The 144,179-nt window shown below is 39.5% G+C and overlaps 4 protein-coding genes across 5 annotated transcripts; 2 read left to right on the top strand and 2 right to left on the bottom strand.

The window, feature by feature from the left end:
- Nucleotides 1–2,732: 2,732 nt before the first annotated feature.
- Nucleotides 2,733–12,926, top strand: MMP7 (matrix metallopeptidase 7). The gene is made up of 5 exons (XM_023554740.2): nt 2,733–3,089; nt 5,823–6,049; nt 6,135–6,283; nt 10,952–11,080; nt 12,742–12,926. Exons 1-5 carry the CDS (start codon nt 2,982–2,984, stop codon nt 12,924–12,926), a joined length of 798 nt encoding a protein of 265 aa, XP_023410508.2. The 5' UTR covers nt 2,733–2,981.
- A 29,447-nt stretch (nt 12,927–42,373) lies between these two features.
- Nucleotides 42,374–94,497, top strand: TMEM123 (transmembrane protein 123). The gene is made up of 6 exons (XM_064289548.1): nt 42,374–42,457; nt 49,629–50,115; nt 53,957–54,013; nt 89,276–89,536; nt 90,684–90,831; nt 93,861–94,497. The coding sequence occupies exons 1-6, from the start codon at nt 42,374–42,376 to the stop codon at nt 93,883–93,885; spliced, it is 1,062 nt and encodes a 353-aa protein (XP_064145618.1). The 3' UTR covers nt 93,886–94,497.
- A 2,889-nt stretch (nt 94,498–97,386) lies between these two features.
- Nucleotides 97,387–114,440, bottom strand: LOC100659446 (baculoviral IAP repeat-containing protein 2). Of its 2 annotated transcripts, none has more exons than XM_003415601.4 (9): nt 114,330–114,440; nt 110,931–113,109; nt 110,733–110,832; nt 108,916–108,994; nt 108,300–108,348; nt 104,118–104,360; nt 101,135–101,389; nt 100,812–100,853; nt 97,387–100,696 (listed from the first exon to the last, which is right to left on the bottom strand). In XM_003415601.4, exons 2-9 carry the CDS (start codon nt 111,826–111,828, stop codon nt 100,503–100,505), a joined length of 1,860 nt encoding a protein of 619 aa, XP_003415649.1. In that variant the 5' UTR covers nt 111,829–113,109; nt 114,330–114,440; the 3' UTR covers nt 97,387–100,502. The 2 variants fall into 2 exon arrangements, with proteins under 2 accessions (XP_003415649.1, XP_023410507.1); XM_023554739.2 differs by having other exon boundaries at nt 104,118–104,357.
- Nucleotides 114,441–129,840: 15,400 nt separating this feature from the next.
- LOC100659163 (baculoviral IAP repeat-containing protein 3) lies at nt 129,841–141,018 on the bottom strand. Its single transcript, XM_003415600.4, has 8 exons — nt 140,169–141,018; nt 139,960–140,059; nt 137,757–137,835; nt 136,978–137,026; nt 135,824–136,066; nt 131,262–131,516; nt 130,653–130,694; nt 129,841–130,540 (listed from the first exon to the last, which is right to left on the bottom strand). Exons 1-8 carry the CDS (start codon nt 141,016–141,018, stop codon nt 130,347–130,349), a joined length of 1,812 nt encoding a protein of 603 aa, XP_003415648.1. The 3' UTR covers nt 129,841–130,346.
- Between the last annotated feature and the right edge of the window lie 3,161 nt (nt 141,019–144,179).

Here is a 144,179-nt window from a genome sequence, read left to right as displayed (position 1 = left end):
TGTACAAAATTGATGCCATCATTTAATGATAGCCAAGTCCCTCTTCTCCAAAAATCAACTCCTTTTTCCTTCTCCTGTAAACCTTCTCTCTGTAATAATACCAGTACGTTACTCTTGGATCATCTTTGGTTCTCTCTGCCTCACTCTTCTTCACTCCCACTCCTCTTCTAACTACCCCCAAGTGTTGGCTGATTTTTTTAAAAATCAACTTTACCTTCTAGAAATGTCTTTAATTCCCTCTTTCTTTTCCATCCCTAGCCACAGTCTTAGTTCAGCACCTCATCCTCCCTCTCTCACCTGGACCATCCTAACGACTTTTTACTTGGTCTGTTTGCCTCTCCAAAATCCCTCTGCAGGGTCATCTCTCTCCACAGTCCCGTTTCAGAACAACCACAACATTTTCTTACATTATAAATATGATCATGCTACTTTCTTCCTTTAAATCACTCACTGAGATGCTTTAGGATAAAACGCAAACTCCCTGGCATACGAAGCTCTTTCTTCCCAACTTGACCCCAGCCTGCTTTCCCAGCCACACGAGATTGCTCTCTTCTCCAGCCATAATCTTCTTCTCGTCCCACATCCTCTCCCTAGGATGCCCTTACCCAGGGGAGCTCCTAGTTATCCTCCAAAATCCAGCTGGAAAGCTACCTCCTGTATGGATCTCCCCCCAGTTCCCATAGGAAGGGCTGGCTCTTCCCTTCTCTGTGCTTAAATGGTATTGTGTATCATAAACATTTGGCACATTGTTTTGTGCATATTTACATCCGTTTTTATAGGTTCCCATGAGTCAGAATGGACTCCACAGCTACCGATGTGTGCGTCTGTCTGTCTGTCTGTGTTTATACCCACCCCAGAGCTTAAGCTTCTAAAGGCAGGGACTGGAAATTAATCCTACTGGATCACTTTTTCACTACTTATAATTTAGATGAAAGAGAGAAAAGAAGACTTCTTTCTCCCAATCCTAAGGTGACTATCCAAGGAGGTTACTAAAATTCATTAAAAGCATTTGCAATTTGTCATGGTTGTTGACTTAATAAAAGTAAGCAGAAATATAAAAAATAAAATCTGGGGAATGCTTTTTGGTTTCAATTTAAAGAAAACATCATTGAAAATCTCATATAACTTCATTATTAGCTGATGCAAATAAGGCTCATAAATATTAATTTATTCTATGAATGTTCATTACACACCTGTTACATGCCAGATTCTGACTCAAGGAAACAAAGCACCCAAGTATAATTGAACTTCTTTACACTATGACCACGCAGAACCAAAACATCTCTGTAAAGAGGTCGAATAAAATTAAGTTATCCAGAAATTTTTGCTTTTGCTGACACACAGTGCCAAATCTCAAGATTTTAGGAAATATCTGAATAATTAAAATTTTTAGTTCAAGATTATTTGGGGTGTTTCCCAAGAAATATTATAACAAAATGCCATGATATCCCCCAAGAAATTTATAATATGATGAAGGAGGCAGACCTATTACAAAGTAAAAAGGCAACGTGGTGTGGTAGAAAGAGCACTGGACTGGGAGTCCTGACTGCTAATAACTAGTTGTGTGACCTTGGGGAAATTAGTTAACACTTTTGGTCTCAACTTCATCTTTGGTAAAATGAAGCAGTTGGACTAGAATCTCCAGATTGTGGGTCCTCCAGTGCTTCTTACTGTTGTTGTTAGCGGCCATTGAGTGGACCCCAACTCATGGCAACCCCATGTACAATGGAATGAAACACTGGGCCATCCCCATTGCTGGTTGCTGATTGGATAGTTATGATCCATAGGGTTTTCACTGGGTGATTTTCAGAAGTAGGATCACCAAGGTTTCTTCCTAGTCCGTCTTAGTCTGGAAGCTCTGCTCAAGCCTGTTCAGCATCACAACGTGGAAGCCTACGCTGACAGATCGGTGGTGACGCATGCAGTGCATTGGCCAGGAATTGAATTCAGCTCTCTCATATGTAAGGCGAGGATTCTACCACTAAACCACCAATGCCCCTCTCAATTTCTACATGTAGAATAATCGTTGTATGTATGGATCACGAACTCAGCCCTACCTTTGGTCCAGGTATACCTGGAGCTGGGTAGCAGCCAGAGTAAGAGTGATTAGAAGAAAAAGGTTTGATAAAATGATTGCAAGCTGAAGGTCTAGCTTTGGGGAAGCCTGTTACTACAGAATGTAAACACTGACAGGTAGAGAAGATGAATAGTCAAATCCACATGTGAGGTTTTTTTTGTTTGTTTTTTCACATAATTCAAGAGTAATTGGGAGCAGGGTTGACCACTAAGAAAAGAAACAACCTGATTCAAGAAGGCTTAAAGAAAGGGATTCTTACTGCTCCAGAGAAGGTGCCTGTAAGGTGAGAGGATGGAAACCAGGCTCTGCACTGGCCACTGGCCTAATCACAGTCGCCTTCCACTCCCGCATCTTTCCCCTTCATAAAGGACCACAGGATGGCTGGCAACCTTCTGCTTCTTGACTTTGTGGCTGTTACAGAGTGTTTGCTATATAATTTAATAATTATAATTAAACAATTATCTAGTTTTTTGTGTACTTTTTATACATTGAAAACTCTTTTTAAAATCTTTTAAAGATACGTGGTACAATAATATCCTGCATGATGTTCCCAAAAATTTAAGATTGAGAAGACCCACCTCTCCAAATAGTAATTTGATCATGGCAAATAAAATGTGTTTTCTCACTGATTCGATTTATACAGCAGACAGAAAAAAAAAAAAAAAAAACCTTTGAAAGACAAATGCATTGTGTGCTTCCTGCCAATAAGTACGTACTACTTCCTCGTCATTAATGAAAAATAGCATCACTTTCAAAGTTCTGTAGACACTGAAAAGAAAGAAAACACTCAAATGAGTCACCTATTGCCACATTCAGGGCTGAGAAGCTATATAAATATCTCCAGCCTCTAACAGAAAACACTACACCGTCATAAGCCCGGGAACAATAGTCCCTTGATGCAGCTATGTGGCTTGTGGCGCTGAGCCCCGTGTGTCTGCTGTACAGCAGCCTGGCCCTGCCGCTGCCCTGGGAGGCGGGAGGCACGAGTGGGCAGCAGTGGACACTGGCTCAGGTATGTCACAGCCCACTGACTTCATTGGGCCTCGGTGGACCTCACTGGGCCGTCACCATTAGGAAGGGTGTTTGTCAGTTATTCTCCTTCCGTGTTATACCGTGATGAATTTTCTTTTTGGTGATTTTCCTGCTTGTGAAAGCATGCATGCTTTAATCAAGCAGCGGTTAAGAGGAGGCTTTAGAGATTGCTTAGACGGATTCCAGTTTGTCTATTCGCTGAGTAGGTGAATTTAGGACTGCTGTTTTTTTTTTTTTATTAAACTAAAAAAAAAAAAAAAATTTTTTTTATTAAACTTCTCTGAACATCAATTTTCCAATTTGGAAGCTGGAGATAATAGTGTTGCTGTTTTTGTTGTCGTTATGTGCCATCAAGTCAGTTCCAACTCATAGGGACCCTATGGGACAGACTAGACCTGCCCCTTAGGATTTCCAAGGAGCGGCTGGTGGATTTGAACTGCTGACCTTTCGGTCAGCAGCCAAGCTCTTAACCGCTGCTCCAAATGGGAGTGTTGTGATGTATTTAGCACAGTGCCTGAAACAGCGTTCATACTCAATAAACTGAAGTTGTTATCGTTATTATTACTTATTATAATTTGAGATTCTTTTCATAAATAGCACGGAGTATTGCCCCTTAAGATGAGGGCCACCTATAAGAGAAAGATGCAGGTAGAAGTCACAACTTTCATTTTCAAGTCAATGATGGTGGGCAAGGCCTGACTTCTGACTCTGTTCTCTTGTGTGTACAACCGGAATAATAACACTATGTGTTTTATACCTCATGGGATCAGTCTAACAAATACGTGAGGCTATAACGCCAACTAGCATGTTGTAACAGTTAAAGATTATAAAGTACTTCCATGTTTGTAATGTCATTCAATCCTCAGCTCCATCCTGGGAAAAAGAAGAAACCAAAGTTAAGTTGATTCAGATACTTGTCAGTGGCAGAGACTGGAGTCAGGACCTAGTTCTCCTGGTTCAAAAACCATGTTCTTTCCAATATACCACTCAATAAGCAGTGTAATACGTGTAAACAATTTAATCATTGTTTGGCAGAATAACAGGATGTTTATTCTGAAGTATTGTTTATAAAGGTAAGAAAAGTCAAGTTCTATTTCACATTGACTTTTAAAAAGTCCCAGTGATAGACTGAACCACATGAAATAACTACCCCCTCTTTTTTTTTAACCTAATAATGGATTCTCCTAAATAAATACATTTGCAAGAGCATTTAGCCCTTTCGCTCAGCATGTAGATGGTTAATAAACTAGAAGGTGGTCAGTTAGGTTTAACAGAAGGCAGGAAAATTCATCCCAAGGACACACGGAGATTTCTTGCAGAGGATGTCTTTGTAAAATCTGTGGCCCTGGAAGATTAAAATGAGTTATTTGTTTTTAGATAAGGGATTAATCCCTAATTGCCACGGATGAACAATAAGTATTAGTTGTATTGAATGAGCACAGTCACCGGTAACATGGAAAGAGGGCATCATCATACTAATAAGGTTACTTACCTAAAGTGCATACTCCGGAGAGGTTCTGAGACAAGTAACCCTTACCGTCTACTCCAAAATAGACTGCGAATTAGTGAGCCAACGTTTGAAATCATTTCAGTAACAATACTGTCATGCAGGGTATAACCCTTTCTGGTTTTTTCTGACAAAACGGGCTTTGGAATCAGAACACTTGAGTTCAAATACCGATTCCTTCAGTTATCCATTGGATGACCTTGTGCAAGTTATTTTGCTTCATTGAGCCTTGTTGATTCATATATAAGATAGAGGTAACAACGCCATATGTACCTCACAGACGGGGTATGAGGTTTAAATGAGATAAGTATGTAAAGCTAAAAAAAAAAATGCTTAATGAATGTTATCATGAAGTTGCTGGTATTTCACGCATTTTTTATGTTTTCATGAATTTAGGCTGCTGCACATCCATCCTCATATCCAGACACCAGAGACATTTAAGAAATTCCCAGGGACCCAGTTGAGCTTGGAATAGGCCTGACAGTCTTGCAACTCCCCAGAAGTGGGTTTTACTAGGGATTTAACAGTGGAAAGAGAACTGGACTGGGAGTTAGGACACTTGAGGTCCAGTTCAGCTACTAATGTAATGTGTGAGCCTGCGCAAATCATTTCACTGCTGTAAGCTTCAATTTCTTCACCTTAAGCTAAGTAATCTAGCATCCTTTCCCAGGTCTAAAATTTTAAGATCCTCTAACCCTAGCTGCTATGAGTCAGGATCAACTCGATGGCAGTGGGTTTGGTTTTTTTTTTTTTTTGGTAACCCTAGTTGGGACCAGATCTCAGCAGAATCTTAGATGGGCCCGTTGACGTTGGATCTCCCCCGTAAGTCCCATGATGCTCAGGGAAGGTCTCTATTGTGCCCTTTGTGGACACACTAGAGCACTGTTCCTGATCAGCCCTTACGAACAAGTCTATTTTATAAAGTGTACGTGTTTCTCCTTGAAACATCTAATGGAACAAAACAGAAATTGAGGGTCTCTTCTCTTTGCCCATGAAATGGGATGACAGTGCTTCATTAGCAATATTAAATATCCTTCCTTTTTTTCCCCACTAATGCATATATATTTAACTTGATGACAGTGTAAATATTCTGCCTTCAAACTACTGTTGGAATCCACAGGAATCAGAGGCAAAAGACGTGCAGACTTCTGAGACAAAAGAAGAAAATAAACAAGAATTTCAAATCAACTACTCTCTTTTCAATAGGACTATCTCAAGAGATTTTATTCACGTGATTCCAAATCAAGAGATGACAACAGTTTAGAAGCCAAACTCAGGGAGATGCAAAAGTTCTTTGGCCTGCCTGTAACTGGACTATTAAGCTCCCATGTCACAGAAATAATGCGAAAGCCCAGATGTGGAGTGCCAGATGTTTTAGGATACTCACTATTCCCAAATAGCCCAAAATGGACTTCCAAAGTAGTCACCTACAGGTTAGTTTTGCATTGGCTCATTTTGGCAAAACCAATAAAGTCTTTTTCCTAAGAGATCAAATACTGTATTCTTGTTTGCTGCCAGGGTCCTATCATATACTCAAGACTTACCACGTGTCACAGTGGATTCATTAGTGGCAAAGGCCTTAAACATGTGGAGCAAAGAGATTCCACTAAGGTTCAAGAGAGTTAGGTGGGGAACGGCTGATATCAGGATTGGCTTTGCCAGAGGAGGTAAGATGCTTTAGGCTAATTCCGTGTGCTATTTTATTTGTTTATTGTTTATATCAGTGCCCTCCTTATTTCAAGACTTAAAAGCTTTAAGTGATATATTTTTTTAGCAATATGACTACCCTTTTTCTATTCTGTTAACTAAGACCCATTTTTCATAGCAGAGTTGGCAAAGCACAGCCCACGAGCCAAATCCAGCCACTGCCTGTTTTTGTAAGTGGAGTTTCTTTGGAACCCAGCCATAGTCCTTTATTCACCTGCTCTCTAGGACTGCTTTTGGGCTACAATGGCAGAGTCGGATAACTGCGACAGAGACTAGCCCATAAAATCTAAATTACTTATTATTTGGCCCTTTAGAGAAAAAACTTGCCAGCCCTGCTTTGTAGCTTGAATTAGATATGTTGTTAGGTTGTTGTTGTCAGGTGCCACAACCCTGTGTGACACAGTAGAACTGTTCCATGGAGTTTTCTAGGCTGTAATCTTTACAGGAGCAGATCAGGTCTTTCTCCCATAGAGCCACTAGGTGAGTTCCAATCACCAACCTTTTGCCCACATTTAGTATCCGAGCATTTAACTACTGTCCCACCATATATGGAAACCCTGGTGGCGTAGTGGTTAAGTTCTATGGCTGCTAACCAAGAGGGCAGCAGTTCGAATCCGCCAGGCGCTCCTTGGAAACTCTGTGGGGCAGTTCTACTCTGCCCTATAGGGTCGCTATGAGTCGGAATCGACTCGACAGCAGTGGATTTTTTGTCCACCATATATATGTTGTTCTTAGCTGCCATGAAGTTACCCCCCAACTAATGGCAACCTCATGCACAGCAGCACAAAATGCTGCCTAATCCAGAGCCACCCCCATGATTGGTGGCAGAGCAGATCGCTGTGATCCATACGGTTTTCATAGACTGGTTTTTGCAAGCAGGTCACTAGGCCTTTCTTCTTAGTCCATCCTGGTCTGGAAGCTCCACTGAAGCCTGTTGAGCATCATGGCAACATACAAGCTCTACTGATTGGTGGCTGTGCGTGAGGTGCATTGGCCAGGAATCGAACCTGAGTCTTTGTGTGGAAGGCAATATTGATATATAACCCCGTGCTGTCATAGATCATATTGATATATAGATCTATCTGTATATTTATATATGTTACACATTTATAAATTTATAGGTATATAAATTTATAATATACCTAGGAACCCATATGGTGCAACAGGTAAGTGGTCAGTTGCCAAACGAAAGGTTTGCTGTTCCAACCTACCCAGCAGCTCCCCAGGAGAAAGACCTGGAGATCTGCCCCTGTAAAGATTACAGCCTAGAAAACTCTTACAGCTTCCAAAAGACCTCAAGCAGCTTCCAAGAGATAGGACAGCCTGTGACCTGTTGCCAACTCCCTTCAAGTAGCAAAAAAATAGAAAATGGACAGCTTTCATATTAAAGAACTTTAGGTGATATATACACGAATTGCTATTAATGGCTAGTGTTTCATGATGCAAATTTAGAAAAAAAAAAGTGTTGGCTACTTCAGTCTGTCCTACTATTAAATTGCCTGTGTTCTATGAATTTAGCTAAAATTTGAACTTCAGCCATGATATTAACAACACTGAAGAAAATGTTTCAAAAAGTGCTAATCATGTTACCACGGAATTTCCAAGAACGAAATAAACTGGATAAGTCCTGATACTAATTTGAAGATAAACAGCTCTAGGTCACCAATAGAAGGACTATTAAAAATTCATTTTTTTTAATCAAAATATGACCCAACCGAAAAAAAAAAACCCGTCACTGTTGAGTCAATTCCAACTCATAATGACCCGATAGGACAGAGTAGAACTGCCCCATAGAGTTTCCGAGGAACACCCGGTAGATTCGAACTGCCAGCTTTTTGGTTAGCAGCCAGAGCACTTAACCACTATACCACCAGGGTTTCCCAAAATATGACACACACTTTTTTATTGAAGAATAAGTCTCTTCAAAGTCCAGCTACATTTTAGACACAATTACGTGATGTTGGTCATTTAGATTTCTTGTTGATAGTAGATAAATAGTAGTCATTTTAAAGAGGGAGGAAAAAAAAAATGGCAGCTTCTGCAGACAGACACTGTGTCTTACTCACTGCTCTACCTCTTGGGGCAGACACAAAATGGTGCTCCAGAAATATTTTTGATAGATGGATCAACGAACAGGGAGCAGTGACAAGAGATGAGTCTAGACAGGTACACAAGGTGAGACCCAAAGACCCTTGTTTGTCCTTGTTTGTTCTGCCAAGGAACTTGGGTTTTACTACCTTAGGCTAGTTGTTATTAGTTGCCATCAAGTCAATTCCAACCTTAGGCTAGTAGGTTTTTCTTTTTTTTTCATTCAAAAATTCATCCACAAATTGTTTTATGACATTGATTGCAATCCCTGCAATATGTCAACACTCTCCCCCAACAAATCTGTCTTGGAAGAAGTACAACCACAATGCTCCTTAGAAGCAAGGATGGCGAGACTGCATCTTACACACTTTGGACATGTTGTCGGGAGGGATCAGTCCCTGGAGAAGGACATCATGCTTGGCAGAGTACAGGGTCAGCAGAAAAGAGGAAGACCCTCAACGAGGTGGATTGACACAGGGGCTGCAACAATGGGCTCAAGCAAAACGATGATTGTGTGGATGGCGCAAGGCCAGGCAGTGTTTCATTCTGTTGTGCATAGGGTCGCTATGAGTTGGAACCGACTCAATGGCACCTAACAACAACAACAACAACAACTTCCTCTTTTCCTTTCCACCCTGGGTTTTCTGTGTCCATTTGTACAGTTTTTCTGTCCCTTCCTGCCTTCTCCCCTTTGCTTTTGGGCAAGTGTTGCCCATTTAGTCTCCTATACTTGATTGAACTAAGAAGAACATTTCTTACCTGTGTTATTGTTTTATAGGTTTGTCTAATCTTTGGCTGAAAGGTGAACTTCAGGAGCGACTTTGGTTCTGAGTTAGCAGGGTGTCCAGGGGCCATTGTTTCGGGGGTTCCTCCAGTCTCAGGAGTCTGATCTTTTTTTGTGAATTTGAGTTTTGTTCTACATTTTTCTCCTGCTCTGCCTGGGGCTCTCTATTGTGATTCCTCTCAGAGTGGTAGGCAGTGGTAGCCAAGCACCATTTAATTCTTCTGGGCTCAGGCTGATGGAGGCTATGGTTCATGTAGCCCATTAGTCCTTTGGACTGATATCTTCCTTGTGTCTTTGGTTTTCTTCATTCTCCTTTGCCCTGGACAGGATGGGACCAATACATGTATCTTAGATGGCTGTTCACGAGCTTTTAAGACCCCATACACAACTCACCAAAGTAGGATGTAGAATATTTTATGAACTATGTCAAACCAATTGACCTAGATGTCCCCGGAGGCCATAGTCCCCAGCCCTCAGCCCCAGTAAGTCAGTCCCTCAAGGTGTTTGGATGTGTCTACGAAGCTTCTATGACTTTGTCTTGTTCAGGTTGTGCTGACTTCCCCAATATTGTGTGTTGTCCTTCCCTTCACTTGTCTAGTATCTAGTTAGTGATTTCCTCTCCCATCCACCATCCCTCCCCCCACCTTGTAACCATCAAAGATTGTTTTTCTCTGTGTGTAAACCTTTTTGTGGGTTTTTATAATAATGGACTCATACAACATATGTCCTTTTGTAATTGATTTATTTCACTCAACATAATGTAAAAATTCATTTGAAGAGAATTTAAGCATAGTTCTCCAAAAGACTATAATAAACTAGGTTTTTAAGAAAAATTATACTAAATAGCACTCAAGTTACTCACTGAATGCAGTACTCACACTCATTCTCCCTCCCACCACCATCTAACCAACAAAAGTGATCAACTTAACAAACAGTAAAATGCAACGTTTAGTAGGATATAAATGTTTTTCAAGTCTTGTCATATCCAGTAAGTGTCTTAGTCATCTAGAGCTGCTATAACAGAAATACCACAAGTGGATGGCTTTAACAAAGAGAAGTTTATTTTCTTACAGTCTAGTAGAAGTCCAAATTCAGGGCATCAGCTCCAGGAGAAGCCTTTCTCTCTCTGTTGGCTCTAGAGGAAGGTCCTTGTGATGCATCAATCTGCCCTTGGTCTGGGAGCATCTCAGTGCAGGAACCTCAGATCCAAAGGATGCGCTCTGCTCTCTGTGCTGCTTTCTTGGTGGTATGAGGTCCCCAACTCTCTGCCTGCTTCCCCTTCCTTTTTATCTCTTGAGAGATAAAAGGTGGTACAGGACATGCCCCAGGGAAACTCCCTTTACATTGGATCAGGGAAGTGATCTGAGCAAGAGTGTTACATTCCGCTCTAATCCTTTTAACCACAGGCAGAGATTATGATTTCTAACACATAGGAAAATCACAAAAGGAGGACAACCACACATGGCCTAACCAAGTTGACACATATTTTGGGGGGACACAATTCAACCCATTACAGTAAGCATTCAATGTATGGTGGTTATCAGTGAGGAGCAGTGGTTCTGGGAAAGACAAAGTGTAACATATATGCTCAGGATAAACACCCAAGCCACCTGTGTATGCAACTGGCTGCTTGTAACTACAATGCAGACAACCTGGACTGGATTTCTTTCTACCCTCAATAAACATATAAACGGAAAAGATAAAATGACTGGAGATAAATTCAGTCACTAAGGGCAATCACCCTATTTTCTTCCAGCTCATGGGGACTATAACCCATTCGATGGACCTGGAAATACACTGGCTCATGCCTTTGCACCTGGGCCCGACCTAGGAGGAGATGCTCACTTTGATGAGGATGAAAGCTGGACTGATGGCAGCAAGATCGGTATAGCATCCTGTATCTCTTCTACTATACATTTTTTTAATCCCAAACTTCTTATACTAACTTTAAATTTATAATTGTTTTCATTTATAGCATTTATTGAGTCCTTACTAAGTGCCAACCTCTGTACTAACTGTACTACCTGCTTTAAATCCATCACCTCTTTTAACATCCCCTGCATAGACAGAAGATGGAAGCTCAGGCTAGGTGTCAAGCACTACAGGTGCAATTTTTTGTACCTCTACCAATCACTTACTGTGTGTCCTTGGGCAAGTCGTTTAAGTTCTCTGAGCCTCAGTTTCCTCATTTATGTAATGAATATATAAACAGCCCTGCCACAGGGTTGTTTTCAGAATTAAATGAGAAAATGCTTAGCACAGTGCTTGGAATGTATTAATAATTAAATAGGTTATAGTTCTTTCTTTACATTCCCAAAAATGAATTTTTGAAATGGAGGAGAAAGAGGAGCCGAGGCTGTGATATTTAAGGATTTAATGGTGATGGCTGTACAACATTGTGAATGTACTTAATGCCGTAATACCACTGAATTGTACACTTAAATATGGTTTAAATTGCAAACTTTATATATATATATGCATACACGAACGCACACACACACACGTATATATATTATATATATTATATATATATAATTACCACAATTTTAAAAAAATCATGCAATTCTGAGTTTACTCACTATTGTTCAGGTCAAAAAGAACACACACCATGACCCAGCCCATCACATTCACCCCTTTACAAAACAGGAGATTATAGACACAACAGAGAACTAATGGAGAAGAGCTCTGGCATAAATAACCCCACCTGGAGACAGTTATTTAAAAATGGCTACTCACTGACCTTGAAAGAGAAGGTAGTACTTGTGTTTGGCAGCGGAGATTCACCACATTCAAACCAAGCAGTGATGCCTTGCTGTGAAAATCTAACCTACATAAAAACTGAGAAGCTGCCGTTTTTTCTCGTCTCGTGTATCTTTTTCATGCTTTTTTCTTCCTTCTCAATGTTAGTTAAAGGTAGTTTCCTTCAATCTAATACAGTTAGAGCTCTGACCACTGCTCAGACTCAAATACTCACACCTTCCCCTTATTGACAAAGCCTTTCTTTGAGTCCACAGGAGAAAAAAGTATACATGTAATACAATTTAATGAATCCAAAAACAAAACCCAGAGACTTTCTCTCTCCTGATTTTCGAAGTCACTATCATTGATTGAATAGCCATTATTTTCCAGATATTGGGCAACTCTAATCATTAAGACCAATCTGCAAGGTGGGAATTATTATCTCTGTTTAACAAATGAGGAGCTGAAGCTCCACATCAATTAATTTGTCCAGAATTGCACCTGGGCCAGGCCTACAAGGAGATGCTGGGTTTCAAATCTAGGTCTTAATGCCTCTAAAGCTTTTGCTTTCCGTTACAGAACACTGCTGCCTGAGTAATTATGTAAGCAGTAAATAAGCAGAAAACATTTCATTTAAAAAAAAAAAAAAGCAGAAATGGTGATGAAATTAAAGCACTCCTTTTTTTTACTCTGGTTCTCCCTCTATTGCATCCTCCCCTTTGAAGGCCTAGAAACAAATAAGTAAACTACAGAGGATCGAGAGTTGGGTATTTCTATAGTTACTGCCTGCTGCTTCTTCTATTGTAGGAATTAACTTCCTGTACACTGCAACTCATGAACTTGGTCATTCTTTGGGGCTGGACCATTCATCGGATCCTAGTGCTGTGATGTATCCAACATATGGAAATGAAGATCCCAAGAATTTCAAACTTTCACAGGATGATATCAAAGGCATTCAGAAACTATATGGTAATGCTTGTAACTTCAAATAAGGGGATGTCACATTGTCTCCTGAGGTTGGGCTTGGAAGAGAAAGGCTGGGAAATAGCTACTTGCCTGGAAAAACACATTGGAGTATAAATCAAAAAATCTATTGAGGGAAGAAATTTGAGACCACAGATATTCAAAATTTAACCAGGCTATTTTGAAATACGAGGATGCTAATTTTAAATTTTCAGTAATACAATATTATTTGGTCAAATGATGAAAATAAAACTATCAGGGTTTTTTCAAGCTGCCCATCCATTTTAATGCCTTGCTCTGTGCAGATACTTCAGGAGCTTCCCCCTGCAAGAGCAGGCCCAGGCTAAAGGAACATAAACCTTCCTTCTTGCTGCTCACTTCAAGGACTTGATGCCTGAAAGTGATCCAATGTTTCCTGCTCACAAATAAATGTGGAGGAAAGGTTCATCATGGACAGTGACTGTTTACAGCTGCTAGTCATGAAGCTTATGAATAGCCCTTGAATCCCATGTCCCGATCCACACTTTTGTGTTTTCATCAAGTTCCAAAACTTCAATTACAAAAACGAAGCTAATTTGCCTGATCAACTTAGTCAGAAATAATTAGGTGAGAAATTGTACCAAAGAGCAAGGATGAAAGTTATGTCTCTGCAAAAAGATGAGAAAAGTAAAGTTCAAATAGACTGAGTGAATTGCCCAAGGTCACATGGCTACCAAGTGCTCGAACAGTGGTTCTGAGCTAGAGCTGTATGAATTCACACTCTTCCTACTACACTTGCCTGCCTACCACCACTTAGTAAGTTTTTAAAAGCAATCCAGAAAAGAGAATACAGAATGACATCTTTAAGTCTGCAGATATACTTTAATTAAGCTTTTCCAGAAAAATATCAGGATGAAAAGAATACACTGCAAACAGATTACATGAGTATTGAATCATCAGAAGAGCAAGGGAAGCGCTTCCACATAATAATGTCCTTAAGGAGAAATTATTCCTATAGGATTGTGGACCTAAATTACTTACTTCATAGTACAGCAGTGCCGAAGTATCTTCCTTTACCACAGAAACAGTGCTCCTAAACATAAAAACATTTTACCATGGGATGAAAAATTTATTTCTTTAACATTTATTGAAATCTACCAACTGCAAGTAGTTATTGAACTCAGAATTTATTATAAATCATTATTTCTTATATTGTGTTTCCCAGAACACTAGTCCCGCAAGTTGATCCCCCAAAAAAGGATGCTATGGAGAAATAAATTCAAGAAATACTACCTACCATAGTAGGTAGTAGGTAGGATATTAAAGACTACTGAACAAACATTGTCTAATCCATGTTTTCCTAAATTATAATCGGTTTTATGGAACTCTCATTGAGACCCCACAGAATAGAATTTAGAGAACATACTTTGGAAAACACTACGTAACTGTACCCTAACGATCTGATTCAACAAGCTGCTACAGTCAAAATGCTCACAAAACATGGAGTATAGGAAAGGTTGACACAAACGAAGCAGAAAACACTAACCTTCCTTTATATTAAGCTGTGGAACTCATGGAATTCTCCACGGCATTCTATAACTATCTTAGAACCTTAAGACAAATATGAAGGGAGTAAAGAAAATTCTGAGCAGACTGATTAAATTTAATAGAAAATGACAGACTGGTACATTAAATCCTTAAGTATTAGAACAAAGAGCTGTCGCTATTCAAATATGCAAAGAGGTAACTTCTGGACAAAAGAAAGTAGGTTTTAATTATATCGGTTGTAAACTTAGGGAGTTCATTAGCCCAAGAAGTAAACAGGAAGAGAAAATATAGATTCAAAAGAATGTCATTAAACTGACAGATGCAAGGTTAGTCCCAATGTTTTTTAAGAATAATAAAAATAATACCTAAAATGCATTGAGTACCAAACACTTCTCGTGAATGAACTCATTTAATACAACAACCCAATAAGATGGTATTATCCCATTTTATAGATGGATAATCTACCGCCAAGAGAGGTTAAATAGTAATTTACCCAAGGTCACAGAGCTAGTAAAATAGCAGAGACAGATGGAAAGATATCTACCTCCACGATCCACACTCGTAACCACTATGTAATAGTACCTTCTTAGCCTTTGGAGGCTGTTCTTCAGGACCTTTGTCCCAAGCACAGAAAACTGAGGTAGGTAAATGTTAAATTGTACTAGTGGCTAAGAGCTACATTTGCTAACCAAAAGGTTGGCAATTCAAATCCACCATATGCTCCTTGGGCACTTTATGGGGCAGTTCTACTCTGTCCTACAGGGTTGCTATGAGTCGGAATCGACTCAAAGGCAATGGGCTTGGTTTGGTTTTTATTCCATTCTGTGCATTTTTATAGTCTTAAGGTGACTTCTATGTGTTTCATACCATGTCAGAGTGTTCTTATTTTCTCTGTTAACAGGGAAGAGAAGTAATTCAACAAACAAATAAAAACTTCAGGGAGAACATCCAGTCACTGGATTCTATGTCATTGTTCCCCAATCAGAAGTAACACTCTGCCCTGCGCTCCATTTAGTACTTACCTCATCCTTCCTTTTATTATGGTGGGTTTTGCATGTTTCTCTCTCCTATGAAGTACAAACTCTATGGAACGAGTGTGTCTTATTCATCTAGACTCTCCTCAAGCAACTTGCATCTGGTACTACTACCTTGCTGCCAGAGAGGCGATTGTGACTCATAGAGATCCTAAAGGACAGAGCAGAACTTCCCTATAGGGTTTCCAAGGCAGTAAATCCTTATGGAAGCACACTGCCGCATCTTTCTCCTGCAAAGCAGCTGGTGGACTCCAACCTCCAACCTTTCAGTTAGCAGCCGAGTGCTTTAACCACTGTACCACTTGCACTTGGTAGACTTCAATAAATGTTAAATAAAGAAATAATTAAAATTTTCATCTCATGGAAAAATGTTTTTATATTTAGGAGCATTGTTTCTGTGCTAAGGGAAGACATTTTAGCATTGCTACACAACGAAATAAAAAAGTAAGACAAAAAAAATCCCATGACATTATTTTCGGGTCTTGAGTTGGACCTCATCACATCACCACTTGGGGGGAGTGGACAGTCTACCTCCTTATTGTTTATAAGTGCAGCCCAAAACTATAAGTTCCCTTATCCTTTGGGATTCAAATAATTTTAGCTCAAGCCCTCGCTATGAGTCTTCTGGGAAGTTCAATTATGCCAGAAGATGTCAGTGAATTCCCAGGGACTTACATTCTCATAGTAACTTCTGACTCAAAGTTTCTGTTCCTGAGCCTGATTTCACTGCATCTCACGCGCCACAGCTGTTCTTTATTTTCCCTTTCCTCCGCCTCATACAAACTCAGATATGGGTCTCGCCCTCTTCCAATTTTCTCCAAACCAGCCCCACAAGGCTTTTGTAAGACTGCAGGCTTTACTGAAGGTTCACATCAACAATAGGGTCTTACATTACACAAAGGCAATGAAACCGAACCAAATTGAAATAGGATAGTATCCCTATTCTTCAAATCCTTTGGAGTCTCTGGATTGTGTAAACAGTTAAAGTGCTCAGCTGCTAACCAAAATGTTGGAGGTTCAATCCCACTGAGAAGCACCCTGAAGGAAAGGCCTGGCAATCTACTTCAGAAAAATCAGTCATCGAAAACCCTATGGAACACAGTCCTACTCTGATGTGCGTGGGGTTGCCATGAATCAGAATCTACTCAACGGCAACTGGTCAAATCCTTCGCCTACTCCAGCATCAGGGATTTATCACTGGGAAGATACACAGAAGAACAAACACCAGTTCAACGGTTTCTACATGTACAATTCCGTGACATTGATTACATTCTTTGAGTTATGCAACCATTCTCACCCTCCTTTTCTCAGTTGTTCCTTCCCCAGTAACATAAACTCACTGCCCCCTTGCTGTGGTCAATTTAATCCTATATAAATAGATCTTGAAAGAGCACAATGCTCAAGTCAGACATTCTTTACTGTTTAAACTAAACTACTGATTGTTTTTAAGAAGTCTTCAGACAATATTCTTGGCTTAAGGTTTAAAGATTATCTCAGGGCAATAGTTTCAGGGGGTCATCCAGCCTTCATGGCTCCAGAAAGCCTGGAGTTCATGAGAATTTGAAATACCGTTCTGCATTTTTTGCCTTTTTAAAGTCTGTTTTATCTGAAGTTAGCATTGCCACTCCTACTCTTTTTTGGTTGCTGTTTGCTTGATTAATTTTTTCTATCCTTTGATTTTTAAAAAATTTACATCTTTATTTCTAAGGTGTGTCTCTTGTAGAGAGCATATTGATGGATCTTGTTTTTTTATCCATTCTCTCAGTCTCTGCCTCTTTACGGCTGCATTTAAGCCATTTATATTCAGTGTGATTATTGATAGGTGTGAGTTTATTGCTGTCATTTTGTAGTGATTTTTTTTTGTGGTGTTGACATTTTCTTTGTTCCTCTTGCTGTCCTGTGCTGACTTCCTTTTGTTTGTGGATTTTTTTTTTTTTTCGTTTCTCTCATTTTTGTAGATTTTGTATTTACTGACACTTTATATTTTTCTCCTTCATTTTGATGAGTAAGTTTATTAACTTTGTGGTTACTTTTGAAATTTACCCATATCTTTCTAAGTTTAAACCAGTCTTTTACTACTTGAGAACACCTTGACTTCCTCTCCATTTGAAAGCTCTATACCTATATCATTTATTCCCTTTTTTATTGTTCTGGCATTATTGTCATTTACAGATTGACCTCTTTGGTTCCCTGTCGTAAACCTTTTAGTTTTGTTTTATCCTCAAGAGTACATTGCCTAGGTTGGTATCTGGCTGATGCCGTCTTGTGTTCTAGATTCAGACTGTTGTCTGATGTTGTTGGTTCTCTAACCGAAGGACTCCCTTTAATGATTCTTTTAAGTTTGGTTTGGTTTTTACATATTCCCTTATTTTCTGTTTGTCTGGAAATGTCCTAATTTCACCATCATATTTGAGTGAGAATTTTGCAGGATACATTATTCTTGGTTAGCAGTTTTTTTCTTTCAAAGTTTTTATATGTCATCCCATTGCCCTCTTGTCTTCATGGCTCTGCCAAGTAATCAGAGTTTAGTCTTATTATTTCCCCTCTGTATGTGACTTCATCTCATAGCGACTTATAGCAACCCTATAGGACAGAGTAGAACTGCCCCATAGAGTTTCCAAGGAGCGCCTGGCAGATTCATACTGCTGACCCTTTGGTTAGCAGCCATAGCACTTAATTACTCTGCCATAGGGTTGCTATGAGTCGGAATCAACTTGACAGCACTGGGTTTGGTTTTTGGTTTGGTATGTGACTTCATTTTTCTCAAGCTGCTCTCAGGATTCTTTCTTTGTCTTTGGTTTTAGCAACTGTGATTATGATATGTCTTGGTGATTTTCTTTTGAGGCCTATTCTATATGAGGTTCATTGAGTGTCTTGGATGTTCAGCTTTTAGTCTTTCATAATATTAGGGAAATTTTCTGTCGGCAAATCTTCAATGAACCTCTCTGTGTTTTCCGTTTCCTCTCCCTGTCCTGGAACTCCTATCACATGCAAATTTTTGCTTTTGATTGTATCCCACATCGTTCTCAGGGCTTCTTCATTTTTTTCTCTGATTTTTCCTCAAACAAAGTGGTATCCAAGATTTTGTCTTCAATTTCACTGATCCTGTCTTGCATTGTTTCAAATTTGCTCCTAAAACTTTCTATTGCACTGTCCATTTCTGAAATCTTATTATTTATCTTTTGTATTTCTAATTGCTGTTTTTGTATGATTTCTAGCTGTTTATTTATTTTGGTATTTTGTTCCTGTATTCTTTTCTTGAATTATTCCATTGTTTCATCTGTGTTTTCCCTGATTTTATCTGTATCTTCCATGATTTTTGTCTATTTTTTCCTTGTTTTTAATCTACATTTTCCCTCATCCATTGGAAACCCTGAATATTAGAGTTTTAAATTCCCTATCAGGTAGTTCCAGTGACTTTCTTCTACCGAAAGGTCATTTGGTATTTTATTTTGGTCACTTTTTGGAGCCATTCTGTCCTATATATATGTAGATAGATAGATAGATAGATAGATAGATAGATAGATAGATAGATAGATAGATAGATAGATAGATAGATAGATAGATAGATAGATAGATAGATAGATTAGATAGATAGATAGACAGATAGATAGACAGATAGAGAGATAGATGATCGATAGATATTGTCTGCTGTCTCTGGAACATTCAGGAATTATTTTCTTCATTTATTGATTGTAGATTTGTTTCGTCCTGCTTTTTTGTTTTATTTGGTTATGTCTGGGCAAGTGTGTTGGGTATGTTTTGTTGCTTGCTGGCATGTGGGCATGATACTTCTCACCACCTTGTCCAGGTGGGTAGGGCCAGTAACTCAGCTATGGTGCAGCAGAGAGGTACAGCAGGGAGGAAGAGACAGGGATGGGTAGTTTGCAGCACGAGCTGGGGTGATGGAGCAGTGCCAGGGGACAGTGCAGGGTGGGGTCTGGGGGACTATTTCAGTGCCACTTGGGGATGCAGTGCTCAGCACATGGTGCAGATAGCCATGAGGGAAGGGAAAGGATGTGATGTGCGGAGCTAAGTAGGTGAGTGAAAGAGAAAGAAGAGACAGAAACAAAAGCAAAAAAAAAAAAAAATGAAGAAAAAAGATAAATAAAATGGTGGCGTGGTAGGATTTGTTGGGCGGGGGCAGGGCAGACCTGGTGAGGCTGTGTGCCCGTTGCTCTCTAGCCAAGCTGTGTGGCTCAGCCTGTGGAGAAGGGGCGTGGGCAGCACACAGAGCTAGGTGCATGCGAGAAAGGAAAGGAAAGAGGGGCAAGAGAGAAGAAAGCAACAAACAAAATAAATGAAAATTAAAAATATGGTGCAGGGGGAGGCTGTCATTGGGGGCTGGGCAGAATTTGGGTGGTGGCAAGCTGATGTCTCTCTCACCAGGTGATACAGCATGGCCTGTCAGGAAGGGACAGAGGCAGAACGGGGCTTAAGTGGGAGGGAAAAGGAAAAGAGAGAAGCAGAAAGATAAAGACAAAAAATACGGCACTGAGGGAGGCCACATGCCAGAGGCTCTCCAGCCAAGTGGTACAGCATAGCCCACCAAGAAGGGGGGAGGGGTGGCACACAGGTGGGTGGGAGAAAGGAAAGGAAGGGAGAGAGAGAAGAAACAACAAAAATGGCAAAAAAATAAATAGAACAGTGGCAAGGGAGCTGGTTGGTGACAGCAGCACAGACCCCGGGAGGCCACACACAATGACTCTCCAACCAAGCAGTGCCACACAGCCCCTCAAAAAGGAGCAGGAGTGGTGCACAGGGCTGGATGGTGAGAGAAAGGAAAGGAGAGGGAAGAAAGAAAAAAAAAAAAAAGAACAAAGCAAACAAACCAAAAAATCACAGCCCATCAAGAAGGGAAGAGGATGATGCATGGGGCTAGCTGGGTGGGAGAAAGGAAAGGAAAGAAGGAAGAAAGAGAGAAGCAGCAAAAAATAAAATAAAATACAATAACAAAAAACAAATGTAACAAAAAAATGGCGCTGAAAGGGCTGTACAGTGGGGTTGGGGCACACTTTGGCAGCAACGAGCTGATCTCTCTCTGACCAAGTAACTGTGGCCCATTGGAAAGCGGCAGAGGCCGCATAGGGGGAAGAGGGATGGCGGTGGGAAAGTGTGTAACCCTGGTTACTAGTTGCTCTGTTTACTGTTGGGAACCCTATGAATTTGCCTTCTCATACTCCCTGTCTGCATTCCTTGGAGGCTGTAGTCCAAGACGACAAATCTATGCTACATTAGCTGGTAGGGGACTTCCACTCCATAGCTGTCCTCATTCTCTGTTCTCTGTCGGTTTCTTATTCCATTTGGTGCTTGATCAAGTTCTTTATTCCTTCATTTGATGCTTTGGCTTCCAGAATTGATGTTTGTATCTGTTTTACTTAGTTTTTCAGGTCTTTGCTGCAGAGGGACACCATGGTGCTTCTGTCTATAGGACCACGTTGGCTCTACCTCCCTGCATTTTTCCCGTTTTGATCAGGATTGTTTTATAGAATCTTTGATCAAAATGATTAGTCATGGTAGCTGGGCACCATTCAGTTCTTCTGGTCTCACAGCAAATGAAGCAGTTGTTCATGGAGGAACTCCATCATTTTTCCCTAATCCTCTGGTTTCTAGACTCCATTTCTTCTGACTTCTCACGGAAACTCATTTCTTTTATGTCCACATTGCTTCAGCCCTCTCTCCATACACAGAGACTCACTAGAGTGCTTCTCTTGAGGAAGGTGCTTAACCCTTTAGCAGGCCACGAGTGCTGCCAAAGGCTTTGTAATTTCAATCTTTCCTTTCTTCCTCCCCACACTCCCCACAGCTATGCATGATTTTCTCTATAAATAGGAGGGTGTAAAATTGAAATTTTCTTTCTTAGTGATATAAATTATGCCCACACACACATCCTAAAAAGATGCACTCATTTTAAAAACTTTTACCTAATGATTTATTTGACCCAAACTAAATCAATATTCCAAAAATCTTTCAGAAACACCAACATAGTCATTAGAAAGTCATTTCAGGGATAGATTAAATGAAGGATGATTCCACAATCTAGGCAAAATATGAAGTATAAAGAACAGGAATTCAAAAACTTTTTAAAATAGAAGGGAATAAATCTATAATATCACCATTAGAATTAGAGGTTATTGAATGAGCCCTGATGGTGCGGTGGTTAAGTGCTCAGCTGTTAACCGAAAGGTGAGCAGTTCGAACCCACCAGCCACTCCATGGGAGAAAGGTGTGGCAATCTCCTTCCATAAAGATTACAACCTTGGCAACTCTATGGGGCAGTTCTACTCTGTTCTACAGGATCGACTTGATAGAATGGGTTTGTTTTTTGTGTAGAGGTCATTGAATGATGACAAAACAGACTAAGAAAGGCTAAATGAATTACATAAAGTTTGGAATAAACAAATGAAGACACAATTAAAGCTTATTTTTTTTTTTTTTTTTTGCCTGTTTGTTTTTGGTTTAGGCAGCAGAAGGCAGTAGTTATTTTGTAGCTGAAGTGAACATACATCGTTTTGACCTGCCCGCCATCCCTTTGCCCTACTTTTTAGGACAGGGAACTGCCTTTCCCCTTTGTCTACAATCTTGGTAGAACATCACTTAAAATGCCACATGCTCCCCATGTCAAGAGAAGGGTACAGAACCCAAGCTAGGCATATCAGACACTATCTCCTGATTTACCCTGGAGCCCTGGGGCTCTGAATACACTGCATGTTTGTTGCTACACCAGATGGATTCCCTGAAGCTGCCCTCAGTCCTACCCTCCTAATGGGTTAGGTGCAGAGCTCTCCTCCAGATTTTGTAAATAACTACATTGTGGTGCAGTGGTTAAGAGCTCATTTGCTAACCAAAAGGTTGGCAGTTCGAACCCACCAGCTGATCTGCAGAAAAAAGATGTCGCAGTCTGTTGCCATAAAGATTATAGCCTTGGAAACCCTATGGGGCAGTTTTACTCTGTCCCATAGGGTCACTATGAGTAGGAATCAGCTCAAAAGAAACAGGTTTGGGTTTTTATTTCTAACTGCTTAAGTTATCCCTAGTCAGTTTATCTTTGTTGCTTGCAAAAACCCCCCAGTAACTTGGCTGACTCTCCTGTGGTATCTGCATGTATTGACTCTGACATATGTCTCACTACACACTCTAGTTTCAACATTGAAGTTAAGTTTTAACTGAGCATAGAAGTTCAATTTTCTGTTTCCTCTGAAAATAGCATAAGTCTGCCTTGTAAACAGACTTTTTTTTTTGCTAGCAATTAAGTATCCATGATCTAGGGTAAGGGTACTTAACCTCAGTATATTGGCATTTTTAGTTGGATAATTCTTTCTTGTGAGGGTTCTCCTGTGCATTGTAGGATGGCTAGTAGCATGCCTGGCTTCTACCGCCTGTATGCCAGTAGAACCCTGTGATGGTTAAGGTTATGTGTCAACTTGGCTAGGCCATGATTCTCAGTCATTTGGCAGATATTATGTAATCATCCTCCATTTTGTGATCTGATGTGAGCAGCCAACCATTTGAAAGGGGAGTTTTCTTGGGGGTGTGGCCTGCATCCAATATATATAAATGTTCTGTCAAAGCTCACTCTCTCTCAATCCCGCATCCAACTCATCATCCTCTGGCCTCCAGTTCTTGGGACATGAGCCAGTAGCCTGCCATCTGACCTGTCAGTTTTGGGTTCATCAGCCCCTGCAACCATGTGAGTCAAGAGAAGCCTTCAGCCTGACGTCTGACCCACAGATTTGGGATTTGCCAACTTCCACAGCTTTGTGAGCCATTTCCTTGAAATAAATCTCTTTATATACATATAAGCTACACTGGTTTTTCTCCTTTAGAGAACCCAGCCTAGACATCCCATCTCTGTTTCTCTCACTTACTTGTTTAATCTCTTTTATATCTCAAAAGAGATTGATTTAAGGCACTGTCTTATTTACGTAACAAAGAAAACTCATTCCCAAATGAGATTATAAACAGGCATAGAGGTTAGGATTTACAACAGAAATTTTTTGGGGACAAATCCAATCCATAAGAGACTCCCTCAGTCATGGAAATCACAAATGTCTACAAACACTGCTAAAAGTCCCCTGGAGACAAAATATCCCCCGACTGAGAATCGCTAAGCTAAAGGAAATAAACCCTTATTTCACTGCATTGTAGTCAATATCCCTTCCACCTTTTTTTTCACCGGGTCCCGCCATCCCCTAACCCTGTACCATCCCGTGGGAAAAGAAGACCAGGAAAAGATGAATGTGGCATTGCCTGTTTTTGACATTTATTTGAGGAAAACACTGTCATACTTTAGGAACAAAATCACCTGTTTGTCAAAGCCAAGGTACCATGTATTTACAGAAATTCACAAGGTTTGTTTGTATTTTGTAAACTACTTTTATAGCATCTATTCTCCCCTTCTTCATTTTAATAGAACCACCAAGTTTAAGCTAAGCACATGGCCATTCGCTGCAGACTAGAATTCCCAGCCTCCCTGTTGTGTTCATGTGGCCAAGTTCGGACCAGTGGAATATGAGCAAATGTGCTGTGTGGGACTTCTGGGTCATCCCCTTAAAGCTGAAACATCTTCCCCTGAACTTTCTCATTCCCCTTTACCAGTGCTTGGAGAATTACAACAGCTGGTGGGAACCCGTGAAAAGAAGCTGGAGACACTGGCTGAGAACTAATTAGGAAAGGTTTGAATAAATAAGAAGTTAGAATTTTAATTTGCAGCTACTGGTTTCCAAACTCAGGTATACGGTCTGGTACCAATCTTCAGAAAAATGAAAATAATAAGGATAATAAAGTATATTTTTAACTTATCTCAGTTCATTTTTAAATTCTGAGATTATTTCTTCCCTACTCTCTGTTATGAATACAGTCTTCCTTTTATAAAATAATGATAGTAACAGGTGATAAAATATTTTTAATGCTCACTTAACAAAATAAATGGCAGTGCTCCAGGTTTTTTTTAAAATGATACTAGTTCATAAAATCCAAAAATCTGGGAACTACTTTTTTTACCACAGTAGGCTATGAAGTCAGTGGAACACTTTAGGCAAGGAACTCACAAGATTAGATTTGTTTTCTAGGAAGTCAACTAAAATGTTACCCTTATGAATGATCAACTTTCCTATCCATAATCCTGTCAGAAAAGGGCAAGAGATCAGTCCTACTTGACAAGATTATAATTTTTTTTTTTTTTTAACTGAGATAAACTTGACAAGATTATAATTTTTTTTTTTTTTTTAACTGAGATAGGAATAGCAAAAAAATCTAAACCCATTGCTGTTGAGTTGGTTACAACTCACAGTGACCCTGTAGGACAGAGTAGAACTGCCCCACAGGGTTTTGAAGGAGCAGCTGGTGGATTTGAAGTGCAGCAGAGCTCTTAACCACTACGCCACCAGGGCCCCACAGGAATAGCAAAGTACCACTAAAAAAAAAAAAAAAAAAAAAAAACTCTAGCTCTCAAGTGATTTACTTCACCATGATTATTAAGAAAGCTATTTACAACATATTTTTTTTATTGTTTAAATTTTTTTTTATTAACTTTTATTGAGCTTCAAGTGAACGTTTACAAATCAAGTCAGACTGTCACATATAAGTTTATATACATCTTACTCTGTACACCCACTTGCTCTCCCCCTAATGAGTCGGCTCTTCCAGTCTCTCCTTTCGTGACATTTTTGCCAGCTTCCAACTCTCTCTATCCACCCATCCCCCCTCCAGACAGGAGATGCCAACACAGTCTCAAATGTCCACCTGATATAATTAGCTCGCTCTTGATCAGCATCTCTCTCCTACCCACTGTCCAGTCCCTTTCATGTCTGATGAGTTGTCTTCGGGGATGGTTCCTGTCCTGTGCCAACAGAAGGTTTGGGGACCATGACTGCCCCGATTCCTCTAGTCTCAGTCAGACCATTAAGTCTGGTCTTTTTATGAGAATTTGGGGTCTGCATCCCACTGATCTCCTGCTCCCTCAGGGGTTCTCTGTTATTTACAACATATTTTTAAAAGAAGTGATTAATATTCGGACAGTTCATCAACAATGAATTTCTTATAAGTAAATCCAGAGAATTATGAATTATTCTGAGAACTACACAGAAAATATGATTTGGCCATTATTCCCTGTCAGTCATTCAACAAACATTCACTGAGGCAGGAACTTGGGGAATGAAGAAGGATACATATATGCAAAATAAATAGACCCTATCTAAAGAATCTCAAAGTCTGATGAACAAGACACATACATAAGAAATAATTATAATACAGTAGTTTAAGGGTTATAATAGACGGTTGTGCAATGTGAGAGGGTAAGTCCTAATAATGGGATTTTAAATTTATTTTAATGAGCTTCTAAGATATGTTCTACAAAGTCTAGAATACCATAAATAACACCAAAACTCAATTTGATCATAGAGTATTCTGGATAAACGGGATTTCTCTCACTGAAAACTTTGACCTGGGGACTCCCCATTGGTCTGATTAAAACTTTCTTAGAACTGCACTGCAGTCTAAGACTCATCTTGTCCAATACTCCTTCTTCCCTTCCCTCCTTTCCCCTGCCTCCTGGTCTGAAGGCTCACCCTACTGACTCCACACTCCTTTTATCCTTTACTGTTGTCTCTCTCAATAAATGTCTTGCATGTCTAGTCCCATCTTATTATCTGCTATTTTGAAGACCTGAAATAATACAATGGGTTTTCAGTTATTTATTGTTGAATAAAAACCAACTGTAAATAGTGGCCTGAACAAATACATAGTGTGAGTCAGGAATTTGAGCAAGGTTCAATTGGTTGATTCTTTTGTTCCATGGGGCAGATGGGCTAGTTTGGAGGCTCCAAGATGGCTTCACTTACATGTTTGCCATCTTGGCATAGATGGCTGGAAATTGGGCTCGACTGGGACTGTCAGTCGTATCGCCTAACATGTGGCCTCTCCAGCAAGAAGGTCTTAAGGTAGCCGGGCTTCATACATGATGTTCATGGCTCCAAGAGAGAGTGTTTCAGTAAAACAAGGATAACTGTATAGCTTTGTAGATTAGCCTCAGAAGTCACAAAGCATCACTTATACAGTACTGTACTGGTCAAAGTAATGACAAACCCACCCAGATTTAGGGTGAGGTGGTATATATTCCCACTGAGATGTGAGGAGTGCCAGAGAATACGTGGTCCTGTTTTCAAACTGCCAGATGGGGTCGCCCTTTCTCTTATGGAACCATCTGTCATTTCAACCAGAAAAGATTATTCATTCTAACCAAAAACAAATTGTTACAACTAAAATGTGACATGGATCAGTAAAGGTGAGTTTCAGTTTGCACCTTTTTGCCATTGCAGCCCAGTTGTCCATGTCTCAATCAATGAAAAAGGAATTAAGAAGCTAGTGCCAAAGGGACAGGAAAACTGGATGGATGAACATCGGGAACCCAGAGTGGAAAGGGGATGAGTGTTGTCACACTGCAGGGATTGCAACCAATGTCACAAAACAATATGTGTATAAATTTTTGAATGAGAAACTAACTTGAGCTGTAAATTTTCACCTAAAGCACAATAAGATTTAAAAAAAAAAAAAAAGTGCCCTAAATAGGGGTGAAAAAACAAAAAAGAAGCTAGTGCAGTGACATCACTAGGGGTGTGCGGGGGTGTGGACAGCACTGAGCGACACTGTCAGAGGGGGCGACACCAAAAAGACTGTCTATAAGATTTTTGTGCAGTGTTTCAGCAGAAATTTATTATTTTTTATAAAACTATCCCTGTAGTCAGTTATAACAACAAAAACATTTTTTGTAAGTCCAGCTTACATGTATCAGTATACCTACAAGGCTGAAACTCTATGCTAATTTACTTCTTGAACCTTCTAATGCCCTCTCATCAGAGCTGTCATTGTTACCCAATTTCAGTGACGCTTCAAATCACATGGTTTCGTCTGCATGCACGACGAGAATGCGCTATTGTTTTTATAGTCACTGATTTTCTCAAATTTTCTGGTGTTTGAGCTACAATATTGTCATAATTAGTATTTGAGAACCCGTATCAATAAGTTTTTTGAGAATAAAGTAGTAATTATGAGTAACATTAGTACAAAACGTTTGAATTGCTCACAATTAAAAATTGAGTGCTCAGAACAATCACTGGTACATAGAAGTTGTCCAATAAATATTTGTTGAATGGTTGAATAAATGAATATTTAATTGAGTTACCTTGCTCAGTTAAAATTTTCATTTTAGGTATCCTCCCAAAGATGACTATAAATCAAGAATGATAAACAGGTAAGAAAGAGACTAATTTAAATTTGAGATAGCTAAATGGTTGCAGATTTTTAAGGATTGATACTTGGGAAGATGTTCATTGTAGTTGACTTAGGAGAGACTTCCTTTGAACCTCACTTCTTAGATCTCTAGATCAGGCAGGCATTTTTAACTAGACCCTGATATTCGGTGATCTTAACAACCATCACGTCACCAACAAAGACTAAAGGGTATCATCTCAATGATTTTCAGGCAGGAACTTTAACTGTTTTGTTCACCTCCTAGAAGAGCACATGGCACAGAGTCAGTACCCATTAAATATATGAATGAAGGAATTGATTAATTAATACATAAATTGGTGGCCTGGAAAAACATTGACTGGCAATTGACATTTCTCTGAATGATGTCTCCATACGCTTGGACCCACTGAGATAATAATTGCTAACGTGTAATCTCTTGCAAGCACTGCTGGGAAGACTCTAGTCTCTGCTGGGTACTTAATATACTCTTTCGGTTATCTATACTATATAACAACCCCAAATCTTAGTGGCCTAAAACTACCACAGCCATTTATTATCACTCACAATCTGTGGGTTGACTAAGTGGTTCTTCTGCTGGTCTTATTTGGGTTTTCACTTAAGTCTTCAGTCAGTTGAAGGCTGGGTCTGGAGTGTCCAAGATGGCTTCATTCATGTATCTGATGCCTTAGCAGGGACAGCTGGCGTGCTGGGGCTTCTCTCTCACACATGGTCACTTCTTTAAATGGTGACTGGATTCCAAGAACTGGTGTTCCAAGATGGAGGAAGCAGAAGCACCACTTCCGCCATGTCCTATTAGTTAAAGCAGACACAGGGCCAGTTAGCCCAGATTCAAGGGAAGGGAAACTAAACTACATTTCTCATTTAGAGAACATGACAGAATTGCAGCTATCTTCAACTCACCCGAAATACTTAAGTTCTAGTCATTAAGTAGAGTCCCTGGGTGATACCAATGGTTATGCGCTCGGCTACTACTGAAAGGTTGGCAGTTTGAATCCACCTAGAGTTGCCTTAGAAGAAAGCCTTGGAGAACTGTTTCCAAAAAACCAGCCATTGAAAACTCTATGGCGTATAGTTCTATCCTGAAACACGTGGGGTCACTAAGAGTCAGAATCGATGGCAACTGGTTTTTGCTTCTTCTTTTTTTAATCATTGTAACAACCCTGAAAGGAAGGTATTCTTTCACCCGTTTCATAAATGAGTAAATTCTCATAGCTAGTACGTGACGGCACTTGGATTTAATGTCACGATTACATGTTTCCAAAGTCTTTTCTACTGTTTCTCCAGTAAGATACTATTAAGGACATACGCGAAATAAAAGCAAACAGATAACTGGATACCTAATTTTCTGTTTCAGGAGCCCTCGGTGGCACAGTAGGATCGCTATGAGTCAGAATCAACTCAATGGCAATGGTTTTGGTTTTTTGGGGGTGGCAGGTTAGCTCTGCTGCTAACCAAAATGTGGGAGTTCGAACCCACCAGCCTTTCTGTGAGAGAAAGATGTAGCAGTCAGCTTCCCTAAAGATTACAGTCTTGGAAGCCCTAAGGGGCAATTCTATCCTGTCCTGTAGGGTCTCTCTGAGTAGGAATTGACTTGATGGCAGTGGGTTTTGGTTTGGGTGCTTTCTGTCTGGACTTGGTCACTTGCCTCATTCTTGTCCCTAAAAGTCATTTTGCTTATAGAATCACTCGCTCAGGTCTTAAGGCTGCTTTTTGGCTTCAAATTCTGCCCCTTTAGGTTTTCCCATCATTTCTTGTCAAGACAAAAACCATCCATTATATATTCAGCCTAAGCTTAACAACCTAGGCAGTCATTTAGCCATTATTTTCTTTTAATTATTACTGAATTCAGTTCACTAATGTGTATTAGAATTCTTGCATCTGTGTTCATGAGACTGGCACAGTACTTTTATTTTACTGCACTTATCAGATTTTGATATTGGGTTAAATCAGCTTCATAAAAGGAATTGGCAGTCTTTCTTATCTTTCTGAAAGGAAAGAAATATTAAACCTAAGATTATACATCAATAAAACAATTTTTTTAATTTACAGTGCCAATCAGTTTTTCATTCAAAAATTTTATACACAAATTGTTTTGTGACATTGGTTGCAATCCCTGCAATGTGTCAGTACTCTCCCCCTTTCCCTTTCTATCCTGGGCTCTCCGCGTCCATTCGTCCACTTTTCCTGTCCCTTTCTGCCTTCTCATCTTTGCATTTGGGCGGGTGTTTCCCATTCGGTCATGTATACTTGAGTAAACTAAGAAGCATGTTCCTCACGTGTGTTATTGTCTGTTTTATGTGGTTGTTGTTGTTAAGTGCCGTTGAGTTGGTTCTGACTCATAGCGACCCTGTGTAAGACAGAACAAACACTGCCCGGTCCTGTGCCATCCTCACAGTTGTTATACTTGATCCCATTGTTGTAGTCACTGTGTCAATTCATCTCATAGAGGGTCTTCTTTTTCACTGACTCTACTCTACCTAGCAAGATGTCCTTTTCCAGGGACTGGTCCCTCCTAATAACATGTCCAAAATATGTGAGATGAAGTCTCACCATCCTTGCTTCCACAGAGCTTTCTGGCTGTACTTCTTCAAAGACAGATTTGTTCCTTTTGGCAGTCCACGATATAGTCAATATTCTTCACCAACACCATAATTCAAAGGCATCAATTCTTCTTCAGTGTTCCTTATTCATTGCCCTGATTTCAAATGCATATAAGGCAATTGAAAACACCATGGCTTGGGTCAGGGACACCTTAGTCCTCAAAATGACATCTTTGCTTTTTAACACTTTAAAGAGGTCCTTTGCAGCAGATTTGTCCAATGCAATGTGTCATTTGATTTCTTGACTGCTGCTTCCATGGCTGTTGATTATGGATTCAAGTCAAATAAAATTCTTGACAACTTCAATGTTTTCTGTTTATCATGATGTTGCTCATTGGTCCTGTTGTGAGGATTTTTGTTTTATGTTGAGGTGTAATCCATACTGAAGGCTGTGGTCTGTGATCATCATCAGTAAGTGCTTCAAGTCCTCTTCACTTTCAGCAAGTAAAGTTGCATCATCTGCGTTTCGCAGGTCTTTAATGAGTCTTCCTCCAATCCTGATGCCCCATTCTTCTTCATAACAACTTCTTGGATTCTTTGCTCAGCATGCATATGGAATAAGTACGGTAAAAGGATACAGCCTTGTTGCACACCTTATCTGACTTTAAACTACACAGTATCCCCTTGTTCTGTTTGAACAACTCCCTCTTGGTCTAAGTACAGGTCCTTCATGAGCAAAATTAACTGTTCTGGGATTCCCATTTTTTGCAATGTTATGTATAATTTGTTATGACCCACACAGTCCAATGCCTTTGCACAATCAATAAAACACAGGTAAACATCTTTCTGGTATTCTCTGCTTTCAGCCAAGATCTATCTGACATCAGCAACGATATCACTTTTTCCATGTCCTAATCTTGTTTTTTAGGCCTGTCACGGATTGAATTATGCCCCCCCAAAAATGTGTGTATCAGTTTGGCTGGGCCATGATTCCTGGTGTTGCGTGATTTTCCTGTAGGTTGTAAATCGTGCCTCTAAGATATTAACGAGGAAGAATGGCAGCAGTTACACTAGAGAGGCAGGACTCAATCTACAAGATTGCATTTTGTCTTGAGGCGATCCCTTGAGATATAAAAAAAGAGGCAAACAGAGAGACGGGGGACCTCACGCCACCAAGAAAACAGTGCTGGGAGCAGAGTGCATCCTTTGGACCAGGGTCCCTGCGTGGAGAAGTTCCTAGTCTGGGGGAAGATTGATGAGAAAGCCAATGGAGAGAGAAAGCTTTCCCCCAGAGCTGACACCTGAATTTGGACTTTAAGCCTACTTTACTGTAAAGAAATAAATTTCTCTTTGTTAAAGCCATCCACTTGTGGCATTTCTGTTATAGCAGCACCAGATGACAAAGACAAGGCCTGTCTAATCTTTGCTGAAAGGTGGACTTTGGGAGTGGCTTTAGTTCTAAGTTAGCACGGTGTCCAGGGGCCATCGTCTCGGAGGTTCCTCCAGTCTCTGTCAGACCAGTAAGTCTGGTCTTTTTTGTGAATTTGAACTATGTTCTACATTTTTCTCCTGGTCTGTCTGGGACCCCCGTTATGATACTTGTCGGAGTGGATGGTGGTGGTAGACTGGGCTCAGGCTGGTGGAGGCTGTGGTTCATGTGGTCCATTCGTCCTTTAGACTAATATTTTCCTTGTGTCTTTGGTTGAGAAATTTTTAAAGTAGAAATTTTTACCAAGATTACAATTTGTGCTTTAAAAAGTTAATGAATACCCAGGTTGACCACACATCCCGGTTTGCCCAGAAGAATTCCAGTTTATACCTATTATCCCAGCATAGTTACTACTAGCAGCCCCTTTCATTCCCAAAATGTCACCTCTGGTAATAAATTACCCAGCACAATGAACTTACAATAATTGACATGGGATCAATGTTACATATTAGCTATATGGAGTCCTGGTGGCACAGTGGTTAAAAGCTCAGCTGCTAATCAAAAGATTGGCAATTTGAACCCAGTAGCTGCTCCTTGGAAACCCTATGGGGCAGTTCTACTCTGTTTTATAGGGTCACCAAGAGTCAGAATCGACTCAACAGAAACAGGTTCTTTGGTTCATTAACTGTATAAACTGCAATAAATTCACCTGATCTCTATGAGCTTCAGATTTTCCTTTAGCAGAATGGAAATTTTAACATTTACCTCACTGGGTAGTTTGAGGAAAAACGAAATAAAGCAAATAAACTATTTAATTCTAAATAAAAGTTAGTTGATTCCAGCACTGGCCATCCCAGCAAACCACAGGTTAAAGTAAGGATCCCAACACTCAGATCCAACCCTAATAGAATTCCAAAGCCATCTTAACTAGAGACAAGAAGTATATGTGAAGCCATACCACCAATGTCCACCATTCCTCCACCTGCAGCTCTATCTACGAGGTAACTAGGGACATTTCAGGACTGCTCTATTGGGCGCTATAGAACCTAAGTAGAGCCTCCTTGCAATGCTCCATTCTGAAAATCAGGGAAGCCCAAGTTCAAAGATGTAACCATCAACCACTCCTCATCCCCAACATGTGTCCCACTATCTTGTCTGATTCGTCCAGTCCTACAGAGGCCTGAGCCTCTTCCTTGCTCTTGCTAACCTTCCTCCCCACCAATATGTGTTAGGATGTAAGTGTTCACACTGTTTCAATGCACAATTTTAACTGTTTTTGCTTTTTTTCCCCTTTATCTGATGTGCTAGAAAGTGAAATGCAAATACTTTTCCTCTTCTTTTGGGGAATAAACCCCCCCTTCTAGGACTCTGTTTTTCAAGTTACAGATTTAATGAAACATTAAAATGCATTGTGAAAGAAGAGGGAGAAACTTCCACCCAGACTAGAGACTACTTTGGAGGTGATGGGGAAAAGAGGTCTGTAGGTCTAGAAGCAGCAGGGACACAAACTTTCCTCCTAGTCATTACCCTGGGGAGTAGCGAGATTCCCAACAGGAGGTACATGACTCATCTAGGAGAGCAGAGCCCTAGGCACAGGGTTTTAGAGCTTTGCCAAATAGTCCAGTGTCCTCAATGTGTCAGGGAAGCTGCCAGAGCTGCCAGACCTGACAGGATCTGCAGACACAGAAAATGGACAGATCAGCAGTAACTGAGGTGAAGAGATGACTCATGAGTGTGTAAGGCCTCCAAAACATTGGCACAGTGAGGCAGTATGGTTGAGGTGTGGACGCTAAGGAGCTCGAATGTTCACATTCCTACCAGCCCAAATAGATGAAAGCCTACAGTCAAAATTAGATAGATTCGTGCTTCATAAAGAAATGTGATACTGCTTGTACATCTGAACTTAGATTCAAACCTGTTACAAGTGCTGTAGATACCTGACATGGAGTACAAATTCAGGAGGTGAGGGACTATCCCCTGGAAGAAAGATCTCTCTGTTAATCATCCTAGGTCAGTCTTCAAGAGTTATTATTGCTGCATCCAACCATGCCTAACCCTCTAACACCACACTGCTCACCAGCCTCAGATTCTATTATCAGCCCCAGAAGCCAGGCCAGGTTCCCAGGGCAAGGCTTCGGTATCTTCTCTCCTGCATTGTTTTGATGTGGTTTATCTCAGAAAAGAGATACTTTTAGGGTACAAGGAGTTTCTCCTCTTTAAATTCACTTTTCAAATGTTTTAGGGTGGTCACATTTCCATCAGCTTCAGTGCCATCTGTCCCCTTGTGATTCTTAAATCTGTACTTCCAGCCCTGCCCTCACTACAAAATAGCAGACTTGTATGTGTGACAGCCTACTGGACATCCCACTGAATGTCTGTAATGGACTGAATTGTGTCCCCCCAAAATATGTGTAGTAAACCCGTCTGACCTCTATAAAAACCTGTGTTATAATCTCATTTGGGAATGAGTTGTCTTTGCTATGTTAATGAGGCAGGATTAGAGTAGGATGTGTGAGATATAAAAGGAGTAGATTCAGCAAGCAGAGACGGGGAAGACAGATGCCAAGTCACATGGAGCTCTCCAAGGAACCAAAACGCAGAAGCTGAAGAGACAAGGACCTTCCCCTGGAACAGAAAGAGAAAGCCTTCCCCCAGATCCAGTGCCCTGAATTAGGACTTCTAGCCTCCTAAACTGTGAGAAAATAAGTTTCTGTTTAGTAAAGCCATTCACTTGTGGTATTTCTGTCAGAGCAGCACAAGATAACTAAGAGAGTGTCCATTAACTCAAATTCTAGATGCTAAAAGCAGAACCTAATAGCCGGTGCTATCCTGCTCTTTGATGTCCCTATCTCCATCATTAGAACTACCACCCGGTTATTTTAACCACAAACACAAATCCACCAACTCCTTTAAATTTTTCATAATTCTCTATCTTCTTCACCCCTGATTTAGTTTAGGACCTCATCATCTCCTGCCTGGATTATTACCACAGTTTCTTAATTCGTTCTTCTCCAACATACTCTTCACAAAACCAGACCAATCTTTCTAAACACAAAGTGACTCTTACTCTCTTTTTTTAAGTCTTCAGTGATGCCTCATGAACTGTGTGCACGTGTGTACACACAGGTTGTATTCTAAATCCCACACAATCATGAGACTGCAAGGATAAGGGCTCTACCCAATCCGATTGAGTCATATACACAAGACACACAGAGTGTCAATTAAAAGCCATTACTATTATTTAAACAGTAAACAACAGTAACAGATTCGAGGTGAACTAGGCCCTTATGCCCCTACAAGTACCCTATTTAACATCGTAGGGAAGGAAACCACTTCTGTCTAAAAGGGCACCTACCCACCCTTCCCAAATTAGCCATGTCCATTTCTGTCACCAGGCAGTTACGCTGTGGACCAAGTGCCAGCAGGTGTCTCTCTCTTTCTCTCAACAGGAGTGTCCTTAGGTCAGGTTGGGTAAGGAGTGGCTGTGTTTCTCTCTCTCTCTCCCTGCAGCTTTCCTTTGCCTTGTCTGGCTCCCTGTGCTTGCTGGTGCAGCTCTCAGTCAACAGCGTCAGAACAACCCTAGGCCAACGCCAGGGCTAAGATGGCATTAAGACAGCTCTCGAGGTAAAATTTTTACTGGTAACCCCTGTACAGTATATGCCCAAGCCTCTGCTCCATTGGCAACCTCTTGCCTGGAGGTGCCCAGCTCCTCTCCAAGGGCCAACTTTGCCCACTGCCAACATCTACCAGTTCCTTGGTTCCTGCTGCTCGCACCAGTGCCACTGTTTTCTGTCATTCAGCTCTGCTGTGATTGCCACCATTTCTCTAGGTCTTCAGTGTTACCAGCTCAGTGTTACAGCCCTTGACCTGTATTACAACTCTTCTGGGGGTTCTCAGCACAGATCCTCCTGTCCAAAGGATGTGCTTATCTCTCGGCTCTTGTCCTTCAGAATGCCTCACCTGAGCCTCCGTGTTCTAGGGTTTTTATCAGTGGCGGGCAGGGCTGGCCCAGCCAAACCATGTAAAAGCATACTGTAAACCAATCAGTCCCTGTAAGCCGCTTATGTGGCTAACAAATGGGCCAATCCCTTGCAAGCTGCTTATGTGGCTAGGAAATGGACCAATCCTTTGCATGCCACTTATGCAGATAGAAAACTAGCCAATTTCTTTGCAGATTACAGTCCAACCAATCATTTTGGGAGAACTTGCAAGCCCAGAGCCAGAAAGGTCACATAAAAGAAACGCATTGCACCACACTTCACTTCTATCCAGCCCAACATCAGGCAATGGTCTGCAAACTATGGCCCCTGGGCCAAATCCAGCCGGCAGCCTATTTTTGTATGGCCCTCAAGCTAAGAGGGGTTTTACATTTTTTAATGTTTGAAAACAAAACAAAGGAGAACACTCAACAGTGGCCATAAACCACCGGCAAAGTCTAAAATAATCACTACCCAGGCCTTTAGGCCTTTACAGAAAAAGTGTACTACCTTCTCTAAAGTTTACAGAGCCCCACTCTGGCCCTCCTCCAACTATACCCCTTCCCACCCAGAGCAGAGAGTCCCCATGGGTCCAAAGGGCTGTCCCCAGACCTTGTGCCCTCCACACTCCTAGACAACGCTTCTGGAACCAGCAGTAAGCACATAAATTCTTTACTTTTATATTAATTACAAACTTAAGTAGTCAATAACTTGCACAAATTATTTTTGGGAGAGCCTTCCTTTGTGACCTTCTTCCTCAAAGACTGATAATTTAAAATAGGGAAATGCACAGTAAGTTCAGTGTTAGAATTGCATCAGAATGTTCCCAGAACACTCTGGACTTTTAACTTAGGAACTGCAAATAGTTACATTTGGTCTTCTTTCTTTTCCTGTAATCATTCTCTGAAACCCCTTTGATACATCCATCTACTTCATGTGGTTCTCAAGGTGTGGTCTGGCAGCGTCAGCAACACCATGGAACTCCATTCAGCCCCACCCGAGACCTGTGAAATCAGAGACTCTGGGAGCGAGGCCCTGTGCCTCTCCAGGTGATCCTGATACGTGTTAGAGTTTGAGGAGCACTGCTGATCCTCAATAGCAATTTTCCGTCATACTGTTCCTTCATTTTTCAAAAACATGTTTTGGATTCCTCCTGCTATGTTTTCTGCTCATGGTATTATTCTTACTTATACAGGCCCATATCACCTCCTAAAAGCAAGAGAGAGAAAAGCAGCCCCAGACATCTGGGAGCTCTCAGCTACATCTTAATGTCAAATTTAAACAATTTCAGAGAATATCAACACCAGACCAGGACACTCTGTGACCATGATGGATCTGGACAAAAACAAGACCACTCCAGAATCATGTCTGAACACAGACCCAAACATGTTCAAACCACGAAAATAATCAAAGCATCCTCCATACCTCCACACCAGCTAACGTGAGTGATGGCTGTCTCTTTGCCAATTAAACCTTTGTTTATTTCCGCTCCTTTTAAATAAGATACATCACAGAATTGCCCCCATTTTCTGGCAACATCGAATTCCAGACAAAGCCTCACTTCTCAATATCACCTAACACAATTGAAAATTCTAAAATAAATCCTTTCTGACATGCTCTTACGAAGATGTCTCACTGTCTCCTAAAGTGTAGAGTGTGAGGTCTCCCTTGCTATGGTGAGTAATAAGCCCAATTTATTCAATAACAGGGTGTTCCTGGTGGCCTTTGGCTGGAGATCATTGTCAGAAATTTCTGCACAATCTTCCAGTCAGGGCTACTGCAGACCAGTGCCCTCCCCCATGAACAGTTTTGCTCCTGGACCAAAACAAGTACAGAAATTGGGAATTATCATTTAGAAAACATTTACAGCGGTTTGACAGAGTACTTTTATGTCTATTAAATATAAAAATAGAACATAAGGTACCCTCAACAAGATGGACTGACACAGCTGCTGCAACAATGGGCTGGAGCATAGCAACGATTGTGAGGATGGCGCAAGGCCAGGGAGTGTTTCATTCTGTTGTACATAGGTCGCTATGAGTAGGAACTGATGACACCTAACAACAACAAAACCATATATTATTAACTGTGCAAACATAAACACACCCCAACAACCATGAACTAATTTCAAATAAATATTAGAGAGCATCCCACCCCAAAACCTACACAAAAAAAATACATGGCCTCAATGTTTCTATGGGGGAACTTTTTTAAACTATTAATGAATATATATATATATACACACATATACATATATATGTACACATATATATCAAATATTATTTGGAGAAGAATAAGACAGGACACACTTCCTAGTTAATTTTTTAGAAGCCAACAGCAGAACAAAGCCATGTCATTGCTGTTTGTTGGTGCCCAGTCAGTCCCTGACCCACGGCAACCCCAGGCATAAATGAAATGCTGCTCGGCCCCGCACCATCCCCATGGTCAGCTGCAGATTAGGCTGTCGTTATCCATAAGGTTTTCATTGGCTGATTTTTGGAAGTAGATCATCTTGCCTTTCTTCCTAGTCCGTCTTAGTCTGGAAGCTCAGATGCAACCTGTTCAGCATCGTAGCAAAACGCAAGTCCCCACTGACAGATGGGTGGTGGCTGCTCGTGAGGTCTCCCTCGTGGAAGCCAAGAATTCTACCACTGAACCACCACTGCCCCTAAGTGCTCTTAATAGAGTTCATTTTATTAAAAGTGTAATTAAATCAATAAAATTATTATTGCTACCTGTCACCTGATTGTGACAACATATATAAATTAGAAACTGTTTTCCATGTGACTCCAGATGCTTGTGCTTCAAAGATTAAGAGATCATAGGAAAACTATGCACACAGGAACCTCAGGGAAACGAGACCTAAGCATTTTATATAACGAGAGAACTAACATTTACTGAGCACTTACTATGCCAGGCACTGTTGTAAAGCTTTTCTATGAGTTATTTCTTCGTTCTAATATCTGTAAGAGATTTTGTTGTTGTTAGTTACTGTTGAGCTGATTCTGACCCATGGCGACCCCATGTGTGCACAGTAGGACTGCTCCAGAGGGTTTTCAAGGCCTTTCTTCCAAGGCGCCTCTGGATGGGTTCAAACCACCAACCTTTCAGCTTAGTCAAGAGCTTAACCATTTGAGCCATCCAGGAACACCTCCGTATGAGATAGGTATTGTCATTATCCTCATATTACAGTTGAGGAAATAGAAGTCCAGAGAAGCTAAGAGGATTTACTTAGACTTGTAGATAAAGGAAACCATGGTGGTGTAGCGGTTAAGAGCTATAGCTACTAACCAAAAGGTTGGCGGTATAAATCCACAAGGCACTCCTTGGAAACCGTATGGGGCAGCTCTACTCTGTCCTGTAGGGTCACTATGCGTCGGAATCGACTTGACGGCAACGGGTTTTTTTTTTTTTTTTTTGTAGATAAAGGAAGGGACAGTGCTGAATTCAAAGTCTGGCTGTCAGGCAGCACAGCACTCATATTTAACCAGGAAGGTATGCAGGCGTACATCACTGGGGTCAGCACACACTTGGATCTCTGAGTTTGTTCCATGTTGTTGTTGTTTTTGACAGCTGAATGGGGCATTAGAGACTCTCTTGCCAATTAACCTCCTCTTTTCCATTTTACCTATAAGGAAACGGGCTCTTAAGTTTGTGATTGTGTGCTACAATTAGAAGTGGTAGAGTTGTGGCCATAAGTCTTTGCTAACACTTCGTAGTGTTCATCCACTCTACCATACTGTTTCCTTGATCCTGAAGTCAGGCTTTATCGGTGGCTTAGAAATAAACCATCTGAGTTCATTGATATGGGGCAAATACAAATGGTTTTGTTCATGTAGAAATCCAGCAAGTTGAAAAATGTTCTTGCCCAGATCAGTTCATTATTATTCCATTTCTAGTTTATAGCCCACCCACTGCCATCGAGTCAATTCTGACTCATAGCGGCCCAGTAGAGTTTCCAAGGAGCGCCTGGTGGATTCGAACTGCTGACCTCTTGGTTAGCAGCCGTACCGCTTAACCACTACGCCACCAGGGTTTCCTTATAGCAAACAATAAAATAAGCTAATACAAAACAAAGCACTTTAAACAACAGTACCTTCAAAGAAGTAACAGATGTTTACCTAGGTTAGATGAGAAAGCCCCATCGTTACAGCCACATCACTTTCTAAATATGTTGAAGGGTCATGTGAGCTAACTGGTTTTGCAAGAAAGAAAAAATGCTTTATGCTTTAGCACAACGTCCTCCTCCACTTGTAATATACTCATCTTCTGTGAACACACAACAAAATATAATATAAATAAAATCCAAGGTGGCCCTGAATGAGAATGTGAATTACCACCTGCCATGCTCAGCTCACCTTGACCAATCCCTTGGGTCTTAGACAGATACCAGCAAGCCACCTGGGTGACCTCCCAGCAAGACTAATTCTCCTTCATTAACAAGAATGAAGATCAGGAGATACTGACAGTGATTAGATCCAGACATACTACCAATAAGAATGGGATATTCGTATGTTCTAGCTATCTAACAGCTAAGTACTTTACTTATCCAGCCCTGGTAGCACAGTGGTTAAAAAGGTTAGCAGTTCAAATCCACCAGTTGCTCCTTGGAAACCCAGTTCTACTCTGTCCTGCAGGGTTGTTATGAGTCAGAATAGGCTCAAGGGCAACAGGTTTGGTTTTTAGGGTTTTTTTTTTCCTATCCAGCTTGTGACAAACTATAAATTCCACAAGAAATTCATTGTAGTGTCACCAGTACTTAGCATGACCCTGGTGCATAATAGATGGGCAATACTGGTCTTTGGAACGTTGTACCAGTCAGAAGAATGAGGAAACAATGAGTCAATAGATGCCTCTGTGACTGAAAATCAGAGACAAGATGGTTCAGATGTAGCATCTTCCCTCTGTGGTCACAGACAAAGCCTATGAAAACGCTAGAATATTTAGTTTATCTCAAACTGAATATAAACCAATAGCAAGATGTGGCTGATAAAAAATGATAATACAACTTTAAGACTGTGTTAACAGGAAGTACAGTGCACAGACGAAAGAAGTTTAGTAGGGGGGTCTTCGCTTCTATAATCACTTTCCAAACATTTCAAATGCTGTGGTCAACCCAAAGGGAACTTGCTCTTCTTTGCAAGATAGACTGTCACCCTTTCATTGTATCTCTTCATGCTGTTTTCTTCCACCTATAGAAATACTTTCCATTCCATCCTTCATCTCTCCACTGTCCTTCTTGGATTTGCCCCCTGTTCCACAATACCGGTCCCCATACTCCCAGCTTATTTCTATTTTCCCTGAACTCCTATTACAATGTTATTGCACCACCTTTTAAAATCTAACATTTTATTTACAGACATGTCTTCTTTCTCAACAGAATGCGAACTGCAAAGCACTGCTCAAAGATACATGATTTTCATTACATTTTTGTTGTATTCCCTCCCATGTATGTTTCATTATCTACTACTCCTCTCTGCATCTTTAGATTGTGATCTTCCAAAAGGCAGTAAGTGACCCCTGCCATTTATTTAAAAATTACACAGTGCACCTAGCAGGTTTTTCTGGGAAAACACCAAATGTTGCTGGTCTGATGGTTGACTCAGATACCTACAAGCCACAACAAGAGGAAGCCAACACATGAGAAAGGAACAAAAGCATACTCTCCAAGCCAAGAGCAAGGTTTTGAAACACACATTAGCATACAGCTATACAGATATATTTTCTGATTACATATTTTCACGTACACAGTACAAAATTAAGCAACCAAGGAAGGATATAAACAGATAATTCCCAGAAGAGAAAATACAAATGGCTAATAAACATAGGCAAGGAGGTACTAATTCACTTAATAAAGGAAATGGAAAAAAATAAGAACACCATTATTTGCCTAAATATCTGCAAAAACGAAAGAGGCAGATAATATTCAGCATCACCAGGGCTGAAATGTAAATTTTAAAGGGCACTATTTTTTACTGTTTTTTTTTTTTTATAGAGTACTGATCAAAATTTTAAAAGCGCACATTCCTTGACTAAATAATTCCACTTCTAAGAATCTACTCTTCAGAACCACTTTTTCCACATTCCCAGGATACTAGCTTGAGGATGTTCACGATGCCATTCAGATTGTATTAGTAAAAACCAGAGATAGCCCCACATATATGTCAAAAATGAGATGTCTAGCTAAATTACCTCTATACTATGGAATGTTATGTAGTCATCACAAGGAATGAAGCAAATCCATATATATGGATATGGAAAAATGATTATGATATATTGTCCGATAAAACAGCAAGTTGCAAAGCAGTGTCGTATAATTCCTTTTTTATAAAAAAAGACGTATGTTTCTATGTTCATATGAACACAGATACAAATTTCCTCATAACTGTATTTGCAAAAACAGTCAAACAAAGTCAAAGCTCTGGAAAGAAAAACACCCAACTGCTAACTACAGTTCCCCCTGGGGAAGTGAAACAGAAATTACTTTTCTTTTTTATTTTATATATTTCTGTGTATGTTTCAAATTCTTTCAATACTAATGTAATACTTTTGGCTTTTTTTGAAAGAAAAAATAAAACCAATATGAATTAGGCCTTAAGAATCGTTATAAAATGTTTAAATATTACAGGAAACAGTGACAGAAATTTGAGGAACTGTATACATGAGTAATTTATTTTTTAAAGTATTCTTAAGAACGCCATGTTCACAAATATTTGTACCAGTTGCAGAAGCCTGAAACCCAACGTGGTAGCACAGAACAGTTATTTCCATGCTGAAGATGAGGTATAAGAAAGGAATTAAAAACTAATTTCTTTAACACTTCGAAGAAATTGACAATCCAAGCATAGGGCTCTCAGAAACAATGTACTTAATGGTTGTGTTATCCCAGGGGTCACAAACTTAATGCCACAGGCACAAGCAAGTAAGAGGAATTAATGAGGCCGGCTGGGAATAAGACAATAAGGACTGGAGGGAAGGAATGGGACTGTTTGGAAACAACATATACTACCTTAGGAGAACAGCTATTTCCTAACACCAGCTGATTGAGAGGGCGGATCTGGTTACCAAATCTTTCAGGAGAAGCCAGAAATCAGAAATTTCATATCACTACTCCCAGGTTTGGCCCTCTATCTGAGTCTCAGATTCTGCATCTTGAAAGCCCAGGAACTGAGGTAGCACACTCAGCCACTGCCTTGGAAAGAGACACAGGAGTTAGGGCTGGGGTGGGAGGGGGGCAGCGAGAGAAGATCACAAATGCTTATAACCTACCGTCCTTACTTTTATCCTCATTACGCTGTGAAATCCTTACGTATTATTTATTAGGGGTAGGCTACGTGAAAGGTCTTCGGAAAAAAATATGTGGCATTTCTAAGGATAAAGTGATGAAATCTTCTTTGAGGAGGGTGGCCACTGCCTTACCCATACTCCCCACTGCAGGGTGTCTCTCTGAGACCATAACAGGCCTGATAAAAAGGTACAACCAAAAAGGTCAGGGCCTTCTGACCCTTGGAACTGTAAACACTTCTGAAATCAGCCTAGAGGTCTCTCATAACATGTACATGAGACAATCACAAGGAGATAAGAAAAGTTTTAATTGTTCTCTCTTCTACTTTTCTGTATAAATTTGTGTGTAATTCTCTCCAGAGTTTGTAGTCACTTTCTACCCAACACAAGTTATCTCTGCTAACCCTTACCCAATATTAAAATTGTGCTCTCTCTCTCTTTTACATTGGTATGAAGGGGTTTTTACTTGCCAAAAAAAAAAAACCTAAACTTGTTGCCGTTGAGTCTATTCCAACTCATAGCGACCCTATACTGGCCAGGACTGTTTTATTTCCTAAACGCTATAAGGAGTCCAGAAACCAGTTTCATTATTTAACTATATTTCTTATTCCCCCCGCTCTGCTCAGTCCAGGTAACACCTAAAGTGTGTTCCTCCCGATGAAAGTACACTTAGAACGTAACATCCAATACTGCTTAATTACCACCTTGATCATGTAGCTATCGGTAGATATTTATTTTTTCTACCTTGGTTTTTTCTGTATGGAGACTGCTCTAAGAAATTCAGTCATGACAGAGAGATGAAAGGACAGAGTTCAGAAAGTGCCTGAGTACTCCAGGGTATGGAATATGGAGCTACCACTCACCCAGTTGCTCAAGCCACAAACGGAAGAGTCATCCTTAACTTCTCTTTCCCTCAACCACTAAAAACATCTGATTTATTAGTAAATCCTGTTCGCTTCACCTTCAATCCACATCCCATATCCATTCACTTCTTCCGTTTTCACTACTTCCACCCTAGTTCAAACCACCAAACAACAACCTCCTAACTAGTCTCCATGTTTTTACTTTTGTTCCTCTCTATAGAATCCAATGTGATCTTTTTAAAATATACTGTATCATATCATGCCCGAACTCTCCAATGGCTTCCCATCATATTTAAAACAAACTCTAAACTCCTTACCTTCAAAGCTTTGCAAGATATGGCTCCGGACCTTACCTTGTACTTCTCTGTTTACTCACTAAGCTTTAGCTACATTGGCTTCCTTTCTATTCCCCAACATATCACGCTTGTTGAAATGTAATTCCCCTGGTTTTCATGGGACTTCTCTTTAACGTATCAGTTTGAACTGTTACCTACTTAAAGAAAAGGAGTCCCTGGGCGGTACCAATGGTTAAGCACTGGACTACTAGCCGAAATGTCGGTGGTTCAAATCCACCAGGAGGCGCTTTGGAAGGCAGGCCTGTTGATCTGCTTCCAAAAGGTCATAGCCATGGAAACCTTTGGAGCACACATGGGTCACCATAAGTCAGAATCAGTAACACTTATTTCTAGCTTTTTTTTTTTTTTTTAACTTGTTTTTCTGCCACCATGTAAGCTTTGCCTAGAAGAGAGAATGAATGGTAAAAGTTCAAACTTTCGTTGACTGAATGGATGGAGAGCCTTGCTCTTCCAGTTCTTAGATGAGAGACAGGAAATATTCAGCAGAGATCAAGATCCTGAGAACTTTATTAAATTTCAGAATTCATTTTAACTGCACCACAATAGCTATTTTATCTGTCAGTTTCCCCGCTGTGATAGGCAATGAAACCCTAGATATGGAAAGTGCTCGTGCAGCAAGGAAGAATGGCCTGGAGACTTATAACAAACTCCACATGAAAGGATAAGGTAGGTGATAGCTAAATCAAAGGAAAAGTAGACTGAATCCCTGTAGCTTCCTATAGAAAAGAAAGAAAGAAAGAAAAAAAAAGCCAAAGTAGGAGCTGATAAACAACCTGGGACTGAACAGTGGAAAGGCCCATGGGGTTTCTCTACACCCACTGACAGGAAACTCTGAACTCAGACCTCTCATCTTCCTACTGTCCTCATATCAAAAAACCTATTGCCATCCACTCGATTCCAACTCACAGTGACCCTATAAGACAGAGCAGAACAGCCCCATAGGGTTTTCAAGGAGCAGCTGGTGGATTCAAACTGCCAACCTTTTGGTTAACAGGCAAGCTCTTATCCACTGCATCACCAGGGCTCCACTGTCCTTATAGTGCCACATAATCCTGTCCAGAAAGGACACTGAAAACTCACCATCAGCCAGCCAAATTCTTAGGATTCAAACACAGTCCTCCACCCCTTTTCAGAAGTCATCCCTTAAAAATTTCGATCCACCCAGAAGTCTTTCTTCTCTGATCTCCTCGTTTTAAAAGGAAAATGAAATTGTGTAGAATTTCATTGTTCTTTCTCTTTTTTTTTTTACCTTTAGTTGGTTTTTGTTTTATTTGAGTTTTTTTTTTAATTGTGCTTTAGATGAAGGTTTACAGAGCAAATTATTTTCTCATTAAACAATTAATACCTATATTGTTTTGTGACATTGGTTGCCAACCCACCACCTGTCAACACTCTGCCCTTCTTGACCTCGGGTTCCCCATTACCAGCTTTCCTGTCCCCTCCTGCCTTCTAATCCTTACCCCTGGGTTGATGTGACCATTTAGTCTTCTTTTCTTTTATGGGTCTGTCTAATCTTTGACTGAAGAGTGAACCTCAAGAATGACTTCAGTGCTGAGTTAAAACGGTGTCTGGGGACCATACTCTTGGTGTTTTTCCAGTCTTGGTCAGACCAGTAAGCCTGGTCCTTTTTTGTGAGTTAGAATTTTGTTCTACATTTATCTCCAGCTCTGTCCGGGACCCTCTAGTGTAATCTCTGTCAGAGCAGGTTTTTGTTTTATTTCTACTTTCACTGTCTTAATCTGAGAATCCCATAAAATGTTGAACACAAAATTGTTGTTAGGTGCCATTGAGTCAATTTCTACTCATAGTGACCCCACGCATAAAGCAGAACTGCTCTGTAGGGGTTTCTAGGCTGCAGGGAGCAGACTGCCAGGTCTTTTCTCCCACAGAGCCACGGGGCAAGTTTTAACCATCAACGACCAACCTGTCAGTTAGCAGCCAAACGCTTACCCATTGTGCCACCAGGGCTCCAAGCACCTGGTGGATTCAAACACAACTTTTTGCTTAGCAGCCGTCGCTCTTAACCACTACACCACCAGGGTTTCTGAACACAAAATAGATACCCAATAAATTCTCATTGATTAATTGAATAACTTCATAGTCTGGCCAGAGATTGGACTCTGATGAATGAAACATGAAGGAAAAACTAAAAGGAAAGGGAAGAAAAATGTGCAAGAGAACTAGGGGCTCTAGAATGCAGGGGGAAGGAAGTAGAAGGAAAAGGGAGAAGAAACTGAACAGATCAACCTTCACTGTGAAGACTTAACCACAATTTATAACATGTTGTCACTGCTAAAATGGAAGTTTAGAAAGGAAATTGGCAGAATCCGGGAAATGGACACCGGCCAATGTATAATCTTTTGTTAAATCTTTCCATTGCCTTGCCTTATTCACAATCTCAAAGCCAGGCAGATTCTGCTTCTTTCCTTATGTAAATATTGATTTATCAACTGACTGATTTATACATATCTAGAAGATAACTCGCAATGGTTAAGTGCTGGGCTGCTAACCAAAAGGTTGGAGGTTGAAATCCACCCAGTGGCTCCACAGGAGGAAGACCTGATGATCTGCTCCCGTAAAGATCACAGCCTAGAAGACCCTATGGGACAGTTCTACTCTGTCACATGGGGCCACTATGAGTTGAAATTGACTCAACAGCACTCAACAAGAAGAAGGTAATTACATGTGAAATCAAACCAGGTGAGTCTTCCTCTATCACATCTTTCTTTTATGTGAGTAAAAATTTACTGTGGGATGTAGGGTTGCTACGAGTAGGAATCGACTCAGTGGCAATAGGTTTGGTATTTCGGGTTTTATAGCATGTTTCAGTAGGGAAACATGGTATCTGTATCTTGTATAGTCATAATAGAAGCAATTTCTACCATTCCTATCTAGAAGCCAACACACTTTTAAACCACTCATTGGGGTCTAACTCTACGGGACAGGTAGATCTGTGTCCCTGGGTAGTGCAAACAGTTAATGCGCTCAGCTGTTAACTGAAAGGTTAAAGGTTTGAGTCCACCCAGAGATGCCTCAGAAGAAGGGCCTGGTGATCTAATTCTGAAAAATCCGTTATTGCAAACCCTATGGAACACAGTTCCACTCAGGCACATGGGATCACCATGAGTCAGATTCAACTCGAAAGCAACTTTTTCCCCCTTTTTCTGTTAGAGTTTTCTGAAAATTCTGCAAAGAAAACGACGCTGGAGTTGGATCTGGAAGGATAATGGGAATTTGGAGAGCACAGAAGGAAAGAATTCCAGGCAGAGGGCAAAAAGCATTAAAATCTACCCAGAGGGTTGGGTAGAAGGTGAGCTATGAATAGAATCTTGAGACATGAGTGAAAATTGTCCAGAAGAGGTCAGAGGGCATCTTGAGCAAAAAGAAGAATAGGAACAAGGGCATTAGGGTATGGAAGTCCTTTGCATGTTTGGAGAACCTGGAGTGGGCTGGTGAGGTTGTAAAGAGGGATCCAGATGCAAGGTTGGAAAGGTAAGGAAGAGCTAGACTGCCATAGGCTGCCCATGCTGGTTTTTTTTGTGTGTGTGTGTGTCCCCAAAGTACAATGTTGATACAGTGATGGGGGCAAAACCTCAGACTAAACTGGGGCTAGATCTTTTCTCAGGGAGCCCTGACCTCCCATAGAGATTTCTAAGATGGCAGAAGGGACACAGTTCCCTGTCCTTTTCCTTACCCCCAGACTAGAGAAAACATGGCCAACCTTCAGTATTGTACTGTATTACTACCAAAGCAAATTGGGTACACCCACTCCCACCCAGGGTATAGGAATCAGACCCCAGAAAAGAATAGAACTGAGGGAATCTCCATTAAGGTCAGTCCCAGGTGAAACTGCCAACTAGATATCTTGTCTTCCACTCTCTTATTTCACTGTTGGAGATACCCCTTATTCCACTGCAGATTCCCAGTGTAGACATATATGGAGCCTTAAAGGAACAATTAGGTGCGGGCTGGTGAAGAGAATGGAAGAGAGAGTGTAGTACGCAACTGTCAGTAGGTCTGATCGCACCCCTGTGTATGAGCAGTAAGAAAGCTCCCGTGCTTCCATCATTGTTCTCCAGGGCAAAGTACAGCAGAACAAAGGCTGGAAAGACAGGTTAGGCCTGAGTTATGAAATACCTGGATAATGGACTAGGTAGGCACCACAACAATTTATCCCTAAATAAGAGTCTACAAAGAAACAGAGTAACCAAAAGCGAAATGTGCAGCGCTTGCTTTTGCAGGCAGTAGATGCCGGAGAGTATTTGCAGGCGGGTTGGCTGAATCCATGATAGAAGTTTTCTTAAATTTAGAACAGATTGTGCCAGTTAATCTCTATGGTTGGTCATGCCCATGCTGATAGGTTTGTGTGAGATCAGAAAGTACTATCTCTCACGACAAATTTCGGGCAACTTAACTGCGATGTTGTGGCCTTCAGATCATAAAATCTGAGTCACATGGCAAAGTAATGCAACTTTTAGAGCATCGCAGGTGTGGGCTTCCAAGTCATTTTCAATGCACTAGAACTTTCTGTCTTCCACATCAGCTGAGGGTTCCCACGCAAACCAGGGCTGGATCTTGGTTGTTCTCCCACATCCACCACAAGTTGCTATGTGCCACTTCAATGTTCTGAGCAGAATTAAAATTCAGACTTTAAAATACTGCAAGCCAAGACAAGCTGAGTACTATTGGCTCTAAGGACTTAAGAAGGACTTATAAAACACTGTTCTAAAACAGATTATTCCATATGAACTAGGACAGCAGACCAAGGAGAGAAAGGACTAGGTCAGACTTGGACGTCAGGGCCTGGAGGCCATACCTTCTTGTGAATAACTACAAACCCCTCCACTTCACTCATTTCTCATGGCAGGGAACGTGTCTTTTTCCAGGAAAAAAGAATGGTGAGAGGACGAGGTACAATTTGGGGGTATGGAGATAGTGGATGTTTGATCTACCCAAAAACTTCAGCAATGAATTTGTAGAGGTTGTGTTCAATTCCAGGCCAGTGCATCTCAAGTGCTGCCACCACTCATCTGTCAGTGGGGAGTTGCAAGTTGAAGTGATGCTGAACAGCTTTCAGTTCGGCTTCCAAACGAAGGACTATGACCAAAGGCCCGGTGATCCACTTCCCCAAATCTGTCAATTAAAACCCTACGGATCACAGCAGTCTCATCTTGTTGTGCATGGGGTCGCCATGAGTTGGGGACCAAACTGAGGGCAGCTAACAACACATTCCCCTTAGGCTGGGTCACCTAAGAAGTTCTGAAGGCCCAGGACCCTTCAGAGGGAATCCCATCCACTCTGCCAGACCGTCCTCTTCCTCTAGGCCATCTGCAACTTTCCCCTTCTCACTCAAAGTCGCACGCACCCTAGTCCCCCACTTGGAAACTACTCTTCAAAGACTTCCTTCCGGGCCGAGCAGAAGCCGGCCCTGCTCAGTATCCGGAGGGGTAGCGGCGCTCGCTTTTATCTGAGAGAACAAATCTGCCACTTCGGAACGTAAAGGACACCACTAGCTCTCTCCGAGCCTCGCTGCGGCGCATCAGCCGGGGAGGGCGTGGTAAGAGTCACCACGCTCAGAAGCGCAAACTCGGCCCCTGCACGCCGGTCTCGTCCCCGCCATCCTGGCCCCGCCCCGTCCCCGCTGCCAGGCTCGGCGTGCGACGCCCCCTCCGGACCCGGCTCCCGCGCCCTATTTGGTCATTCGGGGGGCAGGCGGGGAGGGAAGTCTTGTGCGGCGGAGGGGACGCGGAGAGGGCGCCGGGAGTCTGGAGGAGCAGCTCTCGCCGCCGCCACCTCGGGTTGGGACCCACGCGGCTGCCGCGTCCTGCCCTCGGAACAATGAGACTCGGCGCGCGAGAAGCCTGGGCCGCGCTGCTCCTGGGGGCGCTGCAGGTGCTACCGCTGCTGGGGACCGCCATGAACAGCACAGGGCTGGCGGGTAAGTGGCTGCGAGGGTCGCGAGTCCCCCTCCGGGAGGAAGCGCGCTGCCGAGGCCAGGGTTTCCAAGTTGGAATCTCATGCAGAAAGTTCTGCGTGTCTGCACGGGGCAGACCTGGAGGTGACCGCACGGGACCGAGGGAACCTGATGCTGGGGCCGGTCTCCCACCTCCCCGGGGCTGCTGCTGAAGAAATTGCCAGGCCCTTCTCCAGAGTTTTTCTGGATGCGGCGGTCGCAACCCAAGCGGTAGTGCGTATAACCTGTTGTTATCCGAAGGACTGGGCGTCAGCCGAGAGCTCAAGTTAGTTTTTATAACCTTTCCCAAAAGTTAATGTTTCCTGGGAGGTTCGAGTTTGCCCAAGGGTTCCTTTTGTAAACAAGATTAAATGGGTTGAAAATATGTCTACCGATTCTTGCAGAAACATGTCTACCAGGTAGTTGGAGAAGCTTTCAGACGCCCCTTCTTCCTGGCATTTCAGCGCCTAATTGTGTAATATCATCCAAATGATTTACAGTCCTAAGGTCCCCTTGACGCTTAAACTTAAGACTTCAGGACGACTTCGGGGCTAGTGTAGCTTGTTGGGAGCCTTTCGGGAGCCCTCCCTGCTCTCCGGGTCTCAGGTGAGGCTTATGCCCTTATAAAGGGGTGCTCCAGGTCCCCTCGTGTGCCATAAACACAGGTCGTGGCACGTATGTGTCAGCAATGCAGCTTTTTAAGATCACAGCTGCACCATCGTCTGGAGCCCAGTACGTCGTCAATAAGTTCATGAAAATATGATTTTGACGTTTCCTTTTCTGTGTGGGGGTTTTGTTTCCCTTAAGGCTTTTGGCCCTTTGGGGACTTTAAAAAGTATTTTGGGTAAGGCCAGAAAGCTGGGGTTTGCCGCGCAAATTCTGTTTTCATTTTGTCAGCTATTATAGGGTCACTGGGTAATAGTCTGTAAACTAGGATAAGTTACTTTAAGTGAATCAAGTCTTTTATTGTTTTAAATTCCTCCTATCCAGCTCTTTATATATCCTTAGATTAGTTTATACAGCAAGAGACAAAGAAGACAGTTTGCAAAACTAGTGAACTCAGACACACCACCTGCTTTTGCTAGAATAATCTGGGTGAATTGGACAATAACGATGTTTTGCTAAATTGGACACATGACTAACCAGCTTCGAAGGCCTAATTTTGAGATCATTTAAGGAAAAAATGATCAGTAAAATTATATCCATCATATTCTCAATACTCTTATTAGATGTTTTATTGTAAAAGTGGACAATCTGGAATGAACAGTGTATCTTGGTGCTAGTTTCATACCAGTATTTATGGGGCAAGGTCTCTCTTTTTTTGTTGTTGCTTTGTGAAAGTAGCCGTTTTTTACTGTTTCTCTAATGAATTACTGATTTGAGAAATAGCGTGATTGTCCTTCCTTTTTTTCTTTTGCCCTCATAGCACAGATTTTTTTTTTTTTTTGTCCTATTTTAACTCTCAGTGTTCTACTCTTCTGTTTATTACTTAATGTCTCACTAGAGGTTAGTGCTATTTGGAAAACTTGGAATGCTCCATTATAGGAGAGCCCTGATTTCATGAACTAGTGCAGCCAGTGTGAGCTGGAATCCATTTCTACAGACTAATGTCACCTTGAAACTAGAGTAAAAGAGGGTTCTATGCAGGATTTCTCAAAAAAGCAAGGAAATGTTGTAGTCTACAAGAATGTTCAGAACTTCATATAGTGTGTACCCTGTTTAAAGTATCATTATGAAGTATTGTGATTTTTAACAGCCATGCAAGAACTTATATAGCTAATTTTTACTGGGCTCTTCCTAGGCACCCCAGGGTAACTGAGTTCCATATACCATCCCACTGAATCCTTGCATTATTATCTCTATTTAATAGAATAGGAAGCCGAGGCTTAGAAGTTATCTCACTTATCCAGAGTAAATTACCTGATACATATTTGATTTCAGAGCCCAGAATCCAAATTCTCAATTAACCATTTCACCACTAAGCCACGTTAGATGATGATTGGCTGTTAAAGTAGATACTGGTAGGTCTCTTATTTCACAATACTGCCATTGTCCAGAATATTGTAGAAGATAAAAACATAGTTAACATTCTTTCAAAGTATCCTTCCCAGTGTGCTGCACAGTTTTGTAGATATCCCGTTGGGGGAGGGGGAAGACTATGAATAATAAGTCAGCACATCAGCACGCAGAATAGATTGTAGTAGTGCAATGGAAGATACAAGGGAAGGTGAGCTTATTAGTCAGGACTCTTGGTGATAAGTGACAGAAACTCACCTTGAACAACTAAGGGAAAGAAGAGACTTTATTGACTTTTGAAACTGAAAAGCCCCAGGTTTGAGGTGGCTTCAGATAGATTGCCAAGAAGTCAAGAAATCATTTCTTGCAAGAGTGACAACTGCAAGGAGACAAAATCAGGAGACTCTTGGCAGTAGTTCAGGCAAAAGATGATGGCAAGTGGTGATAGAGGTAGGAGGATGGATTCTAGAGCAATTTGGGGAGTGAAGCTGAAGTCACCTGCTAATTCAGCTAATGGATTGGACGGTGGGAAGAGTGGGGTGAGGAAGAGGGAGGAATCAAAGGTTGACCTCTAGGTTTTGGGGTTGAGCAACTGGTAATACAACAACTGGGAAGGCTGGGGGAGGAGTAGGTTGATAGTAGAAAATCAACAGTTTCATTTTGGCACTAACATGTACAGGCTTTGGAATCAAACAGCCTGGTCCAAATCCAGACTCAGCCACTTACTAGCTCGGTGGCCTTCTCTGGGGCTTAGTTCCCTTTACTACAAAACAGAACCCCAACGGAGTTGTTGGGAGTGTTAGATGAGCTAGTGCAGGTAACATATGTATAGTGAACACTTCAGGATGTTGGCAGTTACTTGATAACTGATGCCAAATACATCTGTATAGTCTGACTTTTATCTTTTTAAAATTTAATCTTTATACAGTATCCTAATGTGATCAATGAATTATAGTTCAATCAAGAGGAAGAAATTTGCACCAGCAATACAAATTGATCCTTAAAAGTTAATGTTTATTTTTCTTTGTACTCTGAGGAGATTTTTGCAGGGAAGGAGTTCATCTTTGTGAAAAATACACAAAAATACATTTGCTCTCTTGGTTTTTGTATTTAATCTCCCATTACAAAGACTTCAAGGTGAATAAACCACTCTGAAAAGTTGCTTAACCTACACATAGAATTCTTCTAAATCTTTTCCAAATCTTAAGGTACTAGTTAAAAATTAAAAGAATCATACTGAGAAGGCTTACAATTAAAAATGAAAATCCCATCCACTTCATCTTCTCTATAGGGTTGCTATGAGTTGGGATTGACTCGATGCTATGGGTTTGGTTTGGTTTTTTTCATCTTCTCTGGGTTGTATGAAGTTAGGGATGTTGGTGGTGCAAGATTAGGGCCACGCACGAGTAGAAGGGACTCCTTTCTGGATGACCCAACCCACTCCAATTAGAAGAACAGGGTATCAGTAGCAGAAATCAGTTATCTATCACCAATCACTGTGTCTTCATGTGGGTGAGTGAACTTTGGCAAAGCTGTTGCACCCAGTCAAGACCTGGCACCTAGTAAGCACTGTGTGTTTGTTGCATCAATTCAGTGTTTTCTCTCTGGAAGAATCCAATAACACAGTCCCACATTTACTGGCAGGCTCAAGGTATGATTCATAGCAACAGTGGCAAAAGTAGACCTTGCTGTGGAATAGTCTTCCCTCCTCCATACCATCACCACCTCGGAGCAGAAAGGAACATATTGCCGATGTTCTTGATTAAACATAAGTGAGCTTTCATAACAGGATATTTCTTTATTTTTATAGAGTCTACAAGCCAAAACAATTCTGTGGTTCCACAAAATTCCAGTGCCAGCTCACCAGGTGAGTTTAAAAATGTTCAAGAACAGATTTTCATCTGTCTAAGGTACATAAAAGTAATAACAGCCAGGAAAGTACATGTAAAACTTCTGTACTAACCAGCCTTAACCGTGAGTTACTCATTCATGAATCCTTAAAGCCTACCCTCAAGCCCCACCCATCAAGACCCTTTATAAATGATAGTTCATTAATTGTCTTTCTCAGTCTAGCGAAAGTGAGAATAAGTTCTAAAACTACTTGAATTTCATACTATCAGTTTTGAACAGGGCTTTGAACCAGCTCATTCCAATTGGAATCCTTGCTGAGAATTTGCGTTTCTAACAAGTTCTCTACCAAGAATTTGCATTTCTACTCCAGATATACTGAATCAGAATCTACAGTTTAACAAGATTCACAGGTGATTGTTATGTATAACTTCCTGGGAACTTGTTAGAAATGTGAATTCTAGCAGAGGTTCAAAGTGGTTTGAAGCCCTGGTTTTGAAGTACATTCTTAGCTGTGGTTCATGTGCCCTTAGGTTTTGGTTTCTGCCTGTAGGTATGAAACATGAATATGTAAATCTGCTGGTCTTACTGGTGAAATAAGTCACTGTAACCTGGTCAGCTATTGCCACCTTGACTAACACTAAGGAGACCCTACTTATATTTCAGCCATCCATTAGACTTCAACCCACCATCTTGCTTCCCTGTTCAATCAGTGAGGCCCCTTGTGCTTTTAGTTGGGACAAGTGGACTCTTTCCTTAGGACTCCGAGTTCACAAGCCTGGCAAGATACAGGAAAGTAGGCTGATGTCATAAACATCAGTAGTTAACTATCAAAGCATGTTTCTTGTAAGCAATATTAATTATCTTCCCACTACTCTTATTCTTCAGACTTGACTGAAGTAGAAACTAAAAAAGATACACAGATCCTATCAATAGACCATTTTTCTCTACTTTTATTCAACAAATATTTACCGAGTGTCTCTAATTTGCTGACATGGTCTAGGTGCAAAGGAAACAAAAATGGACCAGGTCCCTGACTTCATGGAGTATTTGTTCTCATGAACATCCCAGAGCTCCAATTCATTCATGTTCTCAGTTTACCTCTGCGTTGTTTTTATTATCTCCACCTTTCCTACTCTTCTCTTGCTGTATATAGTCAGGATATATATTTTATGCTGGTTTTAGTTCTACAGAGATATTTTCACTGAGGAAGTAAGACTAGATGTATTACCCCCAAAATGTTACAGTGGTTGTCATTGGGTGGCTGTGGAAATTTTTTCTTTCTTTCTTTCTTTCTTTTTTTCAATACTTTATTAGATTATCAGGTGCTTTTTTTCCTTTTGGCCTTTATTGGCTTCTATTGTTCACTGCTGAACTTTTACCTTGGAAGTAACCCAGGAGGTAGGAGAGAGGTAAAGATAACAAAAGAATATTAATATTACTGAATGCTTACAACATACAGGACACTTCTTACAGTTCTTGATGAGGTAGATACTTCTCTGTTTTACATATGGGGAAACCGAAACTCAGAGCAGTTAAACAACTTGCCCAAGATCATACTATAGTATGTCTTGGCATATCCACGATTTGAAACCCAGTCCCTTGTATTCTGAAGCCTTACCTTTAAAACCGCTTTTCGGTAAACAAATACCACCACTGTCAACAACTGTAAGCAGTTATTAAAAACAGCCACAAGAGAGAGCAGATCCAGAGTTAGTGGGATGATTTCAAATGCCCCTTCTAACACAGGGAAATTTATTGAAAAAAAAAAAAAGAAAACATCACCTCAGAGTTTTTTCCAAAGAGACCAGGTTATACCACTAATATATATATATATGTATATATATATATATATAATCGTTCAATATGTGACATTTCCAAAATTATTCTTTTTCTTTAATCTTCTTTGAGTTTGTGTGCAGTTTTCAGACATGTATTGGCCCATGCTTCAATCTTATCCATTATTATAGCTTTTTTTCCTTACAGAATAATCTAGATCCATGAGATCAGAGAAATAAGAATTGAGGCTACTTTCCAATTGTACCACTGAATTACATGTAACGGTTCTATTTTTTTATATGCCGTAGTCATTGTTTGTTATTGTTGTGTGCCGTCAAGTTGATTCCCACTCATAGTGACCCTATGCAACTACAAGAATCGTTATTTGAGAACCGCCATACTTTTAATATTCTTTGATGCAAGGGCTTACTTGACACACATTCAGTTTATGGAGAAAATAATTTCCCCCTCTTTCATGCATAGTCAGAAGGATTATCTTTTAAGGTTTATAGATGAATTTACCCTTTATGATGTGAGGAAGACACATGCCCAGATTGTTTTTTTATAATGGGGAGCTTGGTGTCAGAATACAGAGAATGTGACATGACCTAGAATGGACACCAGGCCTTATCAGTAACCAGAACAACAGCTCAGTATCATTCAGGGTGCAGTCTTCTCCTTGCACATTGATGCTTGCCCAAAAGGAGGAATCCAAGAGAGTCAGATTACCACCATTCTCTAACTACTCTGAAGAACTCTTTCATAGGTAAAGAACTGCTTCAACTCCTCAAGACTGTTAATTGTACTCAACTTATGTTTTTGAGATTACGTTTAAAAATTGCTGGTAATTTTCAACATCTTGATTTGTCTCAAGGAATGGGGAGGGGAAAATCATACAATATTACATTCACTTACTGGGCTTCCCACTCAGTGCTAGTTGCACAAGGCATGTACTGGTAAGGCAGGTAAGTCCCTTCGCTTGTGGTGTTTATATCCTGGCAGGGAAAGACAGACTGTAAGAATGTAAACAAACACCTAAACAAGATGATTTCAGATAGTGATTTAAAAAATAAGACAGGGTAACGTGCTAGAGAATGATGTGGAAGGGTTGCTTCAGACTGGGTAGTCAGGAAAGACCTTACTGAGGTAGAGTTGTCTGAGCTGAGACCTGAATGACAGGAAGGAGCCGGCCCTACAAATACCGGAGGGAAGACCATTCCAGGCAGAGGGACTGTATATCTGGTACACAGGCCATGAGGCAAAGTGAGCCTCTCGTGTCCAAGGAACATAGGCAGATCACTGAGGCTGGCACACAGTTGTAGGTCTACACTGCAGTTACATTATAACATGTAAGAAATTAGGAAAGAAAATATTTAAGAGTTGTGTTTTGAGACATCAAGATCATAGTAGAGCAGGCAGTGGAAGAAGAGGCTGGAAATGTGAATTCTGGCAACTTAGTTAACTTCTGTTGGTCCTCTTTTCTTTATGTGGGGGTTAACTCTTCAAGCATTAGAATTCTGTGGTGGTTCTAAATCACTTTGCAACTCCGTATTCTCTGCAATCCCAAGAAAGCAGAGATGATAGCAAATTGGAACTGTCCAGGCGTTTTCTTTCCTGGACCATGCCTCCATCCTAAAATTGTCATTAGGAGCCAAACGAATACTTCCATTTCAGGTCCAGAAGTGCTGCCATAATTTATTGTGATGTTAACTATAAATGAAAAAGTGTAACAGTGAACTGCATCGCAAGTCCTGTTAAGGTGTGGAGGGGTGGGATAGCATAACTAACCTGTTCGGTGAGTTCTGGGAAAACATAGGACATGGTGAATGTGGGCAGGCTTGGTGGGGCCAGGGAAGCATGAACAGTGGGGACTAAGAGAGAACAGTGGAGAAGGTACATGAACTGAGAAGGGATGCAAAAATCCCAGAAATGGAGAAGTACAAAACAGCAACAGAAATGAGAGAAGAATAATACAAGTTGGGGGATTTTTTCATACTTTTTTTTTTTTTAACAGGTAAAACAAAAGATGGTATAAGAAGATAAAATGTCAGACAAAATAAAAATGAAAGTAAACCTAGGGCAGAAGAGCCAGGAGGCCCTTGTTGTCTTTTGATAATGTCTGTGAAGGGTGCACAGTAGGTCCTTGTTGAATCTGAATTCTAGTTTGAATAGGAGTGAGCGATGAACTGAATCTGAATGCTTGGCAGTTTTTGTTATCTTTTTCATTAAATCCTCCCTTTTTTACAGAGAGCTGGCAGGCTTGGCTCTGGACTTTCGTGATTTCTTCCTTTCAGACTAAAATTGATGACTTACCCCATCTTGTTGAATAAGACATAAGAGATTCCTCAGGAATAATTTTTCACAAATGTGTCACGTTCTTAGGAAGAGACCTTTTCTGATGTTCTTATTAGAGTTAGGCAGTAATTAGGGTCTGACATTCACCGTGCCTTTTCATCTTGTCTGTAACTTTTTTAAAATTCTGTTTTCTGTTTATAAAAATAGTATGTGGTTCTTGTGGAAATTTTAGAAAATACAGCAAAGTACTCCCAAGCATTTTCAGTTTTTTTTTAAGCTCAGATTTAACCACATGGACACAGTTTCTTAAAAAGGAAGCTCTCTCCTACAAAACATTTCATTATGGTTACATTTTTATGACCCGAAAACAACTAGTTGAAAAGTGACAATTTTAGTTAACTACCTGAATGTCCAGTAATAAATGGTTTGACACAGTGGATTTGATTCTCTAAGTTTCAGTGTTTTGTCTCCAGTATGTATGCCCTGGGGAAGATACAAGGAGCAAAAAAAAAAAAGATTGCTTCGTTATTAGTTGAACTTGGGCGAGTACTTAATCTCTCTGTACCTCAATAATTCCTTCTATAAAAGATTGTTGTTAGTCACCCTTGAGTCACCTCCAACTCATGGTGATCCCATATACAACTGAATGAAATGACCTCCCGGAGCCCCACCATCCCCACAGTGGCTGGTATGCTGGAGCCCATTGTTGTGGCCATTGTGTATTTTGAGTACCGTCTAACCGAGAGGACTCACCTTACAGCACGATACCAGACAATGTTCTGTTGTGACCTATAGGGTTTTCACTGGTTAATTTTTGGAAGTAGCTTGCCAGGCGTTTCTTCCTAGTCTGTCTTTGTCTGGAAGCTCTGCTGAAACCTGTCCACAATGGGTATTTGAATACTGGTGGCAGAGCTTCCAGCAACATACAACCCACCACAGTAGGACAAACTGACAGATGGGTGGTGGTCTGTGGTCTGTAAAAATAGAACCGAGAATTAAGAGTATATTTCATGGGGCTGAGTGGGGATTAATGAGAGAACATATAAAGCACATAAAACAACACTTGGCTCAAATTTAGAACTGAATAAATGTTAGCTTTTTTTTCATCATCAGAAGGACTTTTTCAAAAAGTTTCATCCTTAACTGTTCCTCCTTGCTATCCTGCCATACTGACCTTTTTCAGTCCATTCTGACTCTGCTCCCTTCTGCCACAGGGACTTTGTGTACACTGTTCACTCCCCCTGAAGAGCTTTTCCTGCCCATTTTTGCCTTTGCCTGCTCAGGCTTCCGTTCCTCCGGGAACAGTCCTTGACCTCCAGGCCTAAGCAGTGCTCCGTAGTTACCTGGGGGCTGTAGTTTAAGGTTTACATTGGTTTATGTGCTGTTTGATACAAGTCTGCCTCCCCAACCACAGGGTTAAGTCAGTTCCTTCGGAGGCAGGGGCAACGCTGATTTCACTCACCACCATATTCCCAGTGCCTGACAAGGGTCTGGCACACATTTTTGTTGAAAAAATAAAGGGTAAATGAATGCTCTGGGAGGAGGAAACCAGTTATTGTGCTTGCTACCCCAGCCTTAGCGGCGAGATTAGCTGGGAGGAGCCTCTCACTCAAAATCAGTCACAGCCTGCTCCTAGCCAGAAGTTCTTTTAAGGACCCAGAACCTTTCAGTTTAAAGTTAGGGAGAAAAGGGCGTAAATGATGATGGGAGAGTCGCCATAATTGTATTACTGTGTCCCTGAACCTCTTGTTTTGTTTTGATTTGATAAAATTCCCGTCCTTGTCCCTTCCAGGGGAAGGAGTGTAGGGAAAGGGGAAAAATGGGGTGATCCAGAAGATGGGAGTCCTTTGCCTTTTGGGCTGCTTAGGGGAGCTGCTCTACTGTCCTGGCCATGTGGCTTTTTGGAAAGGTGGGAATATCCATGCTCTGCACTGATATAAAAGAAGGTGATAAAGGTGGCAAGGAATGGGACGGGGGGGGGGGGGGGGGAAGGTGAGGCTTTACTGATGTGGGGCGGGGCACAGGCGATTGGTTGCTGAAGTCCCTTAGGGAGCTTGGATTTAATTGTAATGCAGTGAGAAGCCACTGCAGAATTTTAAAGAGGAGAGTCACATGATTTGATTTACTTTTCAAAAAGATTTCCTCCCTTGTCTGTGGGGAGCTAGGATTGGAATGAGGAACCTGTGAAATTAGTCCAAATGGATGGTGGTCTGGGGTGGTAGTGGTGGAGATGAAGAGAGAGATTTTGCTGATGGATGGGATGTGGCAGGTGAGAGGAAGAAATGGCTAGCTGGGATTTGAGCTCAAACGTTTCATTGTCCAAGTCAAAACCAGACACCTAGCCACCCTGTTTTGGGGATTATTACAGGAGGGAGAAGTTAAGAAAGGGAGCAGCTGACAGATCACAGCAGCCTGGAGGAGGAGGATGGAGAAAAAGACAGGAGGGAAAAAAATAAGGAGAAAGAATTGGGAATTAGAGATTCAAGAGAATCCCACATTCATTGCCTCTTTTATTTTTGAGAAAGATTAGGGGGAGTGAGAACATGAAAATTAGGCAGCTATGACTTCTCTGCATAACTGTTACTGAAAAGGTTTCTTGCAGGATAAATGACTACTTGAATCTTAGAAACTATCATTTAGTTTTATTATCACATTTTAATTTTAAAAACTGTGAAATTCTAGAGGTGGAAGAAAGCTTAGAGTTCTGTTTCTCAAATTTGGCAGCACATTAGAATCACCTGGGACTTCAGAAGGTCGCCCCGGACCTTCTGTTAGCCCAAGGCTGGAACCATTCCCCAAGCCAACTCTTCAGACAGGGATTGGACTGAACTATAAGATGGAAAATGATACTGGTGAGGAGTGAGCTTCTTGGCTCAAGTAGACACATATGAGACTCTGTGGGCAGCTCCTGTCTGGAGGCGAGATGAGAAGGCAGGAGCTGGCTAAATGGACACGGGGAATACAGGGTGGAGAGGAGGAGTGTGCTGTCTCATTAGGGGGAGAGCAACTGGGAGTACATAGCAAGGTGTATATAAGTTTTTGTGTAAGAGACTGACTTGATTTGTAAACTTTCATTTAAAGCACTATAAAAAAAGAATATTACTTTTACACAAAGTCAATAAATAAATAAATAACGGGTCCAGGCCCCACTTCAGTTAAATCTGAGCCTGGGGCGGGAGAGTAGCAGTAAAACATGCCCAGGGATTTCTAATGTGTACCTAGAGTTCAGAATCGCTGGCTTAGAAAGTAGGAGTCCCGGGATTACACAAATGGTTAGGCGCTGGACTACTGATGGAAAGGCTGGCAGTTCAAACCCACTCAGAGGCACCTCGGAAGTAAGGCATGGCGATCTGCTCCTGAAAGGTCACAGCCTTGAAAACCCTACAGAGCAGTTCTACTCTGCCCACTTAGGGTTGCCCTGAGGCAGAAACTGCAACAGAGAGAGTAGCCAGAAGGAGCCTTTGGGTGGGGGGTTGGTAATACACGGCCGCTAAACGCAAAAAGGAAACCCTGGTGGAGTAGTGGTTCAGAGCTACAGCTGCTAACCAAAAGGCCAGCAGTTTGAATTCACCGGGCGCTCTTTGGAAACCATATGGGGCAGTTCTATTCTGTCCTATAGGGTTGCTGTGAGTCACAATCGACTCAATGGCAGCGGTTTTGGTTTTTGGTTTTTAACACAAAAAAGACTTTGGCGGGGAGGCTCAGGTAATGCAAACCTCAGAAAGTAAGGAACTGTATAGGACAATCCCCCCAATTCTGTGAAAGCCTGTAAAACAAGACATTGCAGTAAACCAGACTGGAAACGGATTTTTTGTGGGAAAAGCGTAGGGGTTGGGAGAGATGGGACACAGCTGGGAACAGAATAGCAGTAGTTATATTAATAGTATGATATTTTTGTTATTGTGATAACTTTAAATTTGGTTAAAAAAAATAAAATAACTGCCAAGAGAGAATAAGAACTAAATCTCCAAAAATGTACAATTTCCTTTAGAGAAGTGTCGGAACCAAAAGACTTATTTACGTGAAAAGCTACAGAGAAAATAGTTGAGAAGTCCATTCGTAAAACTTTTATGCTACTTACATCAACTTAATACATGTAATTCTTAACGTAAACAAAGCTAACTTCTTATCCCCAATTATTTCCCTGTTAACTCCTTTCACATTACAATGTGAAAGAAAAAAGAAAGCAAATAGCAGACAACTTTACAAATAATGGAATGGTAATAGTTTCTGCTCTTGCAGCACAGTAACTTGGGTTAAAACTTTGTCTTTAAGGGATACTTTTATAGCTTTTGTTATAAAGGTGTACATATTGAGATTATTTATTTCACATATACACTAGGACTTTTTATTTTAAAAAAACAATCACAATACCATCATCACACTGAAAAATTAACAATCATTTCTTAATATAGTAAAAAATCCAGTCACTGCCATGTGGAAGACCGAAGAGGAATTGACGCCTTTGAATTGTGGTGTTGGTGAAGAATACTGAATATACCATGGACTGCCAAAAGAGTGAGCAAATCTGTCTTAGAAGAAGTACAGCCAGAATGCTCCTTAGAGGCAAGGATGGCGAGACTGCGTCTTACACACTTTGGACATGTTGTCAGGAGGGATCAGTCCCTGGAGAAGGACATCATGCTTGGCAGAGTACAGGGTCAGCGGAAAAGAGGAAGACCCTCAACGAGGTGGATTGACACAGTGGCTGCAACAATGAGCTCAACGATTGTAAGGATGGCGCAGGACCGGGCAGTGTTTCATTCTGTTGTGCATAGGGTCGCTATGAGTCGGAACTGACTTGACGGCACCTAACAACAACAACAAGCCATGTGGATTATTTTTCATTAACCTTTACTGCTTTAGGAATTTTTTAAAAAGGAGCAATCTGAATACTTAAATTAAGTGAAAAAAAAAAAAACCAAACCCATTGCTGGCAAGTGGATTCCAACTCATAGCGACCCTGTAGGACAGAGTAGAGCTGCCCCATAGAGTTTCCATGGAGCACCTGGTGGATTCAAACTGCCGACCCTTTGGTTAGCAGCTGTAGCTCTTAACCACTTATACCACCAGGGTTTCTAAATTAGGTATAGGGAGGGGTGAATTTAAAAGTTTTTAAAATGCAGATCTTATCAACCTACTGCTGTTTATAGATGAGAAGCTGTCTTTTTACATTTAGCAAATAATGTGTGGCCCCTAAGTGTCTGGGACAGTTCTAGGCTCAGGATACAAAAGTGAAGATGATGGGATTCCTACCCTTCTGGGGATTATGCCCTTGTGATCGTGATACACTTAACAGGAATGACCATACTATATGATATGTGGTGCCAAAACTCAGTGTGAAAACAAAAAAGTTACATTGCCAGACCCCACACAGTATGGTGAGAGGCTTCAAAGATGACTTTCAAGTTGGATTCTGAAGGATGGGTAAGAGTTAACCAGGAGAAAAAAAGGTGCTCCAGATAAAGGCAACAGAGGATACAAAGGCTGAAGTAAAAAATGAAAATCACAGTGGAAACTTTTTTTTTTTCCTGGGAAAGTCAACTATCCTACCCTAACTACCTCTAAATAGATTGTATAGGTTTAATCTAGAAAGTGATGTGTGAAGTCCAAGGGACTCCCCAGGGTTTTTTCATGGAGAGAACATAGGAGTTAGAAAACGATGTCATCTTTCTCGTAGTTGTATAATTTTGTGTGTGTGTTTTTGTTTTTTGTTGATTTAGCCTGTTTGAGCTTCATCCTCTTTAAAATGAGGACTATAATAGTGCTTAACTATACATGAAAATTACTTTGTAAACTCACAGTGCTTATGCATACAATTCTTAGTGAACCCTCAAACTCCTACCTCATCAGAAAAAAAGTGTTCAGTTTCTAATTAATTTTTTTGGCAATTGGATTTAACCATATTAGATAGTAAATTTTCTTGCCAGAGTTGTTGTCTAATCAATATTTTGCCATGACTTCCCCCTTTCTATTCATAGAACTTTCATTTCAGGGAGTCGTCCTGAGAATTTAGCCATCTGTAGTAAGTCTGATTCACCAAGGACAGCTCGTGCTTAAAAACCCACGGCCGTCAAGTCAATTCTGACTCGTAATGACCCTACAGGACAGAGTAGAACTGCCCCACAGGGTTTCCAAGGAGCACCTGGCGGATTCGAACTGCTGACCTTTTGGTTAGCAGCTGTAGCACTTAACCGCTTTGCCACCAGGGCTTCCGATAATTTTTTTAGTGAAACATGCATCACATATACAGCCTACATATTGCTGTTTCTATAAAAGAAAAGTTAATCTTCCTATATACTAAGTTTGATAAGGAATGCTTCTGTTCATAATTCTAGGCTCCAAACTTCTCTAACTGAAAATGAACTTTTTAGACTAACTGCTGTAGATGCTACGTGCCTGTAAATTTAGTGAGTCTAGATGCATCTGAAATCTGTAATAGTTTACCAGTAAAAGGTGCTATGTATAAGATGTAAAACTTTTGCTTGGTAAAAATGCTAAAATTTTAACAGTTTACTTATGAACTGAATATAGTCCCTTTGGCTTGGCCTAAGTATAGCAACATTGCAGCACACAGACATAGGCATGCATGTTTTTACATTTGTTGATTTTAAGGAAATGTTTTCATAAGGCAAGAGTCAAAGGTTCATAGAGGAGCAGCAAAGACTTTTTCAAAGAGGAATGTCTAATTTTAGAAGCTTCCATTTTGGGAACCAAAACTTGCCTTTCAATAAACAGAGTTTAATGTAATCTTCCTGCTGGCACAACTTGAAAAGTGCATTCTGCTGAAAAGAAAAAAAAAAAACTGAAGAGAAACTGCAAGGATGATTATGAAGAAGAGAAAGGAACAAGAAGAAGAAAGTAGATATTACCCCAAATTCAAATTTCATATTGTTAGAATTCTTTGGTTACAGGCAACGAAAACCAGCTTTAAGTAAACAAGGAATTATTGGACACATACGGGGTCACTCACAAAGTCTGAGAAGAAAAACTAAGCAACCGTACCTAGTGCAGCTAGGGATTTCAGTGGCAGGAAGTAACAGAAAATCTCTTCAGGGTATTGCCATCAAAATGATTTGTGTCAACTGTTGCGCATCCTAGTGTGCTCTACGCAAGTTCCAGATTCCTGGGAGAGTCTGATTGGCCTAGTTTGCATCGCATGCCTTCCCACTGATGGTCCCTCCAAACCACATGGAATGAGGGAGAGGTGGCTCCCCGAAGAGTGAGAAGCTGTAACAAAAAGTGAAAGACGCTAAGCAGGGAAGCAGGGAAAAAACCGCACATGTCCACTACACCAGCCACCTAGCCACAGTCAGTAGTCACAGTGATTTTGTCTGACCCGGAGTAAGTGGCCAGTAGTTTTTAGTCTTCTTTCTCTGCAGAAACATGTCTTGTCATCTTTGTATCCTATTCATATATGAGCTGTAGCAAAAATGTTGTGCCACTATTGAATTAAAGATGGATCATTTCCCAAGGATCTCAGATTATCGTATTCTATTAGCTTTCTAAAGTAAGTATCTAAATGGCCATTTAATTTGTGGTATGGAATAAAATTATTCTAGAGAGAAGAAACATTTCTTTAAAATGATGTGGTTTCTTTAATTTTGAAGAGCAGAGTACATATTAAGATTTTATTGTTCAGTAGTATATTCACGATGAAAATAAAGTTTAACTTAGGTCTGAAATAGCTCAAAACATCCTGAGCTAAGGAAAACAAACTTAAACCCCACTGTTTTTTTCTTCATATTTCATGCTAAGTTAATAACAACATATTGTTAAGAATCAACACTCCTAGAAATGGTGAGGAAGTAACAATTCAGTCTTCCCTAGATTCTAGATTCCATACATTGCCTAGTTGAATCACCTTTCCAGTATGCGTCTCATTTTTCTGAGCAAGTTCTTATCCTAGAAGCCTTGTATTGCCAGAAAATCATCATGACAGGTTTTGTAAGGTGTATGTGAATTCTTCTCTGCATCTCAACAGACAAAATACCCTTTGTCTTCCTGAGTAGACTGGCAGAATGTTTACATGTAAGTTCTGTCTCTTTGGAATTTTTATCTTTCCTGTTCCTTCTCTACCACTTCTGTCTTCTCCTTTTGGTCCTCATAGTTTTTGGCTGTGTCTTCAGCAGGGACCTGGGGCCTCTTTTGTGAAACTTAACATGGTCAACAAAAAGCCCAAGGAAGGAGTCAAGGCTGTAGAGAGTGAATAAATTAATTTAAACAAAGTGGGATAGCATGCTACCATTTGACGTTAAAAGGCATATGTCATTCAGGAAATTAAACAAAAGCCAACTGTGAACAACAGTGTTTATCAGTGAGCCACCCACATGCGGAGAATGACGATACATAAAGGCATTCCAGCCATAGACTAAAGTTTATGAAAAGAAAAAGGAACCTACAGCTCCATTTCCAGAGATGGCCTCCACAGATAGTAATGCATTCACAATCAGAAAACTTCAGTTTGTTTTGCTGACATGCTGACTACTAAAGAATGACTATGTCCAGACATGAAACTTTTTATGGACTAAATTAGCCATTCGTAGATTTTGTTCAGTGAGAGGAGAAAATAATCTTACTAAACATTAAGCCACATGCTTGTCTATTCTTTATATTCCAGTGAGTGAGTTTGCTTTCACTGTTAACAGCAGCAATATGAGGGACCCCCAAAATCCTTGCATATCTTATTTGGTTGTAAACTGTCTGGTTTTTCTATTATGAAGTCAAATGCAATCATTATTAACTTCCTTGAGATAGCTAAAATTTATATAGCAACCTCTTTAAGTAGGGATATTATTATACATGCTTTAGATATCTTCCAGCTGCTGCAAAGCAGTTAACTTCAGGCAAATTTAGTTTCTCTGGAAGTATAGTGCCTATAGATAAGGAGACAGTTTTGATCTTTATGCTATTTAGAGACAACTAATTATGTTTCGGTAGATCAGTTGAGATCGATCGTAGACAATAGATAGTAGAAACTTATTCTACCTTGGGGAAAAAAGGAATTGACATTAATATTATTAAACTATGTAAATCTGTATGCTGAGCAAATAATCCGAGAAGCTAGACTAAATGAAGAAGAATGCAGCTTCGGGTTTGGAGGAAGACATGTTGACACTTGAGATATGCAGGTGACACGACCTTGCTGAAGGTAAAGAGGACTCAAAGCACTTACTGATCAAAGACCACAGCCTTCAGTACGGATTACACATACTGAAAACCGAAATCCTCACAACTGCAGCAATAAGCAACATCATGATAAACGGAGAAAAGACTGAAGTTGTCAAGGATTTCATTTTACTTGGATCCACAATCAACACCCATGGAAGCAGCAGTCAGGAAATCAAATGATGCATTGCGTTGGGCAAATCTGCTGCAAAAGACCTCTTTAAAGTGTTGAAGAGCTAAGATGTCACTTTGAGGACTAAGGTGCACCTAATCCAAGCCATGGTGTTTTCAGTTACCTCATGTGCATGTGAAAGCTAGACAATGAATAAAAAAGAAGAAGAATTGATGCCTTCGAATTACGGTGTTGGTGAAGAATATTGAGTATTCCATGGACTGCCAGAAGAATGAACAAATCTGTCTTGAAGGAAGTACAGCCAGACTACTCATTAGAAACGAGGATGGCAAGACTTTGTCTCACATACTTTGGACATGTCACCAGGAGGCCTAGTCCCTGGAGAAGGACATCATGCTTGGTAGAGTAAAAGTTCAATGAAAAAGAGGAGGACCCTCAGTGGGATGGATTGACACAGTGGCTGCAACAGTGGGCTCAAGCATAATGATTGGGAGATAGCACAGGACCGGGCAGTATTCGTTCTGTTGTACATAAGGTCACTATGATTCAGAGCCAACTCAAGGCACCTAACAACAACTAACAACAATTATTGAATTATGAATAAAGAGAGAATAGAAAACAAATCATGCCACTGATTCCAACCCACAGGGGTTTTGTGAATATTGATTGAGGGTAGAGTATTTGAATATGCTTTGTGAACTGTGAAGACTAGTTGCAATTATTGTTAGTAAATTCTTTTTGGCCATTATGCCTTTTTAAAGTCGTCTCCTATTTTGACTGATTTGAGTTTTTATTTGATTTCCTTTTTTTTAATAGCTTAAAGGAAAGGAATTAAGGTATGGCTTTTAAATCTCTGTGCCTGAGTTTCCTTCTAGTGTGACTTCATAGGGTTGTTGTGAGGATTAAATGTGTTCATATATGTCAAGTGCTTTAAACAGAGCCTGGCATGTAATAAGTGCTGAGTATGGAGTACCTATTATTATTATTAGGAATGATACAAATACAGTGATGAGAGTGGAGGAGTCAGAGTTTTGATAGGAGAGTATAATTACCTAGATGCAAAATCAAAGCTAGAAAAATCCAACTGACCTTCCTGTTGAACTTTAGTAATAATTCTTCTACATGAAACTCTCATATTAGTTTGTTATATCTACTGAGCAAATGTTCAGTTTGTACCTACTATTTGTTAGGCAGTGTGCCGGGTACTATGGGAGCTATGGAGACTTAACTGGACATAGGTACTGCCCTCTGGAATGCTTACAATTGAATTGGAAAGATAATAAGGACAAAACTAGCTATAATAAAAGACCAAGATGGTAAAAGTGGACAGGAACTCCAGAACACTTAGTTGTGCTCCCGAGGAACCTGTATATAGATCAAGAGGCAGTCATTCAAAAAGAACAAGGGGACACTGCACGGTTTAAAATCAGGAAGGGTGTGCATCAGGGTTGTATCCTTCCATCGTACTTATTCAGTCTGTGTGCTGAGCAAATAATCCGAGAATCTGGACTATATGAAGAAGAGCGCAACATCAGGATTGGAGTGAGACTCATTAATAGGCTAATGTCACAATCTTGCTTGATGAAAGTGAAGAGGACTTGAAGCACTTACTGATGAAGATCAAAGACTACAGCCTTCAGGATGAATTACAACTGAACATGAAGAAAATGAAAATCTCACAACTGGGCCCATAAACAAATCATGATAAACAGTGAAGAAATTGAAGTTATCAAGGATTTCACTCTGCTTCAATTCACAGTCAATGCCCATGGAAGCAGCAGTCAGGCAACCAAAAAACTTATTTCGTTGAACAAATCTGTGGCAAAAAATCTCTTTAAAATCTTAAAAACAAAGATATCACTTTGATGACTAAGGTGTGCCTGACCCAAGCCATGGTACTTTCAGTCGTTTCATCTGGTTGTTAGGTGCTGTGTTGAGTTGGTTTCGACTCACAGCGACCCGATGGAACAGAATGAAACACTGCCCAGTCCTGTGCAATCCTCATAATCGTTATGCTCGAGCCCATTGTTGCAGCCACTGTGTCAATCCATCTTGTTGAGGGTCTTCCTCTTTATTGTTGACCTTCTACTTTACGGAGCATGACGTCCTTCTCCAGGGGCTGGACCCTCCTGATAACATGTCCAAAGTATGTGAGACAAAGTCTAAACATCCTTGCTTCTAACAAGCATTCTGGGTATAATCTGGCACTCCATGGTATAGTCAGTATTCTTCACCAGCACCATAATTTAAAGGCATCAATTCTTCTTCTGTCTTCCTTTTTCATTGTCCAGCTTTTATATGCATGTGTAGTGATTGAAAACACCATGGCTTGAGTAAGGCGCACCTTAGTCCTTAAAGCCTTGTATACTTGCAAAAGCTGGACAATGAAAAAGGAAGATGGAAGGAAAATTGATGCATTTGAATTTTGGTGTTGGGGAAGAATATTGAATATACCATTTACTGCCAGAAGAACGACCAGATCAGTCTTGGAGGAATTACTATTCAGAATGCTTCTTAGAAGCAAGGATGGCGAGACCTCATCTCGCTTACGTTGGGCACATCATCAGGAGGCACCAATTGCTGGAGAAGGACCTCATGCTTGGTAGAGGGTCAGCAATAAAGAAGAAGACCCTCAACGAGATGGATTGACACAGCGGCTGCAACAGTGGGCTCTAACATAACAACAATTGTGAGGATGGCACAGGAACAGGCAACGTTTCGTTGTTACACGTAAGGTGAATATGTGTTGGCGCTGACTCCATGACACCTAATAACAATGCTAAGTACAATGATAAAGGTGCATGTAACGTAATTCAGAAAAAGGAGAAATTACTTTCAGTTAGGAAAACCTGGAGGAAGTAACACTTGAGCTAGGTCTGAGTGAATGTGACATTCAGAAATGGAGTGGGGAGAAGCCCACATTGGAAGACAACGAGTGAACAAAGGTGGGGGGGAAGGAAATGGATCTATGCTTGAAAGGAGGTCAAGGTTGTCTTTAATTGCATATACCCTGTTGTAAAATGATGATGACAGCCATTTTTTGAACATGTATGTTGCCAAGTACCTTGAAAATTCAACAAGATAATTTTGTCTTTGTTTTTGCATTCCACACAATAACCGGATGAGTTAAGTATTATTTTCTCTATTTTACAGATGAGGAAGGAATTAAACGATTAGAAAATGACTGTGCCACAATTTAAATACAGAACTGGCTGACTCAAAAGCCTGTGTTTCTTTTTAATATACCTGGCTGCCTCTTGAGAGTTTCAGGTAATTGGTTGACAGATAATTAGATATATACATACTTCCATCTTGAGACTACAAGTTGATATAAATTAGGATTTTCCTTATTTCCATTTCTACGTTCTCAACAGATATAGACATTTCCTGCCTCCACCAGCGTTTCCTAAGAAACCCCTGGTAAAAACATATTTTTGTCTTTCACCAACCAGCACTGTGTTTCTGCAAAGGTTGCTGGGTGAGCGAGGAATCAGTAACAGAGTTGGATGGTCTGAAGGTGAAGCTTGTTCTGCCTGTAGTGGCTTGAGGACCCACGTCTGCAAGCGCTGGCCCTCTCCCTTTTCATTGTCAGATAAATAATGTTTAATTATTAAGTTTGAACTTTTAGAATGGAATTTAAGATCTTTTGTGCCCTGGCTGCAGTCAAACTCCCTAAATTTATTTAAATGGCAGTAATAGTACTTCTCCTATATATCTCAAGGTTTATTGTGGGATAAAATAAAATTCTGTGTGTGGAATACGTTATAAACTATTCACTGCTTTAAAAATACTGCTGTTATAATCATAGTCTTGTGCGACAGTTATATCCTCCGAGGCTTCTGGGTATGTAGGGTTCTTTGTTCCTACACTTGAGTGGCTTCAGATGGCTTATTTTAGCTTTTTGTCTCCTTTTTTCTGTCAGACTCAACTGTCATGTCTTTGTACTGGCATTGTGCCTCCCTCTAATAGCCCTCTCCTCCGTAAATTTGCTGCTTTTAATCAGCAGTCAACTAGGAAACCACATAATAGAATTTGTTAGCAATGTGTCTAAAATTAAAGTGATTTTGTTCTTTTGCAAGGGATGAGAGGAGATGTTTTTTAAAATCTCAATTGGTTTGAATATTTTTGTATTTATTTTTTAAAAGATTTTCATAGGTTTTTTTTTTTTTAAATTGCAGAAGTTAATAGTACATGCACTTAGTCCTTCAAGCAATGTAGAACAAGAAATGAAAGTGTCCCTGTTCCTCCCTCCCTCCCATTCCCTCCCAGCAACTCCCTAGCACTAACCGCCCTTGACTGGTGTGAATGTACACAATATGCATGTACGTAATGCTCTGCGATTCGCTTTTTTATTTAACGATGAATCATTGGTCTTTTTATGTTGGTGCATTATCACTGCAAAACTTAGTAGCCTCAAACTGTATTTATTATCTCATGGTTCCTGTGGGTCATGAGTTCAGGAGTGACTTCATGGGGCTGATTTGGGGTCAGATTTGAGGTTGTGGTCTTGAAGGTTTGGCCGGAGCTGGAGCACTCACTTCTAAAGTGACTAGCTCTCATGGCCGGCTGTTGGTGGGAGACCTGGCTCAGTTCCTTTCCACATGAGCTTCTCCATAGGGCTGCTTGAGTTATCTTCTTTAACACGGCAGCAGGCTTCCCCAGGAGTTGAGTGATCCCGGAGGGAGAGTCAGGTGGAAACTATCCTTTTATGACCCAGCCTCAGAAGTCACATAGCATCACTTCCACCACATTCTCTTTGTTAGAAGTGAGTCTCTATGTTAGGTTCACACATACAAGGGAAATGGAATTAGGTTTCACATTTTGAAGGGAAGTGTATGTGTAGCTCTGTCTCATTCATCTTCATGTTTGTGTTTTGAATGTATCACAATTTCTGTAACTATGCCCCCATTTGTGGATATTTTTACACTTCTACACAGTGTTGCAGTGAACACATATGCACGCTTTTACCAGCTTGAGCCACAATTTAGCTTAGGTTCCTAGAAGTATGTTCAGTAGGTGTTCGGTTCTGAATAATGGCTCAAGGGGATAGGCCTCTTATAATTAAAGAGCCTGAAAGTGTACATTTTGCCTTTCAGCTGCCTTCTGGGTAGCTTGTTGAGAAAGGTTTTGGAGTTAGTCATTATATGCAATCAGACTGAGAGAAATGTAAAACATCTTAAAATAGTTCTTAGTATAAAAAAAGAGTTAAATACTAGGAGAAATGAATGAACTAGAGACAGATATGTCAACATGATCAAAATTCATAAAGATAATGTTGAATACAGAAAGCAAGTAACAGAAAAATATTCCTAGATGAGGCTAGTGATACAAAGTTTGAATATTTGGAAAGCAGTATTATGTTGCTTATAAATAGTATAAAATAAAAATACAAAGACATGTATGACCCTGAGAGTATGGCCCCAGACACACATTTAATTCAGCACTCCTGAGTTCACCCTTCAGCCAAAGATTACTCCCGTTGCCATCGAGTCAATTCCAACTCATAACAACCCAACAGGACAGGGTAGAACTGCCCCATAGGGTTTCCAAGGAGCAGCTGGTGGATTCAGACTGCCAGCCTTTTAGTTAGCAGCCGAGCCCCTAACCACTGCACCACCAGGGCTCCCAGCCAAAGATTAGATAGGTATATAAAACAAATAGTAAGCACATGTAGTTCACCCATGTATGCGAGACTAAATGGGCACACCAGCCCTGGGGCAAGGACAAGAAGACAGGAGAGGACAGGAAAGCTGAATGAATGGAAATGGAGAAACCAAGGTCTGGAAGGGGAGACTGTTGACAAATCATGTGGTTGGCAACCAATGTCCCAAAACAATATGTGTATTAATTGTTTAATGAGAAACTAATTTGCTCTGTAAACTTTGACCTAAAGCACAATTAAAAAAAAATGTGTGAGAATGATAAACCCTAAATTCAAGGTAGTGGTTACTTTGAGGGGAATGCGGTTAAGGAGGTTCACACCTTTTGGGGATTTTTCTTAATTGGCAACATGGGATTCTTATTTAGGATGGTTATGATAACAGACTTTGTATTTTTGTTTCTTTTTTTATATCTCCAGCATTGCTTAATAAAAATTATAAGAGGCCCTTGATTTTTTAAATTGTAAAAAATCTCTAAGGAGCTCTTACTTTAGCTTCAGCATTTGATGTTAAATATATACATTCATTTGTTGGTGGTGATTTTAGTGCAGTGAACATAGTCAGTGGTAAAATAAATACTTAATTAGTACCTAAAATTAACACCTAGTTAGGGAAACCCTGGTGGCGTAGTGGTTAAGTGTTAAGGCTCTTAACCAAGAGGTCGGCAGTTTGAATCCACCAGGCACTCTTTGGAAACTCTACAGGGCAGTTCTACTCTGTCCTATAGGGTCGCTATGAGTCAGAATCGACTCAATGGCAGTGGGTTCGGGTGAGGGTAGCTTTGGAATTCAGGTGAATTTTCGTCAGGAAATAATGAGCAAACTAGTGAAAGGAAGAGTGCAGAGACCTGATTTAAGGTCTGCGCACCTCCACATCTGATGGTGATTTGGGGCATTTACTGAACCTCCTGAGCCTCAATTTCCTCATCTGCAAGTTGCAGGGAGCAAACCCACCTCTTAGTGTTATTTTACAGATCATAGGAAATTAAAAAAAAAAAAAATTACAAATATGAAAAGCACTTAGCCAGTGGCTGACACACAGCAGATGTTCAGTGTTTTCTTCCTACTTCCACAAAGTACTGTCATCTTGAATCTGGTGTCATTTCTAACGTTAAGAAGGTACATATACTTTCAGGAGACTTGAAAACAGCAATGCAAACAGACACGTGTGCACTAATGTTCATTACAATGTTATTCACAATAGCCAAGTGTGGAAGTAATCTGAATGTCCATCAGCAGATGAATGGATAAGCAGCAAAACGTGGTTTATACGTACAGTGGAACGTTAGTCAACCATAAAGAGAAATGAAGTCCTGATATATGTCACAACGTGGATGAACCTTGAAAGCACTATGTCGAGTGAGATAAGTCAGTCACAAAGGGACAGATATTGTATGACCTCACTAATATGAAGTACACAGAATAAATTTATAAAGATCAAAGGATGGTTGCCAGTGGCAAGAGGGAGAAGGGATGGGGACATTGTTCTTCAGGAAGCATTAAGTTTTTGTTTATGGGGATGGAAAATTTGGAAAAGGACTTCGGTGATGGTTGTACGTGACTGATGTAATTGATCTCCCTGAATTGTATACATGAGAAATGTTGAACTGGCAAATGTGGTGTTGTCTAAATATTTTTTATAATTTTTTTTAAAGTATGTATTTTAAGTCATTGCAAAGTTTGCATTTTTCCTTATCTTGCAAGAAAAAAAAAATGTTCAGTACTAAAATTATTAAAATTTCTAGGGTCTTTATACAGTGAATTAAAATTAATAGTGGATACTAAGCAGTAGGAAACCTTGGTGGTATAGTGGTTAAGTGCTACGGCTGCTAACCAAAGGGTTGGAAGTTCGAATCCACCAGGCGCTCCTTGGAAACTCTATGGGGCAGCTCTACTCTGTCCTATAGTGTCGCTGTGAGTCGGAATCGACTCGACGGCACTGGGTTTTTTGGACTAAGCAGTACAGTTGTCATCTCTAGGGATTTCTTTTGTGCTGACATTTGAGCAGTTTTTTTTTTTTGCTGACTGAATATCTCTTTGTTGTGGTGCTTTGAGCTTGTTAATGACCAAATTCTTATGTGGCAGCTGCACATTACACATGCTTATTCTCCACGTTTAAACCTTAAATCTCCTGTGACTGACTGACAGCACCACCTGCGCGGCCTTTTGAGGCTGCTAATATCGCTCTAACCGTGTTGTTTCAAAATATTTCAGAAGTGTTTTCTCACATACTTTAGCCCTGGCTGTGACAGTGAAACAATATTTGAGGTATGAGAATATGTTGTTTTTGTTGTGTGTTTTACGATGGAGACGGACTGGTAGCATTCCCAGTATGTAAGTTTGTAGGACATAGAACATCAAGAGTAGTTAATACATACCCAGCTGAGGTAGTAAGCACTTGGAGTAATTTTGAGGATGTTTATATTACTATTTTTCTACCTAAAATCTGTTTATTCCCAAGCTTTTCATCCATATCCAGCAATATGTTAAGTAAAGGCGAACACCGGGGCAATGATACAGTCACTCCCCCATCCCAACCAAAGCTTTCTGACTTCGTAGCACTACTTTCTGTGACTGGCAGCCTAACATAGTCATCAAGAGCAAACACTCTTGAACCAAACTACCTAAGTTCAAATCCTGGTTCCTATAAGCTTGTGCCCCTGGACAAGCTCCTTATCCTCTCCGTACCTCAGTTTCATATGTAAAGCGGGCATTAATAACACCCGCCTCATAAAGTTATTGTAAAAATTGCTAATACTGTATTTATAAAATATTTAGGAGAGTGCTTGGCTTAGAGTGAGCCCTATTTAAGTATTTACTAAGTAAATATTGTGAGTTGGACAGCTTAGTATCCACTATTAAGTAATTTTAATTCACTGTATAAAGATCCTGGAAACTTTAATAATTTTAGTACTGAACACACACAGGACTGGGCTTGAAGTTGTGAGTTCATTCCAAATCATATCTATCCCCAAGCAATAAAAGGCATTTACTCTCCTTTCCGTTAAATGAGTTATGCCAGCTAATAAGGACAGTGAAGAAAATAAAGCATTAACAAAAATGATGTAGCCTGATCTTGCTTTTCATCTTCAGCAAGAGTCTGGTCAGGGTCCCAAAAGCAATGAGATGCAAACTCAAACAGGGTAATTGAGGAGAGTTAAAGGAAGGGTCTGTTTATAGAGGTGTCAGCAAGGTAAAGCGAGGCCATCTAGCAACAGAGGGGAGTTGTTACTGTCCCTAAGCCGGAGGGACAAGAGGAGCCAGAAACCAGATAGAAGAGGTGTACCTGTTTCTATCTGAAGTAGTCTCTGGGTGGCAAACAGTTAATGCTCTCAGCTGCTAATTGAAAAGTTGGAGATTTAAGTCCACCCAGAGGCACCTGGGAAGAAAGGCCTTGGCGATCTACTTTCAAAAAATCAGCCATTAAAAACCTTACGGAGCACAGTTCTCTACAACATGGAATCTATTCGATAGCAACTGGCTTGTTTTTGGTCTTTCTTTGTAATTACAAGTCCCCTCAGTCTCTCACCCTTATCTTTGGAATCTACAAGTACCTCAAAGGGGAAAGTGGGAGAAGATTTTGACTCCTCCAGGATTTCCTCATGTTATTTCCCTACTGCCTTAAGAGATTTTTTTTTTTTTTCGTTTTAACTTTAAATTCATCTTCTCTGGTTGTCTCAGTGTCATAGTGGCTGAGTGCTATGGCCCCTAACCAAAAGGTCAACAGTTCAAATCCACCAGGTGTTCCTTAGAAACTCTGTGGGACAGACAGTTCTCTGTCCTGCAGGGTTGCTGTGAGTCGGAATCAACTCAACAGCAGTGGGGGTTTTTGGTTGTCTCAGCAAGTAGGTTGGTTTGTGTCAAATTTGCCCGTTACCAAAGCAGATATCCTCATGAGTTCAATTAGACATTTTTCCATTTAAACTGAAGCTTTATCTATCATTTAGCTACGTTTCCATAGAGAAACAAGGGTTTTTCAATCACATCAGCAGAGTACATTCTCACGTGGCAGCTAAGCTTTCAGTGGCTTTATTCATAACCTGTCTCAGGCACGTTACCCAAATTTAAATGATTTCCAAGCCTGCCTTCAAAAAATGGAAAACTGCTGTATCTTACAGATTTTAGGTATCATTTGGGAATAGTTGAATCCATGACTGTTAAATGCACAAATTGCCAAGGGTCATCTTTATACATAATGTTATTGAATGTCTAATCTGCAAATTATAATACCATTAATGAGTTCAACATGAACTAAGTAGTGCAAAACGTGGTGACTTATATCTTTAATATGGATCATTGCACTTGTTTTGAGTGTTAAGATTTTTTCTAAAACAGGGTGAACTTAGTGGTTTTGAAATATATTACTGTACTTAGATACAAATGACATGCAAGTAATTAAATTATGATAAGTATGATAAATAACTTGAAGTTAAGTACAAAGCATAGGGAAGTCGGGAACAACCTCAAAGAAAAGGTTCTTTCTAGATTGGGCTTTGAACATGTGTAGAATTTTACAGGTTAAGTATAGGTGGGAAGCGTGCTAGGCAGAGGAAGTAACATAAAGCAACAGAATCTTGGAAACGGACTGCTTGCTAAGGGAAGGGAGGCAGATAGGTTCATGCAGCTGGAGCAGAGGAAAGCAGCAGATTAGGTAGCAAAGGAAGATTGGGGCCTTGTCTGTCATGGTGAGAGTTTAGAAACCCCTTGGGTGTCTCCTCTAGTTCTTTGAACAGCTAGGGGCACATGCTAGAAATGATCGAGTTCTTCCAGAAGTGTGCTTGGCACTTTGGGAGAATACAAAGGAAATACAAGATGTAGTTCTCGCAGTTAATCGTCTGCTAACCCCATTGAACCACTACCCACCTCTCAGTTCGTCACGCTGCGGTGGCTTGCAAGTTGCTGTGATACTGTAAGCTGTGCTACCCATGTTTCTAATACCAGCAGGGTCACCCATGGTAGACAGGTTTCAGTGGAGCTTCCCAGGCTAACACAGAGTAGGAAAAAAGGCCTAGATATCTACTTCCAAAAATTGTTGTTGTTAGGTGCTGTTAAGTCAGTTCCGAATCATAGCGACCCTATGTACAACACAGCAAAATACTACCCAGTCCTGTGCCGTCCTCACAATCGTTGTTATGCTTGAGCCCATCATTGCAGCCACCGTGTCACTCCATCTCATTGAGAGTCTTCCTATTTTTTCACTGACCTACTTTACCACGCATGATGTCCTTCTTCAGGGACTGGTCCCTCTGATAACGTGTCCAAAGTATGTGAGACGAAGTCTCTATCCTCACTTCTAAAAAGCATTCTGGCTGTACTTCTTCCAAGAGAGATTTGTTCATTCTTCTGGCAGCCCGTGGTACATTCAGTATTCTTCACAAACAATATAATTCAAAGGCATCAATTCTTCTTCAGTCTTCCTTATTCACTGTCCAGGTTTCGCATGCATATGAGGCAATTGAAAATACCATGGCTTGGGTCAGGCACATCTTAGTCTTCAAAGTGACATCTTTGCTTTCTAACAATTTAAAGAGGTCCTTTGCAGCAGATTTGCCCAATGCAATGCATCATTTGATTTCTTGACTGCTGCTTCCATGGGTATTGATTGTGGATCCAAGTAAAACGAAATCCTTGACAACTTCAATCTTTTCTCTGTTCATCATGATGTTGCTTATTGGTGCAGGATTTTTGTTCTCTTAATGTTGAGGTGTAATCTATACTAAAGGCTGTGGTCTTTGATCTTCATTAGTGAGTGCTTCAACTCCTCTTTGCTTTCCACAAGCAAGGTTGTGTCATCTGCGTATTGCAGGTTGTTAGTGAGTCCTCCTCCAATCCTGATGCCACGTTCTTCTTCATGTAGTCCAGCTTCTTGGATTGTTTCCTCAGCACACAGATTGAATAAGTATGGTGAAAGGATATAAACCTTATGCACACCTTTCCTAATTTTAACCCACTCAGGATTCCTGACTGCCCCTTGGTCTGTGTAAAGGTTCCTCATGAGCACAATTAAGTGTTCTGGAATTCCCATTCTTTACAACGTTATCCATAATTTATTATGATCCACACAGTCATAATTGCATAGTCAATAAAACACAGGTAAACATCTTTCTGGTAGCCTCTGACATCTGATCCATCTGACATCAGCAGTGATTTCATGTTCTCTGCTGAATCCAGCTTGAATTTCTGGCAGTTCCCTGTTGATGAATTGTGGCAACCGCTTTTGAATTATCTTCAGCAAAATTTTACTGACTTGTCAATATAGCGGAAGTCAGCACACCTGGACTAAATCAAAAGCTAAGAAGTTTCCTGGATACAAGCAAACACTTCAAAGGACAGAGTAACAGGGCTAGGGGTCTGGGAACCATGGTTTCAGGGAACATCTGGGTCAACTGGCATAACAAAGTCTATTAAGAAAATGTTCTGCATCCCACTTCGGTGAGTGGCATCTGGGGTCCTAAAGGCTAGCAAGCAGCCATCTAAGATGCATCAATTGGTCTCAACCCAACTGGTGGAAAGGAGAATGAAGAATACCAAAGACACAAGGAAAATAAGAGCCCAGAAGACAGAAGGGGCCCCATAAACCAGAGACATCATCAGCCTGAGATTGGAAGAACTAGATGGTGCCCAGCTACTACCAATGACTCCCCTGACAGGGAACACAACAGAGAATCCCTGATGGAGGAGGAGAAAAGTGGAATGCAGAACTCAAATTTTAGTAAAAAGACCAGACTTAATGGTCTGACTGAGACTGGAGGGACCCCAAAGGACATGGTCCCTGGACTCTCTGTTAGCCCAAAACTGAAGCCATTCCCGAAGTCAACTCTTTGGACAAAGAGTAGGCTGGACTATAAGACATAAAATGATACTGGTGAGGAGTGTGCTTCTTAGCTCAATTAGACACATGAGACTATGTGGGCAGCTCCTGTCTGGAGGGGAAATGAGAACGCAGAGGGATACAGGAGCTGGTTGAATGGATACGGGAAATACAGGGTGGATAGGAGGAGTGTGCTGTCACATAATAGGGAGAGCAACTAGGGTCACATAACAAAGTGTATATAAGTTTTTGTATGAGAAACTGACTTGAGTTACAAACTTTCACTTAAAGCACGGTAAAAAAAGAGAAAAAAATTCACTGGTGTGTGATACTGTTCTATAATTTCCACATTCGGTTGGATCACATTTCTTTGGAATGGGCACAAATACGGATCTCTTCCAGTCGGTTGGCCAGGTAGCGTTGCATCCGTTTGTTGAAACGTTTCATTTGGTATTCTGTCAATCCCTGGAGGCTTGTTTTTCACCAGCGCCTTCAGTCCAGCTTGGACTTCTTCCTTCAGTACCATCGGTTCTTGTTTACATGCTTCCTCTTAAATGGTTGAACATAGACCACTTCTTTTTGGTACAGTGACTCTATGCATTCCTTCTATCTTTTGATGCTTCTTGCATCATTCAGTATTTTGCTCAGAGGATCCTTCAGTATTGCAACTTGAGGCTTGGATGTTTTCTCCAGTTCTTTCAGCTTGAGAAGTGCTGAGCGTGTTCTTCCCTTTTGGTTTTCTAACTCCAGGTCTTTGCACATTTCGTTATAATACTTTGTCTTCTCGAGCTGTCCTCTGAAGAATTCTGTTCAGCTCTTTTACTTCATCATTTGTTCCATTCGTTTTAGCTGCTCTGTGTTAGAGAGCAAGTTTCAGTCTCTTCTGACATTGATTTTGGTCTTTTCTTTCTTTCCTGTCTTTTTAATGACCTCTTGGCTGTCTTCATGTATGATGCCCTTAATGTCATCTCACAATTCGTCAGTTCTTTGGTCATTAATGTTCTATGTGTTGTATTTGTTCTTGAGATAGTCTCTAAATTCAGGTGGGAAACACTCAAGGTCATACTTTGTTTCTCATGGACTTGTTTTAATTTTCTTCAGCTTCAACTTTAACTTGCATATGAGCAATTGATGGTCTGTTCCACAGTTGGCCCCTAGCCTTGTTTCGACTGATAATATTGAGCTTTTCCATTGCCTCTTTCCACAGATGTAGTTGATTTGATTCCTGTGAATTCCATCTGGCAAGACCCATGTGTATAGTTGCTGTTAATGTTGTTGAAAAAAGGTATTTGCAATGAAGTCATTGGTCTTGCAAAATTCTATCATGCAACCTCCAACGTCGTTTCTATCACCAAGGCCATATTTTCCAAGTACCAATCCTTCTTCGTGTCCCGCTTTCTCATTCTAATCACCAGTAATTACCAATGTACCTTGATTGCATGTTTAATCAATTTCAGACTGCAGAAGTTGGTAAAAATCTTCAATTTCTTCCCTTTGGTATTAGTGGTTGGTGTGTAAATTTGAGTTATATTCACATTAACTGGTCTTCCTTGTAGATGTATAGATATTATCCTATCACTGACAGCATTGTACTTCAGGATAGATCTCGAAATGTTCTTTTTGGTGATGAATGCAATGCTAACCCTCTTCAAGTTGTCAATCTTTATGCAGTCCATTGCAGTTTTGAGAACTTCCAATTTTTCTAGATTCGTACTTCATACATTCCACATTCTGATTATTTATGGATGTTTGCAGTTGTTTCTTCTTATTTTGAGTCATATCACATCAGCACATGAAGGTCCCAAAAGCTTGACTCCATCCACGTCATTAAGGTTGACTCAACTTTGAGGAGGCCGCTGTTCCCCAGTTGTCTTTTGAGTGCCTTCCAACCTGAGGGGCTCATCTTCCAACACTATATCAGACAATATTCCATTGCTATTCATAAGGTTTTCACCGGCCATTTTTTCAGAAGTAGACCGCAAGGTCCTTCTTCTTAGCCTGTCTTAGTCTGGAAGCTCTACTGAAACCTATCCACCATGGGGAACCCTGCTGGTATTTGAAATATCAGTGGCCTAGATTTCAGCATCACAGCTATTCCTAAGCCACCACAGTACAACAAACTGACAGATGAATGGTGGACTTCCAGAAATTAGCCAATGAAAACCCTATGGACGACAATATTGTTTGAGACTTTGACTTGCTTACTTTGGATGTGTCATCAGGAAGAACTGATCACTGGAGAAGGACATCGTGTTTGGTAAAGTGGAGGATCAGCAAAGGCAATTGAAACACTCAATGGGATAGACTGACACAATGGCCACGACAGTGGACTGAAACACATCAACCATCATGAAGATGGTGCAAGATATGTTGCACATGGAGACCATGAGTCAGAACCAACTCAACAGCTGCTAACAACGGCAATTCCACTGAAAAAATAATTCATATTAATATTTAATTAATAATAATAAATACAATTAAGAGTTCAGAAAAATGAGAAATGGGTGTTCAGTAAAAAGGAAAGCTGTCTGGGAAGGTGCAAATTTAACTGGCCCCAACATGCCATATTGTTTCTTTGTCTTCCTTACTAGATCACAAACTCCTTACAAATAAGGATTGCATTTTTTCTGTGCCTGCAGAGCCTCCTCGCATAGTTCTTGGTACAGAGTGGGTACTAGACAAATGTTTGAAGGGCTGTGAGGAAGGAGTGAGCTTGGCTGGCTGCTGGACAGTGAGAAGCCAGCCTGGCTGGAGCGTGTTGGGGAGGAGTAACAGAGAGGGGGATTCTGTTCTACAGAGAGCTGGGACTCCCAGAATGAGGAGCTTGAAGGTTTAGAGCAGGAACAGAGGGAAAGTATCAGTCTTGCCTGATGTCCTTGTGATTGTGATTCATGCTTTTTTTGTAATTAACTCGGGTTACTAATTGTGGGTTAAGATAATTTTTCTTTCTAGTGCAGAAGCAGAACAAAGCCTGGACATTGTTGACGCAGCCTCAGCCAAATCATGCTGGTACCTTATCTCTTGGCGATCTGACTACTCTGAAAAGCCGTGCAGTTTTTCAGAGCCTTTCTGCTTAGCTTCTTTCCATGCAGCTTTGGCAACGAGCAGGATCAGCCTGCAGACTGATTTTCCGTTAACAGACCTAGACTCCTTCATATAGTTGTTAGTGTCCAGTGTCCCCAAAGCAGGTAATTGCTTTGAATGAAAATGCCTCTTTTCATTCTTACCTGAGTAAACAGACATCCTGTTTATATTAATAAAAGATTTAAGCATTTAAACAAAGTGGATGGTGGTATAACTAAACTGTCAAAGTAAAATTTACTGCAGATATACTATTGTTTAAGACGTCTGATGGTTATTTTTCTTCATATATATACTGTTGTTTTTCTCTTTTGAAAATTCAATTTCTGAATTTAGAAATTCATAAAATATATTTGATTTTCAAAAAGTGGACAGTTCTTTATGATTATGATACTTCAAAAAACAGGTTTCTCATGGATTTATAATTTTTTAAAATCTCGATATTTCAATTCTTTAGGATTTTAATTCTCAGATACTTGAATTCAAATTTTTTAGAATGAGCCTGTGTCTCTACAATGAGGAAAGGCGTCTTAGTTTTCTAAAAAAAATGAATGTTTCTGGGACTGCACTGATGATTAAGGTAAGGTGAAATATTCTGTAGGAAAGAGGTTTTCAAGGTCTTTAATGTTGAAAAACATTCTAGAACCCTACACAAGTTTACTCTAGGTGCAAGCCCACACTTGGAATCACAGACCACTCAAAATAACTCTGTGCCACCAGAAATTTATTGTCATTATTTTACATATCTCTGTATTTTTGACAGCTATAGTAGGGACTGTAAAGCTATCCCATTTAAAAATAACTATGAGATTTGGAAAAAAAAAAAAAAGGGGGGTGTGTATTTCAACTCTGGTTTAGGTGTATATTTGACACCCTGATGGAAAAACCATGTTATTTTTAACTTTTAAAATATTTAGGTTAAAAGAGTAAAAAATGGCACCTAGGTATTTTTAGACTCAAGGTTATATGAATAACCTCCTTAACTCCTTTTCAGGAGTAAGGAAAATATGCTAACAGAGCAGAATTATACAAAGATGGTTGAAATAAATCCAGATGAGTGGATGAGTACTTATACTTGGTACTAGATGAAAATAGGCTGCTTCATAGTGTCCTTGGCCTTGTTGCAATAAGAAGTTTGCCGGCTGGCATTAATAAAGACCTGGCACATCACTTTTTTTTCTTTTTAAAAAATATTTGCATCAATGGATTGAAAATACTCCCAGTAACATCCTTCTGGGATCCCCAATACAATCTTCAAGGACTTGAAGGAGTCCTTGGGTGGCGCAGATAGTTAAGCAGTCAACTACCAGCCAAAAATGCTGGTAGCTCAAACCCACCCAGAGGCACCTCAGAAAACAGGTCTCGTCATCTGCTTCCGAAAGATCACAGCTGTGAAAACCCTGAAGCAGCTCTACTCTGCACACATGGGGTCGCCATGCTTTGGAATTGACATGACAACAACTAAGAAGAACGACATCCTCAACATCCTCTTAAATATGAAGTTATCCAGATAGTGGTGGTGATGATCATGAGAAATAGGAGATCTAACAGTGCCTGTTCCTCAGCCTCAGATAGGGAACTTCCTGGTGCAGCTCTGTAGGTGCGGTTACACTTAATGAAACTAATGATAGGAAAGAGCCGTCATTGAGCACTTCCTCCGTAGCTGGCACTGTACTAAGCACTCCACATAAATTACCTCAGTTAATTCCCACAAACTTCTATGAGGTACGTACTGTTAATGTCCGTGTTTTATGGATGAAGAAGGGTAGTGAATCTCAGAGAGGTTGAGTAACTTGTCAAAGGTTCCTGTCTTAGTTTCCTAGTGCTGCTGTAATAGAAATACCACAGTGGTGGCTTTAAAGAACAGAAATTTATTCTCTCACAGCTCTGGAGGGTAAATGTCCAAATCAGGGCCTTGGCCTTGAAAATTCCTTCCTTCTAGGTTGTCCTGGGCGTTGTGTGGATCCTTGGCTTATATACAGTCCCTACATGGTGTCTATCTGTGTTCCCACCTCGTGTTGTGTGTCGTCTGTCTTTCTATTCTGCTCTTTTTATAACTCAGAAGCAATTAGGTTTAGAACTGACCCTACACTGGTGTGACCTCAACTGATTGATTCATTACATTGAATCAATTGATTCATTACATTACATTACAACTGATTGAATCATATTGCGTTACTTTACATTACATTGCATTATGGAAAATAATCTGCTCTACTCAAGGCCAGTTTATTTAATCTCATGATCAAATCATAACAGCGTATTACCAGGATTTCAGTATATATTTGGTGGGACACACGCACACACACACACACACACACACACACACACACGCAATTCAGTCCATAACAGTCTCCCAGCAAGTAAGTGGACAACTTGTCCAGAGCTTGAGCTCTTCCCCACTGTGCATGCTACCTCCTGTATGGAAAGTATTACCAGCACTTGGCAAAGAGAAGAGCTCAGTAAGTGGAAGCTCTAATTCTACCATAGAAAAATTGGGCTAGAGGAATAGTTCTCTTACCACAGAACAGGAATGGTGAGCTCATTGGACTGCTTTGAGTATTTTACGGCTATGCCAAAACATCACTCATACACCTGTGCTTATTCCTTATCTGGTTCCTCTTATTGTGGGCTGAACACTGCAGCCTCTGGGAGGAAAGGTGCACGGATGCTGTTATTACAGTCCTTCACGTCCCTTTCTGATAATTATTAGCTGAAACCAGGAATCAAGACCAAGAGATTCTTATGTCTCCGATAGACATCTATAGATGCCCCCAAGTTCTATTTAAACAGTACTGGAGAGTGGTTTGGCGTAGTGGTTAAGTGCTACGGCTGCTAACCAAAGGGTCGGCAGTTCAAATCCACCAGGCGCTCCTTGGAAACTCTGAGGGGCAGTTCTGCTCTGTCCTATAGGGTCGCTATGAGTCGGAATCGACTTGACGGCACTGGGTGGTGGGGGAGGGGTTTGACAGTATTGACTGACTTAACTCACCTCACAGTGATGAATTTCAAAGGTCTGTAAAAGGAACCAGCTCAGCGCACAAGCACTGGTGCCAGTTACGCAGAGAAACATTTTGCTATCAATGAAAAAAACTTGAACCTGAGCATGGACAACGGTCTGTCACATACACCCTTTGCCTGGTGGCTTCACCCTCCCATCTGTTCTAGCTGAGGTGTTTTAGATAGCATATCCAGTTTATTGAATGAGTTGCATTTAGTAGGGTACAGTTCCTGTCCAGAATAATGCCAAGATAATAAAACTACAGTGATTCAAAGTTGGAACTTCTTCCCTCCACAGCTCGGCTTGGAAGCCTGCAGTGGGAAAGTTGATAATTGTTGGCTTCTGTCCTTGCTCCACCTCTCCCTCCTCTCACTATGGCCTTACAGGATCAGGCCTAGAGGAATTTAAGGGGAAAAAAGCCAGTGGGCGACGGCTGGGATGTTTTCTTCTGGTGTAGGGGCCTTGCGGATGACAGGCCTGTGGTTCTCTTTGGCAGATTTCTGGGAGACCCTCTTTTCCTGTTAGGGCTTTCCCCAGCAACCCTCTTGATGCAGCAGAGCTTCTCCTCCAGCTGACCCTCACCACATTTCTTTGGCCCCTAGCTTCTGGTGCACCGCCCCCCCCTCGCTGGTTATCCTTATCCTTCCAGGCAGTACTCTCTTGGGAGGCTGTGTTTAAGGCACCCAGGGCTGCTCTTCCATAGGGTCTAAGTGGTTTATGGGAAATGAGCACCTTTGTGGTCAGTGGAGATAGTCTACTCCTAGTGGAGCCTTTTAAACTCTGCAGATGAGCAGAGACAACTCTGCCCCAGCATCTCACCTTTAGAATTACTTTTTCAGGCTGAGTCAAATTCTCATCTGTCCCTTTAAGTCCAGGAGATACTTGTCCAGCTCTTCAGGTGGTTCCTTCAAAGCCTTTCTAGCTTGGTTTGAGGTGAGGGGTATAGCGTTCTCCTGTTTTTCCCCCATGGGCAGAGGCAGGAGTGGACACCCAGGCCACTGTCACTTTCTTTCCCAACAACATACCCTCTTTAGGCCTTTTCGGTTTTAGCTTATCAGAGGCTGGAGGAGACTGGCTCAAACAGGCGGAGTCAAATAGGGCTTCCCTATGCAAGACCTGCATGGATGGGCTGTTCTGACATCTCTGTAAAAGTCTCCTATGCGGGTGCTAACTGTGCCACCCCCAGAGGTGCTAATCAGTATCTGAACAGTTAAGGGAGAAGGAAGAAGGCCAGGCTTCAGCGGTGGGACAGTACCATTTGCAGAGGGGAAGAAATAACTACTTACTTATTTTACAGAACAGGAGGGTTGGGTCACCAAACGTGTGTTCCCACCTTGAAGAGAGCATCCTGCATTGCAGTTTGTACATGTAGCCATCATGAAACAAGTTTAATACAAAACTTCTTTGGCCTGTTTTATCAATCTGTAGACATTTTCAGCTACTTAGTTGTTTATTTTGCACATTTAGATTTTCTTAGTTAGAAAACTAACCTATAGCAGTTCCCAGTTTTTACCTGTGTGACTTTGGACAGTATCTCTGAGGAATTTTTTTTGACGGCAGGGAGAGGGGGAGTAGACTGAGTGTGTGTGTTGAATCCAAAGGCAGCATTTTTTTCACTGTTTTTCTCTGCAAAGATCATTGTTCTAAAGATACGATATAAATGCTGGTTCTTTGCTGTATTTAATTTCATTACAATAGAATTCATTCATCAGTTTAAATAAAGAGGTGATTATTTCAATGCTAAAGTGTATTGTATCTGCATAGAGCATTCAGAATTGAATAATAAAAGATGAGTTCAAGTTCATAGCATTTGTATCATCTGCTTAGATCATTTTAATTTACAATTAGTACAGAAGTATTCATTCCTTTGTGTGTGTGTGTGTGTGTGTGTGTGTTTTAAATCTAGATAGTACTCAGTTCAAAGCAACAACGTAATAGAGACCCAGAGTTGAGAGGTGGAATAAGAATTTGAATAGTAAAAGCTGATATGCAGATAAGCAGTGCTATTAAAACCAGCCTATACATTTAAATTGGGGGGGGGGGGAATTCAAGTCCTTCAAGAATAAGTCCAAAATAATTGTGGGAGATAGGATGATATAATTCATGAAATAATCAGTTTTGGGGCATGATAGTAGGGATGGTGCAGGGATCACGGAGGCATTGATGCTGCTTTCCCTGGGGGAAGGAGAAGTTAAGCCAGTGGTTCACTCTCTCTACCTCAGTATTTGAACTAAAGAGAAAGATGGGTGCATATGGGCAACCTGTAAATAAACTGAGAAGTAGGAGATGAATACAGAAAGTAAATTACATCATATGAAAAGGGCAAAGAAATAAGTCTTTCATTGCCTAGACAGTAGGTACAAAATTGCATATAATAATAATTGGAGTACCTTTAGTTGTAAATGTCGGTTAAATTGTGATGTTACAAAGATGATACAGTATGAAATAATATTACTAAGCAGAAAGGTTTGCTTTTCATCATATAGCATATTTTATTCAAAGAAAAGTATTCCCAAATGGGAAGCAAAAGAAATAGATTTTTTTTTAATTTTAGGAGTATTGGCATGACAAGTATTCCTTTTGGCATAAAGTATAATGTTATTTCATATCAAAAAAGAAAAACTCAATTTTAGGTATGAGCTAAGGAGTTGTCTATTTAAAATCATCACTAATGATTCTTCTATACAAAATTGGCTTTTGGATTTTTAAAGCCTTCAGAAGTAGTTTTAGAAATATCTTTACAACTATGAAAAATGATTATTGCCAGTATGAAATTTCCAACTAGTTATATTACACTATGGTATTTCACTTCGTATGCATTGGGTGAGGTTGGCTTTACCCTTATGGCTTTACCCTTACAAAGAATGTTTCACTCATGTTCACATCCCAGCGATAGGGTTAGAAACATGCAGCTATTGATTGTCTTCAACAGTCTTTGGCAGAGCAGCTTTAACTTAAAAAAACTTTTTTTTTTTTAAAATACATTAGTGTTTCATCGATTCAGCAAATATTTGTTGAAGGCCTCTTACTTGATAGGAAGTATGTTAAGATGTTCAAACCCAGAGATGATAAAGACACTATCCCTACACTGAAGGAACTCAGTCTTTGGGATTTTAGGTTTTTCATATCTTCACAAAAATTCCTAACTTTATATAAATCTAGGCTGGTTCCTGTTGAGTATTTTAGGAGCTATTTTATTGCAGTATAGTGCAAAGTGTTAATGGAATAAATATTTTTCGTGCTGCCGGATTTGTTACACTCTCTTTATGTATAATCATGAAAGTCACAGTGAAGTGAAACCTTAATCTCCTGAATCAGCATCTCCAATTCTGATGTTTCTTGACATTCTTGCAGCGTATAACCCACAGGTGCTTTCCAGCCCCAAAAATGAATCTTCCAACAGCTCTGTGCAACTATCAACAACTCCAGTTTCCTCAGTCTCAAGCACCTTGAAACCCACAGTAACATCTAAGGCGTCAGCAAATAGAACTTCCACCTTCGTAAAGCCTACCTGCAACACAACAAGTATTTCACAAAGCACGTCTCAGATGTCAACATCCACAATGACCACCACCCTCAATAGTTCGGCGACATCTGTTTCTTCATCAGTAACAAGTATGTATTGAAATTGACCAATATTTCCTCTGTTGAAAATAATTGTTAAACGCCACCTTTAGTTCGCCATTCCTTTCTGCAAAAATAAGTATACAGATTTAGACGGTGATTTTCTATAAAATACATTAGATGTGGAGATCAGAGAGAGTCAGTTGACCTAGTATTCTTCTCCCTTTAAGAAAACGAGCTTCTAAATTTGTAAAATAATGACCCATCTTTGAATAAGTAATATATTCTAACAGGGAATTTTATTTTACATAGTGTGAAATTTTGTCATACATTTAACTCTTTCTACCTCATTCTAGAAAGGAATTGGGTGGGCTCCATGTGAACTTTGATTATAGCTCATTTGGGCCATAAATATATTTTAAAATGGTATTAGATATAATCATGTAAATTGTATTAGTATATAGGGCATAGTATTAGAAAACACTTTCTTTAATTTGTTTAAAATATAATTCCTGTAAAACCATGAATTCAAAAACATTTTTAAGAAGATTCCCTTTGAAGTTACCCGAAGTTGAAGTTCTGTTTAAAAGCTAGTGATTATATTTATCAGGACAAGTAGCAGACTTTATGATTTCCTTTATATGTTTTTATATATTTCTACTCTATATAGTTAATTTTCTTTATTGCTACAACTTATGTATTAAAATCAACTTTCCCAGCTGTGCCAGGGTCTCTTGAAGCAATAAAACCAAAGTAGTTAAAATTCCCAATAATTTATTCCAAAAGGAGAAATTTCAGTTAGAAGTACTAACTTACATTGGATCTAGTCAGGATTATAGATGTGTTACCCAGACCTCATTTCTTTAGGCACCAACTCTTTCTAGATTATGGGAAAAAAAATTCGCCAAATTTTGCTGCTTCTGGGGTTTTAGTAGCCTGTCCAAGCCCAGCACTATCAAACACTTAAATGAACTTAAGATCTTGGGGTTTCAGTTAAGGACACACATGGATAGAGCAGAGAAAACCAGAACTGGGCAATCACTAGACACAAAGCAGGCTAGAAGAAAACTTTCCACACCTGGATATCCTCTCACCCCCAATTCAGTGCTCCTGTACAAAAATTCAGGAAGTTTAGTTTATTACAGTGTTTTTAAAAAACAAAACTAAAGCTTCTGTATTTTTTTTTTTTTAATCACAGCAACTATTAATTTTAAAGAAAACAGAGGATCAAAATTTGATATCGGCAGCTTCGTTGGCGGTATTGTATTAACACTGGGAGTTTTATCTATTCTTTACATTGGATGCAAAACATATTATTCCAGAAGGGGCATTCGGTATAGAACCATGTAAGTTTTGATTGGCTGAGATGTTTGTTGTTGATAATTCAAATTTCTTTAATTTGAATACCATGACTGAATATCAAAGGCAGCGTTCATCTCAGGGATAAGTAATTTGTAGATCTATGAGTCACATCCCCATTACCTCTCTAAGCCCACAGTAAATAGTTTTTGTACAAGCTTATGATTATAATTATTTGCAAATGAAAATGTATGTACCTATAAAAGTGTTTGTATTTTACTAGTGTCATGCTTTTATTCCAGAGACCCAAGTTCATCTAACCCCTTCATTTGCTTATACCTCTAATTGTAAGAAATACCGACTCAGGTCTCATCAGGTTGTTGATGTAGATGTCCTGTGGCTGCTGGTAGCACTAAATAGATTCCTCAGTAAAAATATGGTCTTGATTTCCATGATAAAGACTTCAGAAACTGAAATTCTTCAGATAGCCTCACTTTCTCTGTTAATTTACTATATTAAATGAGTTGCTATTATAAATAATATATTATCTGTAATAAAACTACCTTTTCAGATGAGCTTTATCAGCAGGCCCCAATCAACAACCATATTCACCCTAAATGTAGCTCTGTCAGATTGATGGATTTTGAAGGTATCACCTCCCAGCTTCTGTTGCTATGACAAAGTCCTTTTTGTCTTTTGAGCCTTGTATATACAGAGCCAATTCATTCTTTTGATCATTTTAGGTATTCTCCTTGGGAACTAAGAAAACTTATTAATGTCTGTCTTAGGAACTGTACACAAATTGTTCTAAGTATTGATTGGTCATGGTTTGTTTTTTGCTAATCTAAAATATTCTCCATAAATAAATACCATAGGATAAAAAACCATTTTCTAAAATTTGCTCTGTGGGTTAACAGTTGTCATAGGTGTTCTACACACAGAATTTCCACATCAAAACCATTTGGGAAATGCTGGATGGAGCAAAGCAAAACACTTCACTACTAGACTTCTCTAAGCCTTTACCAGGCTGCTGTGCCTTACAAATTTCCAGGAGAGGAATATACTATAAAACTTTGCTCAAACTTTTTATTCAAGTCTTTGTTGAAAGAATAGCTCCCCCACCTGCCTCATTTTTTTTTTTTCAGGGTACATCTCTTGGTAGTAGTATTGTGTGAGACACATTTGAGAAATATTAGACTATTTAAGGGTCGGCAGTTCGAATCCACCAGGCGCTCCTTAGAAACTCTACGGGGCAGTTCTACTCTGTTCTGTGGGGTCGCTATGAGTCGGAATCGACGCAGCGGCACTGGGTTTGGTTTTGGTTTTTTTGATCCATGAAAAAGGACATGGCAAAGTTATATTGCTAATATTTAAACAAAAATGATAATTTAAGATTAAAATATCGTTCTTAAAAGTTACCTTGCATTTATTCACTGTACCAAACTAACTTTAAAAGAATATCAGGGTGGTATTTTGCCAGATTAAAGGCATATTCAGAAACATTCTTTCTTTTCTTTTCTAGATCAAATCACAAAAGAACAAAAATACTTAAAGGAAATTGTGATCCCATAGTGTTAACTTAGAAATACCTTAAAATTTGAAATATTTTTTAAAACCACTACATATTTCTAGAAGTATTTATCATCTATTTTCTTGGTAAACTTTACTTAAACAGAAGACACATTTTGATTATAGTAAATTAAATACCATTTTTTATAAGGTCAATATTTGTTGATATGGTTAAGGCTGTTAAATAGTGAAGCAATTAAAATGTGCTGTTTTCATTTTAAACCTGCCTTAACGAAAAAATATGTAATTTTAGCTTTTGTAGACTAATTTTTCTTACATGTGCATGACCAGATAAGCTGCATGCATGCACAGTGAAGTAAGACAGAGCCCAGAATCCCCACAGTAAGGGAACTCTGCTGGTAGAAGCAGAATGGTTCTAATAGGAGTCTTATTTTCATATAGGAGTCAGTGGATGATGAAAATACCATATTTAAACGAGCCTATATGTACCTTTTTGTCTTTTTCCACATTTTAACATCTCTGAAATTATAACGTACAATCAATGGGATGAGAAAGCATTATTATAGTTTAATTGGCTGTTAAACAACCCAAATGGTAAATTTGTCTGTTTGACAACCTTAACTACTGTTTTTCTTAGTGCTACATTAGAAAAAAGTAGTGCATTTTAAAGTCAGTAGGTTCCTTTGAAGCCATAAAAAAAGGCATAGCCTAAGGATAGGCTTAATGTTGGTCCCATTGAAGGATCTGAGACCTCTATATATCTGGGAATAACGAACATTGCTGGTTTTCACTTACTGGATAATCAACCCGTTGCCATCGGGTCAATGCCGACTCATAGTGACCCTACAGAACAGAGTAGAATTGCCCCATGGGGTTTCCAAGGAGCAGCTGATGGACTTGAACTCTTGTGTCCAGAGCTCAGTATTCTGCATAGGGCTACTGTGATGATTCCATGAGATATGGCTGTAAAGTCTTCAGTGTTAACACCTGGCACAGTAAATGCTGAAGCAGTAGTGGGTTTGTTTGTTTTGTTTTTTAAAAGGAGTTATAATAACTGGGGAAAAGTCACACAGCCACTAAGAGGCAGAGCAGAGGTTGTCTGACAACCTTAACTATGTTTGAGTCCTTAACCACTACAGTCTACCAGGTATTTTCACATAAGAAACTTTACGCAGGAAAATGACAATTCATTTTTTTTTAAAATAATTTTTATTGTGCTTTAAGTGAAAGTTTACAAATAAAGTCAGTCTCTCACACAAAAACCCATATACGCCTTGCTTTTTTTTTTTTACTCTCCCCCTAATGAGACAGCCCGCTCCCTCCCTCCACTCTCTCTTTTCGTGTCCATTTCACCAGCTTCTAACCCCCTCCACCCTCTCATCTCCCTTCCAGGCAGGAGATGCCAACACAGTCTCAAGTATGACAATTCATTTCGATTCTGAAGCTTGAAATTGTTCTAAGGTTACTTCCCTTACAAATATGAACATATAAGTAATTTTGATACTAATATAAGAAAAAGTTAATTATAACTTTTGCTATATTACAGTGATGAACATGATGCCATCATTTAAGGAAACCCAAGGACCAAGGAAAGAAGACTGATGCAGCCCTATCAGTTAATTTTGGTTTATTTTTAGCTTAAATATTCTCTTCTTGGAAATTGTACAAACAGGCCATGCATATAATGTTCAATGTATTATATAAAGCTGTAAAGAATCCTCTTGATTACTAAAAGTAAAGGGAGTTTGGGGTGAGCTTTTCTAATGAACATTTGGAGCTGGCAAACAGTTAATGCAATGATTACATTTACTTTTCGCATAAGCATAGTAAAGACAAGCAAGTCCTCTCCCATTTTCTTGTGGCATTGGTCACCTAGGGTCAGTAATTGGAAGACAGCATCACTTAAAGGCAGGATGCCATCTGGCCATACAAATAAGGAGCTTGTCACAGTACTCAGGATTTTGGGTGTTTTTGTTGCTCACACAAAGAACTCCAGTGCTGGTATATCCTAGTTACTAATGCCACACAACAGCAGTTATACAATTGAGTAAACCAGGTCCTAAACGTAATTTTAGTTTAAAGTGTCTCTTCAAAATGCATCTTTTTTGTGTGTTTTAAAGTATACTAGTTGGTTTAGAAATGTAACACATCTTAAAAAAAAAAAAAAAAATCTTCAAATTAAACCAGAAACAGCACCTGGCTTATCTGTGTTAGAAGTCCACTGGAGTGTTGGAGAGACTATTTTTATTAACTTTTGAACTTTTAATGGTAGTTGATATAAATTTCTCTTTGGCTTTTTTTGCTGTAAAATTTCAATAAATTGTAATGTTTAACATGACGATGTTTTAAAGACTTAGCTGCTAGTGTTAAATAATCCTGCATTATAGAAAAGAACTCCTAGAAGTAGAATATTGGCTATTTTAAGAATGTTGTCGCCACTGGAAATTGCTTTTATTTCACATTCACTTAATTTTTTATTTAGTGAATACTTTTAAGGGATTGTAGAGCTGCTTTCAATATTTAGAAAAGTCTAATGGAGTATAAACACCACTAACTAAAAAAAAAAAAGTCTCTTACATGTTTTCCAAACCAACATTTAACTCCATACAGTTGCAGCTGTAGATGATGCTGTGTTTATCAGGTCGGGGATTATGGGGTCCCCCCTAGGCTACTAAAAGCTGCAGCATGAAAAGGTAGCTCTTTCACGCAGTGCCAATTTTACTTAAAGATTTGGGGAAAAGGCATTTTTATACTAAAACAAAAAATGTATTTTGGAATAAATTCTTATGATGTTTTAAAAGAGGAATTTTTAAGTCATGATTTCCTACTTCCCTATTTGGCCACCCCCCCGACTCTTCCTCTGCTGAAATGGAGGAGAAAAAGCACAGTACTGTAGGGGTTCCAGCATTAGCCAATGTGTTTGGAGTGTTTTCAGTTTTACATAGTTTATATCCCAGCACTTAAAACTCAGGGTCAAGTTCTGACAAAAGAGGTATTTAGTTACACTAAATACTAAGATAGGACTCCTGTCTTAGGTGGCCAAAGTAAATTGCACGAATACCTGATAGCCCACGAATAAGCGAAGATGTCCTGATGAACACAGACTTGCATTTAATAGGGATAAAATATAACTTTTGTGATCAGCTTGAATCTGCAGAGAATGCCATATTATTAAGAATTTGGACATAAAAGGATCATTTTTATTCGCTGTGCATTATGGCCAATTGATGCAATGAATATGGATGACAAATATTATCCAAAACATGGATAAGATCTATGTAACACATGCAGTGTGGAAGAAATTTTATGAAATGTGTGTTTAGATTAGTTTGAAAAGAGATGTGGGCTCCTAGGTGAGCTGCGTGTTACTAACTTGGCCCTAAACTGGTCATTCAGTCACTGCTTTCATTTCTCTGCAAATGTAGGTAAGATATATTTTATAGTAATGGGTGCCTTTTAAATCTACCTTTTTTCTAACTAAAAACAAAACAAAACTTTGTTTTATCTCCTGCATCCATGATTTTTCAGCACTTCAAAGTCAGTCATAACTTTGTGGACAGGTCTGAAGTTTTTCTTGAATATTTGCTTCTTTAGCACTTTGAAGAGTTGAGACCACTTTTTAAGTACTGGATGTCATTGTTTGCCTTGCAAGTTTCCTCAGCTTTGGTTTGAAATCACTTAGTTATGTCTTTTCTCTGTACAGAAGTACTAGCATTTATTCATTTTAAATACTAGTATTTTCAATGCCTTTTTTTGTTTTCTGCAAAAAAGAGGGAAACGACGCAAAACAATGATTTCGTTTTGGAACACATTTCTTAAGTATAGATTTATCTTCCTGGTTATGTTTACTTAAATTTTTTAATTTGTATTTCTCAAGAATGTGTTTACTTGAAAATAAAAGCAATCCAAATGTATGTCTAAATATTAGGCAGAAACCAATCTAGGATTTTAAAATTTCCTTGGATAATCCATAAAATGCATTCAAACACAGACAAATGAGAGTTGGCAGTACATTGGTAATAATTTTGTAATTACTGTTAAAAACAACTGTTACTTTTTTTTCTTATAGTGACCAACTTTTCGTATTTCATTGTTACTGAGATCTATTTTTAGAATAAAATTTTGTTCTCCATCTAAGAGTTTCAAGAGTATGGTTTTACTTCATTTCGTTAAACTCAAGAGCAATCAACGTAACAGAAAAAGCCCCAAATGAAAATGTCAGACTGCAGGTGCTAAACTGACACAATAGAACAGTAACATGGTAAGTATCAGTAGATATAATCTATATAAGCACAAGCTCTTTGGGGTCCTCAATTTTTAGGGGTTCTGAGGCCAGAAAGTTTAAGAATTGCTACTATATGCTTATAGAATTATTTTTTACATAGTTCCAGAGAAAATTTAGGTCTGTCTTCCAAGCTGACAGCCAGCTGCCCTTTGATTTATGGAATAAATGGCAGCTAACAAGTAAAGGATCTCTTAGGTTGTTAGAGGGCAGAGCAGAAGAGAGAACTCGATGCAGCTCCAGCAACTGTGCTCTCTTCAGAGAGAACATGAGCAACTACCAAGACAGACACAAGAGGCTTAACAAATGACAGCTCATACAATTCTCCCATTTAGGTCAAGAGGGTGAAGAAATAAGTACTATTTCCATACATAAATAAAAGTAGAAAACTGAAGAATGTTCTGGAGTCACTCCCACCTGGACCATATAAAGGTCACGGTACACCACTTAACTATCTTCAGCAATCTGTCATTTCACTGAGCCTGTTTCCATGTTTATAAAGGATATCTCTTAGGGTTTTAAGGGTTAAATTGGGCAATAATTAAACCCAATAAAGCATCTAAAATTCATCCATTTGTTCAACATAATGGGCACATGTTATGGCATTATCATTACTATCATTAGGAGGGCAGAAACAATAAGGAAAACGTCTAAAACCCTACTCTCTGACTTAGGCACTTAAAGAATTTAGCAAGTGGATAAAGTATTAATTACATTACCATGTACTTACAGTTTATGCAATATTTTACTCAATATGAGAAGAATCAAAGTCCTTATACACTATTAAAACAGACTACAGATGGTATCCAACATATAAAGTATCTGAATTACGATGAACTGCACTTACGACCATCTGTTTTTTTTTTAATCTTTTGTGTACATCTGATCGTTAATACGTACTACATACAGTGGTATAGCACGTAATCTGCTGATACCATCCTCAGATATTCACACACAGACATTCAATATTATGATTTATAGATACTGATAATAAAAGGCAATAAAAATGAAAACCGGAAAAAAAACAAGGTATTCAACTTAGGTCAGAATCATCTTACGATGGAGTCGTCAGAATGGAACCCCATTGTAAGATGGGGATTACCTGTACCTTGAATAAAGCAAGTACGATGATGTTGTTTGCTGTCAAGCTCATTCTGACTCAGTGATCCTATGTGACAGAATAGAACTGCCCCATTGGGTTTTCTAGGTTGTAATGTTTACTGGAGCAGACTGCCAGGTCTTTTCTCTTGAGGATCTGATCTTGGACTCAAACTGCCAACCTTTCGGTTAGCAGCTGCACACTTAACCATTGTGCCACCAAACCAAAACCAAACCTGTTACCGTCAAGTAGATTTTGACTGATAGCAACCCTACAGGACAGAGCGGAACTGCCCCATATGGTTCCCGAGGAGTGGCTGGTGGATTCAAACTGCCAACCTTTTGGTTAACAGCCAAGCTCCAGGGCTGCTAAATCAGGTGATAAACTTTTCAAATGGCAGTCCATGCAATTTTAAAAAATATTAATACAGCTTAATAGGACAGTTTGCCCGAAAGCATAGGCTACGAAAGCAGGTAGACCCCTGTTCAAATTTTACCTCGAAGGGTTGAAAGGATTAGTGCTAATATGCTTAGAGCATCTAGCACCTCAAATGTTTAAAGTATCTGGCACACAGCGGATCCTCAATATGTAGTAACTATTATTAAGCAAGCAGTCCCCGGCTGGTGCAAAGCTCAGCCAGCTGCTAACTAAAAGGTTGGAGGTTTGAGTTCACCCAGAGGCACTCTGGAAGAAAGGCCTTACATCCTACTTCCAGAAAATCAGCTGTTGAAAACCCTATGGAGCACAGTTTAGTCTGACACAACTCTACTCAGAATCAATTCAATGGCAACTGGTTCTTATTAAAAAAAGAAAAAAGTTTTTAAAAAGATTTAATAGCATTCCATGATAACAAAGCTGATTTAGTTCTAAGATTTAGACATACTTGGGTAGCTCTGACTAACCCGTTGCTGTCAAGTCGATTCCAACACATAGCGACCCTATAGGACAGAGTAGAACTGCCCCATAGAGTTTCCAAGGGGAGCCTCATGGATTTGAACTGCTGACCTCTTGGTTAGCAGCCGACCTCTTGGTTAGCAGCCGTAGCATTAGCTCTGACTAAAGGACTTCTTAATTTGACTCCTTGAAGGAGTTAACCCCTTCAGGAATCATAACAGTTCCAGGCTGGAAGACAGAGAAGAGTTTAAGTTTTCTACCTAACAAATTTTGAAAAAAATTTTAAAATCCCCTCTTTACATTCCTCCAATAACCATAGGGAAAGATTCACTCTCACTGACATGAGGTCTTGCATCTAGGTGTATGCATTTGAACTTATATTTATCATCATTATCAGGATGGAAACAATGGCAAGAGATGGGGGGTGGGTAGAGAAATTTTCACCCCTCCCAGTGTATTCTTTAAAGGGATCCAAAGGAGTTGTGGAGTGAGGAGAAAAATGGAAAGTTTTTAATACTAGGCCTCCTTATCGACCTGGCCTCACAAATCTGCCATACAGCCAAAAGAACTGGAAAAGACCAAATAGACTGGGCCCAAAAAAGGAGATACTACCATTGCCTGTATTCCACCTCCTCATCCAATAAATAATACTGCATTATTTTTTGAAAATCCTAATACAAATTTACCTAATTTTATTGAGTTTTTTGATATTAATTTTTTATTCTACACTATATCCATTATATACAAAGCAACTAGATTGTTATTGTTTAAAAGAATCTCATAAATCACATTATTATTTTAAAAACACTTCTTTATATTTTCTTGGAAGATTTAATTTTTTAGTGGCAAGTATCTGAGTGCTTCCAATGTAACATGTATTCTGTTTATACACATTATCTAATTTAATCTTTATAATCCTATGAAGATATATGAAAATTACTTTTAAATTAAGGGGGAAAAAATTTGATAATGTGGTCTTTTTAAAGCACTTTATTAAGATGTTTCTCACAAATTAGAGAAAAGCTTATTTACCAGTAAAGAAAAAGAAATCCGTACTTTACAACACAAATGAAAAACACCAACAAAAATTTGGCACCACAACTGCGATAAGCTCCAGAGTTCCTGGTTTCCGGTTCTTTTACACTGTACTCTTATGACATACTCAAAACTTTCAGAAAGAATTCCAAATCCAGTAACTTCTGAAATGATACGTAACAGCACTGTCTACTCCTTTAATTACTCCCACGTTCTTTTTTTTTCACAGATACAATAAAAATATAAAATATGCACCAATGTAATTCATCAAACATAAATCTTCCCTTGCAAATGAGGAGAGATTAAGATTAAATGTGATACAGAATACCTTTTTTGGGGAAACAAGATTACTTGTACCAAAGCAGAACAGAACACAAATGTTACTAATCTAAAAAACCAATCATTCCTTCTCTATTTCCAAACCAAAACCTGCTGCTGTGGAGTCGATCCCAACTCAGAGGGACCTTGTAGGACAGAGCAGAGCTGCCCCATAGGATTTCCAAGGCTGTAATCTTTAGGGGGAAACCCTGGTGGTGTAGCGGTTAAGTGCTACACCTGCTAACCCAAGGGTCGCCAGTTCAGATCCGCCAGGTGCTCCTTAGAAACTCTACGGGACAGTTCTGCTCTGCCCTATAGGGTCGCTCTGAGTCGGAATCGACTCGACGGCACTGGGTTTGGTTTTTGGTTTTTTTAATCTTTAGGGAAGCAGACTGCCACATCTTTCTCCCTCAGGGGGGCTGGTAAGGTCGAATCACTGATCTTTCGGTTAGCAGCAAGCGCTGTTAACCACTGCACCACCAGGGTTCCTTTCTTTACTTCAGATAGCTTCCAACGTCCCACAATATTTTAAAGGTTTTTCTATATAGGCTAATTTTCTTTTATGAAAGAAATGTACGAACAGTACCCTTGATTATACCCCTGCAAATAGGGCATTTTCTTAGAGAAGGGGCACATTCCTGGCATACTACCAGATGACCACAAGGAATGAATACAATTGAAACTTCTTTGTCCATACACACTTTACAAGTTCTCTCTTCTTGCAACCTCCTCAATTGTTCTTCTAATGACAGACCTAGTAACAAAAAACAACTTTAGTGAAATGCAGTTTCTACTTTACCTCCCATTAAAAAAACAAAAAAACAAGGGTTAACATTTCATGCTGGTTTTAAGTGTTAATTTTGTTTTACCTGAAACATCTTCTGTTGGAATATACTTCATATTCTTTTCCACTGGGAAAAGAAAAACATACAGAAAGTATCAACCTACCGAATACAAGACTGCTTCACCTAACAACTATTTTTTTTCACTACTACCTACTCAATAACATAGGTACTGACTGAATATTATCAGGAATTATTACATTTAGCCATACTTCTTAAGCAATAAAAGATTTCATTCTTTTAGAACAAGGTAAAGATTATACTTTACTGATTGGATTTATTTTGTTTGTCAAAGATTGAGGTGAACATAACCCTAAGGATTTCTAAAACAATTTTCCCAACAAACTCACCAAATAAGTTGTTATATAATGTAGAGTCAATTTCTCTTAGACAGTTTTTGAAGATGTTAGCTGCAGCATTTCCTTTAACTAAAATGGTATCAATCAATTCTCTTGCTTGTAAAGGTATCTGTGTTTTTTGTTTGATAATATCATGTTCCTGTTGATTAATTATATTGGCTGTTAAAAGATTATCCAGGATAGGAAGCACACAGGTCAACTGTTGAAAGAGAGCCATTCTATTCTTCCGAATTAATGACAAGTCATCTTCATTAAAAAAAAATAAGAAAAAAATCCATTAGATTTTAAACTTTTCCAGTTACACACATGTAGTCACTAACAACCAATTCTACAAACAATTTAGCCTTAAATACTTGCAAAAAGAAAAACAAAATGATTTGTTTGTACTTTAATGCCTGGCAATTAGAAACCCTCCAGAAGATTTAGCTAAGCTGTATTATAGAGTACATACAGTCTCTCTGTTTTCATAATTTAAAAACATCTACAAATTTAGAACTCTTAGAACTCTGCTTTTCCTTTATTCTGTTGAAAGCAGGCAGAGAATGTTAAAAGACAGTAAAAATTTCTCACCTCTGTAGTCTTCCCCATGGAATTAATAATATTGACTCCTATTTGCACTGTATCACTACTTTTACGAGCACTTCATATAAATTATCTCATTCGATACAACAATTTTGTCAAGGCAGGTATGATTGTCTCTCACTTTCAGATATGGAGAAAAAGACTGAGACATGAATGACTAATCTGCCCAAGATCACAGACAGAATAAGTTTCAGAACAAGGTCTCCTAAACCAGTGTTTTGTTTTTTTTTTTAATATTTTATTTTTGGTGAAAATATACACAGCAAAACACGCTCCCATTCCAAAGTTTCTAGATATAATGATCAGTGACACTGGTTACATTCTTCATAAACCACTGTTCTTTTCAACACCCCAAAGTTAAGAAGCAGTGCCGTGGTGATCAAGAGCTGAATTGTGGAGTCGAGACAGACCTACATTCTAATGCTGGCCTAGCCACTTACAAGCTAAATGCCCTAGCCCTCATAAGCCTGTTTCCTCATCCGTAAGAGATCATAACAGCACCTTCCTCAAAGAGTTGTGATGGTGAATTGAGATAATACATGCAAAGCACTTAGCATAATATCTGGCACACAGCTACCATTATTATTAAATAAGTACATACATCTGTATTTGTTTTAACTACATATGAATCAAACATAACCTTTAAAAAAAAAATCAATGTCTTTTCCTTCATTTGCAGACCATATAAAATTCCTAATATCCTACATTTATGAAATATGAGCATGAATTACTGAGGTATTTTTCATACAGCTCCCCTTCTTTCAGTTTCCCAACCACCATAATATATAATTGCCTGTTTTGGGCACCTCAAAGAAAAAAAAAAAATACATCTCTAACGTACAAGTTTAAATTATAAAAAGATTATTTTCTTCCATGCCTTTTTACATTTTTCTAAAAGTGACTTTCTCTATTCATGTCAAAACTATGAAATTCCCTTCTCTAATCACAACTTATCCTTCTACCTGAATAATTCACCTTACTGCTAATCAATTTATTTTTTGCCTTTTTCAAAATCCCCATTATCATTCCCAAGTATACCAGCACAGCAGCTTCCTCCTTGCTTTCATTACCTCCCAATCTAGTCTAGGTATCAGTCAGCTGTTTCAATGCTGTCTCACTAGTACTCTAAACTTTTCGTCTCTATTCCTTATTTGGCCTCTTCTCCTATTAGCCTTATCAAATCCATAATTCAAGACTATTCTCTGACCCCCTACAAAGTGGAAAAAGTCACAAAACTAAGGAGACTAGATCTATTACCATTGCTTCATTTAACCTTAGCTATGTTTCATTACTGCTTAATAATTCTTATATATTTTTGCTTCTCTCAGGCCTTTTCTTTCCCCAGGCCCCTTCCACTTCCAAAATCAATCTACTTAATAGAAAAACATTTTTTGGGGGATGTGCTAGGCATTGTTCTAAAATGTTTTACTTGCAACATCTCATTTAATTCCTATAGCAACCCTATGTAATTGGTAATATTACTATCCCCACTTTACAGATGAGAAAACTGAGACCTCGTTAAATAAACTGCCAAACTAGTAACTGACACAGCCAAGATTTAAACACAATCTGTCTCATTCTAGAAATCAGACTTTTGAACAGTGTGCTACACAGCCACTCATCAAGCTTCTCTTAAACTCTTCCTATTTTTACTTACCAAAAAGAAAAAAGTATCCTTTTCCAACCCAAATACCCCAATTTATGCTATATATGCAATCTTTATCTCTCTGTTGGCTCATTCACCCTGTTTTTTGCACACTGGACTCCACACCTACTCTATAAACTCCTCGTGAGCAAACATCGTGATTTGCACAGAATTTGGCATATGTGCTCATGTTCAGTGACTATTTGCTGAAGGAATAAATGATTACATGGAAGACTTGTTCTGGGGAGGCTGAGACTTAACATCATCTAGGTGAATACCAAGCTCAGTTCCCCATTACCCTTGGGTGCAGGAGGAGGTTCTCAACATCAGTTCTATTTTTTTGTGTAAGGATCACCTACCAAGGATTATGGAGTAAAATATCATATTATTAAAAATATTATTTAAAGGAACTTTAAAAAAAAAGGTAGAAATAAGAACTATATCCAACTTTGAATCTTGCTTTTTCAAAACAATTTAAATGTGTCACGTATCAGGAAGAAATGCAAAGGAATTAAACGCTCAAGAAGATCACATTAGCATACAACAGGGAATCTTAGTGTAAAACTAACAGAGAAAAAAACCTGTAGTCAAAGGTTCACAATTAGAGGTCGCACCCCACCCTACAGTGGAGAGAAGAGGAGGTACAGTTTAGAAATGCCTGGGGAGCTGCTAACTGTCCTGAGACACGCGGAACACTCCTATGAGCCCTACGGAGAGAAAATGCAGGTGACTAACATTCCCAAATACCTGATGCCAGTTCTTCAGTTTGTCTTTCCTTCTCCTCTTCTCTTTTTTCATCTTCGGCATTAAGAAGCGCTGACACAATATCGTTCACTGTTTTGTAATTCTCCCCAGTGGTGAGGATTTTACTCTGAACTGTCTGCGTCACCAGCCTTCTACTAAAGCCCATCTCCAAGGCTGCTTCAACCACAGGTGTGTTCATCATGACTGCATCTTCTGAAGAGCTTTCCCCAGGTCCAAAATGCACTACTGAAAAAAAGACAGGTGCTAATATTAAAGTAGGAAACCTGGAGGAAAAATGACTATGCCACAATCTGTACTCTCGTGCTGCTTATATTCTAGAAGGGAGGTGAGCTACATGCACCAATTACCTATAACGCCAATAAAAGTCTGAGCTTGGTAAGAGTCAGATGATAGTATAACCAATATGCTGTACTTTTTAAAAAAAATACCACTTCCCAGGCTGTATTCTAAACCTTCTTAGTGAGAGACTCTCTAAGCAGGGAGCTTAGGAATCTATACCTTTTAAAAACTCCCGAAATAATTCTCCGTACAGTTCTTTTGTGAAGCTGATAGCTATACAAATTTAGAAATGAGAAATGATCTTCTCTAGCCATGAACAGGGGAAAAAGCTCAAGAAAGACTTACAGTAGAGGGAGCGTGAGAGTTTGGACTTGTACGAACAGGATCTAGACATGTATAATAATTGAGGCAGAGGGAATAAAAGGAACAAAGACAAGAAGCATAGTAAAGTGGAAGACTAGTTCACACAAAATACGACTAAAAAGGTAATAAAAAATATGGTTAAAGAAGTAAACAGAGTAATATGATTTTAGATACTGACAGGTGCTCTGAAGAAAATAATGCAGTTTAAGGTGATTAAAAGAAACTGGAAGGTAGGAAGCCATTTCAGACAGGGTGACAACCAAAGAGAAACATTTTCTGATAACAGGGTCAATGCTACCCACATGGCACTTTTGTGAAAATTACAAAAAGGCGACATTGTTCAAGACGCTTTACTGCCATTAACTGGAAAACAAATAAATACACAAAGTCCACATGTGTATTATGTTCCCCTGCCCAACTACTAAAACGAGCCTTGGTGGCGCAGTTGTTAAGCACTGTGCGGTTCAAACCCATCACCTGCTCCATGGGAAAAAGATGTGCCAGTCTGCTTCCATAAAGATTTATGGAACCTTTCCATAACCTTGGAAACCCTGTGAGTTTGGTTGGTTTTGGTTGGCTCAACCATATGTGGAATCTCTGAAGAAATGGCACCAGACCAAAAGCTCGAACAATAAGGCGTGATCCACGGAAATATCTCAAAGAAGTCTTCCAGGCAAAGAATAGCAAGCTTAATGGTCTTAAATCAAGGAAAAAGAGTGGCATGTTCAAGAAACAAAAAGGCTAGATGGTCAGAGCATGCAGAAATAAGACGGTAGGCCAGAGAAGCAGGCAACACTTAGGTCATGTAGAACCTTGTAAATTTATATTTTACTCTAAGTACTAGGAGGGTTTTAGGCAAGAACTGATAAAATCTGACTTGTGCTTTCAAAAGATGACCCTGGAAGGTCTGTGAAGATGGACTATAACTAGGTAAAATAGAATTAGGGAAACCTGTTGGGAGGTTATGACAGAAGATGATGGTAGTTTGGATTAGGTGGATAGTGGTGGAGATGGTTAAGAAGTGGTCAGGCTTGGGATGTAGATGGGGAAGAACTTCTAATAGACTAGACATACAAAGTAAAGGAGAGGAATCAGGGATGATGTCTAACTTCAGCCAACTTTTTGACCTCAGCAAATAGGTAACATTAACTGAGGTGGCGCAACCCAGAGAAGGAACAAATCTGACAGTTGAGAATGGGAAGATTTTTGCTTTGGTCATGTTAACTCTGAGATGCCTATTATAGCTAAGTAGCCTGGAACTACATGTAGAGGTTTGAAAATGGTTAACAGCCAGCAAATATGATTGCTCAGGATCGACCACGGAAACAGGAGAAAATCTGCGTGTGCCAGAAAGCCAGGCAAAGAAGATGTTTCAAGAAGAGTGCATTCAACTGTATCAAATGCTGGTAACAGATCAAGTAAGATGAAGACAGGGAACTGATCTGTATAGCTGCTAAGATAAAAAGGTTCCCGGTGACCCTAACAAGTTTTTTTTGTAGAACAAGCTAAAGAAAGAATGAAAAGTAAGGAGGTAAGGAGGTAAGGAGAATGAATACAGATAGATCTTTCTAAGCATTTTGTTGTAAAGAGAAGCAGAGAAATGGGACAATACCTAGATGGTGACACAAGTTCAAGAAAAGGTTTTTTTTTTTTTAGTATCAGCAATATTACATTATGCTTGTATGTTGAATGATCCAGGAGAGAGAGAAATCAGTGATGCAAGAAAGAAAAGGGAGATCATTGCCAAAGCAAAGCTCTTAAGGTAGAAATACAGGATGGGACCCAGAGGACAAATGGAAGGGCTGGCCTTAGATAGGGGCAAGGGCAGTTTAAAAGAACAGAAAGGAAAGTATGTGGGATACATCATGTAGGCTCATGGTTCAGCTAGTAGGAAGGTGAAATAACTCTCTTCTAATTGCCTCTATTTTCTCAGTGAAGCAAGATTACGAGCTTAGAGTGAGGCAGGAATGAGTGTTAGAAGCTTAACGAGAAAGGAAATGTGAGACAGTCATTTTGATGACTAGCGAAGTGATTTTGTTAGAGAGCTGCATTTGGATTGCAGAGAGGCATAAAGTGCCCGCTGAGAACTGTGGTTATAAATCCTAAGTAAAAACAATCGGCACAGTTGCCTTTCTTTTCCAGCTTTATTCACAGGAGACAGTTATCATGTACCCAAGCAATTTTTTTCTTTTCCATGTTAATTACTACCAAATCCTTCAACCACTCCTCCTACCCATCGTTTCTAGGATCTTATACTCCCTGGTCACCCATTTCTGGTTCTGCCACAAATTTGCCAATCTCCCTCTTAAAATGGTATGCCAAGAATAGAACACACCTTTCTAGATGTGATTAATGGACTATTATCTTCACTATTTTGGACACCATCATACACATACATTACACACATTAACTTATGACAGATGTGACTAAAATTAAGTTCTAACCAGAAGAGAAAACTATTTCCTATTCTTGAACTAAAACAGTGTATGTTATTATTAGCTGCCATCAAGTTGGCCCCCGATTCATGGCAACCCCATGTGTTGTTAGAGTAGAACTGCTCCATAGGATTTTCTTGGCTATAATCTTTACAGGAGCAGTCTGTCAGGCCTTTCTTCCCTAGAGCAGCTGAGTGGGTTTGAACCGCCAGCCTTTAGGTTAGCAGCTGATCACAAACTGCTTGTGTCACCCAGACTCCACTGAACACTATACATCTGACTTAAATACCTAACATCCAGCCCAATTCTTAAAGCATACGTGAAGTAGTGCCTTTTCCGAATCATGCTAACTCAGAGCAACCTTTTCCTCTTTGGAGGGCTTATTATTCCCATCACTCATTTGGCACTGCTTCAACTATTTGTTGTTGTCTTTCTTTAGCGTGTGTCTTATGTTCCCAGTTGAAATGCCCATACTTTAAGAACAAGGACTATTACACTTCCTCCATTAACCGAACCCATTGCCATCAAGTCAATTCCAGCTCACAGCAACCCATCAGGACAGCGCAGAACTGCCCCCTAGGGCTTCCAAGGCTATAATCTTTACAACAGCAGACTGCCACATCTTTCTCCTGTGGAGAGGCTGGTGGATTCAAACCACCAACCTCTCAGCATACAAGCTCTTAACTACTGCACCACCAGGGCTCCTCTTACACTTCTTAGGATCCTCTAAAATGCCATGACTCTTACTGGATACATTTTGTTGTTGTTGTTGGATGCCACTGAGTAGATTCCAACTCACAGCAACCCTACAGGACAGAATAGAACTATCCATAGGGTTTCCAAGGCTGTAAATCTTTACAGAAGCAGCCTGGCACATCTTTCTCCCACGGAGCAGCTGGTGGGTTCGTACTGCCAACCTTTTAGTTTGCAGCCAAGTGCTTAACCACTGCACCATGAGGGCTCCCCACTGGATACGTATCGTGTTAACTTCTAAACACTTTTTCCTATGGCCTCAGAAACCCTTTCTTTACAGACTTTTATTCTTATAGAAATTCCTATTTGATATCTGAAATACTTTCATACATACTGGGTGGATCAGCACTTTCATCTCCGGGAGTGTCTGAAGTCGACAACAGCTATGAAACAGGAGATAAGTTAATAAGTAAAATCAGAAATCTCAAACAACCTGAAAAGAGTAAAACTAAGGTAAGTTTACCTTAATTAAATGTACATATTCTTTTGAAAACTGGGCAATTTACAAACTTCACATTGCTGTTTTACCCTAATCATCCCACAGATTTTCCCAAACCTCAAGAGTTTCTGTGGTTTCAGGAAAGTAGAAAAAATTAGTTTCTTATTCAATTTAGAAAGTCAGATTTCAACTGGGTTACTCCAAAAGGTCCCTCGTTCCTAATAAGTTATTTTTTTTCCTAAAAAAGGTGAAAGAGACAGTAAAGAACCTTCTCTAACCCCACCACAAGTTTGTTAAATAGTAGGTTCAATAATTTTTCTTTCCAAAAGCAAAGAACAATTTTTTAAAAAGTCCAACAAATAAGCTGGTTACAAAAATTAAAGATGCCATTCATGTGAATATGAAGTATGTACTTTAATAAGATGACAGATATAAATATCACTTCTTGTCATTTCTTTTGTAATTATGATTTAGGAGAATCCACTGTTGCCAATTATAATAATTTATTTACCTGTTCAAGAAGATGAGGATACCGAGCTTGAATCTCATCAACAAACTCCCGCCCTTTCATGCGTATCAAGAATTCACACCTAAAACATAAGAGGAAAAATTTTTTTGCTTTATATAAAATATAGCCTGATCACCCTAGAAAAGTAGTTTTGAAACATCTTTTATTATACTTCACAATAAAAAAAAAATACATTTTATACAACCCAGTATATATATACCTAACAGGAACAAAATTCCCATAAAACAGTACAAATTCTCACTACATGAGACGTATTCTGATATTGTCTATTCAATTCCATTAACACAACAACAACAAAAGAGCCACATACAAACGAAAACCACTGTTCTAGACAATTTACTTTTTTAACCTAACATAGTTTCAGAAAGTGCAACTCAGTAGTCCCAACTTTCACCATATGATAATTTTCTCCAGTGTTACTCTCAAATGTTTTCATCTATATATAAAGCGACAGTTCCCAACAGTTGTTTGCAAACTACCAGGGCTTCTCAAAGGTGTTCCAGGGAGTTCACGTAACATCTGTTCCCATTTCATCCCTTTTGCTTCTCAACAAACGGTGCTAGAAGACTAGATATCCATATGTGAAAATAACCAACCTCAGCCTACATCCACACTACCTACAAAATAATCTAAATACAGATCATACACCTAAACGTAAAACCTAAAACCATAAAATTTCTACAAGAAAACAGACGAGAGATATCATTTTGTCCTTGGGTTAGGTAAACTTTTCTTAGATAAGACACCAAAAAGACAATTCATAAAAGATAAAATTGATAAACTGACATGATCAAAATTGAAAACTTTTCTCCAAAAGGCACTATTAAGAAAATGAAAACAAAAAGCCAGAAACTGGGAGAAAGCTTACACAGCACATCCGATAAACCACTCGTGTTTACATTAAGAACTCTCAAAACTCAGTGTCAAAGACACAGCTCAAAACACTAAGCAGTCCAACACCTAATTTTAGAGATGAGGAAAGAGGCTAAGGGGTTCATATGACTTGTCCAATAAAGATAAAATTCCTAATTTTATTTCTACTATCAATATATTTAAACTATTCCTTGGTTATGGCAGAAAATAGGAGGCCCTGCCAGAGACAGAGTGGCTTTAATAAAAGGTGATAAGTGACATATCATGAAAAATAAAACTGTACATACAAAATAACTTAGTTATAATCAAACTTAGCTATCAGATTTTATATGCATTTTTGTATTTGCTTCATTCCTAGGTCGATTTTATAGCCCTTCTCGTTTTCCTTTTTATCTCTGTAATCCTTAAGTTCTCTTTAAAGCAAGATGACCAAAAACAAAAAATAAAAAAAACCCGCTGTTATCAAGTCGATGCTGATTTATGGAGACCCCAGGCGTTACAGGGTGGAACTGCACCACAGGGTTTTCTTGGCTATAATCTTTTACAGAAGCAGTTCGCCAGGCCTTTCTTCCACGAAGCCACTGGGTGGGTTTGAAGTGCCAATCTTTAGGTTAGCAGCAGATCACAAACCACTTGCATCACCCAGGCTCCTTAAATCAAGATGGGAAATAGGTAAATGAAATTTATGGCCATAATGATAAATGAGTCACCAAGGACAAGTTAAACTATATTCTGAGTATATGGTTTACCAAAGAAAATTTCGAACTCTTCTCAATAAAATAATTAAAATTCTGCCTTGTAAAAGGCTAATTCTCTAATGGTATAAAAGAGGCCTTGTTATAATTTAAATGCAAACTTCCATCATGTGAGTATGCCTACTTCTTTTAAGCACAAATTTGTGTGGCAGAACTATGCAAAACAATTACCTTGGAAACCACTTGGCATGTTCTAACCACGGATCATCTCCAGATTCCCAACACCTCAAGCCACCGTCACAACAAAAGCATTTGACATCATCGTTGCGACCTAAAAAAAAAATAAAGACCAAAACCGAATACACATATATTCTAGTTAGTAGATCAAAATGAACTAGACAAATGTATAGCTACATATTAGTTTCTTACCCACATAATAAAAACCGGCACTTGCAAGCTGCTCAGGCTGAACTGGAACACTAGACGGCCAATATATAAATGTTCTCAGACGAGCTGCACGTGTTTGCATGCTCAGATTTGAAATGCTAAACCTCAGCATTTCTGGAGAATTTTCCAAAAACGGACAGTTGGGAAAATGTCTCCGGTGTTCTGACATAGCATCATCCTTTGGTTCCCAGTTACTCAGTTTCCCACCACAGGCAAAGCAGGCTACCCTATCTCCAGGTCCTACGTAATAAAAGCCAGCTCTTGCCAAATCTGACGGTGACAAAAAGGTTAATGGCCACATCTGGTAAGTAAGAAATCTGGCTTCTTCAGTACTCATTGCATAACTGTAGGGGTTAGTCCTCAATGGGGAGATGTTTTCCACTGCTCTGGAATTAACAGGGTTTGGTGAAAGATTGGAGTAAGAACCACTAAATGAGCCACTATGTTCCAAAGTGGGAGATAATGAATGTGCAAAACTGTTTCTCACTGGAGAAGTATTCTTAGAGGTTGATCCCAGACTAGTAACTGAAGCCAGATTCTGAATAAAACTACAGCTAGGATACAGCTGTTTATGCTTTTCAATAGCATTGTCTCCTTGTTTCCAGTTATCCAGCATCAGACCGCAACAGAAGCATTTGACCTTGTCATTCACACCAGTGTAATAAAAACCAGCCCGAGCAAGACTCCTTTCTGAAATGGGGACACCGGTGGGGAAAGTTGAATATGTAGACATTCTGTAGAGTTCACATGAAAAGTCGTATTTCATTTTTTGTTTGTTGCTGTTTGTCCAATCTGACAAGATCTTGCTATCTTCCATTATATTCTTATATTTTCGTTGAGGGGAACTTGGGACAAGTCTTTGGAAGGTAGTTTTGTGCATGAGAAGGTGATTTTAATTTCTGGTGGCTAAAAGCTTTGACATGAAACTTCTCATCTCTTCATACTAAATTATATTTTCACCACAAAAAGGAATCAAATGATAACCTCCTAACTATCTAGAATTCACTACGCCTTCTTTACTGGATTTACACCTGGGTACACACTCAGGCATCCTACTTCATGCCTAGGTTACCTGATGGCTACTTCTCCTAGGTTACCAAGATACCACTTAGTACTCTTTGGGACTATATTAAATCTTTTAGGTCACTCAGGTGCTATTTGCTCATAATTTAGTGTAATACTAACCTAACGGTCTGAAAGAAGTTGATACACTTCTGAAAGTATGTTTAAAAAAAACCTTGATTTTTCAGATAGGTTATATTCCAAACATTGTAAGCTAAGTAACCATAAAAAAAAAAAAAAAATAGAATACTTAAATTATGCCCTTAATTTGCTTCTGATTACAAACGACAAATTACAAAATTCTATGCATCAGGCGTCTTTTCCTATAAGCACTTTAATACGGCATAAAAAAAATTGTTTTAGTCTAGTAAACTAATTAAAGTCTTCATATAGCCACATTATCTAAAAACTAATTTCATATAGCTTCTCACCATAGTATTAACTTAAGCGGATTGTTAGCTTCAATAACAACTTTTGGGGAAGTCAACATCCACAAGCTGTGTTGAACCTAAGCTTGTTAGGGCGTATATGATTTCAAACGAAATAAATTTTGCTTAAAGGTCACAAACTATTAACTCTTCCACCTTTGTTAAATATTTTCTATACGTTTCCATTTCAAATAGCATCATTACTGTGTTGTCCTCCTTACTAACTTTGCACACCACTTTGTGCACTTGATCAATCTAATGTATTTTTCCATAGACTTAACTACTTAGCCAGAAAATTTCCACAGCAGAAACATTTTACATCGCATTTAAAAATTAAATACCCTGGCATTCATTTAAGGGCCATACATGATTATAGCATCCATTTTGTAATTAATGATGAAGTAATTCATCAAAAAATACAGTTTGTCTTTTCTAGTGTTACCACAAATGCCTAACATTACCAACAGAATTACTGCTGATGCATAATGGATCAGTAATCCTACTAGCCTTCTTTCTGTAAACAGTTGGTATTTTAAATATATAATTCATACACAAAATTAAACTCCACAGAATTCAAACTATATCCCTTTATAAAGTTTCTGGGTTTCCATGGTGGGATTTAATACTGCAGGTGAAAAAAAAAAAAAAGTAGACTCTTCAAGGCTGTAAATCTGAAAAGAAAAAACAAAATTTTAGAAAATTTTATTTTTGTGGCAAAGAGAATCACAGATGCTTCCATTTATCCCACAAAGTCTAAAAAAGATTTACACTTTACACAATACATCTTATTTCCAGCAATGTCACCAAAGCTTTCTGATTACAAAAGCTCTTAATTGAAATAAAAGCAATATACTCCCATTAACATTAATTACACATTACAAAAGTGTACAAGGGACCTTTCCATATAGGAAAACATTTTGTCTTTGGGTCTCCTCACCTCTTCTGGTGACAACTTTTAATAGTTTAAGGATAATATCTGGCAGTTTGCTTGAGGCAAAAGGGGGTAGTGGTAAGAAAAGAAGACCTCACTATTCCTCATGAGCAACAGTACAGCGGTAATTATGACACAAACGTTATTTTTTTAACGTCAAGCCGCTCCAGGACTAGGCAAAGTGCCTAGTAATAATACAATAAACCCTTCAACTTAAACGCTACAATTCCCTCACAATTCCAAAGCAACCACCACACAACGCAACTCGAAAACAAAACAAAACAAGGGCCTGAGAAACACAGGCCTTGGGAACGTGACCGCTTGCACGCATGCTTTAACAACACGAGGTCTCATATATCTAGATTTTTATCTACAAGCTAATTTTGCTCTTTTTATGCAAACCGTAGCTGTGGGCGGTTGCGGAGGGTGGGATAGGGACTGGAAGGGAAAAGTTGAAACTATGAGATTTGCCCATTCAGTTCCCGGAGTTAATTTTCACAATACACAACAAGCCACTGAGAGCGGCAGGGCGCCGTTGGAACTACGTGAAATATGAGATCTCGCCGCTACAGGGTCGCCTCCCTTCAAATATATCAAATTAAAGGTACATCGAGGGCCAAGTTTAAAATCTTGCAAAAACTTTAAGAGGAAAAATTTTGGGCAAAGTCCAAAGGCCGGGAAAGTGGGCGGCGGCTAGAGTATGCATGAAAACAAGCCAATTTTCAAAAATCACTTTCGACTTCCAAGTCTTGAAAGCGGAGTTTCCGAATTAAATGAAAGCCGCGGCGAGGGCGCGCAGCAGAGAGCTCGCTGCGGCCCTGGACGCTCGGTCGAGGGGCCCCAGCCGCTGTCCTCCCTCGTCCGACCGCAGCGTTCGGGAACTGGGCCGCCGCAGCTCCAGCGCCCCAACCCGCCTCGCGCGCTCTCGCGCGGCCCCGGCCGGGAAGTAGCCGCACTCACCGCAGTGCGGGCGCAGCAAAGACGGAAGTAGCGCGGCAGCAGACCGGCTCCGAGCGGCCTCCTCACGCCCGCCGAGCGGCCGCCGCGACAGGGGCTGAAGCCGAGTGGGGTACCGGTCCTGGTTCCGAAGACCCTGCCGAAGCAGAGCTGACGCCGACGCACGGTGACGTCAGCGCGCTTGGCCGGGGGCCCGCGTCAACCGGCGCCCGAGGGCGGAGAGGAGGAGCGCGGGTTCGCTACGACGGGACGTGTGTTCGGGAGGGACGCGGGGAGGCCGGGTGTGGGCGCCCACCTGGCGCTGCGCTGTCAGCCCGCGGGTGAGGCGGCACCGTCCACTTCAGCTCGGTGTTTCGCTTTTTAATCTGGACGTTTGCGCTCTTTTAACGCTTCGCCGTCTTTTCGTCTCTGACATTTTACTGAGCGGGACGTGGCAAACCTAGAGCCGTTGCGTTTGAATCTTGGGAAACCCTGCGGAAACGCCCTTGTGTCAGTGGTTTTGCGCTTCTTCCCCCATGTCACCTCTGAGCTCTGATCCCGCCCCTGGCAAAATTCCACTAGTGTGACGCCTTCTGCCGGCCTAGATGACGGCATTTGGGGATGGACTCAATCCAGTGGCATTTTTGCTTCTGTTAAGTAAACACTTGTAACCGCTTTTCTTCAGAGTAAAACTGCGTGGCGCTCTGATCTTTACGGGTTACAACAGTCAGCAGCTAGCCGCCTAAATTGAAAAAATGTGAAACTTTGAAGTATTGGAAAGTAGTACAGCATCAGAAGATTAATTGTGATTAATCAGCCAGTGTATCTTCTTTTTAAATTTTGACTGTTTTTAAGCTTTTGGGTTCTTTTGTTCTGGAGACAGATGGACTAACGAAAAAGTGTTCCTATTTCAGAGGCTCATTGTGAGCAGTGTGAACCGTTATTTCAGGCCAGTCTTCACTTGCAATAGTTTCTGGAATTTTAAATAAAATAGAGTGTGTGTGTGTGTGTGTGTGTGTGTGTGTGTGTTTAGTCCCTGGGTGGCATAAACTGCGCTTGATTACTAACATAAAGGTTAGCTTCTGGAACCCACCCAGCAGTGCAGCAGAAGAGAGGCCTGGTGATCAGCTTCTATAAAGATTACAGCCAAGAAAACCATATGGAGCGGCTCTACTCTGGAACACATCTAGTTGCCCTGAGTTGGAATCTATGCCACTCTGCAACAGGATATGTGTATTGTATCTTATATAAAACCAAACCAGTTGCCATTCCAACTCAGGGCAACCCCATGTGTGCAGAGTAGAACTGCACTCCATAGGGTTTTCAAGGAGCCCTGGCGCCACAGAGGTTAAGCGCTGGGCTGCTAACAGAAAGGTCAGCGGTTTGAACCCACTCAGTGGGAGAAAGATGGGGCCGTCTGCTTCCGTGAAGATTACAGCTTTGGAAACTCTATGGGGCAGTTCTGTTCTGTCCTATAGTGTTGCTATGAGTCAGAATCCACTCTACCACAATGGGGTAGTTTTGGTTAGTAATTTGTGCTACCCACGGTACGTCTGTCTGTGTTTCTGTCTGTATGTACATATTATATATGTATATTTGTATGTGTATATATATATGTTTGTATAAATATATATATGGGGATGAGGGGAGTCCCTGGGTGTTGTGAACAGTTAAGGACTCAACTCTTAGCTGAAAAGCTGGCGATTTGAACATACCCAGAGTCGCCTTGGAAGACAGGCCTGGCAATCTGCTTCTGAAAGGTCACAGCCATGAAAACCATATAGAGCAGTTCTACTCTACATACATGGGATCGTCATGAGTTGCAGTCATCTCAACAGCAACTAACAACATATATATATTTAACAAATGATATATACTTATGAGAACCACAGAGGAGTCCATTTATCCAAATTTCAGTAGTTAAGTGATAGAAATAAAATTGTAAATTAAAAAATCTTGGTTTTCACAAATACCAGAAGATAAGCTAGGTAACTGGGATCTTCTAAAAATTAACATTTATACTCATCAAAAGACCTCACCAAGTAGCATCTAGGGTCTTAAAAGCTTGTGAGTGGCCATCTAAGACACACCACAGGACCCACCCTGTCTGGAGCAAGGGAGAATGACAGAAATCAAAGACATAAGGGAAAGATTAGTCCAAAAGACTAATGGATCACAACTACCACAGCTTCGACCAGCCTGAATCTAACACAACTAGATGGTGCCCGGCTACCACCACTAACTGCTCTGACAGGGATCACAATAGGGAATCCTGGACAAAGCTGGAGAAAAATGTAGAACAAAATTCTAACTTGAAAAAAAAAAGACCAGACTTACTGGTCTGGCAAAGACTGGAGAAAGTCCAAGAGTATGACCCCCGGACACCCTTTTAACTCAGTACTGAAGTCACTCCTGAGGTTCATCCGTCAGTCAAAGACTAGACAGGCCCATAAAACAATACAGGTAGCTCAGCCGTGTACCTGAGACTAAATGGACACACTAGCCCAGGTGCAAGGCCTAGAAGACAGGAAGGGATAGGAAAGCTGGGTGAATGGAAATGGGGAACCCGAGGTCGAGAAGGGGAGAGCGTTGACACGTCGCAGGGTTGGCAACCAACATCACAAAACAATATGTGTATTAATTGTTCAATGAGAAACTAATTTGCTGTGTAAACCTTCATCTAAAGCATAAAAAAAAAAAATTTTTTTTTCTAAAAAATTCTTGGTTTTGCTAGGCAGGGACCTTTTGTCTCACCCCTCTCTAGTGGTACCTCAAACACAGTGGCACAAAGTAAATGTTTGTTGTATTGCAGCGAAACCAATTTTTATGTATTCTGAAGATACTCTTTGTCAATGAAATTAGATGCTTTCTTCTCTCAGGGGAACTCCAGGGGGCAAATATTTCAAAAACTTCCAAATAACAAGCCACTTGATTTAGGCAGCCAGGGGAATTCCAGGACCCTGAACCATTTCCCATTTCCTGTCCATGTCATTTCTGCCTGCCAGTCAGTCTCAGAACAGGAGGTCTTCTGTTCCAATGTTAATAGTAAAAAAAAGTATTCTTAACAATTTGTGATACAGAGAAAAATGCCATTGCTCCCAATGACTCAAAACTTCCAAAAATACACATGCGTTTTGGTATTAATTTTGTATTTAGTTGAAATTTCTATTTCTCAATTACAGAAACATTCCTAATACATGTGGGAATATATGTAATCTAGAAAGTATATGTAGCAAGAATTATTCATCCTGAATTCAAGTTTATTTCTGTTTCAGTTCTTGTCCTGACCAAAAAAGTAACGTGATGATATCCTTCAATGTATTGGAAAACTTGAATCTCAGAAACTCAAATGCCTTAAATATTTTTCCCCAAATAAGTATAAAATGTCATTCAGGTATAATAAAAAATAGATAGTACTTTATAACTTCTAATCTTGTATAGCTTGTAGTCTAGTGTTACATGTGTTTACCCATTTATTCAGTTAATTTTTTTTCATATTTCCAGTTTATAGTTGCTGGCAATTTGGAAAAAAAAAATAAGTTGTATATTGAAGAGGTTGCCATTTTAACATATTTCACATTTATGTAGAAAAATTAAAATATTTACACAATCCAAGATAATTTTGAAGAAGAAAAATAAGATTCAAGGGATTTGTGCTCCCAGATACCAAGAGTTACAAAGTAAAGCCGTAGTAATTCAGACATTAGCACAAAACCCATTGCTTTCGCGAGTCAATTCCAACTCATAGCAACCCTGTAGGACAGAGGAGAGCTGCCCCATAAGGTTTCCAAGGAGCAGCTGGTGGATTCAAACTGCCAACCTTTTGGTTAATACCTAAGCTCTTAACCACTGTGCCACCAGGGCTCCATATTAGCACAAGGATGGACAGATAGACAAAGGAGCAAGATTGAGAGCCCAGAAAAAAAATATATGTATATATATGGGAATTTGATATATGAATTACATAGTAGTAAGAAAAATGGAGCAGTTCTCCTCTGTCCTATAGGGTCGCTATGACTCCGAATCGACTTGACGGCAGTGGGTTTGGTTTTAAGAGAAGGGTTAACTAGTTACATAATGCTGAATTAATGGTTATTCTAATTGCAAATAAAATCATATCATGACCTTATACTATTAAGAAAAGTTTGCTGGATAGAAACCCAAAAGCGAACAGCTATTATAGTAAATACAGGGATTTAAACATATTTGGTGAGTTGTTATCCATCACAGATATTATCCTTATTGATGCTCAGATTGTTTTATCTCAGGCCGGTGGGAGCTTATTCAGGTTGGTTCCTGAGTCCTTTTGACACAGCCCTTAGTAGTCTTTGATTGCTTTTTAGGCTCATATTGAACATTTCTTACCCCATATCTGTAATTAGTGGCATAGTGGTTAAGTGCTACGGCTGCTAACCAAAGGGTCGGCAGTTTGAATCTGCCAGGCGCTCTTTGGAAACTGTACGGGGCAGTTCTACTCTGTCCCATAGGATCACCATGAGTCAGAATCAGCTCGAAGGTACTGGGTTTGGTTTTTGGGGGTTTTATCTATTATTAGCCATTTGTCCAAGGTGGCTTGGTTCTTTTAGTGAGAAACGGTATTTAAAGACCATCATCTGAGTGTTTGTGAATGTTGTATTGTTTCTAAATGTTTTTCTGTGGACTAAACAAACTGTCTTAGTTATCTATGGCTGCTGTTAACGGAAATACCATGAGTACATGGCTACAACAAAGGGAAATGTATTCTCTCACAATCTAGTAGGCTAGAAGTCCAAATTCAGGGCGTCAGCTCCAGGAGAAGACATTCTCTCTCTGTTGGCTCTGGAGGAAGGTCCTTATCATCAATTTTCCCCTGAACTAGATGCTTCTTAGCACAGGGACCCCTGGTGCAAAGGACATGCTCTTTCCCTGGCACTACTTTCTTGGTGGTATGAGGTCCCCATGTCTCTCTGCTCACTTCCTTCTTTCATATCTCAAGACATTGGCTCAAGACAGAACCTAATCTTGTATATTGAGTCCTGCCTTATTAACATAACTACCTCTAATCCTGCCTTTTTAACATAATAGAGGTAGGATTTACTACCCACAGGAAAATCATATCAGATGACAAAATGATGGGCAATTACATAATACTAGGAATCATGGCCCAGCCAAGTTGGCACATGTGTTGGGGGGACACAATTCAATCCATTTGCCATCGAGTCGATTCCAACTCGTGGAGATCCCATGTGTGTGTCAGAGCAGAACTGGGCTCCATAGGGTTTCCAATGGCTAATTTTTCAGAAGCAGATCACCAGGCCTTTCCTCTAAGGTGCCTCTGGGCAGATTGAAACCACCAGCTTTTCACTTAGCCAGGCATTAACTTGTTAACTACCCAGGGACTCCTTTTCTGGGGACAGAACTGGATAGTATGTTTTTTCCGTTGGTTTTTAATAAAACATACCACGAACTCATACTGATACTTCCAGTGCAAATTCAGGACTGCAAGGTTTATTTTACTGTGTTGATCTTACATCTGTATCTCCTCTTCACACTGAAAATCCTTGTTCTCCTCTCTTTTCCCTTCCTGTCCCCGTAGATAATGATTGAAACGTTTTTTATGTTTTATCTTTCCATTTTAAAACTGTAATTATATATATTTATTCATAGGTCCATTTTCCTTAGATAAGATGCCATGTCCACTTTTCTCCACCTTTGTTCATTTAATAAATTCTGGAACTCGCTCAGTGCTAGTACATAGAGATGTTCCTCATTTCTGCATAGTACTCCACTGTGGATATGCAGCCTAACAGAGTTAACCACTTCCTTATTGGTGGATGTCTGGGTGGTTTCCAGTCTTTTGCTATTACAAATAGTGCTGCAGTTAACAGTCATGGGCATGTGTCTTATTTTAGCATATATTTCCAGAAGTTGGATTGTTAGGTTAAGTTGTAAATTCATGTGTAATTTTGCTGGATGTGGTCAAGTAGCTCTTTGTGGGAGTGTTAGCATTTTGCAATCTGACCAGCAATATATGTGAGTGCCTGTTTGGCACAGCTTCAGCAGTAGAGTATGTTGTCGAACTTTTGGATTTTTGCCAATCTGTTGGATAAGAGATACTATTTCATTGTAGTTTTAATTTCAGTGCTCTTATGAATGAGATTGAAAATTTTTTCATAGGCATCAAGTGTAGATGTAATGTTTTATTTTGTTTTTTAAAATTAAACAATTATAGAAGATTATTAGGATTGATACATGGTATGTACACAGATTAAATGTATACTTTCCTGAATTTTTGAAATATTTCACATCAAAAAAAAATTTCAGTAGACGGAACTCTGGACATTCAGAGGCTGGAAATTTGGCCACATCACCGCTCCCCTCCCCAGCGTTTGGTTCCTTACAAACATCCCTAGCGTTACCTTTCTACCTGTTTTTTAAAAGTCAGTTAATATTTCTGTGATAAGACATGGGGTTATTTTTCATGAAACCTATTCATTAGGGTTTTGAAACTAGAAGGAATCTGAAAGCTCATTTGATTTGATCAGTTTGTTTTAAATAGGATTTGGCCAAAGTAACAGCAGAAAAGATTTTTACAGACAAATTGCGAAGAATCTGAACACACATGACAGCTTTAAAACTGCGGTGTCTCTATCCAAAGTCAGATTCTTTTTTTTTTTTTAATTCACAGAAATATTTAAAAATTTAATTCAGGAACTTTAACCATTTAATGTAAAGTGAAACCTTACCATCTCTAGTTTCAAAAATCAATGAGCTAAAAATTAGGATGATAAAGGAAAATCCTTATGATTAGGGAAAAATAGTCACGAGAAGTCATGCTGGCAAACACAAGGCATAGTTGACTGTGTTCTTTCTATATATTTCCTATCAAGAGGAAAAGGTAAGAGGATTTTAGGATATAAAAAGCCGATGCAGGTGTAGGGAAGGTCTTTCCTGTGGTTTCCAGAAGGCGGTCATGGCGGCAGGTTCTGAGCAGTTGGATCGGTGGTAGAATTGCTGAAGCCTTGGAAAGCTGCAATCAATATACGAATAAAGAAAACTCTAGGTGACTTAGAAGTTGAGTTCTCAGGCATGAGGTAAACTGGGTTATGTTAAATATTGAAAACGACAGCTCAATCTGATCCTTGGAATGTATGCGATATGTCACAAATGTATAAAACCTGGGCATTAAATTGTTTAGTTAACAACTGGAAATCCTGGTCTATGGTTTAGAAGCAAAGTTTGAATTACAGATACGCACTCGAAAGGTGGTAATTTAAGTTATGAGAATGGATGAGTGCTTGAGAGAGTATATAAACCCGGAATCCAGTGCCGTCGAGCCGATTCCGACTCATAGTGACCCTGTAGGACAGAGTAGAACTGCCCCATAGAGTTTCCAAGGAGTGCCTGGGGGATTCAAACTGCCGACCCTTTGGGTGGCAGCTGTAGCACGTAACCACTAGGCCACCAGGGTTTCCGAGAGAGTATATAGAAAGAAAAAAAAAAAAAACTTACGTAATGTAAAGTGGATAAATTTGAAGAATAGAAGTTGGAGGAAGTTGCGTTAGGTGTGGTAAGAGGAGAGGGGAGAGCTAGGACAGTGCAGCCTCCCAAAAGCCAAAGGAGATGCGCAAGAAGAGGAGTGGAGAATTTCCACCCATTGAGAGGGCAATTTTGACTCAAACTGAAGGATGAAACAAATCTAATGAACTGGAAAACTTGTTTCTCAGACCAAAGGTGTTAACCTGCAGACCTAGGCCTAAAAATCCAGCAGTAATGGCCAAGAGACCAATTTGTTCGACACTTGTTTATTTTTTTGTTTTAGACATTCATATATACTGGTTTGCTGTCCAGTTGATTCCGACTCATAGCGACCCTATAAGACAGAGTAGAACTGCGTCACAGGGTTTCCAAGGAGCTGCTGGTGGATTTGAAATGCTGACCTTTTCTTTTGGTTGGCAGCCATAGCTCTGAACCACCGCACCACCAGGGCTCTGACTTATATCATTTGATAATATTTTATATGTGTGGTGTAATGGATTGCTTTTTGTGTGGCCTTTCTAGCCATGGTCTTGTAACTCCCACACAGGTGACTGGGCTAGACTGTGTAACAGGGTAATTGTAACCCACCAGTTTTGCCATCCTGCTGGGCTTGAAATGAGCCACCCCAGAGACAGAAAAGAAAAGAGGCCATCACTACCAAGGAGAGACCCGCAGGAGATGGTGCAGCGGCCTTCCTGGCCCGTGGAAAGCGGAGCGTCTTCGGGCAGAGACCGAGGGCCCGGGAGAAGCCTACACCTGACCTACGAATTTGGGACTTACCAGCCTCCACAACTGCGTGAGCCATTTCCTTTTTATGGTTCGCGGGTTGTATGAGACGTTGCAGCCAGTTAGGGAACCCAAAGATGGGAGCGAGAGTACTGAGGGGAGAGGGAGCAGCTGATATTAGAGACGATGGAGTGGGACAGCAGCTTGGAAAAGTTGGACATCAGGAACATCTTTAACCTCCACCTCATAGGAACCAGCTTTGTGCTGATCCCAATAAAAGGAGTTATTCGTTAAATGTGCAATTGTATAACCATTTAAATGGCTGGAGCATTCCTTTCTATAACTCTACCACAACTTATCCACTCTCCGATTGACAGTCAGGTTGTTTCTCATCTTTTGTCATAAAAATGCTGCAGGGATCATTTTTGTGTCTCCTTGAGAGTTTCTCTGAATACCTAAAAGAGGAATTGCCGTGTCTAAAAGTGTACATCTCTTCAACTGTATTAAAAAAAAAAACAACTTCAAGTGTATTAGATATTGGCAAATTATTCTCCAAAGTGATCTTAAAATTTACATTCCTACAGCACTGGGTTACCGGTAGTTCCACTGCTTTACACCTTTGCCGCATTTGGTGTTATACCTTTATTTTTTGCCTATCTGATGTTTGTGATTTTATTTTGATTTGCATATTCCTTATGCCCAGGGAGGTGAACATTCTTAAATATATTGATCACTTTGGTTTTTATTCTGAATTGTTTATTCACCACCTTTGTTCATTTCATTTTCTTTTTCTCACTGATTTATAGAAAAATCTTCAGAAAAATTCTGTATTTGAATCATTTGTTTGTTATATGCATTATATGTACAACTTCTCCAAGTCTGTGGCTTGTCTTTTCATGTTATTAATATTTCATTCAGTAAACTAATCTATTTTAATGGTCTCATATTTATCAGTCTTTTCCTTTGCAGTTTGTGCTTTTTGAATCTTGCTTAAGAAATCCTTAAATTCACGTACATAGTCTTGTATAATGTCCATTTTTAAGGCTTTTATTCACTGGGAGTTTATTTTGTTTATGGAATAATGTAATGATCGAACTTTTTATTAGAATAACCAATTAAACAGCACTATTTTTATTTATTTATTATTACACATAATATTATATGTTGTTTATTACTTATTGACTAGTCAATCCTCTCCTCACTAATTCCCACTGTCATGTATCAGAGTCCCACATGTGCTTGGGTCCATCCTGGGTTCTCTATCCTGTTCCACTGCCTATTTGTCCACCCCTATATGCCCAAGTGGTAAAGAGATCAGCTGCTAACCGAAAGGTCGGCAGTTTGACTCCACCAGCTGCTCCTTGGAAACCCCATGGGGCAGTTCTCCTCTGTCCTACAGGGTCACTACGAGCCAGAATCAACTCGACAGCAGCAGGTTTTTCTTAATTACTGTGGTTTTATCATATCATGCTTGTCTGACAAAGGTCAGGATAACAGCCTCATCGGACACGTAACCAGTTAGCAGTGGTGTCCAGTAAGTGCCAGCAAGTGGCGACCGTGCGTGTTGCAGAGCAGGACTGCACTCCGTAAGCGTTGGAGCAAATTGCCAGATCTTTCTTCCGAGGCACCTCTGGGTGGGTCTGAACCACCGATCCTTCTGTTATTAGTCAAGGACTTAATCGTTTGTTCCACCCAGGGACTCCTCATCAGATATATACAGTCTTTTTTAAATCATCAGCAATTGTACACTAGAAATATGAAAACAATTAACTGAACGAATGGGGAAAACAAATGTAACATTAGACTCTAAGTTTGAACATTGTTAAAGTTATAAAATATTATTTGTACTACTTAAGTTAAATTTACCCTTTTTTAAAATTGTTTATAATGTATATATAGCACAGCATTTGCAAATTTAACATTTTTCATGTATACAGTTTAGTGAGATCAATCACACGATTTAGTGACGTTGATTACATTAATCATGTTGTACAACCAACACCAATACCCATTGCCAAATTTTCCACAACCATAAACAGAAACTCAATGCTTTCTAAACAGTAACCTGTATTCTTCCTCCTCCACACCCCTGGTAAAAAAAAAAAATTTTTTTTTTTTTTGTAGCCACTAATAAATTTTGGTCTTTATACATTTGCCCATTCTAGACATTTCAAATGAGTGAGATCATACAATATTTGTCTTTTTGTTATTGATTTACTTCACTCGGCACATTTTCAAGATTCACCCACGTTGTAGCACGTGTTAGGACGTCACCTCTCTTTGTGGCTGGGTAATATTCCGCCGTAAGTATAGTCATGCATCACTTAGCATCTGTGAAATATGTTCTGTGAAAAAGGACATCAGGTGGTTTGGATGTTGTGCGAGCACCGTGTTATATACAGGCAGTCCCTGGGTTACAGACAAGTTCTGTCCCCAAATCTGGCTTTAAATAGAATTTGTACATAAGTTGGAACAATTAGGTAAGGTTCGTATCTAACATCAGCTAGTCAAATGTTTGTCGTATTATGTAGTATATAGCATACTTTTCTATGCATAAAAAACATTGAAGAAACACTTCCAGATACACTAAACCATCTTTAGCATAATAATACGGTAACAATGATAATATTTAGATGCACGTTGCCAAGTATCAACCTTTTGTTGTTACGAACAATAGGCTTTACAGGGTTGGTTCATAACTACGGGTTGTACGTAAGTCAGATATATTCATAACCTGGGACTGCCTGTACTTAGCAAAGCTATATGGGGTACCTGTACTGACTAAATAGCCACCAGGAAGCGTTTGCTGCGTCTTGTTCTCCCATCGGGATTTCTGAACTCCATTATAACCTCATGGGACCACAGATGTATATGAGGTCAGATGTTGCCCAGCCAGATGTTATGAAGCACACGACTGTACATACTCGTTGTTGTCAATTCCAACTCGTAGTGACCCTATAGGACATAGTAGAATTGCCCCATGGGTTTTCCAAGGCTGTAAATCTTTATGGAAGCCGACTGCCACTTCTTCCTCCCTTGGAGCAGCTGGTGTGTTCAAACCACTGACGTTTCAGTTAGCAGCCAAGTACTTAACCACTGTACAACATCCATTCATTTGTTGATGGACATTTAGGTTGTTTCCACCTTTTGGCAATTCTGAACAATGCTGCAGTGAACATTGGTGTACGTGTGTGTTTGATTCCCTGCTTTCGAGTCTCTTGGGTATATACCTAAGAGTGGAATTGCTGAGTCATATGAGTTGAAATCGACCTGATGACAATGGTTTTGTTTTTTGGTTTTTATGGAGCCCTGGTGGTGTGGTGATTAAGAGCTCATGTGCTAACCAAAAGGTCGGCAGTTTGAATCTACCAGCCGCTCCCTGGAAACCCTACAGGGCAGTGCTACTCTGTCCTATAGGGTCACTATGAGTCGGAATCAGTTCAACGGCATGGGGTATGGTAGTGCTATGCTAAACTTTTCGAGGAACCACCAGACTTTTCCACAGTGGCAGTACCATTTTGCATTCCCACCAGCAATGGATGAAGGCTCCAGTTTCTCCACATCCTCACCAACAGTTGTAAATGTTTAATAAAAAGAAAAATAAGCAAGGCTTCTGGCTTTTTTTGGTACTCATATTTTCTCCTACACTGCAGTATTTTCATAATCTTACTTTCTTGGCCAGGCAAGAATTGTAAGAAAAATAAACTTGAATTCAGAATGAACAATCCTTGTTATATATTTTCTAGATCACTTATTCCTCTCATGAATGTTAGAGATGTTTTGTAACTATCCAAGAAACAATGACTTGCTGTACAGAAGTCTACCAAAACCTATATATATTTGCAGAAGTGTTTAGTCAGTAGAAGCCATGGCGTTTCTTTTCTTTGTGTCACAAATCATATCATGTTGAGCCTAGTAAAGAGAAAATTTACAGAGTATGTGAGCATTTGACAATAAATTCAGAAGGTAGATTTTTGCTCAGAAGAACATCTTGATAATCAGAATTGTTCACAAATGGAGTAAGTTACTCGAAGAAAAAATGTGTTCTCTTTCTCTGGTAATACTCAAGCCGAAGCAGGATATTACAGAGGGAGTTTAAACCTCCTGGGGGCAGGAGTGATTGCTAAAATAAAGGACTCCGAAGGTGTCTTTCAGTTTATGGTATTGGTTAAAGTAGGTTCTCTCAACTCTATCACTTACTACCTATGAGGCCTTAGGCAATATACTTAATGTCCCTAAGCCTGTTTTTTATCTTTAAAAAAAGGAGAACAACTGTATCTACTTTATAACAGTGATATTTGATGAGCATTCTAAGCACCTTGTTGTTGTTACCTGCTGTTGAGTCAATTCCAACTGACAGTGACCCTATAGGACAGACTAGAGCTGCTTCATAGGGTTTCCAAGGAGCAGCTGGTGGATTCAAACTGCCGACCTTTATGGTTAGCCTGAGCTGCCAACCATAACCAGTTCACCACCAGGGCTCCTCTAAGTACCTTAGAGGTATTAGTTCTTTAAAACTCCTCACCACAGCCTTCCGAAGTGCTACTGTGTTATCCTCATTCCACAAACGCAAAATTGAAGCCCAGAGATGTTACATAATTTGCTCGTTTACTCAGTTGTGATTTAAACTCAAAATCTGCATTTTTTTTAGCCCCTGCACTATGCTACCTTGTATTACCTCTTAAAATTTTTGTTTCAAATAAAATAATGTGTGTAGACACCTAGTATATGCAAGTTCAATAAATGTTGGTTTATTACTGTTGTTATTTTTAGGATTCTAATTTCTGTATGTTTTTCATTTTGCATTTTTCTAGCCTGAAATACTTCGCATGCCCTATCATTAAAAAAAGTTCCAAGTCCCACCTCCTACATGAATCCTCTTCTGAGCTGATCTCTCCCATCTAAAGATTCCTTATGGTAGCTAAAGGAGTATAGGCTTTGGCCTATGAGTATCTGCTTTATCAATGATTGTGCCTTATTGCTTTTTCTACTCTAGTGATTAAGAAGGAAGAAATCTTTCACATTCCACCTCCACTCACAGGAAATCATTCATCATTCATTTATTCAATAAAGACATTTTCTGTCAGACTCTGCAAAGTGCTAGACATATAATGGGGAACAAAACGCATGGTTCTTGTTCTCATGGAACATTTGGCCATAGGATATGACATTAAACAATGTATAAATACAAATTGTGGTTAAGTGTTATGAAGAAAAAGAACAAAGGGGCCATTAGAAAGCTTCTTAAGGGAATATAATCTAGATGGGGAAGTCAGAGAAAGCCTCTTTTAGGAAGTAACATCTAGGCTGAGACCTAAAAGTTGAGTAGAAATTTGCCAAGGAATGAGGAATGAAAGAGCATTCCACTCAAAGACCCTGAAGTAAAAACAGAGCTTGGTAGTTTAGGTGCATTTAGAAACTGAAGAAAGCCAAGGTAGCTGGAATATAGTGAAAATTCAGGAGAGTTAAAAAAGGTAGGCAAGGGCCAGACTATGTAAGGCCGTGTCAGAACCTGGTAAGGAACAGGTTTACCATCTTGTGCAGTTGGGGGGTAGGGTGGGGGGAGACTATTATCTGCACAGTACAAACTTTGGAAATTAGACCTTGTCTAAATCTTCACTAGAGGGGCGAGGATGGCCATAGTCTTAAAAAAGCTGAAGAATACTGATCCACTGATAGCCTTGGCTTCAAGCTTATTAGTGTTGCTTCTAAAAAAGGGAACCCCTTAAAAATCAAATCCGATAGTTTTGCTTGGAATTTACTTAGTAAACATCCACACTGTTGTCTATGAGCCAGACACCAAAAGGAGGTGCAGATGGTTGAAGGACATTGCCTCTCACCACGAAGAAACTTTAATGGCTAATAGGAAGTGTCACAAGATCAAGTAATATAATGAAGTGAATAAAAAGGGTAGATGGAAGCTGTAATGAACATGGCTTAAGTATGAAATTAAGCACCTGCAAAGTTCTGAATTATAACACTGCTGTTATATATTGTATGTTGAGGTTTAAATCACATACCCAATTCGGGGCCTAAAAAGCAGGTTGGAAAGGCAGGGCGGGGAAGAGCAGTCAAATGAGTTACTACATGTCGCACACCCCAAACGATCACTGACATGGTGTAGAACATCACCAAATGTAGAGGAGGAAATGCTGCTGCACTGACAGTACAGGATAGATTTATTTACCAGAACAAGCTGTTGGTCCCAAGGGCTGCTAACCAGTGTTACTTTCTATATCCCAGAATTAAACCCAAAGTGGTGAGAATAAAACTAGGGGCTTCTTTCAGTGGGTAGGCCTGGCACGAGATTTCCTAAATGAATCCACAGGCAGACAAATTACCAAACTTACTGAGGGGATTATTTAATTTTGTCTCAGGCATTCCATAAAATCCTATAGATTAAAGCCAGGTGTGGTTCTTTGGAGAGAGGCATCTGGGGTCTTAAATGCTAGCAAGCAGCCATCTAAGATGCCTGAACTGGTCTCAACCCACCTGGATGAAAGGAGAATGAGGAACACCAAGGACACAAGGTAATTACGAGCCCAAGAGACAAAAAGGGCCACATAAACCAGAGACTACATCATCCTGAGACCAGAAGAACTAGATGGTACCCGGCCACAACCGATGACTGCCCTGACAGGGAACACAACAGAGAACCCCTGAGGGAGCAGGAGGGCAATGGGGTACAGATCCCAAATTCTAGTAAAAAGACCAGACCTAATGGTCTGACTGAGACTAGAAAGACTCCAGTGGTCATGGCCCCCAGACCTTCTGTTGGCCCAGGACAGGAACCATTCCCGAAGCCAACTCTTCAGACATGGATTGGACTGGACAGTGGGTTGGAGAGGGATGCTGGTGAGGAGTGAGCTTCTTGGATCAGGTGGACACTTGAGACTATGTTGGCATCCCCTGCCTGGAGGGGAGATGTGAGGGTAGAGGGGGTTAGAAGCTGGGGAAATGGACACGAAAAGAGAGAGTGGAGGGAAGGAGCAGGCTGTCTCATTAGGGGGAGAGCAATTGGGAGTATGTAGCAAGGTGTATGTAAGTTTTTGTGTGAGAGACTGACTTGATTTGTAAACTTTCACTTAAAGCACAATAAAAATTAAAAAAAAAAAAAAAAAAGCCAGGTGTGGTTGACCCCTGTGCTCTGCAAGTATAAATGCAGTAGCTTTTTATAGGAAAGGATCTAAACTGTGGTTTGATACTCAAGAGGTCTTAAGGAAGTGTGGAAGGAGCCTGGGAGTGATTAAATTATCAGATACCACAGAAATAAAGATATTAAAAACAGCAATAATTTTTTTTTTTTTACTTTATTAAATTGCTCCTCACAGAATTCTTTACAAAAAACAGCCTTAGTCATCATGCCACAGAAAAGTCATTCAACAAATACTGAGACCTATGTACAGGACACTGATTGAAAGAGAGAATCTGTGTTCCTGGCTCTTAATCCAATTCCAAAATATTTAAAATTCTGTAAGGTTAACTCAAAAATCTTAAATTTATTTCATTTACAATTTCAGTAATGCTGATGTTTGGATTTGGTACTGTGTTTGTAGTGGTAGCTCTATTTTTTGTTCACAAGAACAAAAGCCTATTATTCTCTTGGTATCTAGAACATGTGTGTGTTTTAGATACACATTTATATATTAATATTTATATAATATTTATAAAAAAACCATTTTTCCGAGTTGTAAATAAATAGAAGTTTTAAAAGAAACCAAATGAGTATAAAAATTAAAATTACAATCCATTTCAGTTCATTAATTCCAAAAGTTTAGACAAAGTTTTGGCTCTTTTTCATGAAAGAAACGTACGAACTGTACCCTTGATTGTGCCTCTACAAATAGGACATTTTCTTAGAGACGGGGCACATTCTTTGCATACTACTAGATGACCACAAGGAATAAACACTATGGACACTTCTTTGTCCATACACACTTTACATGTTCTTTCTTCCTGTAATCTCCTCAATTGTTCTTCCATTGGTAGATCTAAGAAGACAAAAGAATGTTTATTGAAAGGCAATGTGCTTTTTCTCCCATAAGAAGCCAAGAAAATAAAAACAATGTTTTCTACTGGTCTAGAGCATTAATATTGTTTTACCTGAAACATCTTCTGTGGGAATATACTTTATGTCCTGTTGCACTAAGGGAGAAAAAGAAAAAGCATTATCATACCAAACATATATGTGAAATAATGACGATTGTGAGGAGGGCGCAGGTCCGGACAGTGTTTCATTCTGTTGTACACAGGGTCGCTCTGTGTCGGGGCCGATTCAACAGCACCGAACAACAACATACCAAATAAGGTTGACATTTAGCCACAAAATATATATTTTCAAGTGAAAAGTTTAGACTGGCCAAATACTATAAATAATTCTCAGGATGCAACAACGGTCTTTAACCTTTCTGTGCAATTAAGAGTTTTATAGTGTATAAACCAGTTGCTGTCAAGTTGATTCCGACTCACCGACCCTATAGTACAGAGTAGAACTGCCCCATAGAGTTTCCAAGGGGCACTTAGTGGATTCCAACTGCCTACCTTTTGGTTAGCAGCCGTAGCACTTAACCACTAGGCAACCAGGGTTTCTACGGCTATAAAATTAATATTTTATATATTGGACTGAGTGATTTTCAATCATCACAAGTTATTAATGATAACATATTTTCAATTCACCGAAAAATTTCCCAAAAAGAATTTTCCAGCACTTACCAAATAAATTCTTGTATAACACGGGGTCATTTTCTTGTAGAGAGCTTCTGAATATGGCAGCTGCACTATTTCCTTTTACTAAAATAGTATCAATCAGCTCTCTTGCTTGTAGAGGTGTCTGTGTTTTCTGTTTAATAACATCATATTCTTGTTCATTAATTACTCTGGCAATCATTAGACTATCCAGGATTGGAAGCACACAAGTCAAATGTTGAAAAAGTGCCATTCTATTCTTCCGAATTAATGATAGATCATCTTTATAAGAAAGAAAGACACAAACACAAACATGCTCAGACTCTGCTCACAAAATTCCTTCTATACCTATACATATAACTGAATGAAAACCAATCATAATCCTACATCAGTCAGGCACTGAAGTTGACTGCTACGTTTTGGGGGGGTACCTAGTCCCCCTTTGCCTAATAATAATACTACAGATAATAGGGACTAACACTTAATGAGCACAATATTAAGCACTTCACACATATTAGCTCATTTCATCCTCACAACAGCTCACCTCATCCTAACAATGCCTTCATCTTACAGAAGAGAAAACAGGCACAGCAAGGCAAGGAATTTGCCAAAGGACACGCAACTAGCAAAAGTCAAACCGAGGCAGTTTGACATCAGGACCTGTGGTCTTGGTCAAATAAACTTTAGGTTACAATACTGAAATTCCAATTTAATCTAGTCAAATTGAGGAAAGGTCAAATTAAGAGAAATTAAAATGATAGAATTTTTTTTTCTTAAATTGCCATTCTTCCCTAAAATTTCTTTACAATTCTATTTTAGGTTGAAATTTTAATCATCTCCTCAAATTAGATGTGCAATTTCCATTAACTAAGTATTTTTATAGTAAAGGGGGGAAAGCACTAACAGCATTTTAGAAAATAAACCCGACTTGTCAAAGAATACCTTCTCATCCTAAAGGGGCCACCTTACTCTCCTGAAAGATCTAGGTTTTATAGCAATTGGCAAACAATTCTATGCTTTGAAAATCTATAATGTTATCTCTTTGAGATATGACTACGCATTTATGAATCGAAGTTTATTAGTTAATTATGATATAGTTTTACCATGAAACTACTGGGCTGTCTGAAGTAACAGGGCACACAACTGGAGCTATTCAATAAAGAATAAAAACTGGTGCTTAAAACTGGACTAAACCGAAAGCTAAGAAGCTTCCCGAATACAACCAAATACTCTGAAGGCCAGAGTAGCAAGTAGCAGGGACAGGGATCTAGGGACCACGGTTTCTGGGGACACCTAGGTCAATTGGCATAACAAAATGTATTAAGAAAACGTTCTGCATCCCACTTTGGTGAGTGGCATCTGGGGTCTTAAACACTAGCAAGCAGCCATCTAAGATGCATAAACTGGTCTCAACCCACCTGGAGCAAAGGAGAATGAAGAACACCAAGGACACAAGGTAATTACAAGCCCAAGAGACAGAAAGGGCCACATAAACCAGAGACTACATCAGCCTGAGATTAGAAATGCTAGATGGTACCTGGCTACCACCGGTGACTCCCCTGACAGGGAACACAACAGAGAATCCCCAGTGGAGCAGAAGAACAGTGGGACACAGACCTCAAATTCTTAATGGTCTGACTGAGACTAGAGAGACCCCAGAGGTCATGGTCCCTGGACCCTCTGTTAGCCCAAGACTAGAACCATTCCTAAAGCCAACTCTTCAGACAGGGATTGGACTGGACTATAACACAGTAAATGATTCTTGGCTCAAGTAGACACATGAGACTAAGTTAGCAGCTCCTGTCTGGAGGTGTGATAAGAAGGCAGAGGGGGACAGAGGCTGGTTGAATGGTCACAGGGAATACAGGGTGGAGAGGAGGAGTGTGCTGTCTCATTAGGGGAAAGCAGCTAGGAGTACCTAGCAAGGTGTGTATGAGTTTTTGTATGAGAGACTGACTTGATTTGTAAACTTTCACTTAAAGCACAGTAAATTAAAAGAAAAAAAAAAAAGATGTGGATGGGTTAAAAAAAAAACTGGTGCTTATTTGAAAAGTCAAGGCTTTAAAGATAACTGAAGCTCTGAAAATAAATGAGGAAAGAGTACGACCCAGAATAGTGCCTAGAAACCAATGTTCTGTGACTATCTATCGAACAAATGAATAACCAAGTCTCAGTTATTTAAAGACAGGAATAAATAAGTAATAGCCACAGGGGTAAAAGAATTAGGACTTAATATATGTTAAATTATCTGCTAGAGAAGTAGTGATATACCAGGAAGTAAAAATAAAATTTATACTTGGTGTTGAAATACATTTCTTCAATCTAAGATTTACTTTTTCTAGTTACATTTTTACTAAAGCTAATGTAGTAAGTTCTCTGTTTGAAATTCTTAAGAATTCTAAAATTGGATAGTAGCTGGGAAAAAAACAAGTCTTATTTGAAAGTTATAGACTATATTTTGGCTCATAAGAAATGACTTGAATATACCTTTGAAGCAGATTATCCTTTTATTCTAGAAAAAAATATCTTCCATTGCCTCTTCACTTACACACCTCTTAACACATTATGCACCACTGTTCTTGGTGAGACTATAAACATTTACCTAAAGGTAAGTCTTTTCATTCACTCATTCAAAAAATATTTCTTGGGCACAGACTATGTTTAGGCACTGTGCTAGGTAACAGATAAACAGGTAAAATGGTGAGGCTGATAAGCTAAGGGATCTTTCTGACAACACAGATTATTGCATATTGTTAATTTAGACTCATCTCTGGAGACTTCATTGGCTTTCTTTGAAAAACACAAATATTTTATAGCTGGGTGTCCTTAAATTTCATGAGGTGTGTAAACAATTGTAGGGATGGGTGTTCTCTTTTTTGAATAATTGTTGACTGGTGACCAGTGACTCACACGGAGAAGACTACCTTTTGGGAGGTCACATTGGCCTGCTTTTCACTTTCACAGTGAAAAAGAGAACTTATAGACTGGGCAAAGGCTAACTTGGACTATGTTTCTATTCTACTGATGATATATAAAAACCAGTTGGTGTCTAGTCAACTCTGACTCACACTGACCCCAAAGTGTGTCAGAGTAGAACTGTGCTCCATAGGGTTTTAAATGGCTAATTTCTAAGACGTAGATCACCAGGCCCTTCTTCTGAGGCGCGTTCGGGTAGACTAAAACCTCCAACCTTTCAGTTAGCAGCCAAGTGCATTAACTGTTCACACCAACCAGGGACTCTACTGGTGGTACACAGGACTGAGTAATCACATTTTGGTAATTATACTGATGCTGGATTACCATGGTCTGATATGTTTGTCTGGGTGGAGCCATAAAACAGATCCACCTTCATGGTAAGTTTGTTCCCAAATGGAGTGGGTAACCTCCTGTCAATCATCCTAGGAAGAAATAGATCACAGATGGCCTTGGAGAAAGGCAGGGGCAAACTTTTTTCTCTTTTTGGGTTTTACAGATTTTTGGGGACCTGACCTTTGGTAAGGGGAAACATGCTTGGGGCCTTCTTAGACATTCATGTAAACTGGCCAGAGCTACAGAAATGAAGCAAAATCTAGGTGGAGTGAATCAGGAGGATAGGCTTAGGGGGACCAAGAGAAATCACATATAGTTGCAGTTGTAAACTGCCATCTGTGATATAATTCCCTTCTGTTATCCCTAAATCTTCTGTAAAAGCTTATTAAAAGTTACAGTCTGTTTTCAGCTGTGTTGAAGGGACTTAGTGGTCTGATCCTTGCTTGGGAAAGAGCGTAGCAGAGAGAGATCAGCATTTCTCTTTGTCCTAGGCATGAGTGATGATCATAATGAGAGCCACCAGACAAGAATGGACATGCCCAGAGGAAGAGAGTTGCTGTGAAGGGCAAGAGAATAGCAGACAGGTTAGCATGTGAGGGCCTGGGGTAATCTGTCCTGAAGGCATGTCAAACAGGATCCTAGGACTTTCCTAAATAATGGACACTCTGAAGGGAGCTAAGTTCTTGCATGGGCAGGTAGAGGCCTTAATCATAATCTGTGCATTAGTTTATAGTCACAGGCTGAGATATGCTGTTATACTAATGTTAAATTACTAACCACCCCTGATCACGCCCCAGTTTTACAGCAAAGAGGATGAATAACTGGCCTGTGATCAAAACTGTGCCGTGAATAACTACATACACGGTCAACTACCCAGGGTAAAAATACGAATTAAAAAAAACCGGTTGCCGTCAAGTCGATCGCAACTCACAGCGACCCTATAGGACAGCAGAGAACTGCCCCGTACAGCTTCCAAGGAGCGCCTGGCGGATTCTGTGGACTTTTTGGTTAGCAGCCACACCACTTAACCACTTCGCCACCAGCGTTTCCAAAAATATGAATTAGGGGAAAAAAATATTTTCACTCAGCACATGTATTTTCTATTTACTGAGCAATTCAACTATATTTTAAGGTGAAGAAATTTTTCAGGATTCAAATTCAAAATACTAAGCATCAGAAAAACCTGACTGGATTTACTTAGGAGTATATTTTCAGTAACTTTCACACAGTGATATCCAAATCCTTGTGAAAATACGGACTGTATAAATAAATACACGTACCTGATTCTTTTTCCTCGGTTTCTCTTTCTTTCTCCTCTTCTCTCAGTTCATCTTCTGCATTAAGTAAATCTAATACAAGATCACTGATGGTCTTATAATTTTCTCCAGTCATGAGGATTTTACTCTGAACTGTCTGTTTTACCAGCCTTCTGCTGAAGCCCATTTCCAGGGCAGCTTTAACTACACGTGTATTCATCATGACTGCATCTTCTGAATGGTTTTCACCAGGTCCAAAGTGAATAACTATATGGAACAAAGAATTGAACACCTATTAGGATAATCTATATATTTTTTAATTGAAAGTTATTGCAATATTAAAAAAAAAAAAAACCACAAAATCCAGAAAGTGTGTAAGCACTATTTCATATAAATTTGTTCAATTTAAAATAGTGATATATACATTTATTTACTAAAGTGAGAATATGAAATAGTGTTCAGATACAAAATATGCATTATCTGGCATAACTGGAAACATATATATATATGGGAGAAGGAAACAATGTCCAAGATCACTTTCCTTATCATAACACTTATTTGATCTGTGTATTGGTCTGTATCCCTTAGACTACTAGCTCCTGAGAGTAAGAGTTATATATCTCCTGCTCTCCACTGTTTCCTCAGAACAGCAAATATACAATAAATACTTATTGAATCAAATTGGACACTAGATAACAGAGTGGAAGAGCCTGTTCAAATACTGGTTCTGTTACCTTGTAAGTTTAAGATGATGAACAAGTCACTTAACCTCTCTGAGCCTCAAGTTCCCTACTGAAGAGGGGGAGTAGTACTTTCTACTCTCTCTGTTTCATAGAAAGAATGTGTGAGCCATCTGTCATAGTGCATCTACTCTCAAATACTAGTCCAAGAAGAGGGGTTAGGCCAACTATACATAGTTTGCTAAAACTATAGATTCCCAAATACTATTTTTAGATACTGATTCAATTCAATAGGTCAGAAGCAGAGACTAGAAATCCATAATATTTTGTGAAAGTTCTCCAGGCAATTCTGATATGTACTGAGGTTTGAGAAATACCAATGTAATCTATTCGAAAATGCATTGTAAATTGTCAATTATAATGCAAATGTACATTATAAACTTTCAATCTTGACAGTACCAAGTGGTTCTATTTAAATATAGTAATTATTATACATACTTGGTGACTCTGCATTTTCATCTTCTGGAGTGTCTGAAGTAGATAACAGCTACAGAAAAAATACACATACAAATTAAAATATAAACATTATCCTACCCATTGCAATAAAAAATGGTCAACAGACCTATTTTATTCAATTTATTGCAAACTGACTTGCTTACTGGCAAAATAAATTTTTTAAAGTCAAAGTAGTATTTCATTTACATAAACTAATAGAGTTTCTTTGTATGTATGTTTAGCAAGTGAAATCTATTTTCATCAAGGCAGGAAGAGCTACACCTCTTCAGTGACCTATGAGACAGTACTGTTTGACTTTCATCCCTGGGTCATCCTTTGGGATGTTGGACCCTATGTCAGTTCTGTTGACAATAGTTAGGAAGTAGCTGACCATCAAATTATTACGTAAGTTCTTAGTTGCTCTTCCAGAAAGATTAGAAATGGCAATAAAATTCTCTTTCTCAAATTTGTTTAAGAAAAATTTACATAGTAAAACTATTAAATGTTACAATCACAGCCATTTTTTCCCTCAAATTTATTGTAACTTGATTGGAGAAATGCTTAGAGAAATAAATATATCATTTTTCAGGAAGTTACTGATTATGAATCTATTTTTCTCTAAAGGATAGTATTTTCTGAGATCATGCTGGATTTTGTAAAAAAAACAAAGTATCTTTTTAATGCAATGCTTGCTTTCTCACTAAAATACCACTCTAATTGTCAGAAAATAATTTATCTGTTACTAATCTGTAATTTAAAAACAACAAAAAAATTCTTCCTACCTGTTCAAGCAGATGAGGGTAACTGGCTTGAACTCGACTTATGAACTCTTGTCCTTTAATTCGTATCAAGTACTCGCACCTAAAATGTAAAAAAGAATATAAAGTTGGGGGTAATTTTATAATGGAATGAAAATTTTCATAACCTTGTTCTGCCTCTCTAGGTATTTATCCCATTTCAAATCTGGTTAGATATTTGCCCCAAATCAGAGAACCATTTAGGATCCCTGATTCTAAACTTCAAAATTAGAAAAATAAATCTTAGCCCAGTGTGAGGTAATGCTACTGCATTTCTTATTCTTTCAAAATTTTTTCCCCAAAACTATCTGGTAAGCATCGTATAATAGGATTCTTAGGCTTTTTCACGAGTTTTTTAAGTTTGCTTTTTAAGATGCTGCTTACAGCTAACATAAATTTAATTTACTACTAGTTCCTTTATTTTCATAAAGTTTAATGTTTCACAAAATTAATTTTATTATATTTACCAAGATATATTATTCTTCAGCTAATTTTGGAAAATTCCTAAATGTTTGTGGTCATTTGTGCAGAGCTAACTCATCACTTGTAGCCTGCTAAATATTTCAAGTGAGCATAAGCGTACATGTAACTACTCAGCTATTTGTTGACCATATGGGAAGTTAACAAGTGGTATGAGATACTTGCAGTCAAAAGCAAGTTGATGTAGACAAGAGGAAGGCTATAAATAAGTGATCTAAAACTGATATTTCTCTTCCTTCTTTCCCAGATTTTCCATCTTATATGTCCCCTAGTGGTAACAACTTAGAAAGAACATATACCGTTCAATAGTTAACCTTTGAAAAAGGCATTAACAAGATGGGTCTTTCATAATTTAATTTGAACCATTTGGTGTTTTAATTTTTTCCTTACTAAAATACATGAATATGTGTTCTACAGTTAGAAGATTCTTGGTGCCATGTTGTCAGTAACTATTAAATTAGAAAATTACGTGTAGCTGAATTTTTCCTGTGTCTTACTTAAAGCAGAGACAAACATATTACTTCGTTTTGCTTTTAAGCCAAAAGGTAATGACCCCGATATGGTAATGTTGTAATGGCATTCCCAGGAGATACATGCCAAAGTACTCAGGGGTGAAATGTCATGATGTCTGTAACTTACTTTCAAATGGTTTGGTAGGAAAATAAATAGAGAAAAAAAATAATGAAAATAAGTTAGAATACCAAGTTTAGAAGCTAACATTCAATAATACAAAGTTTTGACCATGAAAAATATGTAGGCTACCTAAATTAGATGGAAAAGGGAGAGTGCAAATAAGTGTAAAATAATTTGAAGTGTAAGACATAACAATGAAATACTACACAGTGATCAGAACAGATGAAGTGATTCTATATTTACGCTGCCCACCCTATTTAATAGTGTAACTTGCTGGCACACCCAATTCCTCTTACCCTGCTCTCCCATCTCTCTTTTTCTATCACACTAGCTTTATGCTACAGAATATTCTTTTTTTTTTAGTAATTGTCTGTCCTCCCCTGCTACAAAATTATGAGTGTATGAGACCAGGGATCTTGTTTTGTTCAACTGGTATCTTTTAAGCACCTAGAACAGTGCCTAGGAATAGGTGTTCTATTAATACTGTTGAATGTCGAATGAATGGAAATACGGCCAAGACATAGTGTTGACTGAAAGAAGTTTGAAAACAATATGTATATTATCTCATTTATATAAAATTGTATACATTTGTCTATATATGTACATACAGCCTGGGAAACTCCATGAGGCAGTTCTACTCTGTTCTATAGGGTCACTATAAGTCAGAATTGATTCAACAACACTCAACGAGAACAACATAGAGAGATATCTGGAGGGATGGTCACTAAAATGGTAACTGTGGTCATCCTCAGATGCTGGGATTTCTGGACATCTTTATGTTTTGTCTCTGTACTTTTCTACAATGTGTGATTATGTTTTTATAATTAAAAAGCATATGTTATTTTTAAAAATATATTTATTTAAAAAAATGTTTTTTTAAATCCCAAACCTATTTCTTAAATTTTCATCGAAACCTTTTAAGTCATTCTTTTTCTAAGTAACCCACATAAAACTTACCCACAAATGTATTTCTGAAACAAAGACAGAGTAAAGTAACAGCCGATTATAAGGTAAACACGTACAGCTCGCTATCAATAATCACAAAAATTTCCAAAGAGAAGTTCCAAACAATTACCTTGGAAACCACTTAGCATGTTCCACCCATGGATCGTCTCCAGATTCCCAACACCTCAGTCCACCATCACAGCAAAAGCATTTGACATCATCGCTATGACCTAAAATTAATTTTAGACCAAAACTTATGAATACATATAACTTGCCACAAAAATTCACAAGGTAAAGTATATTGAATATTTTTTGTTGTTTTTAGATGAAGTTTCTTACCCATATAATAAAAGCCAGCACTTGCAAGCTGCTCGGGATGAACTGGAACACTAGCCGGCCAGTTACAGAATGTTTTAAAGCGAGCTGCCTGTGTCTGCATGCTCAGATTAGAAACAGTGTATCTTGAAGATTCTTGAAGCTGATTTTCTAAAAACGGACAGTTGGGAAAATGTCTCAAGTGTTCTGACATAGCGTCATCCTTCAGTTCCCAATTGCTCAGTTTTCCACCACAGGCAAAGCAAGCCACTTTGTCTCCAGGTCCTACATAGTAAAAGCCTGCTTTTGCCAGATCTGTTGGTGATAGAAAGGTCAACGGCCACATCTGGAAAGTAAGTAACCTGGCTTTTTCAGTATTCATTGCACAACTGTAGGGGCTTGTCCTCAAGGCAGAAAAGGCTTGATTTGCACTGGAGTTCACAGGGTTTGACGAAAAGCTTGAATAAGAGCCGCTGAAGTAGCCACTGTTTTCCAAACTTGGTAGTAATGAATGTGTGGAGTTTATCACTGAAGAAGAAAACACAGGCTGAGAGGTGGCTCCCAGACCACTAAATGAACTTAGATTCTGAATGAAGCTGCAGCTGGGATACAGCTTTTTATGCTTTTCAATAGCGTTGTCTCCTTGTTTCCAGTTATCCAGCATCAGACCGCAACAGAAGCATTTGACCTTGTCGTTCACACCAGTGTAATAAAAACCAGCCCGAGCAAGACTCCTTTCTGAGATGGGAACTCCAGGGGGGAAAGTCGAATACGTAGAAATTCGGTACAGTTCACATGAAAAGTCGTATTTCAATTCAGACATGTTGGTGCTTTTCATCAAATTTGATAAGAATATGCTATTTTCTGTGTTCATAGTGAAATGGATGGGCAGGAAAAGGGACTAGCCTTTCTCTGGGGAGGTAGTTTTGTGCACGGCTTTTGATTTTGTTATTTCAGTACTAGGATGAACAAGAAATTTCGTTCTTTTCCTTTTATGAATTTAGGGTTTCAGCATGGTCAGATTCTATATCTTTTACAGATAAACCTCTAAGGGATAGTTAAGGACAGTTATCCTTTTTCTGGCACAACTGCACCTTTGTGTAATCTTTATGCATACGCAAATGCATCTAAGCATGACGCCACATAGTGACTTAGGGTGAAAATGAAAACTCTTGGTAGAAGTGTAGAGTGTTTTAGGTCATCAGGATGCCAGTTGGTGTCAGGCATCCCCACAGTGAGGTCATCTTCTCTAGGCCACTAGAATGTTTCAGTGGCATTCCACCAGCCTGAAGATAAAATGTCTGACTCACATAGCTAGCGTCTTTTCATGGTGGAAAGCTATGCTCCTTAAGTGTTCTACAGCAAAAAATGTTCTAATTGTTTATTTTGCTTTTTGTAAGTTACGAAATTCGGCAGCCAGAAAAAAAGCATACCTACCTCAAAGAAGGAAAAAAGTACATTACCATATTTCACCATTTCTAAGACACATGTTTGAATATCCCTGTTAGCGAGAGGCATCTTGTAATTACTGACATACTATATTTTAATTAGCAGCAATTTTTATTTCTTAGAGGTACATAAAATAATGAGGTATCTTACAACTGATGACATCTTAGACTCAATGAAATATGGTATATCCCAAATCTTTCTCAAATTAAATAATTTCTATTCCCACAATCATTTTTTAATACGGAAAACAAAACAATTTAAGATTTGCCTCCAAATAAAAAGATGAAGTCGTAACAGTGTTGGCTGACACATCTTAAAACCTGCCTTTAAGATTTATGAGATAATAATTACTTCCTCATAGATAATTAGGAACATAGTTGCTTAGTCATAGCGATACCATTTGGTCTTGGCAAATTAATCAATTTATTTTAAATAATATTGTATTTATCACTTTGTGTCCATTTTCTTTCTGAATAAGTTTATTTACTAAAATTGAACCACCCAGTCATCATTCTCATTCTCATCATTCTCTGAGATAATAGACCATTTGACCAAGCTAAGTTTAGACTTTCAAAATATTATCAATAGTCTTGGAAGTCACTGGATAGTTTCTTCACCAATCATCATGTTTCTTTCCTACTTCCCCGAAATCTGTTGTACCTATCAAAAAGTTTCATTCTTGACATTTCTTTGTCATCATAGAAGTCTTTTAACGTGTCAAAGGTCTCATTTGCATATCTGTCTAATTTAGCAGAGAGTTGAATATTAATTCTTTGTTCTAGATAACTGTCATTCATTTTTAAATTTTTACCAAACACAGGTGGTTCTTCCTATTCTACAGAGCAGCCAATGGAAGGATGCCCAGCCAATTTTGAAGAGTATTTCAGCAATATGATCCAGCTACAATCACTTCTCCTTTACTTCCACAAATCAAATTCAAAATCAAACTCATTACTTTGTAGTTATACCTCACACAATTAAATCATATTTTTTAAATTAACATTCTTTGGATATCAAAAATTCCAGAAACTACTTAATTTTTTCATTCATGCACAAAACTACCTCCCGGAGAATAGGCTAAGTCCCTTCTAAGGGTTTTAGGCCTCCATTTTGAGATGTTTTGATTTATAGAAGAAACAAACAAAAAATGTAGAAGTAGAACGGTTTGTTTCGTTTATAAAACCTGTTTAAAAAAAAATGACAGTTTAAAAAGTCAATTAGTAGATTTAACACAATTTTTTTTTTTACCTTTTCTCCAAAAATAGAGCCACTCATATTTACTGATTATAAGGTACTGTGTTAAGCACTGTCCAAAATAAAAAAACCAAACCCATTGCTGTCAAGTTGATTCTGATTCATAGTGACAACATAGGACGGGGAGAACTGCCCCATAGGGTTTCCAAGGCTGTAATGTTATGGGAGCAGACTGCCACATCTTTCTCCTGTGGAGCAGCTGGTGGGTTCGAACCACTGACCTTTTGGTTAGCAGCACAGCACTTAACCACTGTACCACCAGGATTCCATGTTAAGCACTGTCCCATTGCCCTGAAGTTGATTTCAACTCATAGCGACCCTATAGGACAGAGCAGAGCTGCCTTATAGGGTTTCTAAGGACTGGCTGGTGAATTCAAACAGCCAACCTTTTGGTTAGCAACCAAATGCTTAACCACTGTGCCACGAGGGCTCCAACCACTGTGCCATAGAAAATGAGAAATCCCAAATAAAGAGCAGAGGTTTCAAACTGGTAGCCTATAGAGGTATTATGTTTGGCTTGCACAGAAATGGACCATAGTATTATACTAATTTTTTTTTAACTTACTTTTTGAAATTATTTTATATGTGGAGAAAATGTACCAAAATAATACAGAGTTCTTAAAAAAATAAATAATAATATAACAATAATACAGAGTTCCACATACCCTGCACCCAGCTTTCTCAGAGTTAACATCTTGCAGGACCAAAGTACAATTCCAGAAACATGAGTTAGCTTACTTTGATACAATGCTGTTCATTGATCTATACTCCTTATTTGAATTTCACCAATTTTCCAAATAGGTTTTTTCTTGGACCACAATAGTTTTGGATGTTTTCATTCATTGCCAGCAATTAAAAAATAAATAAGAGATTTTCCATAAAATTCTAGATTTTAAACTTCTCTGGAAAGACAACACTGGGGCTATATTCCTGCACGGCAACAATAAGCTAGAGTCAGTATTGGCTAAATCCTGAGAGCAGGGCATGTGTTCTCCATAGTTTGACTCCCTGATACTGACTGTTAGTTGCCATTTCTCACTGAGCTAGCACTATTGTTTTTCTTAAAGCAGAATTAAGAGGAAAATGAAAAGTCTAGGAGGAGTAGTAAAAATGAACAGAGGACCAAGAGAAGGATGTTTTGGGGAAAAAAATGAGAATCACATTTCTTTGTTGAAATGAAGAATGGTTAAAAATATAAACAAAGTGTGCTTTTGTTTGCTTATTTTTATCACCTGCCTGGCCTCTGAATGCATTTGAGTTCGCAAACCCCCTACACAGATGTTACCCTAAAGAAGCTTTGGCATGCAAATGAAACATATTTATAGAAAGTTA

Source organism: Loxodonta africana, chromosome 7, assembly GCF_030014295.1.
Source record: "Loxodonta africana isolate mLoxAfr1 chromosome 7, mLoxAfr1.hap2, whole genome shotgun sequence".
Taxonomy (NCBI): Eukaryota; Metazoa; Chordata; class Mammalia; order Proboscidea; family Elephantidae; genus Loxodonta; species Loxodonta africana.
The sequence above is the reverse complement of the archived record's forward strand: the minus strand, read 5'-3'. Positions and strand labels throughout refer to the sequence as shown.

Bases quoted from the DNA above. Each gene is read 5' to 3' on its own strand.
- LOC100659446 (XM_003415601.4), bottom strand. From the start codon at position 111,828: ATGCACAAAACTACCTTCCAAAGACTTGTCCCAAGTTCCCCTCAACGA. The intron at 108,995-110,732 runs GTAATTGTTTTG...CTTATGTTTTAG, and splicing joins CATGCCAAGTGGTTTCCAAG to GTGTGAATTCTTGATACGCA. The intron at 108,349-108,915 runs GTAAATAAATTA...CCTGTTTCATAG, and splicing joins ATCCTCATCTTCTTGAACAG to CTGTTGTCGACTTCAGACAC.
- MMP7 (XM_023554740.2), top strand. From the start codon at position 2,982: ATGTGGCTTGTGGCGCTGAGCCCCGTGTGTCTGCTGTACAGCAGCCTG. The intron at 6,284-10,951 runs GTAAGATGCTTT...ATTTTCTTCCAG, and splicing joins GATTGGCTTTGCCAGAGGAG to CTCATGGGGACTATAACCCA. The intron at 11,081-12,741 runs GTATAGCATCCT...CTTCTATTGTAG, and splicing joins GACTGATGGCAGCAAGATCG to GAATTAACTTCCTGTACACT.
- TMEM123 (XM_064289548.1), top strand. From the start codon at position 42,374: ATGTTCACAAATATTTGTACCAGTTGCAGAAGCCTGAAACCCAACGTG. The intron at 50,116-53,956 runs GTAAGTGGCTGC...TTATTTTTATAG, and splicing joins GAACAGCACAGGGCTGGCGG to AGTCTACAAGCCAAAACAAT. The intron at 89,537-90,683 runs GTATGTATTGAA...TTTTAATCACAG, and splicing joins TGTTTCTTCATCAGTAACAA to CAACTATTAATTTTAAAGAA.
- LOC100659163 (XM_003415600.4), bottom strand. From the start codon at position 141,018: ATGAACACAGAAAATAGCATATTCTTATCAAATTTGATGAAAAGCACC. The intron at 131,517-135,823 runs GTACGTGTATTT...TTTCTTATAAAG, and splicing joins AACCGAGGAAAAAGAATCAG to ATGATCTATCATTAATTCGG. The intron at 130,541-130,652 runs GTAAAACAATAT...TTGTCTTCTTAG, and splicing joins TCCCACAGAAGATGTTTCAG to ATCTACCAATGGAAGAACAA.